Genomic DNA, 128873 nt, shown 5'->3' with positions numbered 1-128873 from the left:
TGTTTTGTAAATAAATAGTATTTTATTTTCCTATGATAACAGAATTTGTTACTTTAATGTTTAAAACTATATTATAACAGTAAAAGTGACGAGTTCTGAAATTTATAGAATCTGCTGCAAGTTTGTTTTGTTTTTTCGGTTGATAAATATGCTACAACAATAATGTACTGGTGCCATATAGCAGTTTGTAGGTAAAATAGAACTGAGTTTACATGTTTATGTTCGCTATTGTGAATATTGTGATATAAATACAGGCATATTTTGTTATCATATATTGTTAGAAATTGATCATAGCACTTCATTCATTCCATATCATTAAAAAACAAATTCTGTGTTAATAAGTTGCTCACTATATCCAAAGGATTTGTGGGTTTTATTATTTTTTCAGCATCCATCATTTACTGTAGTTTTAGATTTGTTTAAAAAACAAATGTGTGATTTATAAGTGCTGTTATAACCACAAGATTCCACATTTGAATACTGTTACTTCTTTCTGTTATAACCACAAGATTCCACATTTGAATACTGTTACTTCTTTTTGTTTTAAAGATTTTTATATCCTTACATTTACCAATGAACAGCTGTTCACAATCACGGTTCTTTGAAGTTAGAGTTGGATGTGTTCGTGATTAGATATTCCAACAGCTGAATTTACAAATACAATAGAAAATTACTATTTAGGCACGTAGCAATGACATCTAGAGTGGGAGGATGATCTTTGGAGGAGGGGGCACAGTCTTTAGTGGGGGGCACAAGCCAGATTTTAAACTTTATTTATAACAAGTTGGAAACCCCCCATATATTTTCATCCTTGAGGGGGCACAGACCCTCCCACTCATCCCCCCCCCCCCCCCCCCCCCCCCCCGATCATACAGGCCTGCTATTATAATGTAAACTTTAAAGCAGTGTTTTCATTATGTGATTAATCGCACTGACTTATCGTATACAGTTTGTTTGCTTTACAAAAATCAGAACATACACGACTAAAGTCGTTCCAGTTTGGGCGTTCTCACAGTATGATTCGATCGCATGCGACTGATCGCATAATGACAACACCACTTAAGTGAAAGCAGGACATTTTGATTTGACGTAGACATCATTTGGTTACTTAATTCACTGTTATGGAAGTTATTAAGGGTGAAATTCCTTTTTTTATACATTTATAATAATTCCAAATTTGTATTTGTGACATGTATTTCTAATTATTTACTGGTAATATGACACTATAGTTATGTCTGATGCGTTATCACAGTATTAAAAAATACATATATTTAAAAAACACATTTAATTATGATAACTTTTCATATGCAGGTATGCAAATTAAGCCCATGATTGTTTTTGTAATTTCAAGTTTACAGTTGTAGCAAGAATTTAGCAGATAATGGAATTCATACTGCTGATTCAAACAAATATATGCAATATGTTTTTTAATGTGAAACTTCAGCTGGAATCTTCATTGTTTTAAAGTAGTTTAAAACAAGAAGTAGTTGGCGGGGGTGGGGGTGGTGTACTTTAAAACAAGAAGTAGTGAAGTGGGGGGAATGTGTGTGGAAAGTATTATTAACTCCTTTTTTATTAATATTTTGAAGCTATTTGATCTAATTCTGTGTTGAACATTGCTTATAAATACACTCACAAAAAATCTCTCTCAAGGCCATACAGAAGTATATGTCAACATGGTATTGACAAATAAGTAAGTTGAGAAAAGTTACTGAAAAAAGTGGTTTTTGATTTCTGCCCATCGCATAGAACTGCAAGTTAAATTTGATTTGTGTAAAATACTAAAAAAATTAGATGTCAAACTAGATAGCTGTTTTAAAGTTAACATTTACAAACACATTAAATCGCTTTGACAGAAATTTAACTGTATTCATGTTTTTCATTTATATACTGTGCATAGCTTATAAAACTGTACAAGGTTGGGGTGGGGAGGGCATTTGGGTTTCTTAAAGTTAAGCAAATGTCGGGAAAGGGGGTTGGGGTGGGGGGTGTCAGTCAAATCATGACATTCTTGTAATTTTAGGTGATTTTTTCTATAAAATCATGAAATTCTGTCAATTTCAATGGTCTTTCAAAGGCAAATCTTGAAATTTGGGCAACGTCAGGTTTTTTAAGATGTCTGACTACTAATACAGATTTCTGTATTTTGATATTTCAAGCTGACCTGATGAGATTCAATTGTTGATCAGTGAGCCAATGTTGAGCACAGAGTTAGACATAGTGATACATGTATAAAGGTACTTGTATAACAATGTAATATGTTTATCCATCCATCCTTGTGAGTTTTCACAAAAACAACTTTAAAAACAAATCATTATAACTTCTTCTTTTTTTTCTTCTTTTTTTTACAAATATTAAAATCCATGTGTAATCAGGTTACAGATTTACTGATCATTTTGAGTTTGTATAGTCTAGTTGTTGTGATTGTATATAAACAATGTTACTGTTACTTGTTGATACATTGTTATATTTGATATGTTTCTATGTTATTGATCACCTAGCTAGACTGGAGTCTCTATTATCTCAGCATACACATGTAGATGTTTGTCACTAGAACTTTATTTATAAGTAATCTGTGATGTCACACTGTTTACATGGTATAATAGTTTACGATCATTGTTGAACGAAATAAAGTGATACTGCCTGAAGCAGCCACCTGCAAAAAGAAACGAAGCCACCTTTATAAAGCAGCCATGTACATGTCATGAAAAACAACCTTAGGCAATATAAAAATAAATGCTACATTTTTATTTCTGAACACCCTGAATAATATTATACCCGCTTTCCACAACACCCTAGCCCCACCCCACTCCCCGAAGATTTTTTTTTTTTTTTTTTTTTTTTTCAATCTGTGGTATTTTCAGTGACCTAAAAATATATAATAAAAAATATAATTTTACCTTTGGTTTTAAAAAAAAACAAAAAACATTTGGATGAAAATCTAGCCTTTATTTTATGGGGTTTTTCTCACATTTTAACCTTCTTTTTTAAAAATCCAAATAAAAATGTATTTATTTGATAATACATTCACTAAATGCCTTTTTTGTTATTTGGTTTAAAGATCCACCAACACTTTAAAAAACATGAAAGTGAAATAAAAATTTAATTTTGCTTTTTGAGGGTTTTTTTTGGGGGGGGGGGGGCGGTTTTGGTGTCATCTGACATGGCAAAATTGGATAATAATGAAATAATTTCAAACCTTATTAAAATACTGGTAATAATAATAAAATACTGGTAATAATAAAATAATGTCAAACCTTATTAAAATACTGGTAATAATAATAAAATACTGGTAATAATAATAAAATAATTTCAAACCTTATTAAAATACTGGTAATAATAATAAAATAAGCCACTACGAAAAGACTATTTTGTTGTAGATATGGACTTGTTTCAATTAAAAGATAAATTGATATCATTCTATCGCAGTCAGTCGTCAATGTTTACTCTTTCACACCCGCTAGAGGTTCTGTAAATACATGTATAAGACCCACATGGTTCAAAATGTCTTAATTCGTGTCATGCATTCCACGTTATATTTATATATATATTATGCAATGTAATGTGACATTTTCTTCCTGTTTAGACCCATTTTCTATGTACCTGTGTTCCTTGTACAGAAGAAATTTCCATTTTCATACCTTTTAAAAGTGTTTTCTAATGCTTTTTCCACAATGATTAGTTTGTTTACCAACAAAGTGAACATGCCTTTTAATAATGAAGTACTCTAAGTCATAAAATATTAGCCATCTTCAAATATAGATAAATCCAAATAAGTGACATTAGTGAAATCCAAATAAGTGACATTAGTGAAATCCAAATAAGTGACATTAGTGACATAGAACTTTAGCGAGGTCATCAGAAAGTAAAAAAAGAATAAGCTGAAGTTGTAGGATCAGCTGAAATAATGTTTTTGACAAATCTTGACATCTTGAATTCAGTAGGAAATTGCAGTAATATGTGCATGCTAACTAACTAATTATTGTTGTTGTTTGTTATCCTTTTGTTTAATCAACAGTATGTAACCATTGTTGTGAGTTTAGTTAATCACAGACAAAACAATCGCAAAAAAGGTTTTTGTATCAGTCTGTTGTACGTCTCTTTAAATTTAGCGTCATGAAATTTTAGCATCTTGTATAACTTTGCTAAATTCGCTACAATTGTATACTTTTTAATATTTCCTGATTTACAGTATTTCATTATGTGTACAAAAGACAGAAACCATAGAAGACAGCACAGATTCACAAACAGAAAGAACACTTTGAAACAGAATTTGGTAAAGCAAATTCATTCAGATTCAAATTGAAATGTGTATCCTACTGGAAAACTGCTGACAATGATTCAACAGGGGGGGTTCTTTCTATTAAATGCAGTCAGAAAAATTGTTTAATTTTTTGTTTATGTGCTGAATGTACTTTGCGAAAATGTGTATGTACTATGTACATGGACTGCATCGATAAAATCACTTTCAATTATACTTTAAAAAATGCATACATGGAAAGTGGGCCTGAATATTAATAGTTAAGACAGTATTTTGACAACACTTTCTTTCAGTGTATACGTGTTAACAATAGTTAAACAGTGTTGTGGCATTGCTCATTAATATAAAACTATTCCCATCGTACTTTATTTCCTTCACATGATAGTAGTTATTCACTGAAAGCTAGCTTTTGCACTGGAAATGTCCTACAGATCATAATAATTATATAAACATATTTATTTTGTACATTAGTTTTTACAATCATTACAATTGTTTTATTGCTTAGTAATTGCTCTAATTTATCGTTATTTAAGTGTTATTGTGTGTAGAAAAATGTATGGATTAGGCTAGGCTAATTTAAAAATTTTTTTTGCAATAATATTTTGTGTATGGTATACATTGGTGTATTGGTGCCACCAAGATTGAACACACAGAATCCATCCGTCCGTTCGTCTGTCCAGAATCCGTCCGTCCATATCATTGCAATAACATCCCCGTGATCACTGTGATGTAGAAGAGCAAACTAATTTTTTTAACATTATTCATATAGCCTGTATATAGAAAAACAGAAAGTATTCCATTTGCCATAATGTATGTTAATTAATGTGTCATTTATTCTGACCTTAATTATAGAGTATATTGTCAGTTTTAACACCAGCATGTGTATAGGTGGACTTTACATATGTACTTGTCTAAATAGTGATCTAGTGGTTTTGATGCATATACATTATTATTTGATATAAATCAGAAAAAAGGTTTGTTAGCAAATGTTTGATCATTGCAAAGTTTGATTAAGGACATTTACAAGACACCACAAATCTGGATGTCTATTTTAAACCATCTGGAAAATTAGTGTGTTAATTCCTTCATTAATTTTTTTTTTAATGGTACAGCTGAAAATTATATTCTTTTTATCTGATGTTCAGTGTAGAAAATAATTTGAATTTTTTTTTTACTGATCAACATTTTGTATTCTACATGTTCTACATACCCTGTGACTGGCCAGTATCAAACTTCAACAAGTCTATTTTTGGTCTTCATCTAACTTACTGTGATATCAAATCATTCCATTTTAATTAAACGTCTAACACTCAGTGCTGTGATGTCATTGAACAAACATTCCTTTCATTTTTTTGCATTCCATATTTGAATTTTTTTTTTTGTTAAGTAATATTAAAAACAGAAGGCTCACTGTTTTATTATTTTTCAAAGAATAACTTATATAGAGAAAACTAGTTAATGACATCTGATATCTGTTTTATTCTGTGAAGGTAAGAATGGGAAATTTTACGAGGCTCTGCCAAGCGAAATTTCTCATTCAGCCTGAACTAGTTATTATCGTTATCCTGCAGACCATAAAAATTAAGGGGAAAATCTATTATTTCTGTTATTTCAGCCACATTGTACCTAGAGGTCAAATGAGCAATTTTGTAATGTAACTATGCGTGTGAAGTCACATGAGTGACATCAAAAGTCATATCCTGCTACCATATGGATATAACTGCTTTATTCGGTCCATAGAAATGGTGGTTGGAGGATAAATATAATTTATGTAGTCGGTTATTAGCCAGATATTAAAAGTTTTAGCCAGATTTTACTTCTCAGTTACTCAAAGGAAGTATTTTTATAATTGTTTAATATAAAAAAAAAGTTAAATATTTCAAGTACATTTGTAAAGTCCTGTTTAGTAGTTAATAATCCCACATGTTGCTCATGTATAATATATAATGTGTATGTAAATATTCCTCATATCAAACAGATATTTTGTACAAAACGTGACTGTTACTGTTATACTGTATATTTAGTTTTCTACTGTATCACCTCTGAACTTGTTATTTTATTATTTTAAAACAGTATAATATACTTAACTTCCAGTCTTTGTTTTGCTGTGGTTTTGATAAACTTTGGGATGTTATTGGTCTCATAAGTAACACAGGTTACAAAACAAAGAGACAAGTGACTCAGCAACAGATGCTGTGCAAAATGAAGGAGGAATTCAAGACAAAGCAGAGATGTGCTATTGGTATTTATTTTAATACTTAATATTTAATCGATTGCTGTACATTCCAAGAATATTGCTTTTTTTCTTGTTTATGTTTAGTCAAAACATGCATCTACTTATAGTATTTATTTTTAATGTAAAATAAAAATTCCAGCTGTTAAACATTTATTTTGGTGCTTTTCCTTTCAGTCTGAGTTTATTGGCATCAGTTAATAATCTAAAAATAATACTGATAATATGGCATTCAGATAACTACAGTATCTGTGGTATTTTGATAACCATAGAAAATTTGTTTAAAGCAACTTTAATACATATTTATTTTGAATACATTTTTAAAATATTAATTTTTAAAATTGATTTTAGTTTGTGCCTTGCATTTTGTTCCATGTCATTTTCATGCCATGTTTATACATAAGTGTATAAATCTGCTAATATATTTTAATAATAATATATGCAAAATGCACAGTTTGATGGCCTATAAAATAAATGGAAATTATTATTTAAAATATCACTAACATAAGTAATTTAAAACAAAGTTCTTTTCCATTATTTTAAATTAATATTATTTTATTGTTGATCAGCATGGTTTAATTATATGACTACAATCAGAACAGTTTACTTCATGAAGGAATATTGTGTTAAATGTTTTACTATACTATGAGTGTGGGTAAGGGCATAATAAATTAAGACTGAATTTTTTTAACGGCCTTGATGTAATTTGAATATTTTCTACAAAAAGACAGTAAAACACATTTTATTACATTTAGTCACTTTATTTGATTAATTCAATACACTTTAATTTGTTTTATTAAATCACAGTATTGAAATAATATTTGTTTTCAAATTTGTTGTAGCAAGTTAAGTACGAAACATTTTTTTATATTTTTTTATATGGAACAGTTTTTAATGGTTGTTGTGTTTATATATTTTTTTATTTCAGTGTTACTCATTGATTTTATGTAGTCATCTTCATCGTCCAGTATTCACTACGTACACAGGTTATACTGTAGCATTAAATTATATCTATACCTACTCATTTTTGTTTTAAGATTTCTATTACTACCACCACATAGAAGATTATAAAACAGAGGTGTCATGGAAGGTAACAGAACATGTTTTAGTGAGAATTCAGTTAGCTCATGTGTGCATGGCTGACAAATTAAAATTGTGCCAATTTATAAAACAGGCTAGGCATATTCGTAACTATCTTAGCACTACGAAATCGTATAGCTGCTGTAAGCTATGACATCATTACAGCACACGCCATAGTGATGTTACAGCTTATGATAGTTTTACAACTTCATAGCGCTAAGATCACTTCAAAAATATGGGCCCAGTTGTCAGTAATTACCAGTATGGGTAGTTGATTGTAATGTAGTTTAAGTAACACCAAAATATGGGCCCAGTTGTCAGTAATTACCAGTATGGGTAGTTGATTGTATTGTAGTTTAAGTAACACCAAAATATGGGCCCAGTTGTCAGTAATTACCAGTATGGGTAGTTGATTGTATTGTAGTTTAAGTATCACCAAAATATGGGCCCAGTTGTCAGTAATTACCAGTATGGGTAGTTGATTGTAATGTAGTTTAAGTAACTCCAAAATATGGGCCCAGTTGTCAGTAATTACCAGTATGGGTAGTTGATTGTATTGTAGTTTAAGTAACACCAAAATATGGGCCCAGTTGTCAGTAATTACCAGTATGGGTAGTTGATTGTAATGTAGTTTAAGTAACACCAAAATATGGGCCCAGTTGTCAGTAATTACCAGTATGGGTAGTTGATTGTAATGTAGTTTAAGTATCACCAAAATATGGGCCCAGTTGTCAGTAATTACCAGTATGGGTAGTTGATTGTATTGTAGTTTAAGTATCAGAAAAATCAACCTCCACTAAGGTGATTTGAACCACAGATTCTCAGTACGAGAGTCCAGCGCTTTACCAACTGAGCTAATAGGAAAATTCCCACTAGCTACTGCCAGTAAGAGCACTTTATACCAACAGTTATATTTACATGAACTATGTAAATGCCCGAGTTCAATTTGTTCAGCTCCTACATGTGTACCTTAATATAAAGGGTTGTTCCAGAATCGATTACATCATAGGGAGAGAGGAGGTCATTTTTAATACACCCGTCATCCACAAAATAAATTGACATTTGTTTTACTACCCAAGTGGTTTACAATAAACGCTTACATAAATATTGTATTTTTCTATGCTATGTTTCTGGTATGGGCTATAATAATACATTGAGTATTGTCTTGCGATTGTCTGTTAATTTTCTTTTAGGTTCTATCGGGATATGAACAACAAAAAGCAAACACAAACTGTGTGAATCGGAGAAGCTGTTCACACAAAAGTTTGCCATGCTTTTTTTTGTTTTGTTTATAGTCAGACAAACCTAAAAGAAATAACAGACAAATCTTCTAATTAAATTTGAAACATATTTATTAATGAAAACACAAACAAGTTACATTTGTTTTGTTTTTTTGTTTTTTTTTTGAGGGGAGAGGTTGTTCTTGAGCAATAACTTTACATAAAACAGAGTTCTAACTTAATATAAAGTGACATCATCAGGGAAAAAAACAAATTGTGTTGATATTGCTGGACCAATGGATTGCCTTTAAATTGTAATGACTATAATAACAGAAATTTAATTATTTTTGAATAAATGGTACAATTTTATTTTGTATTACAGCAAGTGTACAATGTATATCTATATAAAACATTTCTTAAGCTGATTTTGATACAGTGGTCATTTAAGCTGTAATTTAAATTAATGACCGTTCTGTTTTAAATAAACGGTACAATTTTACTTTGTATGCCAGCAAGTATATATCTATATCTATATAAAAACAGCATTCTTAAAGGAACTGTCCTGAATTTGCTGCCATTGTAAGATATTTATGAGAAATATAGATCCGTTTTAATGATTTAAATTATTAAATCACTTTTATTGTTTAGAACATGTTTGAATATATCCACTGTTCTTCTGTTGAACCTCTTTTAGTTTTTTGTTTTTTATCCCAGTGTCCCCTTTCCTGTCAGGGGCGGGATGTAGCCCAGTGGTAAAGCATTCGCTTGATGCGCGGTCAGTTTAGGATCGATCCCCATCGGTGGACCCATTGGGCTATTTCTCATTCCAGCCTGCTCCCACAACTGGTGTAACAAAGGCTGTGGTATGTACTATCCTGTCTGTGGGATGGTGCTTATAAAAAAATCCCTTGCTGCTAATCAATGTGGTCCTTAACCATATGTCTGACACCATATAACTGTAAATAAAATGTGTTGAATGCGTCGTTAAATAAAACATTTCCTTCTTCATTCTTTCCCATCTGTCCTTTGAATTCCATTTCATTTCTTCCCCATCTGGCAATTCCTATCTTTCAACTTCTTTCACTGTCCACCTCCATACCCCAGTCCTTGTCTCTCCAACCATGACAGGTGGTGGTCTCTTGTGGCTATCCGTACCACACACCTGCCTCCCCCCCCCCCCCCCCCCTTCATATGTGGGCATATGGTTAGCCTATGTTTGTATTAGCTCAAACTTCATTTACTTCCTAATATATATTTATATTTTCGTACATATTGAATTATTGGGAGGTAAAATCCCATTCAGGCTACTACTACAAACATAATAGGATGACCAAAAAACAAATTTGGATATACAATGTTCTAAACAAGAAAATGTTTTGTAATATGTAATTTTAGTTGCTGTGAATGCTCCATTTATCAGAAACCGGTTACAACAGCAACAAAGCCAGGACAGTCTATTTAAGCCGATTCCGATACACTGGTCATACTTAAACAATATTTTAACACTATATAACCTCCGAACTGAAGTGAATTTTATTTACTTGACATGGTAGAATTTGTAAGTGCTATACATTATTTTTATTCCACTATATGCTTAAGATACATATACAGACACCATTATTTCAATTACAGATAAATCAGTATGACGATAAGATATAAATTTTGGTATTTTTATTTCCTTAAAGCAAATCTTTTTTTTTTTTTTTTTTTTTTATATAAACAAGAAAATGTCTTTAAATCTACAGTACCGTAATTGTTTTTCTGTCTACAAATTTTATTTTTTGTTGGCAATGTTGATGAACTGAAATGGTTCACAGTCTCAATGTATTGTGATTTACGTCGATGTTGAAACACAAAATAAACAATTGGACAGTTTGGCTTTTTATTATGAAAGTGCCTTACTGTTGATAATTTGGTTTATATATATATATATATATATATATATATATACTACACTTTATTCTCAGTCATTCCTTTCTGTCTCGGTACAAGTTTGTTTTCTTATGTAAGTGTTAAAATGTTGATCATTAAATGTTCTGTGATCCACTACTATGACTTGGTTTTCTTTTATACACTTCGATCCCTTCCATGTAGGCCCACTGGGCTATTTCTCATTCCAGCCAGTGCTCCACAACTGGTGTAACACAGGTTATGGTATATACTATCCCATCTGGAATGCTGCATATACATTGTAAAAGGTCCCTTGCTGCTAATCGAAAAGAGTATCCCATGGTGTGGCAGCAAAGGGTTTTCTTTCTCATTATCTGTGTGGTCCTTAACTTGCAGAGTGAAATACAGGTCAGTTAGGGTGCAAATATAGGTCAGCTAGGGTGCGAGTCTGTGGTATTCTGGATTGTAGTATTAGTCTTCCTGTGGACCAGTTGGATTATTTCCCATTCCAACCATAGTTAAAACTTTTTGTTGTTTAATGACACCACTAAAGCACATTGTTTTATTAATCGTTGGCTATTGGATGTCAAACATTTGGTAATTGTGACACATGAACATCAGTACCAGTACCAATTTGTTATTAAGAATTCAACATCGCTACAATACCAATTTGTTATAAAGAATTCAACATCACTACAATACCAATTTGTTATAAAGAATTCAACATCACTACAATACCAATTTGTTATAAAGAATTCAACATCGCTACAATACCAATTTGTTGTAATGAATTCAACATCACTACAATACCAATTTGTTATAATGAATTCAACATCGCTACAATACCAATTTGTTGTAATGAATTCAACATCACTACAATACCAATTTGTTATCAAGAATTCAACATCACTACCCGTACAATACCAATTTGTAATTAATTCAACATCACTACAATAACAATTTGTTGTAATGAATTGAACATCACTACAATAACAATTTGTTATAAAGAATTCAACATCGCTACAATACCAATTTGTTATAAAGAATTCAACATCGCTACAATACCAATTTGTTATAAAGAATTCAACATCGCTACAATACCAATTTGTTATAAAGAATTCAACATCGCTACAATACCAGTTTGTTATAAAGAATTCAACATCACTACAATACCAGTTTGTTATCAAGAATTCAACATCACTACAATACCAGTTTGTTATCAAGAATTCAACATCACTACAATACCAGTTTGTAATGAAATCCAACATCACTACAATACCAATTTGTTATCAAGAATTCAACATCTCTACATCACCAATGAATTCAATTAAACCTCACAACAAAGACCAATCGGAAGTAATGGACTCAACATTACATCCAATACCAATTTGTTACAATGAATTCAACATCACTACAATACCAATTTGTTATAATGAATTCAACATCGCTACAATACCAATTTGTTGTAATGAATTCAACATCACTACAATACCAATTTGTTATCAAGAATTCAACATCACTACCCGTACAATACCAATTTGTAATTAATTCAACATCACTACAATAACAATTTGTTGTAATGAATTGAACATCACTACAATAACAATTTGTTATAAAGAATTCAACATCGCTACAATACCAATTTGTTATAAAGAATTCAACATCGCTACAATACCAATTTGTTATAAAGAATTCAACATCGCTACAATACCAATTTGTTATAAAGAATTCAACATCGCTACAATACCAGTTTGTTATAAAGAATTCAACATCACTACAATACCAGTTTGTTATCAAGAATTCAACATCACTACAATACCAGTTTGTTATCAAGAATTCAACATCACTACAATACCAGTTTGTAATGAAATCCAACATCACTACAATACCAATTTGTTATCAAGAATTCAACATCTCTACATCACCAATGAATTCAATTAAACCTCACAACAAAGACCAATCGGAAGTAATGGACTCAACATTACATCCAATACCAATTTGTTACAATGAATTCAACATCACTACAATACCAATTTGTTATAATGAATTCAACATCGCTACAATACCAATTTGTTGTAATGAATTCAACATCACTACAATACCAATTTGTTATCAAGAATTCAACATCACTACCCGTACAATACCAATTTGTAATTAATTCAACATCACTACAATAACAATTTGTTGTAATGAATTGAACATCACTACAATAACAATTTGTTATAAAGAATTCAACATCGCTACAATACCAATTTGTTATAAAGAATTCAACATCGCTACAATACCAATTTGTTATAAAGAATTCAACATCGCTACAATACCAATTTGTTATAAAGAATTCAACATCGCTACAATACCAATTTGTTATAAAGAATTCAACATCGCTACAATACCAGTTTGTTATAAAGAATTCAACATCACTACAATACCAGTTTGTTATCAAGAATTCAACATCACTACAATACCAGTTTGTTATCAAGAATTCAACATCACTACAATACCAGTTTGTAATGAAATCCAACATCACTACAATACCAATTTGTTATCAAGAATTCAACATCTCTACATCACCAATGAATTCAATTAAACCTCACAACAAAGACCAATCGGAAGTAATGGACTCAACATTACATCCAATACCAATTTGTTACAATGAATTCAACATGACTACAATGTACCAACACTTTTTTTTCTTATGAATTCAATACCGCTACCAACACCAGTTGTAAATCATGAATTCAACACCACTACATGTATATTACAATTCAACTTTGTTATAATTAATTCAACAAACACAAACATTGCATTGTCTCTGTAAGTTTATTTCTTGCAAAGCACCATTGGAGATAAATAAAAAGTTAAGCTGACTTCATAAATTATTCTAAGTATATTACATACCTTGAATTTTCATATCAATCACATTAGGACACATCTTTGTAAAAGATGAAACACTATACATCTACATTCACTTTGATTTACTTCATATTGTGTTAGTATATGCTACAAAAACACACAAAGACATGAAACGCACAAAAATGCGAAAGTGTGGCTAAATAGAGCAAATGATATTTAATATGTTTATTATGAACAATAAAAATGCATAAGCTATCTAATTTGACTAACATTAAAAATTAATAGTCAAACAAAATTCTATCTATATTTGAAAAAATAAATTTTTGTAATTCTTTCCCCTTCCCCTTGTCACTTTTAAACATCTACAAATATTTCATGTACCAGGATGAACACGAAATGCAATGAGAAAACAATTTGGTTAAAATACAATGTATAACAAATCAGTGGACTTTGATACATTGTATATCAAATGAATTGGGCAATTTGTGTTCCCAACAAACCTTGAAACTCAACAATAAAGTGCAGCAATTAACGTAGGACCAAGGTATTAATGCTATACGAGTTACAGCTTTTGTAGCTTTTGCTATGGCTAGAAGTATCAAGTTGTATAATGCTAGGGTTAGACTACCAACTGCCATGGCAAAGATGGCCAACTTTCTGCTGTCATGACTTCTACGACTGTTCAATTGCTAGTCTTAGTGATCTTACAACTCAATTTTCGTGTATACGATTTCTACGACCAAGTAGTTGTTAATCTGAACACACCAGTCATAAGTCGGGAGTTACAATGCAACTGTTAAGTTGGCCAACTCTGTTGTGATCCTTGACAGTCTGAGCCCAACATAAAGGTCTATTGTCACTGCTCTAAATATACATCCCATCCACATTTCCACCCTACAATACTTATAACAGTTATTTATTTAAGACATGTTCAACATAATTACACAACCACGAGATATAAATCTGAAAACTACAAAAGATTTGGTTAAAACACGCGGCTGACTGAATGTAATTAAGATGATTAAATTGGTACTCATAGCAAATAAATACAAAAAATAAAAATAATCTAAAAAAGAAGAGAGAAAAAAAAACAATGAAAAAAAATAAGCAAATGGCAAAATTCCACCTGCATGAATATTTCAGAATATTTTCACAAAATGTCTTGAATATATTTACATGATCAATGTAATTTTTAAAGTTATATTTGAAAATTTGGTAGAAATAGTAAGATACTGCCATTTGTTAATAATATATATTGAAAGTATGTGTATATGTATATGAAAAAAGAAAGAAACTAAAGGTAACCAAGTACACAACATAGAACATTTAATAAAACATGAAGTTTAAAGAATCAAAAATAAACTGATCAAAATATCTATAGTAAATGTGTGAAATAATAAACAAATTACTGGTGTTGTGCACACCAATAACAACTGTTACAAAATAACAGCAAATAGCCCAAATCAAACCCTTGAATCACAAACTTTTAATTATCTATTGGACATCTTCTTTTTCTGCTTTAAAATTAAAAAGATTTGAGAGATGATTACTTAATACTAATATTAATAGCATAAAATAAATATTGAATAAACTAACATATTTGGAATATGTAATAGACAGTGGTAATAGACAGGTTGAATTAAAACAAATAATCAATACAAATGCAATAAGGGGACATTTTTATGACAAGAAAACAACCTCCCCATCTCACCCCCTCAAAAAAAACCCACAACACAAAAAAACACAACCCACAACACAAAAAAAACCCCCACAAGAAACTGTTAGTTACAGTAGTATTATGTAGGTAGTTCAAAAATAAACTGATAAGACAATTTAATGGTAAACATTGTAATAAAAATACAACCATCAACATCAACATTCAATAAGTAAGCCAATTATATATTTGTTTAAATATCAAGATACATGTATGGCAACCTTGGCATGTAAAAGAACACATAAGTGTTATTTATTTATTTGTTTGTTCCTGAATTATACAAGATAGCAAAATGAAAACAATGAAGTAAAAGGTACAAAAATGGCTGGCACAAGCAAAATTATTAATTAAACAATATTTCAATAAAGAGAAATATTGTTAAGCATACTTTTCCCTTGTTGACAAGCGTATTGATATGAATGTTGAAGTCTCCAGGTGTCGGTGAAGTACTATTAAGGGGTATCACTTGGTAAGGTTTATAAATTTGTGTTTTAGTGGTTAAAAACCCCTAAAGAGAAACAAAACCACTACTACAATAACTGTAACAGTAATATAGTCACAGGCCCAGCCTGTCCAGTACTAAATTAGCCAACTGCAGATTTTTATGCAAAGTGGCTACAACATTTGGTTTTGGCTAATACAATTAACCATTTTAATCATTTTATGTGGTGAAAATATTATTTGATATATTTCGAAATTGGGTAAAACATAAACGTAATTTAGTAGCAGTAATAAATAAGATTCTTCACTTTATACAACGGCCAAATTAAAAACAGTTAAAGGTTGTTTTGTTTGACGATACAACAGGTCAATGATTTATCAATCATCGGCTATTGGATGTCAATATGGTAATTCTGACATATAGTCTTACAGAGGAAACCTGCCGCAATTTTCCATATAAAGATCTCTTGCTGCTAATTGGAAAGTAGAGCCCTCGGTGTGGTGGCAACGGGTTTCCTCTCTCATTGTCTGTGTGGTTCTTAATCATATGTTTGAAGCCATGTAACCATAATTAAATGTGTTGAGTGTTTTCATCAAATGAAACATTCCTTCTTGTGTGCACTGAGAATCACAACCATCATTATTCATGTCTGGGGGGGGGGGGGGGGGGGGGAGAACAATCTAATTAAAATTAGCTACACTATTACATGTGGATCTAACAGCAGCCCGTTGGAGCTCATGTCCAGTTGACCTTTCGTTTGACCAATCAAAACCAGTGATTTAAAAAGAATTTGAAAACATTCGGGATTATGCCGAGGGTATACGAAATGATTCGGGTGAATTACGAAGTATGCCAGAAACTCATTTCAATATAAAATTTGTTTCAAGACTGAAAAAAACCCGTGATGGTATAGCCATAAAATCTGTTTATACTAGTATACAATCCAGAGTTTATTACCGCACTTTCCCCCATTTTTCTTAACAAGTTCGCCTATTACATAGTCTCGCCCGATATTTTTAGAATTTGTATGCTCCCGAATAACGCTATAAATGGCGAAGTGTAATTGGTCGATATTTGAATTGTTATTTATAGATGAAATGTCACCTGGACATGGGAGTCCACACAATGCTGTTACATCTACAAGGGTTGACCCAGTAGAGCTAATTTTGATCAGATTGGGGGGAGAATAACTAGTTAATGATGTTGGCTTTATTCTGTGAAGGTAAGAATGGGAAATTTGCAAGGCTTGTCGAGTGGAATTTCTCATTCGGTCTGAACATGATAAAGCCGGTATCCTACGTCATTAACTAGTTATTATTTTCATTCTGCAGACCATAAAAATTAACTTTGAAAAGATATTATTTCTGTTATTTTGTAATGCAGCTATGTGTGTAACGTCACATGAGTGACATCAAAAGATATAATCTGCTGGTATTTTGTAATGCAGCTATGTGTAACGTCACATGAGTGACATCAAAAGATATAATCTGCTGGTATTTTGTAATGCAGCTATGTGTGTAACGTCACATGAGTGACATCAAAAGATATTATTTCTGGTATTTTGTAATGCAGCTATGTGTGCAACGTCACATGAGTGACATCAAAAGATATTATTTCTGTTATTTTGTAATGCAGCTATGTGTGTAACGTCACATGAGTGACATCAAAAGATATAATCTGCTGGTATTTTGTAATGCAGCTATGTGTGTAACATCACATGAGTGACATCAAAAGTGATAATCTGCTGGTATACCTTTATGACTTTGCTTTAATTATTCATCATAATTGGCCAATAGAAACAGTGGTTGCAGGATAAAAGTTGTTTTAGGTACATGGGGCATACAAAATATCATGCCTAAATATAATTCAGTACAGATTTTTAAAATTCAGTCATGACAACCATTCTAGGAAAAAAGATATCCAAAAAATCTTACAAGTCGACTATAATCATTCAAAAACTGTTTAATGGCTTACATATGTACAGTGTACAAGTTCTAACTAACGTTAAATCCAAATAATAACAAAGATCAACAAATTCTAATCTAAATGACTTAATAATGCACACACACACACTTATGGCACATTAAACTGGTTCTCTATATGGCACAATTTTTGCCACACTGATCTGATTTAGCCAACATTATAATAATATGGAATATTTTCTGATATTAAAGATAATTTTAATTATTATTAACAGAAAACAAATTTATTTAACACTTCAATCAGAAGTAAAACCATTATTCCAGTGGAGAATTTTGAAACTATTCCTACAAGAGGATAGAAGTGGACTTGCAAGAATCAATAATCTCTACAAATATTTTATAACAAATTCTTAATTTAAGATATGTCATATATGAGTTTAAAAATAACCAAAGATATTTCAATAAAGTTCTAGTTAATATTTACAAATACTGATGCTGTGAAAGTTACTGCTTTAGAAAATGAAACATTCCCTCCCAGTATACATGTATCTAAACTAATACATGACAATATTCTCAAGTTAGATTTGATCAGTGTTAAATGTAAATACATATAAATATAATAGCTCAAAGATAAACAAAAAGATATAAATTTAAAAAAAGATAAAACGATTAATCACTACATTAAACGCTGAAGAATAAACAAAGAAATCGAATAAAATCACAGCCTGGAAATAGTGAAAATACGAGACAGACAAAAAGGAAAGTTTTAATAAAATATGTAAATTCGATGACTTCAATTGTTACAATTTGTTGATTTACCAGCCTGTTGACTTGCATTTTGACCAATAAAAATACCATTGTAGCATTCTGCATTCCACTAACTACATGTAACTAATTTATACACTGTATTTTATGTGCTCTATTATGCAAACTAATCACGACTGAACCCATAAGGGATAATAGCAACACTTTATCAAGACACAAGGACATATAAATCATTCAAAAGGCCAGATTTGAGTGTGGTCATTAACTGCTGTATGCCGTTTGTTTAGCACTGTCATGAAGTTAAATTCAGCAGACTTTGTGGACATCCAAGTTCAGACTGTTTTGCAGTTTTACAAGCAAAGGGCCTGATTTTCAATCCTTTACACAAGTCAGAAATCAAACCTCACAGTAAAATAAAATTGATGGGAGTGATTAATTACATTTAAGATATTACCTTACTTCCCATCTATACTGAACATTGGTATGTAATCTTTTTGTAGTACATGTACTAGTTACTGTATTTTAAAAATATTACATAGGCCAACTAAGGGGGAGCAAAAAAAAAACCCTTTCTTTGGACTAGTCTTAGGTCTGCATAAATATAAGACATGTATCAAAACCACTGATAAAAAAAAAAAAATTCTCGTTGTCTGCAAACCAATCCACCATTTTAGCAGAAATAAGAGTTCTATCTATAAAAACAAATAAAAATTTAATAAAAGCTACTTATTACTTAATCTTATCTATCTTTCCTAAATAGCTGGGTAAATTTAAATAAATATTTTATGATGAATGCAGATGTTTAGCCTCACACATACATCTTATTGTTTGTGTTTAAGACTTACATACATATAAAATAAAATTGCAATCATCACTTTTCCTAAATTTGGCTCGATTTTGTTTTTTAAATGTCCCCATTTTTTCTTAATTTAAAACTAAATGTTTCTAAAATTGGTCCTATTTATGATTCCAGGCAGACTAACAGATGAAAGGAATGTAATTGTGGTTCAGGGTTTTTACCAAATCTACAAGTTCTTAGTCTGTACTCATGGATACTAGAGAGGTTTCGTTATCACATTCGAAAACTGATCTGCCGAGATGTTTTCTGTTCTCGTTCCCAGGATGAGAATCAAGGAACAAGTGTAATGTAGATGATGACAGGACTGATGAAGAACTCATAAAACTTATGATGACAGGACTGATGAAGAACTCATAAAACTTATGATGGCAGATCTGTTGGCTGAATAAGCATTTGAATATTAAATCAACAAGCCTTGTTCAGATAAAATCTGACTGATATGTCTTGTACATCACAGGGGGGCTTTAGATCTCAATAGTTTGGGCACAATGGCAACATTTGTCTTTTTTGAGTGCAGGAAGGTCATTTCAGTTCAGCACTGTCATTAACAGCTGATGGAGAGTTGTCAATATTTAGAAATGCATTTCAAGTTAGTTTAATTGAATGAAAATTAACATTTCAGTAGTTTTGAGGAGAAATATTATTTTGTCAGCACATTTGTACTTATTTGGGCATGATTATTTTGGGCATGTGTAATTTAAGACATTTATTGTGATGACTATGATGCAATTTAAATCCCTGCACAATGTCAAAATGAGACCAACAAAGATCAAGAGCCTGATTCATGTGTGTCCATTACAAAAACTGAAACCAGTACATCTCAGTTGTTGATGTACACCACAAAAATTGGTTATTTCTTAATGGACTGGTTGTAGAACGAGATAACGAAACCTACTAGCTCCCTTATTACAAATGTACTACAATACACTGGTCACTAGCGCACACCTCATTCAGATCAGGCAACTTCCTCAAATATACGCTGAACACTGTAAAATTAATTGATAACAGTCTAATGACACTGTAACAATGAGAGGAAACAACATCTCACGAAGAAACCAGGGGACTACGTTCGAGTCGTGTCCAGGAGACCAAGTGCTCGGGACCCCTCGCTAGACTGGTTTTTACATATAATAGTATTGAAAAGAGACTGTTCCGAGGTTGCTGCCATCGTAAGATATATCAGTATCTGTGTGTGTATATATATATATTTATTTACAAGGAATTTTTAATACTAATGTTTGACAAGATGATCACCTCCCAATAATTTCACACCTGGTCGAGTGTGTACAAAACAAACTGTCTACAGTGAAGCCTGTCTAAACTGGATCCTGCCAGTGACCTCACATTTATCCCATTTAGGCAGGATCTCGTGTTTAGAGGGTCACATTTTGTAATTTATAAAATGTGTTGCCATAAAACTTGGCCGGTTTTGATAGGATGCCAGTTTGTTCAGGGTCTGGTTTAGATGGGTTTGACTGTATTAAGAAATAAAATGTAGTTTGAGACGCTGCAAACATCAGGACGATTAGAATGAAACTGAACATACAGATACTGATGTTGTAAATATGAAAATACAACATTATTTAAATAGAGGATAACTATGTTGGTTTTAACCATTAGCAGACGTTAATGCTGGTTTTACTGTCGCAAATTGAGTTTTACTGGTACCTGGCTAATCTCCATCATTTCTGACACGATAATGCTGGTTTTAGTGCCACACATGGATTCGATTAGCCAGTCACATTTTGCTAGATATGCAGAATGAATTAACAAGCTGTGAATTTAGCAAGATTCCATGCTTCCACGAATCCTAGATTTTAGGTCAGAAGATAGAGATGGAATTCCAAAATATCTATACATGTATTACATTATATTTATGATTCTGGTCAATTCTTGAAAATAAATGAAAAAATACAATGCCTGATTATAAATGTGTATTTTGTGCTGTTAAATCAGGCTCTGTTAGTCGAAAACATCTTAACTAAGACAGTAAACTGGGTGGACAAGATAAACTGTTCATATTTTACAAATATAGGATAAGAAAAATAGGCCACCCTATCTACTGAGTTCAGCAAGCTGTATACTTGTCAAGAAATGTAGGCAGCAGTAAAGACAGCAATTTTGCTGTCAAAAATCACCGCCTGCCACCCATAATTAGTGAAGCTTGGAAACGAGTCCAAACGTCTGCCAGCACCTGTCCCCCTGAACTCGCCCCTGGTTTCCAAAGTGAGATTAGATATGTAGGTATTACGACGGTCGATGTGTTGAGCTCAGTACTGCTGGAACTGTGGCTGTGAATACTGCTGCTGTTGCTGGGTGTATGCCTGGAACTGGGTCTGACCCACAGTCTTCTGCAGCGCCGGAACGCCCTTACGGTAAACCAGCATCTTGAGCACCGGTTTCCGCCGGATGTATTCTACAGCTTGCTTGTGTGTCACTAACGTGAAGTCTTTACCATTTACCTGTGGAAAAAACCCATTAACACGTTGAAATTCAAATTTATAATATGCCGTAATATTTGTTTATCGATGTCTCAACACATTTTAAACTAAGGCTACATGTACATGTACTTGTTGCTTAAATAAAACATCAGGCTATTTTTAAACTTGGCGGAGATTGTTCAAGGGATTATGAAAGAAAGATCCAAACTGAGAGAGAGATCAAGAGTAACTGATTGAGAGAAAGAAGAATGTAACGAGTTAAGAGAGTGACAGAGACTGAGAGAGAGAGAGAGAGAGAGAGAGAGAGAGAGAGAGAGAGAGAGAGAGAGAGAGAGAGAGAGAGAGAGAGAGACTAAGACAGAGAGAGAGAGAGAGAGAGAGAGACAGAGAGAGAGAGAGAGAGAGAGAGTGACTGAGAGACAGAGAGAGAGAGACAGAGAGAGACAGTGACTGAGACAGAGAGAGAGAGAGAGAGAGAGAGAGAGAGAGAGAGAGAGAGAGAGAGAGAGAGAGTGAGAGAGAGAGAGAGTGACTGAGAGACAGAGAGTGACAGAGAGAGAGAGAGAGAGAGAGAGAGAGAGAGAGAGAGAGAGAGAGAGAGAGAGAGAGAGAGAGAGAGAGACAGACAGACAGACAGAGAGAGTGACTGAGACAGACAGACAGAGAGAGAGAGAGAGAGAGACTGAGACAGAGACAGAGACAGAGAGAGTGACTGAGAGAGAGAGAGAGAGAGAGAGAGAGAGAGAGAGAGAGAGAGAGAGAGAGAGAGAGAGAGAGAGAGAGAGAGAGAGAGAGAGAGACAGACAGACAGACAGACACACAGACCAGGGCCCCACTCCAGGAAAGAATTGTAGCTAAGGTTAATTGTAGTATTTTAAGGTGAGTTGTACAACTGACACAGTAAACTTTACAGCTGTTCCACAAAGCAACCTTACGGTAATCGCAAGTGCCCCTTTAATGATTAAAATCTTCTTTGCAAAGAAGTCCAAATTAGTTAAATAATAAATTGGTTACTGACTTGGAACATCTTAGATCTACTCATTAGTATCGGACATCCATGAAGTAACTTTGTCAGTTTATTTACTAAGCGATGAATGCCGAATTTACACAAAAAGTTAGTATCCTTCTTAGAAAATGTTCAAATCATCATCTAACTTCCATTTGACATCTACGTTAGTGGCTTACAACTGCCTCATACCTACTGTAAATTTTTACAGTAATTTATAATGATAGTAAGCTACCCCGATTCGTAGAATGGGCAGGCGTTCATAAAAAAAAAATGACAGTCCCGAGAGTAGGTAATTACGATGCTAGTAGTGCTAAGATGGCTTCATAGAATGGGGCCCAGACAGACAGAGATGAGGGGGAATTAAACCTGCCACTGTCACATGCTGCTCCTACTGAGTAACAAGGGATGTTAATTGTTAGGTGACAGCCAGTAACTAGCATCTACCTGTACCAGACAGAGATGAGGGGGAATTAAACCTGCCACTGTCACATGCTGCTCCTACTGAGTAACAAGGGATGTTAATTGTTAGGTGACAGCCAGTAACTGTACCAGATAGAGATGAGGGGGAATTAAACCTGCCACTGTCACATGCTGCTCCTACGGAGTAACAAGGGATGTTAATTGTTAGGTGACAGCCAGTAACTAGCAACTACCTGTACCAGACAGAGATGAGGGGGAATTAAACCTGCCACTGTCACATGCTGCTCCTACTGAGTAACAAGGGATGTTAATTGTTAGGTGACAGCCAGTAACTGTACCAGATAGAGATGAGGGGGAATTAAACCTGCCACTGTCACATGCTGCTCCTACTGAGTAACAAGGGATGTTAATTGTTAGGTGACAGCCAGTAACTGTACCAGATAGAGATGAGGGGGAATTAAACCTGCCACTGTCACATGCTGCTCCTACTGAGTAACAAGGGATGTTAATTGTTAGGTGACAGCCAGTAACTAGCAACTACCTGTACCAGTTACTATCAAATTCTTTAAAAACAAATAATTAAAAAATGTTTTCACTAATTATGGTTTCAACTTAAATTAATTGATTGAGAATTCAGTTGAAATGATGAATATAGAAAATTTTAATTAGATTTTGCCACAGTTAGAATTTTATATTTCAAATTATCTGTATATTACAAAACTTTTTCCAACATCAAGAAATAAAATGAGACAAATTACAAAATCTGAGAATAAGTTGATCCAGCTGTTTGTTTTGCCATGGCAACAATACGCTGACACAGAGAAAGCTGTTAATACCTGAAGCAGTTTGTCGTGAAGCTGTAGCCCACAGCGAGATGCCGGGCTGTTCTCGTGTATGTGCGTGACGTACACTCCCTGAAATCATACAGTAACATACACACGGATTAAAACACTTCAATAACAGCCCTCCTGTATATGTATGTGTGTGACGTACACTCTCTGAAATCACACAGTAACATACACACGGATTAAAACACTTCAATAACAGCCCTCCTGTACATGTATGTGTGTGACGTACACTCCCTGAAATCACACAGTAACATACACACGGATTAAAACACTTCAATAACAGCCCTCCTGTACATGTACGTGTGTGACGTACACTCCCTGAAATCACACAGTAACATACACACGGATTAAAACACTTCAATAACAGCCCTCCTGTACATGTACGTGTGTGACGTACACTCCCTGAAATCACACAGTAACATACACACGGATTAAAACACTTCAATAACAGCCCTCCTGTACATGTACGTGTGTGACGTACACTCCCTGAAATCACACAGTAACATACACACAGATTAAAACACTTCAATAACAGCCCTCCTGTACATGTACGTGTGTGACGTACACTCCCTGAAATCACACAGTAACATACACACGGATTAAAACACTTCAATAACAGCCCTCCTGTACATGTACGTGTGTGACAAACACTCCCTGAAATCACACAGTAACATACACACGGATTAAAACACTTCAATAACAGCCCTCCTGTACATGTACGTGTGTGACGTACACTCCCTGAAATCACACAGTAACATACACACGGATTAAAACACTTCAATAACAGCCCTCCTGTACATGTACGTGTGTGACGTACACTCCCTGAAATCACACAGTAACATACACACGGATTAAAACACTTCAATAACAGCCCTCCTGTACATGTACGTGTGTGACGTACACTCCCTGAAATCACACAGTAACATACACACGGATTAAAACACTTCAATAACAGCCCTCCTGTACATGTACATGTATGTGGTACACTCCCTGAAATCACACAGTAACATACACACGGATTAAAACACTTCAATAACAGCCCTCCTGTACATGTACGTGTATGTGTGTGACGTACACTCCCTGAAATCACACAGTAACATACACACGGATTAAAACACTTCAATAACAGCCCTCCTGTACATGTACGTGTATGTGTGTGACGTACACTCCCTGAAATCACACAGTAACATACACACGGATTAAAACACTTCAATAACAGCCCTCCTGTACACGTACATGTATGTGTGTGACGTACACTCCCTGAAATCACACAGTAACATACACACGGATTAAAACACTTCAATAACAGCCCTCCTGTACATGTACGTGTATGTGTGTGACGTACACTCCCTGAAATCACACAGTAACATACACACGGATTAAAACACTTCAATAACAGCCCTCCTGTACATGTATGTGTGTGACGTACACTCCCTGAAATCACACAGTAACATACACACGGATTAAAACACTTCAATAACAGCCCTCCTGTACATGTATGTGTGTGACGTACACTCCCTGAAATCACACAGTAACATACACACGGATTAAAACACTTCAATAACAGCCCTCCTGTACATGTGTGTGTGTCACGTACACTCCCTGAAATCACACAGTAACATACACACAGATTAAAACACTTCAATAACAGCCCTCCTGTACATGTACGTGTGTGACGTACACTCCCTGAAATCACACAGTAACATACACACGGATTAAAACACTTCAATAACAGCCCTCCTGTACATGTACGTGTGTGACAAACACTCCCTGAAATCACACAGTAACATACACACGGATTAAAACACTTCAATAACAGCCCTCCTGTACATGTACGTGTGTGACGTACACTCCCTGAAATCACACAGTAACATACACACGGATTAAAACACTTCAATAACAGCCCTCCTGTACATGTACGTGTGTGACGTACACTCCCTGAAATCACACAGTAACATACACACGGATTAAAACACTTCAATAACAGCCCTCCTGTACATGTACGTGTGTGACGTACACTCCCTGAAATCACACAGTAACATACACACGGATTAAAACACTTCAATAACAGCCCTCCTGTACATGTATGTGTGTGACGTACACTCCCTGAAATCACACAGTAACATACACACGGATTAAAACACTTCAATAACAGCCCTCCTGTACATGTACGTGTATGTGTGTGACGTACACTCCCTGAAATCACACAGTAACATACACACGGATTAAAACACTTCAATAACAGCCCTCCTGTACATGTACGTGTGTGACAAACACTCCCTGAAATCACACAGTAACATACACACGGATTAAAACACTTCAATAACAGCCCTCCTGTACATGTACGTGTGTGACGTACACTCCCTGAAATCACACAGTAACATACACACGGATTAAAACACTTCAATAACAGCCCTCCTGTACATGTATGTGTGTGACGTACACTCCCTGAAATCACACAGTAACATACACACGGATTAAAACACTTCAATAACAGCCCTCCTGTACATGTATGTGTGTGACGTACACTCCCTGAAATCACACAGTAACATACACACGGATTAAAACACTTCAATAACAGCCCTCCTGTACATGTACATGTATGTGTGTGACGTACACTCCCTGAAATCACACAGTAACATACACACGGATTAAAACACTTCAATAACAGCCCTCCTGTACATGTACGTGTATGTGTGTGACGTACACTCCCTGAAATCACACAGTAACATACACACGGATTAAAACACTTCAATAACAGCCCTCCTGTACATGTATGTGTGTGACGTACACTCCCTGAAATCACACAGTAACATACACACGGTAACAGCCCTCCTGTACATGTATGTGTGTGACGTACACTCCCTGAAATCACACATCACACACGGATTAAAAACTTCAATACACACGACGTACACTCCCTGAAATCACACAGTTACACACGGATTAAAACACTTCAATAACAGCCCTCCTGTACATGTACGTGTATGTGTGTGACGTACACTCCCTGAAATCACACAGTAACATACACACGGATTAAAACACTTCAATAACAGCCCTCCTGTACATGTATGTGTGTGACGTACACTCCCTGAAATCACACAGTAACATACACACGGATTAAAACACTTCAATAACAGCCCTCCTGTACATGTATGTGTGTGACGTACACTCCCTGAAATCACACAGTAACATACACACGGATTAAAACACTTCAATAACAGCCCTCCTGTACATGTATGTGTGTGACGTACACTCCCTGAAATCACACAGTAACATACACACGGATTAAAACACTTCAATAACAGCCCTCCTGTACATGTATGTGTGTGACGTACACTCCCTGAAATCACACAGTAACATACACACGGATTAAAACACTTCAATAACAGCCCTCCTGTACATGTATGTGTGTGACGTACACTCCCTGAAATCACACAGTAACATACACACGGATTAAAACACTTCAATAACAGCCCTCCTGTACATGTATGTGTGTGACGTACACTCCCTGAAATCACACAGTAACATACACACGGATTAAAACACTTCAACAACAGCCCTCCTGTATATGTATGTGTGTGACGTACACTCCCTGAAATCACACAGTAACATACACACGGATTAAAACACTTCAATAACAGCCCTCCTGTACATGTATGTGTGTGACGTACACTCCCTGAAATCACACAGTAACATACACACGGATTAAAACACTTCAATAACAGCCCTCCTGTACATGTATGTGTGTGACGTACACTCCCTGAAATCACACAGTAACATACACACGGATTAAAACACTTCAATAACAGCCCTCCTGTACATGTATGTGTGTGACGTACACTCCCTGAAATCACACAGTAACATACACACGGATTAAAACACTTCAATAACAGCCCTCCTGTACATGTACGTGTATGTGTGTGACGTACACTCCCTGAAATCACACAGTAACATACACACGGATTAAAACACTTCAATAACAGCCCTCCTGTACATGTATGTGTGTGACGTACACTCCCTGAAATCACACAGTAACATACACACGGATTAAAACACTTCAATAACAGCCCTCCTGTACATGTACATAACATAATCGTTAACAATGTTCAACACTGTAAGCAGGGCAGATGACACATATATGTAGGTCACATTTTTAAAGATGTAGTCTCTAGGATATTTTTATTATTTAAGGATAGTCTAATACCAGTATTTCTTTTACATTCAATGGGGTATGGGGGACAAACATCATCTACAAACTTTTTATACTGACCCTTGAATAAATTCCAATAAAAGTCCAAACTTGATCTAGCCATAACTCTGTGAAAAATGGGTAAAATAAAAAGAAGTTTGTTTTGTTTAATGACACCACTAGAGCACGCTGATTTATGTCAAACATATGGTCATTGTGACTGTCGAAGAGAGGAAACCAGCTACATGTTTCCATTAGCAAGGGATCTTTTATATGCACCATCCATCACAGGATAGCACATACCATGGCCTTTGATATACCAGTTGTGGTGCTCTGGCTGGAACGAGAAAGGGCCAATTGGGCCCACCGATGGGGATTGATCCTAGACTGACTGCACATCAGACGTGCGCTTTACCACTGGGCAACATCCCGTCCCCTAAAATGGGTAAATCCACAAGAAAGTCAAAATTCCAACTCATTATCATAAGGCAGCATGAAAAAAAAAAGTCTGGAAAAATATTTGTGGAACAGACAGACAAAAGGACAGAGATGAAATGTGTAGTCAACTTCAGTTGGACCGGTAGGAGACTAATAAATCTTGCTACAAATTGAAAAGTAAAGGAATATGTTTAATGACCTCTAGTTTAAACTATGGTATTTCACGTCTAATGTCAGGGCATGTCGAGTTCACTTGACTGGGATGTTAAATAAAGTGACTGATCCTGAAGACTAGATCACAGTAAATATGACGTAAGGCAACTCAACTCAACTCAACACAAGTGGAGTCATGTCGTGTATATTGAAAAACCAGTCAAATGCGACTGATTTTTAGTCAATTTATTGGTTCCTGGGTAATTTTGGCATTGACATTCATGACCAAACAACTGGGCTTCTAGATTATGGTAGCCCCACTCCCATGGCTACTGATATTCAATGTTGGGCTAGTAAATAAGTACCATTGCCATGTCCGATGGCTAGTGAAAGTTTTTGGCCAAATATTGCAGTTAAGTAAGTGTATTTTGTAAATATGAATGTTCTGCAAACCTTGTAGAAGCCCTGAAACAAGTGGGGTGGCATACGATGGTTGTTGTGTAGTGTGAAAAGGTTCTTGCTCATGGCGCGACCATCCAGTTGAGTCGTGCCGTATAATGTGAGTAGGCTTTAATAGGACCATAACAAGTCATTCAATCATTCATTTCAACTTATTTTTGTGCTTATATCCAATTAAGGTTCAAGCATGCTGTCCTGGGCACACACCTCAGCTATCTGGACTGTCTGTCCAGGACAGTGGGTTAGTTATTAGTGGTTAGTGAGAGAGAAGAGGGTGTGGTGGCCTTACACCTACCCACTGAGTCATTAAAACTCGCTCTGGGTGGGAGACTGTACTGGGTAGTGAACCCTGTACCTACCAGCCTGTAGACCGATGGCCTGCCACGACGCCACCGAGGCCGGTAGTGGTTAGTGAGAGACAAGAGGGTGTGGTGGCCTTACACCTACCCACTGAGTCATTAAAACTCGCTCTGGGTGGGAGCCTGTACCGGGTAGTGAACCCTGTACCTACCAGCCTGTAGACCGATGGCCTGCCACGACGCCACCGAGGCCGGTAGTGGTTAGTGAGAGACAAGAGGGTGTGGTGGCCTTACACCTACCCACTGAGTCATCAAAACTCGCTCTGGGTGGGAGCCTGTACCGGGTAGTGAACCCTGTACCTACCAGCCTGTAGACCGATGGCCTGCCACGACGCCACCGAGGCCGGTAGTGGTTAGTGAGAGACAAGAGGGTGTGGTGGCCTTACACCTACCCACCGAGTCATTGAAACTCGCTCTGGGTGGGAGACTGTACCGGGTAGTGAACCCTGTACCTACCAGCCTGTAGACCGATGGCCTGCCACGACGCCACCGAGGCCGGTAGTGGTTAGTGAGAGACAAGAGGGTGTGGTGGCCTTACACCTACCCACCGAGTCATTAAAACTCGCTCTGGGTGGGAGCCTGTACCGGGTAGTGAACCCTGTACCTACCAGCCTGTAGACCGATGGCCTGCCACGACGCCACCGAGGCCGGTAGTGGTTAGTGAGAGACAAGAAGAGGGTGTGGTGGCCTTACACCTACCCACCGAGTCATTAAAACTCGCTCTGGGTGGGAGCCTGTACTGGGTAGTGAACCATGTACCTACCAGCCTGTAGACCGATGGCCTGCCACGACGCCACCGAGGCCGGTAGTGGTTAGTGAGAGACAAGAGGGTGTGGTGGCCTTACACCTACCCACTGAGTCATTAAAACTCGCTCTAGGTGGGAGCCTGTACCGGGTAGTGAACCCTGTACCTACCAGACGTATGTCTGATGGCTTAACTACGACACCGTGGCTAGTACAACACCTGAGGCAAGTGCCTGACTAGTGAAATATATTCCACCCGTTTTCTCAAATGTCTCACAATGATAGAGCTATTTCACAAAAACATAATTTTTTTAATTACAACTGTATATTGTTTTTAAATACATGGCAATCAGAATATTCTAACATTATTATACAATGTATACAAGCAGGAGCCTGCAGACATTTGCTTTTGTTTAATCTTTTTGGAAGTGGATCCAAACAGATTGTAGTACCAAACTTTATATTACCGCCGCCTACACCTACCGTATATCTAATATATATATACCCCGGTATATTAAACACATAATAAAAATTCTTGAATATGATACTAGTATTTGAAGTTGGCGCCAGGGGATGCATAAATTTGGTATCCTAGCACATGGGGAATAAAATAGCAATGTTTTGTAGGACAATTTTTAGTTGTTTTAAATGTTATTTTTGTTTATACATGTATGTGTGTATGTATGTATGTATGTATGTATGTATACTGGCCTGTATATAGAATGGAACAAAGAGTGAAATAAATAAAGTATGGTTTGTTTAACACCACCACTACAGCATACTGATTTATTAATCATAAAATTTTGTGCGGAACTAGGGTAGTCATAGACGTTACCTGGTATCTCTGAAATGAGCAGCTTAACACCCAATTTGTTTTGATTTACTTTAAAGGGACATTCCCGAGTTTGCTGCATTGTAAGATGTTTCTGACAATTAAAATATTTCTACGATTAAGCTTACATATTAAATATATTTTCTTGTTTAGAATATCAATGTCTGTATATTCAATGTGTTTCTGGTAGTCTTAATATTTGTAAGAAGCCCAAACTGGATTCTGTCTTCAAATAATTTCGTACGTATGAAAAAACAATATTTCAGGAAATAAAATGAAATTTAACCTGGTACAAATATTAGAACGACGAGAAACACGTTTAATATACAGCCACTAATATTTTATGCCAAAAAATATATTTGATATGTAATTACAATCGTAAAAAAGTCTCTGTTAGTCGATAACATCTTAAAAATTACAGCAAACTGAGGAATGTCCCTTTAAGGGCGAGGGGTGGTAGTATTTCTATCTGTGGTGTGTATACCAGTATGTCAGTTGATACACTGCAGGTAGGAGTTGTAGCCATATATTTGGTTTGGTTTGTTTAACGACACCACTGAGCACATTGATTAATTAATCATCGGCTATTGGATGTCAAACATTTAGTAAATCTGACACGTAGCCATCAGTGGAAACCCGCTACATTTAGTAATTCTGACACGTAGTCATCACTGGAAACCCGCTACATTTAGTAATTCTGACACGTAGCCATCAGTGGAAACCCGCTACATTTAGTAATTCTGACACGTAGCCATCAGTGGAAACCCGCTACATTTAGTCATTCTGACACGTAGCCATCAGTGGAAACCCGCTACATTTAGTAATTCTGACACGTAGCCATCAGTGGAAACCCGCTACATTTAGTAATTCTGACACGTAGCCATCAGTGGAAACCCGCTACATTTAGTAATTCTGACACGTAGCCATCAGTGGAAACCCGCTACATTTAGTAATTCTGACACGTAGCCATCAGTGGAAACCCGCTACATTTAGTAATTCTGACACGTAGCCATCAGTGGAAACCCGCTACATTTAGTAATTCTGACACGTAGCCATCAGTGGAAACCCGCTACATTTAGTAATTCTGACACGTAGCCATCAGTGGAAACCCGCTACATTTAGTAATTCTGACACGTAGCCATCAGTGGAAACCCGCTACATTTAGTAATTCTGACACGTAGCCATCAGTGGAAACCCGCTACATTTAGTAATTCTGACACGTAGCCATCAGTGGAAACCCGCTACATTTAGTAATTCTGACACGTAGCCATCAGTGGAAACCCGCTACATTTAGTAATTCTGACACGTAGCCATCAGTGGAAACCACTACATTTAGTAATTCTGACACGTAGCCATCAGTGGAAACCCGATACATTTAGTAATTCTGACACGTAGCCATCAGTGGAAACCCGCTACATTTAGTAATTCTGACACGTAGCCATCAGTGGAAACCACAACATTTAGTAATTCTGACACGTAGCCATCAGTGGAAACCCGCTACATTTAGTAATTCTGACACGTAGCCATCAGTGGAAACCCGCTACATTGTTCCTAATGAAGCAAGGGATCTTTTATATGCACTTTCCCCACAGACAGGAATAGTCACATATTTGTTGTCTGTGGGATTTGATTTGGTGGTAACCACCCATAACTAGTAAATCTAAAGCCAAAGCATGTTTCGGTTGATCTCCAGTACCTTGTCTGGGAATCCTTGTGGACTTTGACTGGGATCCTGATCTATCCCGCCACCAATCCGGAATCCACACCGGAATCTTTGTTTACCATCAGGCTCTAGAACCGGATTTCCTTGACCATCAATATCTGGCTCTTTCTCCAAAACTATTGGAATCTAAAAAAAACAAAAAAACAACAACATTATACTGAATTTATGTTAGACATCCTTTAACAACATCTTGTTTAGTCAGTCTATTGTTTTACTACTAATTATATACAAGTTTTTATTGAAATCATAGCATAATCTTCAGCACATTAAAATATTCAATTGTTTTGCTTACATTTTATTATCATAAGTACATATGTTGTAGTACAAATGTATTTGATAATGAAATAGTAGAATTTGAACCAAGTGTACAAATCGGAATTTTTCCTAATGAATGCAAAACATTATGAAATGTCCCAATAAATGCTCACGTCACCTATATTATTAGGTATATATATTTTTAAAATCAAACTTCTCCCATTTCTCCTAAGAAAAGATAAGAGTCACTTCTACTTTTTCACTTCTAGATTAGGGCCTATGTGGTGAAATGATAACATCAGGAAGTGAAGTATTTTGGCTGATTGCTCTATTTACGAAATATAGCAAAGAAAGTTCAGAAAAAACGTTTATTGTGTTTAACAACACCTCTAGAGCACACTGATTTATTTGTCATCAGCTATTGGATGCAGGGTTTAATTTGTCTCTCGCCAAATCAACCAATGTGAATTAAAGTTGGAATTTGGTGAATACATGTATATATAGAGGATTCGTCACAAGTGTTTTTTTAATATTTAAAATATCAACCAAGTCTAATGACTATGTTAATTGGCATTTGTCAAGGCTCTGCTGAGACAAATACCGATTAACTACACGAGGTTGATATTTACATATTCAAAAACACAAGTAACAAATTCTATTATCCTATAACACTTCTAAAATAACAGTTTAATTAATGTTTTAGTAAATCACAGTACTAAAGTCTCCGCCATCAGTAATATGACGTCATCACGATTAGCACAAATTAGTTTGACGTTGCACATTTTAAATAAAGCTTTCAAAACGTTATGCTCAGGTACACCGGTCTTGTTGGCTTGTAAGCAAATGACCCATCCACAGCAACACATTACCTAGAGACCTTGCAAATTTGCATACCATTATTAACCGTGTTAATACACTAAATTATCACATGGGTTTATGACATGGATAATGGATATCATGGGTAAGTTATATATATTTCATTACTAATTCACCAAAAGGCCAATTTGAAAATTGTACATGACATACCACCATTTTTGATGTTTGGCTAATTGAAACTTCAATTTGGTAATAGATTTTCTTAGCAACTTTGTCAAAGTGCCAACATTTTATTGGTCACAAATCTCCTGTTTACTAATATCTTTCTTTTAATTTCAAGAGTAAACACCACCTTGTACATCACTGAGAGCCCAAACAAGTAAATGCTAAATTAGGTAGAATATCATTAAATAGGTATTTACAAAATATTTACTTGTCAGTTTAATATGAAAGAAATAATTGACGAAAATCATTTTTATTTTATTTCTGACACTACTTTAGTTGCCTTTACCTTTGATTCCTGATTGGCTGGTGTATATTTGATAGGTAACCAGATGAGCCAATTAATTACTGCTGTCCAGATACAAAAATACATAATGGTACTGGTATTGGGTAATAACCTGTCGCCTCTAAAATGGTAATGGACATATTTTATTTCTGTAAATAATTCTGTAAAACTATTGATTAAGTTGACTTTCCCATCTAAAAATCACAGAACTAACCAATCACGTAGTCCCAAAGAAAAGACAGTTATCACTTGGGTATCATGGGTTGTCGTTTTTGCTCCAACATAGCATACCAATAGACCTAATAGTGTACCGCCTTTACAAAAGCGACACTACTTTTTATCAGCTGGCGATATTTTATTACAGCATTCGAAGAAGATGGAAATAACCAAAAAAAATTATCCGACATTAGGGGATCACTTTACAAACATCTTTATTGTTTTTCGTATATCTTGAAATCTTTATTAAAATAATATTAAAACTTTGATCGGTTCAGCAAAACCGGAAATGCCTGTGAATGTCAGACCGACAACATCTTTGGTTCAATTAAAAGACGAGTCTGCTTGTATTTCGTACAAACTTTTTTGTTGGCAAAATAAGGAGTATGTCTTTCCACAAAGTCTACCAACACACAACAATACGGTAACCAAGTTCACCCCCCCTTTTTTTTTAAGGGTGTGGTTCTGCGCAGCCGCCCTCCTTTAATTTTTACCCAGCTAGAACATGTCTAATTTTTCAAAGGCAAAACATAGCGATACTGGATTACGAAATATAAACATTATGTTGGTTTTATAGAACAAATTGTTTTAAAAGGTATTGTATATAACTATGGCTAACCCTAACCGTAAACTAATTCTTATAAGTATTTCTTTAAAATTGTTATGGAGGAAAATAAGGAACTCTTGCCCAATTCTATGACACATCTTACAAATCTTAATCATTATGAGCATGTGTTCATGGTAACCAGTCAATTCGTACCGTAGTCATTTCATACCCAATTTTACCCATTTTGTACCTGTCATTTCGTACCATAGTTATTTGGTCATTTCGTACCGAAATCATTTCGTAGAATCATACCATGTTTGTTTGGTCATTTTGTACCTCAATCATTTATTGTGCAGCTTAGGCAGAATCTGTTGACAGTGGGCTAAGGATGTAGGCCTATATAAGATGTGGGGGGGGGGGGGGGGGGGGGGGGGGGGTCTCGTATCATATAAAATCAGTGCTCTACAAAGCGAGTAAAATACTCGCCATGGTGACTAAAAACATTCCCTAGCATCTAAAAAATAAAATCACATTTGCCAGTTAGCGACAGTCCAATAATCGTACTTTAATCTGTAAACAAAACTGGACATCGCAAAACACTGTGGATCAGTAGCAATTTATCTTCCATAAAACGTGTTTTCTATCGGTAGTTTGTCTGAGACATGTTAATCGGACTATGAATAACGATTTTCCAGTATTTAAGAGTAAACATGGTGACATTAAGGGGGAGGTAATACTCCGTTATGATGTTATCTCTGTTAACTTGACTATCAAGCGTTTGGAAATAATTCGGCCCCAGTTCAGTTTTGGACCAAGTCGGTCCTGTTCCAATTAGAGCCAGGTTTTATTTATGTATTAAAATGAGATTGTTGAGCCACTGTATGTCTTTACTTGTCTGTTTGAAACTCAAATGTTAATTATTTTAAATGTTGACTTGTATATGTGCTATGCTGCACTCCAATTGTCTTGTGCTTATCGTGATAACGAGTCCCTCCACGAAAACGACTTCTCCAGTCGTGAATATCGTTTTATTTACCTCGGAAGTCATGTTCATCAGTGGAGGATGAAAACTTGTTTTTAATTTCATGACTCGACTTTAGATAGCTTTAAAGACACGACTATTTACAAAACAGTATTTATGGATTTACAAGGCAGTATGTGACGAAAATAAATATTATTTAAACCAAAAGCAAGGTAGCCGATTGGTAACTACTAGTAACACGTTGAAGCCTGGTAGATATTATTACAATGTTTTTATTTAACTTTTAATTAGTACTGCAATTTAAAAGCATATCTTAGCAGTGCCATTAAAATAGTAATTTGCTTAAATTCGTTTAATACAATTATTGGGTACGGAATTTGATAATGATAGTTAATAGTCGTTCACTGTTTTAGTGAGACTGAACACAAACAGTAACTGGTAATTACTATTTAAGAACTAGTTACTAGGAATCACCTAGTCACGAGTTCATTCGAAAGCAGTCCTAATAACAATTACGACATTAGTAATGTGCCATAAAATGGCAGATGAATCGATTTAATTACAAGTATATATTAGCTGGCTACTAAATATAAGTGGGTGGCAACTGTTATGATATCTTAATTAGTTAATATAGTCATTTGTGGTTTCGTTCTGTTAGTCACACACACCGGAAGGTGCGCACTTCTTGGGTGGAAGTCAGAAGTCTTAAGTAAACATGTGACACGCATGTCTTTTGTTATTCTGTTTCTGTTGACTTAAAACATGGTGGCAGCGGTAAACGTCACTTAAATTGGTATTATAATAACTCTCTGAACCCCAACTCTCCATGATTACTCGTAATCTGTTTCGAGTACTGTGAAAAGCACAGATACCGCGTCGACGTATGGAAAAGTATACTGCACGAAAAAAAGAAACGGTACCTTCGTCTTGCAAAGATAGATTTTAGTTGAAATGTCCAGCGATTCTGACACTGATAATTCACCTCCTGCTGTACCAATGCCACATATTAAAGCACCTGGTCCACTAATTCTTTTGTCTGATCACGAAAATGTTCAGAAAAAATGGTCTCTATGGAAACAGATGTGGGACAATTATGTTATCGTATCTCGATTGTCTGCGCTTACTGAACAGTATAAAATAGCTCTTTTCCTAGTAACTATTGGTCAAGAGGTACTGGAAATCTATAACGGTTTTGAATATGAGGATGGGGAAGATCGAACACAGCTAGATGTAATCATTCATAAGTTTGACAAGTTCTTTGCGGTAGAGATAAATGAGACTTATGAAAGATACATTTTCAACCAGAGAAACCAGAAAACAGGTGAAACATTTGATGCTTACTATGCTTCTCTAAAATACCTTGCCAAAACTTGCAATTTTGGTGACTTACATGATAGTCTGATCAGAGACCGCATTGTGCTAGGTATACAAGACAATACCACTCGCAAACGTTTGTTACAAGAACGCAAACTTACTCTAAAAACTTGTTCCGACATCTGCAAAAGTGATGAAGCTGCATCTACGCAGATGGGTGTGATTGCGACACCATCTCTATCTGAAGAAATTCACAAACTGCAATCTCGTAGAACAAAACCTGCTCAGAACAAATCCAGATCTGCTGAAACTCGCTTCTCTTCTTCGGAGAATAAGAAACTCTGCAAATTCTGTGGGAAGAGACATGTTTTTCAAAAGAAACTATGTCCTGCATGGGGAAAATCTTGTTCCAAATGCAAGCAAATGAACCACTTTGCTGTTAAGTGTCCTCACACGAAAGTACATCGACGAGTGCTCTAACACTGTCGAATCTGATTGTGAGCTGATCCAGTCAGTGGGCGACTCCCAAAAGACTGTCTTTGCGAAAATGGAAATTGCTGGAAAACCTGTAAAATTTCAGATAGATAGTGGATCCTCAGTTAATATACTGCCAAAGAAGTTCGTGAAAAACACTAAGTTAAGGCAGACCGAAATGACTCTGAAAATGTGGAACAAGTTGAACCTGAACCCTCTTGGCACTTGCAGGACAATTCTGAAAAATCCAGCAAATGGCGAAAGCTATTCTGTCTCGTTCGTAATCGTAAAACAAGACCTAGAGCCAATTCTTGGTAAGTGTGCTTCAGAACAGATGGATCTGATTCATATAAACTATGATAACTTCCTGGTGGCCTCTGTGGATGACATAAAGAAATATGATGAAGTGTTTAGCAACGAAATTGGTGACCTACCTGGGACTGTCCATCTACAAGTGGATGAAAATGTTACACCAATAGTTCTTCCTGCTAGACGTCTTCCTGTACACCTTAAGGACAAGGTAAAGAAAGAACTTGACAGAATGGTCGAGCTCAAGGTCTTGGAAACTGTAGATGAGCCTTCTGCTTGGGTAAGCCAGATGGTGGTGACAACTAAGAAGTCGGGTGAATCTCGCATCTGCATTGACCCAAAGGCACTGAATTCTGCACTGAAAAGAGAGCACTATCTCATGCCTACTCTCGATGATGTGTTACCTAATTTGACTCAAGCAAGGATTTTTTCAAAATTGGATCTCCGTCATGGTTACTGGCACCTGAGACTTGATGATGAATCATCCAAGTTGACTTGTTTTCAAACACCATTTGGTCGATACAAGTGGCTGCGGTTGCCATTTGGTCTTTCAGTTAGTGGTGAAATCTTCCAAAAGAGACTGCACCAAGCTCTCAGTAACCTTGAAAATATCATATGTGTAACTGATGATGTCATTGTGTATGGCGTTGGAAGCAACGACAAAGAAGCCGCTGCAGATCATGATGATAAACTTTACAAGTTGCTCGATCGTTGTCTTACTCTAGGAATCAAGCTGAACAAATCAAAATGCAAATTCCGCATGAAACAGATCTCTTTCCTGGGACATATCATCAGCAGTGAAGGTTTGCAGGCTGATCCAGAAAAGGTAAAGGCAGAAGTCGAAATGCCGAGACCAAAGGATGCTGCTGCTGTCCAACGTTTAAACGGAACTGTAGCCTATCTCTCTAAGTTCCTGCCTCACCTCTCTGAAATTATGGAACCATTGCGACAACTAACGCATAAGGATCCAAAGACTGATAAACTGGTGAACTTTGTGTGGACAGACGAACATGAAAAAGCCTTTCTAAATATCAAAAAGGTTGTATCCAATGTGCCAGTATTGGTGTACTATGATCCGAAAGAAGATTTGGAAATCCAATGTGATGCTTCTGACAAGGGCATTACTCCAAAAAGGACACCCAGTAGCGTACATGAGTAAAGCTCTCAGTGATGCTGAAACACGGTATGCTATAATAGAGAAGGAAATGCTAGCAATTGTCACATCACTTGAACGTTTCCATCAGTACACATTTGGACGACCTGTCAGTTGTGTCTGACCACAAACCACTTCAGAATATTCCCAGCAAACCACTAAACAGAGCCCCGAGAAAACTGCAGAGAATGATTCTTCGTACTCAGGCTTACAACATAACTGTAAAATACACGCCAGGCAAAGAAATATATGTAGCCGATATGCTGAGCAGAGCTTATCTTCCTGAGACTGACAATACTGTTCATGAAGAATCTGTCAACATGGCTAGTTTCTTACCAATTCGAAAGGAACGACTGGAACAGATTCGCCAAGAAACTCAAAAAGATGAGACTATGTCGATGTTATGCACTGCAATCATAAATGGCTGGCCTGAAACCAGAGATAAGGTTCCAGAACAACTGTTACCGTACTACAGTTTCAGAGATGAGATGACTATCCAGGATGGTTTTGTGTTTAAAGGAGAAACATTAGTCCTTCCTAAAAGTCTTCGAAGTGAGATGAAAAAGTCTGTACATGATAACTCTCATCTTGGTGAAGAAAGTTGTTTGCAGTGTGCACGTGAATGTTTGTTTTGGCCAGGAATGAGTGCTGAGATCAAACACTATGTATCGGCATGTGAAACCTGTCGCTCATTTGAGACGTGTCAACAAAAGGAAACTCTAATGCCTCACGAAGTACCAACTCGCCCATGGGAAAAAGTTGGCATTGATCTCTTCACTTTCAAGGGACATTGTAGACTACTACAGTAACTTCATTGAAGTTGATCATCTTGAGAATACTGATACTAAAATGGTAATCAGAAAACTGAAACTTCAGTTTGCCAGACATGGACTGCCTAGTCAACTTGTGAGTGACAATGGACCACAACTTGTGTCTGATGAGTTCTGCAAATTTGCCAAGAAATGGGATTTCGAGCACTATACTTCGAGTCCGCATAATCCACGAGCAAATGGGATGGCAGAATCAGCTGTGAAAACCATCAAGAGAATCATGAAAAAGGCCATAAAATCACACTCTGATCCATACCTTGGTCTACTGAATCACAGAAATACCCCAACTCAGTCTACTAACAGAAGTCCAGCTCAGAAACTCATGAACCGTAGAACGCGAACTCTTCTGCCTATGAACAAAACACTTCTCAAACCAAGTGTTGTTGATCCTGTCTCAGAACGAAACAAACTACAGAACAGCAAAGAGAAACAAATGCATTATTACAACAGAAACGCCAAAGACCTAAAACCTCTTCGTGAAGGTGATTCTGTTCGTAAGCAGCCTGTGACGGAACATGCTCTTAATTTTGTTTTCGCCTGTGGCGATATTAATTGTTTTAGAGGGCCGTGTGCAGTCCAATATGCACTTAAGCCCAGGTGGCCAGTAGTTATGTAATAGCTCCGCGAGTGCGGTTTTTACAACTGTAATTTGGCGACTAGGTGTCATTAAGTCTGACGATCTGAGAAAAATATGCCGTCTTGGTCGCTGTGGAAATTCACTTGATACGTGAGGTACCGCCTTGTACCCCCAGGCAATACTGGGATTTTTTAATAAATAGCTAGGGTTTTAGAGATATCGGGGAGAAACATATTGGAAGGCGTCCAGGGGGAACGTTAGTCCGTCCGGACTGGTAATTATATATTTTCTGCTCTGTGTATAACCTTGATGTGATTGATGTGACTTTAAATATTTTAATACTGTATTATACCAATATTATTTAGACGGTGCTGCCGGTCATCTGACGCAGTATACTGTAGGCTCACCGTTCTGATATATATATATATATATATAGCTTATCTAGTCATCCTAGAGGACCTAGGTAAACTGTAGGTTATTGTCTTTATTGTGATAGGTACCAATATTAAGTCTGTATTACAAGGTTATTGAATGAGTAGTTAGGGTTAATTAAAAATTAACCAGTTAGGAATAGAGTTGTAATTCCTTTATTAATTAAGTTCTCCTGGAAGCGTTTCTCAATTATTACACGTGTGGGTGTTGTGTCACGGTGAAGTGATTAGCATATTGTGTAAACTAGACACCTAGAGATTAACTAATTAAGTGATCAATTCTGGTTGTTATTATTTGTTGTTGTTAATTAACTACTGCGGCAGTACATTTGTCAGCGTAGGTTAATACAGATTCCAAAGTGTATTGTGTTTTTGTTGTGTTTTCTAGTGAACTAAACGTGCTATAATAATATATACTTTATATAAGATCTTATCTCTGATCATACCTAGACGAGCCAGCGGGTATAACTGCCTGTTACAGAGAGATCTAATACAGTTAGGAGAGATATTTGGACAATCGTGTTTCATTCAGTTACGGGTATTATAGGATCCCCGTGACAGGAGTAAATATTGGGGGCGCTCGTCCCGGATCTGAAACGGGACATGTATATTTAAAAAAGTATTGTTTGTAAATGGGGGCTTTATAAATTATTTTTACAAATAACTAGAAGTAGCAACATTGTTCACTACAAAATTAATTAATAATAAGTGCGTCATATCTAAACATGGATAAGAATTTGCTGGATAGGCCTACGCTCAGTGTAGTGGAGATTAAGCGAGCACGTAAGGCCGAGTTAGTTGAAATCGCGGGTGAGCGAGAAATTGATTTAACATCAGCTGAAACCTTAGGAGATATAAGGACAATTATTATCCAGGAAGTTTTTGGTGATAGTCCTGTTATGGAAGACAGTGAGATTGTTCCAGAGATAGAGATAAATGAGTTAAGTGTGGAACAACAATTAGCTTTTAAAAAACTTGAGTACGAAAGAGAAGAACGTGCATTAGATAGAGAGAGAGATAGAGAAGATAGAGAGAGGGATAGAGAGAGAGAAACAGAAGAGAGGGATAGAGAAGATAGAGAGAGGGATAGAGAGAGAGATAGAGGAGAGAGAGAGAGAGAGAGAGAGAGAGAGAGAGAGAGAGAGAGAGAGAGAGAGAGAGAGAGAGAGAGAGAGAGAGAAGAGAGAGATAGGGATAGAGAATTCCAGTTAGCAAAATTAAAAGTGGAACATGAGTTAAAGTTGAATACTGAAGAAGTTAGACGGGAAGCCGGAAATGGTTTTAACATGTCGGAGGCTTATAGATCAGTGCCTGTATTTGATGACCAGGAGGTAGATATGTTCTTCCAACTTTTTGAACGGGCCGCTAAGCAGCTAAATTGGCCGCAGTCTAAGTGGACATTGTTAGCCGTGTCTAAGTTTAAGGGGAAGGCTACTGTAGCTTATAATTCAATGAGTGATGAGCGAGCAAGTCAGTACGACCTAGTTAAGGCTGCAGCGTTGAGGGTGTATGAATTACGACCTGAGGATTATCGTTTACGGTATAGCGAGTTGGGAAAAACGCAGGGTCAGTCTTATAGTGAGTTTGTGGCTAAGAAGGCAGGGATGTTTGATAAATGGGTGGTGTCTCATCAGGTAGAGTCATATACCGAGTTACGGGACTTGTTGATCTTACAGGACATTAAAAATGGATTACCAGTTAGCTTACGTATTCATTTAGAGGATCGTGATGTCAAAAGGATAGAGGAGGCAGGCATAGTAGCAGATGATTACGTGTTAATACACAAAGCTCAGGCAGTACAGGGTAGCTCTTTACAACAGGGTGATAAGAAGAAATTTCAGCCAGGTTTTTCCCAGGAAAGTAACTATCGGGGAGAGTCTTCTAGTTGGTCAGCTAGTCAGGCAAGGAATGCACCTGGTGGGCAAAGTAAGGATAAACCTGCATTATCAGCCAATGCACGAACTTTTCGTCCACATTGCAGTTACTGTAAAAAGGATAATCATCTTGTCGGGGACTGTTTTAAAAGGAAACGCGATAATGCGCAAGTGGTCGGTTTAGTGAGGTCAGCTCCGTTAGCGAGAGAGTTAATGGTTAGTCCCATGGCAGAGAAAGTAAACCCGTATGTGTCCACTGGTATGGTTTGTGATGTGAAACAAGAATTGAGTCCTAAGGCAATATCAATCTATAGAGATACCAGGTGTAGTCAGTCGCTGATAACGCAAGAGTGTTTAGCTAATATTGAGAATTCAGATACAGGACGTAGTTTGGCTTTAACCTCGATTACTGGAGAAAATATGGTTGTCTGGTTACATAACGTTTTCTTGTGTTCGAAGTTTGTGACGGGACCAGTCATTATGGGTGTTGTGAAGGACTTGCCTTTTGAAAACATAGGAGTTTTGTTGGGTAATGATTTGACTAGTCAATGTTGTCAGCCGCAATGTGACCAATTGTTAATTGAAGACAGCCCTTTACCCATAGAAGAGTGTGAGGTTGATGAGACTAGATATCCTGCGTGTGTAATGACTAGGGCTATGGCCAGTAGGTTAGCACGAGACCCAGAGGATATTTGTGATTTATCTGATACGTGTGTGAGCCATGAAATTGGAGTGGATGAGGTTATCAGTAAAATGGTAGATAAGTCAACTGAGGAATTAAATGTGGTGGAACCTGTTGATCTCCCGCAGAGGGGAAATGAACCAGTTGTGTTTGATAGGGGGGACTTACCTTGTAATAGACAAGAGTTAATCCTAGAGCAGGAGGCTGATCCAAGTTTGTTGGCAGCTCGCACTACATTGTTAACTGAGGGTGAGATGGAGGATCAGATGTCAGGGTATTATATGGACAAGGGACTATTAATGAATAAGAGTGTGGAAAAGGTTGTGCCTGATAGTGAGGAATGTGTGACAAGATGTAGAATTGTGGTGCCCTCTAAGTACCGTCCGTCATTGTTATTGTTAGCACATGAGGACGTGTTTGCTGGCCACTTAGGGCGGAATAAAACTCATAGTAAACTTGCCTCAGAGTTTTATTGGAAGGGAATGTTTGCAGATGTCAGTAAGCATTGTATGTCATGTCATGTGTGTCAGGTTGTGGGCAAACCAAATCAGCTGGGGAAGCTTTTTCAAAAGTGTTGATAGATGTCGTGGGGCCATTACCGAAAACGCGTTCAGGCAACCAATTCTTGTTGACAATTATGTGCTTAACTACGCGTTTTCCAGAGGCGATTCCCTTAAGGAAGGTTACTGCGTCTGTTGTAGCTAGTGCGCTGCTTAAGTACTTCACGTACACGGGTTTACCAGGTGAAATTCAAAGCGACCAGGGTACTAACTTTATGAGCAAGTTAATCCAGCAAGTACTGTCTATGTTAGATATACGACAGATTCGTTCTGCTGCATTCCACCCTGAGAGCCAGGGCGCCATAGAACGTTTCCACCAGAGCATGAAAAGTATGCTCCCCTGCCATTGTTTCGACAATGGTACTGACTGGGACCAGTCAATTCCTTTCGTGTTGTTCGCAGCACGGGATGCTAAGCAAGAATCCTTAGGATTCACCCCATTTGAGTTGGTCTATGGGCATTCAGCCCGAGGCCCTCTCAAATTGGTGAAAGATAGTTGGTTAGACAAGGATAATGCCAAAAACCTGCTGATTTATGTAGGGAGAGTTAGAGATAGGTTGTGGCAGGCGACCGAACTGGCTAGGAAGCATCTGAGCTATGCTCAGAGCAAAATAAAATCAGTGTTTGATAGGAAGGCTAAGAGTCGGGAATTTAAACCAGGGGATAAAGTGCTGCTGTACCTTCCCATTAAACGGGGTTCATTACAGGACAGGTATTTCGGTCCCTATGTTGTGCACAAACGGGTTAATGAGACAGGGTATGTGATAAACACTCCTGATAGGGTTAGGAAAAGTAGGTATTGTCACATCAATTTGCTAAAAGGTTATTTTGACAGACTGCCGATAGTTCGAGTGTTGGCTGTCCAAACTGAGAGTCACTCAACTTCTTGTGATGTCAAGACTGCAGAGATCAAGTTAACCAACAGCCAGATTCTAGCAGACTTGAGTTCTTATCTACAGCACCTTGACAGCACCCAGCGAGCAAAGTTGACCACGTTGATACAAGACAATGTTTCCATTTGTCAGGACTTTCCAACGGTTACCAATACCTTAATCCAGGATGTGCGCTTGGAACCCAATGCTACACTGATTCGACAGCATGCCTATCGGATAAATCCTGTAAAATGTGCGGCACTAAAAAAGGAGATAGATTACATGTTGGAACATGACATTATGGAACCATCAAACAGTCAGTGGGCATCACCCGTTATTCTGATTCAAAAGGGAGATAACAGTTTCCGGGTGTGCGCTGACCTATGTCGTGTGAATCAACTCATCAAGGCAGATGCCTACCCTCTACCCCGCCTTGACGATTGCATCGACCGAGTTAGACACGCGCAATACATCACCAAATTGGACCTACTGAAGGGTTTTTATGCCATTCCGTTAACAGAGGAAGCTACGGACATTCTGGCGATCATCACACCTGACGGCCTCTTCCAATTCCGAGTGATGCCGTTTGGTTTGAAGACTGCCCCTGCTGCCTTTCAAAGGATGATGAACCAGGTGTTATCAGACCTAGAAAATGTCAGTGTATATCTGGACGATGTGGTGTTAGCCACTGACACTTGGGATGAACATTTAACCGGGTTGCAACAAATATTCAGTCGCCTACAGAAAGCTAACTTGACTGTGAACCTGGGCAAATGTGAATTCGTGAAAGCTTCAGTGACCTACTTAGGTCATACTGTCGGACATGGTTGCGTCGCCCCACTGCAGGCCAAGACACTAAGCATCAGCCAGTACCCTGCACCGACCAACTGTCGTGAAGTTCGCCGGTTCCTTGGTATGGCCGGTTATTATCGTCGTTTCTGTGCTAAATTTGCGACGGTAAACTGTAGGTTATTGTCTTTATTGTGATAGGTACCAGTATTAAGTCTGTATTACAAGGTTATTGAATGAGTAGTTAGGGTTAATTAAAAATTAACCAGTTAGGAATAGAGTTGTAATTACTTTATTACTGTAATTAAGTTCCCCTGGCAGCGTTTCTCAATTATCACACGTTATTGAACGAGTAGTAAGGGTTAATTAAAAATTAACCAGTTAGGAATAGAGTTGTAATTCCTTTGTTAATTAAGTTCTCCTGGAAGCGTTTCTCAATTATTACACGTGTGGGTGTTGTGTCACGGTGAAGTGATTAGCATATTGTGTAAACTAGACACCTAGAGATTAACTAATTAAGTGATTAGTTCTGGGTTGTTATTATTTGTTGTTAATTAACTACTTAGGCAGTACATTTGTCAGCGTAGGTTAATACAGATTCCAAAGTGTATTGTGTTTTTGTTGTGTTTTCTAGTGAACTAAACGTGCTATAATAATATATACTTTATATAAGATCTTATCTCTGATCATACCTAGACGAGCCAGCGGGTATAACTGCCTGTTACAGAGAGATCTAATAGATATACAGTTAGGAGAGATATTTGGACAATCGTGTTTCATTCAGTTACGGGTATTATAGGATCCCCGTGACACAGCCTTTTGAACTGGGATCCGATAAGGAATGGGCAAAAGGTACTGTAGTCAAGCGACTGGACCACCGGTCTTACGAAATACAGTCTGGAAATAATTTATACAGAAGAAACAGGGTCCATATCAAAAAGACGGTGATGCCAGAAATGACAAGTTCAAAACAAAGCACAGTTGATGAAAAGGAAACCAAACAGCTAGATTCAGACATGATTCCAGATTCTACAAAAATTACAAAAGCTGGGAGCCCAGTTAAAGCCAAGCCAAGGGTTCCGCCAATTCACAACTCTCAGACCCCTCAAAAGCCGCGTTATGGTCGCGTGATCAAACCTGTCCAAAGACCTGATTTTGTGAAATGAACTACTTATTAATAATCACAGCACTGATAAACACTTACATTAACACTTAAGTGAATAATTGGACATTAATTAACCAAACAAGTGGTAGAATTTCTTTAGTTGCTATATAACTAACTTTCTATTTCAGTAAAACAAGAACTGTGTGTTTTGGATTTTTAATTATGACTTTGATAACACTGGGGTGTTCTAGTTTATTTGCAAGAAAAAGGGATGTTATGATATCTTAATTAGTTAATATAGTCATTTGTGGTTTCGTTCTGTTAGTCACACACACCGGAAGGTGCGCACTTCTTGGGTGGAAGTCAGAAGTCTTAAGTAAACATGTGACAAGCATGTCTTTTGTTATTCTGTTTCTGTTGACTTAAAACAGCAATTAAAATATTATACTTTCAGTGTTCTTGCTGCTCCATTTAAGCGGGGCGCCCTGCCCCGCTATTCCATTTTGCCGCCCTCCTTTCACGTTCCCCGCCCTCCTTTATTTTTGAGCACCCGTCTTTATTTTCCAGCACCTATCTCCGCTATTTCCAAATGCACTTTTTTCCACACAAAAAAGAACGATCAGTCTGCACACTGGACATCAAAGAAAACAAGCCGCGTTGTGTACGAAAAAGCAATTTACGACAGATATCGTAACGTAATTTAACAGTATTTTTAACAGCCTCTATTTTGTCCAATATCTGTATCCATTTGTATGTTTGATAGACACAATAAAAGTTATATTTTATGTAAGCAATGAAAACATTTTATTTATTACGGATTCGGCAATCTCCGATTGAAAAACCCCTCTTATTTGGCGACAAATTTGTCTCGTGATCAGAACGGTCATTCTGTATTTTGTTTCCACTAACTATCGTTTGATATTTTGACCTCAGTTGCAGATATAATTGGATGAAACTGATGATTTTTACTTTCTGTTATAATGTTTATTCAGCAGTTCTTTATAAAATATTGTAAACTTTTCATTTTGAGGGGATATGAACGCTTATAAAAACAACGGAAGTGGTAGAGTTTATCATTAAAATCATTTATCTTGAGTGCCAAATAATATATACAAAAACGAAACTACTTTTTATCAGCTGGCGATAATATTTTATCACAGCGATCGATTCATTCGATGAAGATGGAAATAGCAAAACTGTATCTGACATTAGGAGATCACTTTACAAAGATCTTTATTGTTTTTCGTATATCTTGAATTTTTTATTAAAAATAATAATAATAAAACTTTGATCGGTCCAGCAAACCCGGAACTGCCCGTGAATGTCAGACCGATATCATCTTTGGTTCAATTAAAAGACGAGTCTTTTTATAAACCCCATTGCACTTTTTCGTAGGCAAAATAAGGAGTATATCTTTTCTCAAAGTCTACCAACACACAACAATATGATAACCAAACTACTCTTCCCCCCCCCCCCCCCTTTTTGTGTGTGTGGTGCTGAGCGGCCGCCCTCCTTTAATTTTCATCCAGCGAGAACACTGTACTTTACTGGCCAGAGAAGAGTAAATTTTAACTTGCTTTGTAGAGCACTGAAAATGATCATCAGTGCCATGGGTTACTTGTCAGTTCATCTTAAAAATAAACTATCACCTTGATGTGGCAATATACATACATATGTTCATGAATATAAGTGAATTCAATAGGGTTAATGGCCACTGAAACACATTTCATCGTTAATTTACTTCGCTTATTCATTTAAACCGTTATTCATTTAAACGTCAACGTTTATTCGTCAACAATAAAAACAAGAAGTGGCATACCATTACAAAAATAAGATACCAAGTACGAAATGACTATGGTACGAAATGACTATGGTACGAAATGAACAAACCTAATCATGGCTAATGGTACGAGATGGTAAAAGGTAGGTATGAAATGGCTATGTTATTATGTAACGAAATGACTATGGTAAAAAATTACCATAAACTATGGTACGAAATGATCAGTGTTCATGATCATCATCATGATCATATGTCATGATATGAATGATAAACATACTATTTTTTACATAGCCTTACAAATTTCGTTTCTGCCGACATATTGAAATCTTAAGATATATAGGCCACATTTGCCAGTGCATAGGCATAACTAGTTTGACTTATTTTACGTTTGTTACGAAATATTTAAAGAGGTATTGCCATTAAAATCCTTACACTATAACATTCCAGCGGATCCCCAGCCGTATGACCTGCCATCTTGAACTAAAACCGGATGTCACTACAAATAGACTGGTGTTATTTTCATTAGGATATGTAGAGGCTCTGTTAGGGTTATAGTAATACTAGTATCGATAATAGTAGTAATAATAATATTTATTTATTTATTTATTTATTTATTGGTGGTGGAATTTTTTCCTGAAGCATTTTATGAGGTGCGACATCAGCAGAACGTTGGATTGACAGGGCCTACAGCTCGGTGGACCAATTAGATTATAAGTACTACTTGCGGTCGGTCTAAGATCGATCCCCGTCGGTGGACGATATAACAGTCGTGGTGCACTTAGAGGCGGGACATAGCTCAGTGGTAAAGCGCTCGCTTGATGCGCGGTCGGTTTGGGATCAATTCCCGTCGGTGGGCCCACTGGGTTATCTCTCGTTCCAGCCAGTGCACCACAACTGGTATGTATCAAATATCGTGGTATGTGTTATCCTGTCTGTCGGATAGTGCATATAAAAGACCTCTAGCTACTAATGGAAAATGTAGCGGGTTTCCTCTCTAACTTCTAAGACTATATGTCAAAATTATCAAATGGATGACCTCCTATGCATTTTTTTACTTTGGATTTTTGAAGAGGGAAAAATACTGTAATTCAATTTCGTTCTGTTAATGCACATTGAAATATTTTTTTAATAAAAATACATAACATTACTTTATAATATTACCTGTTGTTTTACAAGTCTGGCTGGTCAAAGCGAAGCAATTTGCCTTAAATTACTGCTTTTGTTTACTCTGTGCAATAAAAGTGTAGTTTTCAAGTTGAAGGGCCCAGCGCTGACTCTCCAACGATGCAGTTGTGTTGCGAGAACGTGCAGATTTCTCTCTCCCCCCCCCCCCCCCCCAACCCCCATTCTAGGGGCTGTGCTGCGTGTACTTGGTCCTTTGGCCAAGTACCGCATTGAGCACAATGGAGACAACGCGACGGTGACCTTGTGTTACGGCGGTCCTAAACCACGACGCTCAGCGAACGGAAGGAGGCGACCTAAGGCTATCCAAGGTGGGGGGGGGGGGGGGTCTAACATGGCGGCTCAACCGCCAGGGGCGGTCCCGAAGAGGAGGACGATACTGACAGGGGCGGTTCAGAGGGATCCAAAACCGGTGGTTCCTTCTGCGTCGCCGCCCCCATCCACTTGACCGAAGCACTCGCCAGGAGCGGCCGGGGGGGGGGGGGGGCAAAGCTGTGAGCTCCACTGACAGTGGCGGCCCCTCTTGTTACAGTTCCAACGCGGATGGACACCGGGCACGTGGTCATTAGTGACCCGCCTGCGAGCCCATCAGCGCCTCCGGTTGTTGTTGCCCCAGCGGGAGTCCAAGAGGAGGAAGGTGTCAGCGGCCACCATACCGAAGACATCCGACCGAACCGAGTGGACTCTCGTCTGTGACAAGCTGCCAGCGAAGTACCGACAGGCAGTAGAGGGCGACTTTACCTGCAACACGCAAATCAGCGGTCCGTGGAGCGAGCAACTTTGGCGCCAACTTCCAAGTGGACAAGGGAAGTACCAGATTCAGGGAGCCAAGCACTCAGACAAGCTCTACGTGACCGCGGAACGGGACGGACTGTTCAGGCAGGAACTCCTGAACCCAGTCATGGATAATACGACTCTACATCGTATTCTCAAGCTGGTGCTTCAAGACATCTACCAAGGAGTCGTAGAACGGAATCGAGATTTCCTGACTGAAGCACTCCCCAACTTCAGGCCTGAGCAGTCCATCACTTCGCCACGAGTCCCGCGGCGCCAACCTTAACTAGGACAGGTAACCTCCTTTTTGGGGCTTAGTTGGACTTAAAACAATTAATTTCTTAGTCCGGACATGATTAGGGTGCAGGTTATTCTCCGTAGACTTAGGCTTTTTAGACCTTACTAAACATTTTTATTCCAAATTCCGCCCACTTCAAACTTACCCCTCCCCCCCCCCCCCCCCCTCCTGTCCCGGACTTAGTCACTGACGAAAGTCAGAGATTAAGCCCGTGATAGGCATGTGTGAAACTCTCGTGGCACATATGCACGTTAAAACTTTACCCGAACCCGAACCAAGTTGAAGTACCGAAGGCGACGAAAAAGAAACAAAATGGCTGCCCTCATTTAGCAGGAATAATCATGTTTTTAGTGGGGGAAAACCTGCTACATTTTCCATTAATAGCAAGGGATCTTTTAAATGCACCATCCCTCAGACATGATAGCACATACCACAGCCTTTGATATACCAGTCGCCAGTCATGGTGTACATAGAGACTGTCATGGACTTGAGTTTTTTCGTATAGCCTGTAACGATTTTTGTGGAGGGATCAAAAATATGGTTTTCACACATGGTTGATATAATAAACGTCCTTTTGGGTTTTTTGGGTTTTTAGTGTTATTTTTACCAACAACATATCGAGATTTCTTTTTTTCTAAATCAAACATATGGGCTGTGAAAAGAAAATTGTGCGACAATTTACCATCTTGTCAGAGCCGGTTTATCCTAGTAGCACATGTAGCACGTGCTACGGGCCCCGCGCTTCAGGAAGCCCCGCGGTCTACATTTATTTTCCCCAGATCAGTTTACATTTCTCTCCGAGGGGGTTGTAAAATGTATATCCTGGGAAGGGAGACCCGCTGTTATTTGTGCTACATGCCCAGCGGATCCTTAAACCGGCTCTGCTACATTGTCGGTAGATATTGAGTAGGTTGTCACTGGTATTACATTCTGCACCGTGTGCCATTGTATCAAAATGAAAACTTCACCATCGGTACACAAAATAAATTTAATAAACTGCTCTTCTTCTTTTTTTTCTTCTTTTTTTTTTACAAAATATCAATGATTTAATTTTCTTATAACTTTACAGCTTCTATGACAACTGAAATTTTCAGATTTAAAAGTATTTCTGAAGTTATCGTTTTTCAAATAAAAACAACAAACGAGTTCTCACAATATGTATCTCGAAAACTAATAAAGTGAAACACATAATTTGTTTATTTAACATTGTCAGACTATTTTATCATTAATGTGCAAATTTTGCACAAACACACACAAAAAGAAAAAGAATCTAATCTCAAACTATAAGGAGATATCAAAATCAGTGCAAGTAAGTCATAATCAGCAATGACGTCAATCTCCATTCATGTGTAGCTTGTTATTCTTATGCCCATATTTGAAAAACTCTTCAAACGTCTAATGTCTAAGTCAAAGATGTACAGGCGTCGTATTGATGTCACATCTCGCTTCAAGATACGTTTAGGTATGTCTCAGTTAAACGTTTTCCAATCTGTTATTTGTATTTCAATAATAATAATAATAAATAATAATAATAATAATAATAATTTAAGCGTACGAGACAGGGGTGTAGGGGTGGGTGGGGGTTTGGCAGTTCTGGAACAAATTCTCAAATTGAGGCAAAAATTATAAAGATATTCGTACAAAATGTACTAATCTGAGACCTTTATACCATTGTATTTCCATTATTCTACCCGTAAAATTAGTTGTAATTCATTTAAAAATGCGTAGTGATTCGTTTGAAACCCTATAGCTGTTTGGCAATAATGCTAATTTGAATAAATGTTGTTATCCAGATTCGAGCATTTTCGTTCAATTCGGGCAAAAACCAGCCTGCCCCCTACAAAAACCAGCCTGCCCCCTACAAAAACCAGCCTGCCCCCTACAAAAATGGGAGCCCGTACGCGTATGATAATTACTATATTGAGGGCGATATTTCCTGCTTACAAAAATTCAGGTTTGTGATGTTTGCTAACTGATCCTAGTTTGCCCAGTTTTCCCGTTCTCACAATGGGACTGGTAGCCCTACTCTGCCGGCGTTTTGGGGGAGGAGAGTCCTTGGGTGAAAATTTGAACACGGGCGATGTGGCCTTGTCTACAAGCCGACCTACGGTTGAGTACTTTCTGCCATGATTGGGCATCAGGTTGTTAAGTCTGTCGGCCATGGCGTCCATCTTGGCGTTGACGACGCTGAGCTGCTCGGCTATGGAGAGGACGCGCTCCTCCATGGGCACGATGATGTCCTCGTGAGCCATGTCCTTCTCGTCGAGGAGGTGGTCCTTCTTCAGCATCTGCCGGCCACGTTCCTGCAGCATGCGTTTGGCGCTCGGGTACTCGGACAGCGCCTGCCACAGGTCCACTTTGGACAGGTAGAACAGGTCAGAGTAGCCGACGCTGCGCACGTGGCACGTCCGCCGGTTTCCCGTCCGGTTTCCCTTGATGTTGAGGATGCTGATCTCGCCGAAGACGGCGCCGTCCTCCAGCGTACCGAGCACCTCCTCGCCGTCCTCCGACAGCACGATCAGCTTGCCGCGCTTCACGATGTACATCTCCTTCCCGACCTCGCCCTTCCGGCAGATGAAGTCCCCTGGACTGATCACCTGCAGCCGGAGCTTCAGCACCAGCTCGATGAGCAGGCCCGGCTCGCAGTCCTTGAAGAGCGCCACCCTCTTCAGGGTGTCCAGGTGCACGTAGATGGCGATCTCGGCGCGCAGTTTCTCCGGCAGCACGGCCAGGGCCTGCCCGTCGTCCACCGACTGCTTGTTGTTCTTCCACTGGTAGGTGAACCAGTGGAAGACCCGCTCCTGGAGAAACGGGCTCACCTTCCGTATGGCCATGTAGCGCTTCACCGAGTCGAGGTCCTGCTCGAACTGCTGGCGGGTGGCGTTCATCTGGTTGATCATGATGCCGATGTTGCCGAAGATGGTGGCGAAGATGAGGACGCCGCACAAGGTGCAGCAGGTGGCGTAGAGCAGCGCCTCCACCCTCTCCGGCGGCGGCGTGTCTCCGATGGCCGTCAGTGTGAGCATCGACCAGTAGAAGCACGCCAGGTACTTGTGCGCGAACCACATGTCCTCTTTCTTCGTCACCGCGTACACCCAGCCGTCCGAGTTGAAGCCGAACAGGGCGCTGAAGGCGTAGAAGATGCACGCGTTCCAGTGAATCACGATGACGATGTTGACGATCAGACACGTCAGCCGGAACAGGGTGGGCGAGTTCGTCCTGGTCTGCGAATCTTGGTAAAATTCGCCTAGTCTAGTCACTTTTATAACTCTGTTCAAACGCAGGAACGAGTTGTACTCGACAAAAATATACAGTATCTCTAAGGGGATTACGCTTATGAAGTCCAGAAAAAATCTCCGTGACATGAGATAGTGACAGGTCAATATTTTCACATCAGTCACCAGGATGCCTTGCTCCAAAAACCCTGCAAAATAAGCACAAGAAACATTAGTTTGATGGTTAACTTTATATCATGGCCAATGAAAGTAGACAAAAACCGACTATTAACCAAAATTAAATCTAAGTTCACGATATAAAACAATTAATATCAACTAGCGTTGCGGGTTATTACCGGTATACTGAGTGATATATTATGATTCGAAGTGTAAAACAAGATTCATAGATAGATATAAAAAGTGTGTTGTGTTTAACGACACCACTAGAGCACATTGATTAATTAATCTTCGGATATTGGGTATAAAAAAATTGGTAATTCTGACTCGTAGTCATCGCAGGAAACCCGCTATTAATGCAACAAGGGATCTTTTATTATTATGCACTTTCCCACAGACAGGAAAACACATACTACGGCCTTTGACCAGTTTTTGCGCACTGATTGGAATGAGAGAAACCAAATGAGTTGAATGGATCCACCGAGGTGGTTCGATCCTGCGACGCAAGCACCTCAAGCGAGAACTCGACCGACATAGCTAAATCCCTGCACAGACAGATACAGACAGACATACAGACAGACAGATAGACAGAGATAGATATCTAGATAGGTGGATGGATGGATGGATGGATGGATGGATGGATGGATGGATGATAGATAGATAGATTAGATAGATAGATAGATAGATAGATAGATAGAAAGACGGATAGACAGATAGATAGATAGATAGACAGACAGATACAGACAGACGGATAGACAAGTAGGTAGGAAGATAGCGAGAAAAGAAACCCAACACTGCCAAACAGGCTACTCCTATCCAATAGCATTTCCGCACATACAGGACAGCATATACCACGTCCATTGATATACCAATAATTATAATGGGGATGGGTTTCAATTATTAAAACTAATGGGTTCATCAAGATACGTCGATTTTATGACTGTGTCAGAGAGAGAGAGAGAGAGAGAGAGAGAGAGAGAGAGAGAGAGAGAGAGAGAGAGAGAGAGAGAGAGAGAGAGAGAGAGAGAGAGGGTGGGGGGGGGGGGCACTGTACCTAATCGACTTCTGATAAATCCATCGAAGATATAGATAAGGTCACAGGTGTAGTCCATAACAAACCACATGGGCATAAGGTATGATTGATGCAGCTCCTGGAAAACGGATCTGACTATAATCACGATGATGTTGTAATATATGGCAACGGCGACGACCTCGGACCATTTATAGAAGACCCAGTCTGCAGGGTTGATAACCAGTTCACTCCACAATCTGACAAACAAACAAGAAAAGAAAGAAGAACATTTTATACACATGCACAAATAAATCGAAAGTCTCTCTCTCTCTCTCTCTCTCTCTCTCTCTCTCTCTCTCTCTCTCTCTCTCTCTCTCTCTCTCTCTCTCTCTCTCTCTCTCATGGAATAACATACATTTTCTGTAATGGTTATTGGAATTAATTCACGTTTGTTTAGTTTAATGACATCACTAGATGGAGGGGCGAGACGTAGCCCAGTGGTATAGCGCTCGCTTGATGCGCGGTTTGGGATCGATCCCCGTCAGTGGGCCCATTGGGCTATTTCTTCCTCCAGCCAGTGCACCACGACTGGTACATCAAAGGCCGTGGTATGTGCTATCCTGTCTATGGGATGGTGCATATAAAAGATCCCTTGCTGCTAATCGAAAAAGAGTAGCCCATGAAGTGGCGACAGCTGATTTCCTTCCTCAATATCTGTGTGGTCCTTAACCATATGTCTGACGCCATATAACCGTAAATAAAATGTGTTGAGTGCGTCGTTAAATAAACCATTTCCTTCCTTCACTAGATGGTATTGATTTATTAATCATCGGCTATTGGATGTCAAACATTTGGTAATGTTGACATGTAGTCTTAGAGAGGAAACCCGCCATATTTGTTTATTAGTAGCACGGTATCGTTTACATGCACCATTACACAGACAGGACAGCACATACCACAGCCTGACTGGAACGAGAAATAGCTCAATTGGGGCCCACTGACAGGCATCGAGCGCTTTATAACTGGGCTACGCTCCCCCTCCCTACACACACACACACATTGGCATTAGAGACCGCTTAACAATAATATTACGTCGGGGAGAATCAAATCTAGCATTAAATAATGGAAATTGTTCGCTATATATTTTTGGGGGAAAATGACAAGGGGTTATTGGAAAATACATTAACGTGAAATGTTCATGTCTGGGTAGTTTGACATGGCCAGATGAGACACAAATTGATAATAAGGGTAGAGAGGATGAATTTGGTATTTTTGCTTCTGTGGTTAGTTACGGGTGAATCCTCCGTGATTAACCAAACGGATGCGCCTTATCAAGCGTCCAATCTGATTTTGGGGGATCCTAGCCCATTCTTGTTAGAGCGCAACACCCAACTCGGCCGAAGTTGTCGGCTGATGTTCACGTTGTTTGTGGCATCGCCCAATGATGTCCCAGACTTGTTAGATGGGTGACAGATCGGGGCTCAGAACTGGCCAGGGAAACATGTTGATGTTTTGCTATTGCATCAATGCCGTCACTAGTCTACTACGATGAGCACGGGCCTTGTCCTCTTGTTAATCGACATTTCGGCCAGCGTGACGCGATGGTATTGTCTTGATATTATTAGCCTGTGACCCTTTCTTGGACAATGTGAAGTTGGGTTCCAGCAGTCATGGTAATACCACCCCAGACCATAAGTGACCACCCTCTAAAACGGAGCCTGAATGCCGATTGTGAGGCCCGATATCGGAAAATCCGAAATGTAGATAATCTCCACATTCAAAACGTCTCAGATTCAGGATTGCCTTATAAGGACACGGAACCGATTGCATAGGTCATATCTACGCCCCTTGATGATCCTACGTCACGCCACCTTTGACCGCAAGATACGCTGCACCTGACAGGCATCATCGGTATACATGTCATAGACATTGGATTAACGGCAGGGATCGAAATAGCAGAAATTAATTACCCCCAAAATAGCAGGTAATTTTTCAAGATATTGATGTATGTACAATGATCTCACCTGTTATTAGTTTGTTATTCTGTTATATTTCCATCCCATATTGGTCTAAAATACACCTTGGAGGTCCTAATTTCCCATACACTGTTCCAAACCTTCACCCCGTGCTTTGTTTTCCCCTTTTCAGTCCATATTTCTTTTGACCCCCTATCTATCAAAAAACATAACAGCAGACCTATTTCGAGCCCTGTTACAGTCATTGGGCTTGGGTTAACATTTGTGTTATGTCTTAATATTCCGAACTTATTTTGAACAGTATATTTCTACGCGACAGATGCGCTTACTTCCAGGTGAAGAAACTTTTGTATTTGAAATGTTTTTTGTTCTTCAAACCAGTGGCAACTGAAGTAAACCTCTGTAAGAACGGATCTGTATCGCTTTCCTTCACCTCAACCTTTCGACTTGAGTTCCACGCAATAACCTGTTAAGAATAAATGAATGAATGAATAAATGTTTAACGACACCCCAGCACGAAAAATACATCGGCTATTGGGTGTCAAACTATGGTAAATGCAAAAACAAATTTGATGAGCAACATCAATATAAAAATTCAACAGTTAAATTAAAACACAGTGTAAAGAACTGTGCAAAAATATAAACATAACAGATATATCAACTTAAAATTTAGAGTAAAAGTCAGTATCGCGTAAAAGTTGTAAAACCAATTCTGGATGGAATCGAAATGATTCCATCACATTTCTCTGACCAAATATATCTTTTCGAGTCTTTTTTGAGATGAGGACACTACACCAAAATGTGGCGTACCGTCAGAGTACACTGACAGCGCTCACATTGAGGTGCATTCCCAGTCTGGAGCTCCACGCGGTAAGACGTGTTTGTTTCGCTTGTGCACACTGCACGTGCGTTCGTGTGCTCGACTTGGGGATCCTTCATTTCGTTGTTTTTGTCAGCGAAACGAAGTTTTCTACTGGGATGTATGCGGCCATTGGAACTGATTGAACGCTGGAACGCTTCTCGTTTCGACAGTCTGCACCACCAGGTTGGATTATTTTTTAGCAAGATTCCTTGCCTCCACGTCATTTCTCCATCTGACTGTCGACTTGTTTTTTTCGTGACTCGTATGACGGCCATTCTGCAGAACGCCACGGTTGTTCGTGTTTAGTCTCTACATGTCCAAGCCTGTCCTAGCAGCACTGGAAGATTGACCGCCCCACTCTAAGAAGAAATAGGAAGCGGGGTCAGCCCCTACTATTCTTTTTCTAGACTTTACCTTGCTTTATCGTGATACCATCTAGTATCCTCCGGAGTCGGGCCCGTCCGCACCACTATACCAACCCATGACGACTGGACTATACCCTAGTCTGATACTCTCTCTCGTTCAGACGGATCCGGCTTCTCAAGATCTGTATTTCAGCACAGCACTACACCTTCAACGTCTATCGACTGTCAGTCTAGGGGTTTTCTTGACGGGATGCAACCCATCTCGTCCCTATAAGCTGTGCACCCAAACGGCCTTAACGAGGCCACTCACGTGGACATATCGATCGGACTTTAAACTTTTAGATCTGCGTTCAAAATTTTATGTCGAAATTACTTCTTTTTTAAAAATATTATTAAATAGTCCGATCCTCTCTTCTTTCTCTGATTTAATTTTGAACTGTCCTTCTAAAATGCTCCAAATTATATAAATATTCGGCCGAGCAGTCAATTCTTTTTATTTTTGGCTTGTAACTTTTATCTTTTTTTATTTATTCTATTAACCTTTTTACTAATTGCTATTTTAAAAATTCTGCCCATTTTCAACTCTACCTCCCCCCCCCCCCCCCTCCACCCCGAGGCAGGCCACCGATCTTATCGGAGGTCAGACTCGGGATGGGCGTGTTCGAAACCCTAGTGGTATATGGACACGTTAAAACTAATTATCATCATCATCACATTGAGGTGGAAGATAAATGAATGGGTCAAATATGTATGACCGATGCGAGCACGACACAAAACTATTTTATCCTTCCTGCACTGCCTATAGGAAGAAAAAAGGTCCACTTCGTTCATATTCGAAACCCCCCCCCCCCCCCCCCCCCGGTTCAGCTCACGCTACGCTCCTGTGTTGTCAAGTCAAAAAGATAAATTCGTTGATATTATGTTTAAAATCAGTATAAGGCACACCAACCCTGGCATGAGGCAAATCAGTATAAGGCACACCAACCCTGGCATGAGGCAAATCAGTATAAGGCACACCAACCCTGGCATGAGGCAAATCCAAAGCAGACTTGGCAGCTGAATCTGCCTTTTCATTACCCCTGATGCCAACATGGCTGGGCACCCAACAAAATACAATGTCTTTATTAGCAATGGATAAAAAGACACACTTTGGTATCACCATCCCAATTAAAGGATGGTCGAGCTTCATAATAAATTTGGAAGCAATCGAGTCCTTTATTTCTTCCAAGGCTTTAATAACTGCCCAAACTTCAGCACTAAAAATTGATGCTGAGTTAGGCAATCTCATGGAAAGTATTGTGTCTGATGGAAAAACTGTAGCACAAGCCACAGAATTCCCATCCCGTGACCCGTCTGTATACACTGGAATGTAATCACGGTACTTGTCTTGAATTTCCATGAAAACCTGTTTATAAATGTGACGGTACATGCTCTTAATTTCTTTTCGCCTGTGGCGATATTAATTGTTTTAGAAGACCGTGTGCAGTTCCAAATGCACTTAGCCAGATGGGCAACTTGTTACGTAATACCTTTGCGCGACGGTCGTCGAGCTGTACGCCTAATACACACCCAGAGCAGGTGCGGAGGACATGTGGCGAGTAGTTACGTAATACCTCCGCGAGTGCGGTTTTTACAACCGTGATTTGGCGACGATCGGCGTCAGCCAGTCTGACGATCAGAGAAAAATATACCGACTCTGGTCGTGGTGGAAACTCACATGATAAGATTCGGTGCCGCGATGTACCCCCAGGCGATATTCGATTTATAATAAATAGCTAGTGTTTTAGAGTTAACAGGAGAACCATAGGAAGGTATCCCGGGGGAACGTTGTCCGTTTGGACTTTGAGAAATATATTATTTCTGCTCTGTTGTATAACCTTGACGTGATTGGTGTGACTTTACATATTTTAATACTGTATTATACCAATATTCTTTAGACAGTGTCTTCGGTCATCTGACGAAGTAAATCGTAGTCTTACTGTTCTATATTTATATGAGTATTTGGTAATATAAAGCTTAGCCAGTCATCCTAGAAGACCTAGGTAAACTGTAGGTTATTGTCTTTATTGTGATAGGTACCAGTATTAATTCTGTGTTACAAGGTTACTGAATGAGTAGTTAAGGGTTAATTAAAAATTAACCAGTTAGGAATAGTGTTGTAATTCCTTTATTAATTAAGTTCTCCTGGCAGCGTTTCTCAATTATCACACGTTATTGAACGAGTAGTAAGGGTTAATTAAAAATTAACCAGTTAGGAATAGTGTTGTAATTCCTTTATTAATTAAGTTCTCCTGGAAGCGTTTCTCAATTATCACACGTGTGGGTGTTGTGTCACGGTGAAGTGATTAGCATATTGTGTAAACTAGACACCTAGAGATTAACTAATTAAGTGATCAGTTCTGGGTTGTTATTATTTGTTGTTATTAATTAACTACTGCGGCAGTACATTTGTCAGCGTAGGTTAATACAGATTCCAAAGTGTATTGTGTTTTGTTGTGTTTTCTAGTGAACTAAACGTGCTATAATAATATATACTTTATATAAGATCGTATCTCTGATCATACCTAGACGAGCCAAAGCGGTTTTGAACTGCCCGTTACAGAGAGATCTAATAGATATACAGTTAGGAGAGATATTTGGACAATCGTGTTTTATTCAATTACGGGTATTAAAGAATCCCCGTGACAATAAACAACAGCATCTGTACGATCTTTCTTCAAGTGCGCAAGATCAAACACAGTTTTAGGTGGTGTAATACAGCAAGGTGGTAAAACAAAATATGAAAGAGTTTCCAAAGTGCAAGTTAAATCAATGTTGGAAAGCGACAAAAATAACCTGTTAAGAAGAAATGTGAGTGCGTAAGTCGGTGAGTGAATGGATAAAATAAAATAACATTGGCGTTGCCCCCCCCCCCCCCCCACACACACACACATCCCAGTTGAAAGGCGGTCTAAACATGGATTTGAATGACTATATATACACACACACACACCACACACACACACACACACACACACATATATATATATATATATATATATATATATATATATATATATATGCATGTGTATGTGTGTGTATGCAGAAGTGTAGCAGAACCAGAGATTCAATTAGAAAGGGACTGATTTACAAGTTCTTTGTGCCTGTGCAGTAAAAATTGCAATACACATACACACACACGTACACACACGCACGCACACATCACCACCACCATCATCAACAACAACAAAATAAACAAAAACAAACTTAGTAAATCATCTGTTCATATAATTTGTCATACTAACTTTACAGAACATCTCTACAATAACTGATTAACAAACTTGAAAACAAAATGTCCCCTTACCTACAGAAGGCAGGTCACAGTTTTAGATGATGAAGTAGCTGCTTAGGCCTGGGTTTGTTTTCGTGAATCAATTTCTTTTGTTTAACATTGATTTATTAATCACCGCCTGTTGGATGTCAAACATTAAATATTTACTAATTTTGACATATAGTCTTAGAAAAAAAAGTTTGTTTTGTTTAACGCTGCAAGAGCACAATGCCATTAATCATCGCCTATTGAATGTCTTAGAGGAAACCCGCTTCATTTTTCCATTAGTAGCAAGGGATCTTTTTTATGCACCATCCCAAAGACAAGATAGCTCATACCACGGCCTATGATACACCAGTCGTGGTACACTGGCTGGAACGAGAAATAGACAAATGGTCCCACAAACGGGGATCGATCCTAGACCGACCGCGCATCAGGCGAGCGCTTTACCACTGAGCTACGTCCACCCCCTTGTCATGGAGAGGAAACCCACTGCACTGTCAGTTTGATTGTCGGAGGGGTGGTGTGATGGGTAAAAATGCATGTATTATTTGAGGGCCAAAACCTGTTGGGGGGGGGGGGGGGGGTCGGGTGTATGCTTCCCTGAGAAAATTTTAAATTTCAGGTTTTAAAGACGACATTTAGAACCAACCTTCTGAATACAGTAACAGGGAAGGAGGGGGTCACATGGCCCCCGCGTCCTCCCTATGTTCCGGGGTTTTTTTTTATAGCTACATTAACTATGATTAAGTCACGTATCGTACAGCTCGGCTTACCCTTGCTACGTTTTGTACAAGTGTCCATCTGCGTTTATTGTTAATATTCCCATCGTCTTCCACTTCCTCGGTAAGCGTCGATGTGGCAGCTTGACCGACTTTTTGCCAAGACATTTGTGCTTCTGTCGCTAAAATTCTGGCTTTATTTTGTCATCTCATGCTACGTTGTCAATTTGATGTCGATCAGCTAAAACACGAGGTTTCCCCAACCTTGTCGTCATAATTTGAGCTCAACGTGGGAAAATTCATGACGTTAAAATATCTATGACGTCAAACAAAAACCTATAAAAACAAACTTCTTCGAACGCTGACAGGGACCGCAGTATCTCGAACAAATGCTGCTGTGTGTTGCAGATTTTCCTTGGGGCCATATAGTTTTTTCTTCAGGGATTCATCTGAAGGCCAGACTATACTTTCCTCTGGTACTAGTAGTGGGGACAATGCTGTAGGAAATGAGCGATAAGTCATGGAGACTGTGCCACAATCACATCATGTTTCAGGGGTTTTTTTCCACTCGGAAAGGTGTGTACCACAGGTACCCCCCAAACAAAAAACCTTAATGCAAATACTATAGTTACATATTATATAACTTTACTATAACATAGTTGACGTTGATGTTTGGGGATACCCGTGGTGTGTACAATGCATGTGGTACCTGTGTTTACAGTAGCATTTTCTCAGTCGTGTTATCATACACATTGGAAAGTTCTCATGTACTCGGTTGCTCTCTCGGTCCTCCAAGCTCTCAAAGACCCCCCCAAAACAAAGACAGGAATGAATTTGCTAAACTCTTTCTGCGCTAACCTGTGGCACACAAACAAACAATTCAGTGGAAACCATCACATTGCAACATCCCAGGTAATAAGGAAGCAGATAAGTTAGCAAGAAGATGGAAAATTGGTCCAAAATAAGCCACAGAACCCTCCCCCCACCCCCAAAACCCCCACAACAAACAAATCCAACAACAACAAAAAACAACCCCAAAACACCAAACCAAAACCCCCCCCCCCAAAAAAAAAAAAGAAAAAAAAAGAAAAAAAGATTTCCTCAAAAGCCTTCATGCGAACATCCGCCTGACGTCATCTATTATTACGTCATTCTTAAAACATTGATCGACAAATACGTGAACAAGCATAAAAGAAGTATTATGTTTTATCCAGCAATCACTGTATACATTAGAAAGACTAGATGACTAGATAAATATCTATTTGTGTCTATAATGTACGCCTTTCACGCTACATGTCGTAGGATGTTTTTCGTACAATATGCCCAGTAAAGATAGTCTTTAGCCCTTCCCTTGCAACTTATTTGGTTTCTGTTTGCTTTACCAATTAAGTGTACAGGTGTACTCTATTGTGATATCGTGAAGTAATTAGCAATGCAGGCTCATTACTGCTTAAGCTTGTTTTACCAAGTTGAATCCAGTAGTGTCTAAAACAACACACCTTATTTCAAAGCGGCACCGCTAACTACCTGTATGGACGGAATGAATGAATGAATGAATGAATGTTTAACGACACCCCAGCACGAAAAATACATCGGCTATTGGGTGGCAAACAATGGCAATGCAAACAAATCAGGTGATGATCAACATCAATATAAAAATTCAAAATTTAAATAAAAATACTGTAAAGAATTGTGCAAAAATACAAATATCACAGATAGATACTGACTTTTACTCAAAATTTCAATTTGTGCTGTATTGGTCATTCTCAAAGAGAATGTTACACCCCTGCACCACGGTGAGGTTACAGCACGCGCAGTATGAATATACCGCAGTATATCTTGTATGACGTCATACGGCAAAAGCCTTGATAGGTTAACAATACTCGATTTGCGTACACAAAACTAGAATAAAATAATAATGATTTTCCGAATATTCCTGTAGGATTGCAGGATAAAAGAAATAACTGGTTACTGTCTTAAGATATCGGCTTTATCCTGCTCAGGTCGAATGGCGAATTGGCAATTCCATTAATCCCTTATGTACTGCCTCGTCTATAGCCTACAACAGTCACTCCCGAGGAGATTACAGGAGATTTCATCCTTCCTGCACCGCCACAAAGAGGACTGCCGCTCCCAGGCCAGTTTAACTTTATTAAATAAAAAAAAACTATCCCAGGACAGAGCTGACTGGCCTGAATATAGCTAATGACATGCATTCATCAGTTACTGTCAAAACACTCGAACGTTGAGCAGCCAAGTACGTGATTTCATCTAACATGTTACAGTCAATGTGTAAAACCAGGCAATCTGTAGAATGCCTGAAAATGTCAGGCAATCTGTAAAGTAACTGATTCACTCAGGCAATCTGTATATTGCCTAAATATTTCAGACAATATACACATTGCTTGACTTTTCAAGGTAGTTTCTAGACACATTGCCTGAAATGAAAGATCCACCATTCATTGACAGCAATTGTTATAAAGGTAAACACGACTAGTGACAAAATGCAATATTATTTAATTCGCTACGGATTTGAGATAATAAAGACATTAAAACAAGTAAAAATCTAAACCAAACACATAATTGATAATTAATCACAAGATGCACATCATTAAAACAATTTGAATATTTTTGCTATAGATTTGAGATAAATACATTAAAACATACATAGATGCAAATCATTAAAACAATTTGAATATTTTTGCTACGGATTTGAGATAAATGCATTAAAACATACATCACATACATCATTAAAACAATTTGAATATTTTTGCTACGGATTTGAGATAAATACATTAAAAGATACATCACATACATCATTAAAACAATTTGAATATTTTTGCTACGGATTTGAGATAAATACATTAAAACATACATAGATGCAAATCATTAAAACAATTTGAATATTTTTGCTACGGATTTGAGATAAATGCATTAAAACATACATCACATACATCATTACAACATTTACAAACTAGCACTTCTACACATTTATTTATTTAGACAGGTCAGACTGGAGTGGCATCTGCTATTGCACTTTACACCTGCCTTGTAGCACTTGCAGCGGTTTGATGAGCATCGTTTGCCACTAATAGCGCAATTACATTTTGCGTAGCCCTGACCTCCACCCAATGACTCGTCTTTCACTGCATGTCTGAGTCCCACCTCAATGTCGGTATACATGTCACTTAAAGTATATAACTTTTGGTTACATAAATCAAACTGGTTCCTGCTGTATCATCCTTTAAGTAGTCCTGCGTGAACTGCAGTACAAGTCATTTTGATCTCGATCAACAATCACACCCATGATGTTACGAGGATCCTCTTTACCACGGTCTACCAAAGGGATAGGAATGGTCACGTTGTCTCCTGGGTTCAAAGTATATAATTAATTGATTAAGACAGATTAACATCAAAAGTTATCATGAATGCATGTTCAACGGGCTTCTAATCAACTGAAAAAAACAATCTATTTTAAGGTAATTAACCGTTACGATTATTCTTTCAAAGTATAGAATTAACAGATTAAGACAGTGTGAGATTAAAAGCAATATTTTGAATCTTAATTACTTTGATGTCAAGTTTTTCGTCAGTGTTTTGTTTTTGGAGAATGTCTTTGTGGAGATTTTTATTTGAAATAAATTACATAATTTTAACTAGGGCCTAATATTGCATTTTGTCACTAGGTGTGTTTACCTTTATAACAATTGCTGTCAATGAATGGTGGATCTTTCATTTCAGGCAATGTGTCTAGAAATTACCTTGAAAAGTCAGGCAATGTGTATATTGCCTGAAATATTTAGGCAATATACAGATTGCCTGAGTGAATCAGTTACTTTACAGACTGCCTGGTTTTACACATTGACTGTAACATATATACATTGTATATGTATGAAGAGAGTACACACAAATATCGTGATATATCAGTTTTACCAGCATATACCAAATTTACCTATGTACACACTATTCAGTGTCAAGCAGTGGCGGATCCAGAAACTCCTCATAAGCTGAATAACTTCAATATACACATTATATGCAATAAAATCTGTTTAAAATCAACCTGTCGTATCGCGCGGCACAGAAGACCCGTAAGAACATCTCGAGCAGGACAGGGACACAATCTAGCCGAACTCACTCTAACTATAAGCGTACGCGACGGAGGGGGGGGGGGGGGGGGGGGGGGGGTGGGGAGTGGGCAACTTCCCCCAAGCGCTGGAGCAAATCATCAAATTCGGGCAAAAACGATAGATATTCGGGTAACATGTGTATGTATCGTATGTACGCACTGCGTGGGGGAATTATAGGCGCATTTATTTTAGTCCTTGGCCCAAATATTTGGCGAATTAGTGAAAAAATTAATTTTGGGGCCGAATTTTCCAAAATTGATTTTTGCCGAACGGTGAGTCATAAGTAGTTGCGTGAAAGCATATGACTTGGAAGTAATTTCAAATTGTTTGCATTTCACGTCTGTATAAACTAATGGAGAATGTACGAGGGTGTGTGGATTTGTGAAAAATAATTCACGAACGCCATAGTTGATCCGCTGCGCGTGCTGTAACCTCGCCATGGTGCAGGGGTGTAACATTATCTCTGAGAATGGCCAATACAGCACAAATTGAAATTTAGAGTAAAAGTCAGTATCTATCTGTGATATTTGTATTTTTGCACAGCTCTTGACACTGTGTTTTAATTTAACGTTGCTGTCTGTCGGTGCCTCTATCTCTCTCCCTCCCCTCTTCTCTCTCTCTCTCTCTCTCTCTCTCTCTCTCTCTCTCTCTCTCTCTCTCTCTCTCTCTCTCTCTCTCTCTCTCTCTCTCATATATATGTATCACGAGCGTAGGAAGGTGCCAAAACGTGTGTGTGTGTGTGGGGGGGGGGGGGGGGGGGCGCACACTTTTATATTTACACACGTTTACACTATTATAAAGCAAATATAAAGCAAACTATTTCAAAAGTGGGGTGGGGGGCACATGCCCCCCTTGCCCCACCGTTTCCTACGTCAGTGTGTGTGTGTGTGTGTGTGTGTGTGTGAGAGAGAGAGAGAGAGAGAGAGAGAGAGATAGAGAGAGAGAGAGAGAGAGAGAGGGGGAGAGAGAGAAAGTATGTGTATGTGTACGTCAATGACGTCATTCAATTGTTAACGTCATTTGCATCTCACTTTACATGGAGTCTGCTATTAATATTAGAATTCATTTAGTTCAAGGTACAAGGTATGTACTTCAGATAAATAGTATGTACATATAAAACAAAAGTTCAGAGATGGTGTGCAATGAAATATATAGTATTTTCATTATTATTTATTTTATTAATTTTTTGCTTGAGCAGGGAGGGGTTTCGACCCCCTGAACACTCGTCTGCATCTAGACTGGCGAGCGAAGTTTTTAATGTGTGTCAGGTCATGCTCCCCAGAAACATCCATTAAAAAAAGAGAAAAACTGCCTCGAGCAGAGGTAGGGGCGGGGTTCGGACCCCATCCCACAAAAACAAAACAACCCCAAAAAACCTCTCTGCACCCGTGCCTGTCTATACAATACCCTCTCTCTTTTAACCAGTATCTTATTCTCCTTGTTCGCAATCCGGGGTACTATTCCGTATTTATAGCATACTGCATTTCATACTGGTCGGAATGGTACTTTGGCTTGCGAAGACGCTTGTTCGCAATCCGGAGTACTATTCTGTATTTATAGCATACTGCATTTCATACTGGTCGGAATGGTACTTTGGCTTGCGAAGACGCTTGTTAGCAATCCGGGGTACTATTCCGTATTTATAGCATACTGCATTTCATACTGGTCGGAATGGTACTTTGGCTTGCGAAGACGCTTGTTCGCAATCCGGAGTACTATTCCGTATTTATAGCATACTGCATTTCATACTGGTCGGAATGGTACTTTGGCTTGCGAAGACGCTTGTTCGCAATCCGGAGTACTATTCCGTATTTATAGCATACTGCATTTCATACTGGTCGGAATGGTACTTTGGCTTGCGAAGACGCTTGTTCGCAATCCGGAGTACTATTCCGTATTTATAGCATACTGCATTTCATACTGGTCGGAATGGTACTTTGGCTTGCGAAGACGCTTGTTCGCAATCCGGAGTACTATTCCGTATTTATAGCATACTGCATTTCATACTGGTCGGAATAGTACTTTGGCTTGCGAAGACGCTTGTTCTCCAACGGGGCGGGACGGAGTCCAGTGGTACAGCGCTCGCTTGATGTTGGGTCGGTCTAGGATCGGTTCCTGTTGGTGTGCCTATTGGGATATTTCTCGTTCCAGCCAGTGCACCACGACTGGTACTAACGAAAAACAATGTAGCTAGGTTTCCATTCTAAGTCTATATTATGTCACAATTACCAAATGTTTGAAATCCAATGGCCGATGATTAATAAACGACTGTGCTCTAGAGGTGTTGTAAAACAAAAGAAATGTTAAAAACATTTTTCTTCTCAAACGCGCAGATGATGTCTATTGAGGACGCAACACGGCGGAGGGTTCAAATTGATAGAAGGAGATCACATTTGGTGAACAAAAAACCAGAGACGTATTTCAACAGAAATACAAACTCCAGGAACAACCACGTGACCAAGGGCTGCTTCTCCGGCACCAGGGGCTGTCTCTCCGGCAACAGTAGCGACGACAGTTTTACAAACACGACGTCCTGCATGAGACCGCGGTGTATTCGGAAAAAGAAAGGATATCACGTCAGGGCGGCGATATACGAAGACAAGGTGGGGGGGCAGCCGGCTTTTATAAACGTTAGCAATAAGCTCTTCCAAGTACCCAAGAAAGACGAAGAAGATATCGTTCAGAGAGACAACCTCACCCCGCCAAACTATGAACTATCACGTGACTATTACAGGTACACGTATATGCAGGCACGTGTGATGGAATTTTACACTGTGCTGAGAGAAGTATGTGGGGGGGGGGGGGGGGGATATATATTGAAAAAAAGAACAGGTGCTTGAGTAGGAGGGGGTTTCGAACCCCGAACCCCTCTGCACACTCGCCAGGGTATGGACAAGTTGATAGTTGTTCTCATCCCTGACATTACCAATGTTTGCTGGGGCAATAAGAATTTTAAAAAGGAGAAAGAAAAAAGAAAGAAAACGTATTGTGTGATTCGTGTGAGACGGGTGGTGGTGGTGGATCCGGGAGGGGGGGGGGGGGGTATGTTGGAGAAATAGGGCTCTTTTTTTGCAGGGCATTCAGTTCAAAGTGTTAATTGTACCTGTAAACAAGTATTACAGGTATGGACATGTATAGCGAGACGAGCAATCCGAGCGGAGTTTGTTGAAGTTTCCCATGACCGAATATGTCTGTCTCTGTAAAGTTACATTTCAGATTTTATATTTATATAAATGGGGCGGGATTTAGCTCAGCTGAGGCCGACACCTGCGCCCAGGACAGGCGTGCGCTACAACAGCTTGCTCTGAACGTGCACGTTAAACTCTCTGACCTGCTCAGTCGCTTGAGCGCTCGCCTGACGTGCTTACGTTGCAGGATCGAAGCACCTCGGTAGGTCCCTTCAACTGATTGGGGTTTTTTCTTGTTCCAACCAGTGTACCACAACTGGACAAATGCCATGGTATGTGCTTGCCTGTCTGTTGGAAAGTGCATATAAAAGATCTCTTGCTACCTTAGGAAAAATGTAGCGGGTTTGCTCTGATAACTACGAGTCATAATTACCACATGTTTGACATTCAATAGCCGGCGATTAATTAATCAATGTGCTCTAGTGGTGTCGTTAAACAAAACAAACTTTAACTTTAAATAATTGTACCAATGAACACTACCTCTTCCACTGTTTTTATAAGCAATGATATCCCTAACATAATGATAAGATTCTAAACAAATGACTGGAAATAAAAATCAATTACGACCAATTGCAACTGATGTTGAAACTGAAAAACTGATGACTTTTCTGATCATGTGCCAAATAAGTGATTTCTGAGATTGCCGATACGATAATTTTTCTTATTAAAGTTGTAATGGAGCTGATTACTGTTACTATATTCAGGTTTACAATGACTAATCTTATCTTTAAACATGACCTAAGTAGTATTTGAAAAAAGGCCATATGTATGTATGTATGTAAGGTCTCACTACACAGATGTCATCTGCCATTGAAACCCATGTTAAACTGCCGAAGTTCAAGCGAAGATTGCCCATAGAACGGGTTCTCGTTGGCACTAACAACATACACCATTGCGAACATACATTATATAAGCATTTATATTCACTCCAAAATTGTGAACATTTCCGTCTCAGTTTTTTGCTATATGACCGCATCTGGCTGTAGTACCGGTCCGAACAGGTGGTTCATTAACCGATTCACCCCGGCTGTCACTTGCGCTATATACCCATGTCCCAAAAGGTCGATGCACAATATTACAAAATAACATGCGCAAAATACAGCCAGAAGGCTTACCATTAAACATACATATTGTTTTAATTCTTCACCATTTCTAGAAGTGAATATGTGAACCATAACATGTGCCACAATTAGGAACTATAGTGGACCGTGATCAATCAACTCTCACCCGGAATTGATCTGTGTAGTGAGACCTAAAACAGACACATACACACACACAAAAGAAAAAAGAAAAAAAAGAAAACGAAACACACCCACCACACACACACACACACACACACAAACAAAACAAAAACCCCAATAACAACAAAACAACAACAACAAAACAAAGAAACAAATGTAACCCACCCACTCCAAAACAAACAAACAAACACGAAAAACAAACAGACATCCCCAAAACAACAAACAAAACACCTCTCCCCCAACCCCAAACAACAACAAAACCCAACCAAAAACCAGGAACAAGAACAAACAAATAAACCAAAATACCCCCCCCCCCCCCCCACGCGCTCCAACAACAACAATAATGACATAAAACTCTGTAAATAAAGTGTTCAGTTCTACTTTTGTTTAGTCCCCTACCGCCCTACCGATCCAATCGGAAGGGGCTATATGTTTCATCTCCGTTCTTCCGTCTGTCTGCCTGTCCGTCTGTCTGTCACACATATAGTTTTCCGGATGTTTTTTCACAATGCCTTGAGATATCATGTTCTGTTACAGATCTAGTTTGACTTTTATGGCAGTTTACCCTCTTTTTTTAATAGAGTTATGGACCTTTAATTTAGGAGATACGAAAATGTGTTTCGATAATGCTTGTTTAAATATACTTTATGTTTATGATTTCTGTAAGTAGCGATGTAAGAAAGACAATCCATCTAATTCTAACAGCTGTTATGTGTTTGTGATTTCTGTCAGTAGCGGTATAAGAATGACAATTCACCTGGTTCTAACAGCTGTTATGTGTTTGTGATTTCTGTCAGTAGCGGTATAAGAATGACAATTCACCTGGTTCTAACAGCTGTTATGTGTTTGTGATTTCTGTCAGTAGCGGTATAAGAATGACAATTCACCTGGTTCTAACAGCTGTTATAATATTATGTTTGTGATTTCTATCACTAGTGGTGTAAGAATGACAATTCACCTGGTTCTAACAGCTGTTATAATATTATGTTTGTGATTTCTATCACTAGCGGTGTAAGAAAGACAATCCACCTGGTTCTAACAGCTGTTATAATATTATGTTTGTGATTTCTGTCACTAAGGGTGTAAGAAAGACAATCCACCTGGTTCTAACAGCTGTTATAATATTATGTTTGTGATTTCTGTCACTAGGGGTGTAAGAAAGACAATCCACCTGGTTCTAACAGCTTCCAATAAACTCGGGACGCTTATGTTTGTGACTGTCACTAGGGGTGTAAGAAAGACAATTCTGGGCGCTTCTGGCAGAAGGAGAAGTTGATGGTGACTGGGAGGACTGGCAGAGGTTCAAAGCCAGCGCCAGACGCAAAAGTATCGTCAGTGGCAGACTATCACCAGCACCAGCAGCAGACGACAACCATAAAGAAGAAAAAGGGCGACGTTGCTTGGTCTGCCTGAAAGCCTGCACCGAAAGTTGCAACACTGCATATGCCAGATGTATGAATACGCTGCATTCTTGCTGTGCTCGTTGTCGTCGTGGTGGTGGTAATGATGATCATGATGATGAGTCGGCTCTGCTACTTACTGAAAGGAATGCGGCAGCGAAATCAGGCGGTTATGAGATCCGCAAAACATGAAAATGTTCTCTGTTCAAGTGTCCCAAAAAGTAAATTAGCTGAAAGTCTCCAGGATACCAAAAGACTCCAGGATACCAAAAGACTCCAGGGTACTACCATTCCTATGCATACATTTGACCGAATAACGGGTACGTATTATACACGTAATTAAAATTCATAAGCAGGTATAACGGTAACTAGCTTAAATAATTAGGAGGTAGGTGGCAGTAATACATTTCTGGGCCCCGTTCCACGAAACGATCTTAGAGCTAAGATCTCCTTAAATGCATAACTACCTAATGCACTTAAGGTGATCTTAGTGCTAAGATCGCTTCGTGAAACGGTGCCCTGATCTTCTCTCGCTAGACAACAACAACAACAAAAAGAAAAAGAAGAAAACAATTTTTTTTTTTCATATTTGTATGAGAGCATCTGCCCCACCCTTCTAGTTTTGGTATCGATGACAGAACTTTGGCTAGCTTTTGGCCGGACCATAAGTCAGTGGACTATCATCGCAACTTTGCAATGTTGATTAACAGAGTTTAAGAGAGCTTTTCAGAATTAGATCCAACATTAATTCACTTAATGGGTTTGATATTTAGATTTTATAAAAATAACATCACAGTTATCATGATAATTATCTAGATACGTCTGACCAGGATAATTATCTATACATGATTAAAATAAACATTAACTAATAGTAGTAGTAGTAGTAGTAGTAGTCATATTGATTCAATTGTGTTGTTGTTGTTGTTAGTGGTGGTGGTGGTGGTGGTCGTCGTCGTCGTCGTCGTCGTAGTAGTAGTGGTAGTAGTAGCAAAAGTACTATCTCGATTGTGTCAACCAGAAAACAAAAAGGGCATTTTAGGTCAATATAATTCTATGACCTGACTAAATAGCAAAGTATTTTGGAAACAACAAAAAATTTCCAAATGGCCAATCTGTAAAAACAAATGGCGTTTATAAATAAATATGAAGTTAACGTATTTAATATAACCCCAAGAGCGCCTCGATAAGAATGACAATACTAAACTGATACCTATTTTTATTAGTCACTATTTGTGAGGTACCAGTGTACAATAGGTTGAAGCGTAATGATTTTTAGAAAACTGGTTTAGAGGAAAATGGGGGAAGTATCTGGAATCTTGTTTTGACATATTTTGAAGTTTGAACGTACTTACTTTATTCGTCTGCGTCTCGTTAAATATTTCACACTTTTGCTGTTGTAATCACTGCGTGGTAATCATGGAGCTTCTTATTTACGACGTGTAATTAATAGTAGTTTTGACATTGGTTTCGTTGTCCTTACTGTGTTGCCCAGTGTGTTGGGGGGAGCAGGTCTGCACATCCTGGCTAATACTTGTAAGATCCAACAGGTACGTGTATACCTGAGTTAACAGACTCAGTGGTATGATAAGGTAATGTATATGCCATATTTTAAATACAGGTGATACCGCAGTTCCAGATGATGATCACTTTACCATAACTTGTATGGTCACATCCGATCAAAAACAAGATGGTCATACTCAGGGGTAGAAGTTGGCTGAAATTCCTGACGGATATTCAGTTCAGGGAAAAATATCCGCCCGGTCCCCCCTTCCCCTAACCCTAACCTTAACTCCAACCCTAACCCTAACCCCAACCCCAGCCCTAACCCTAACCCTAACCCTAACCCCAACCCTAAGCCTAACCCTAACCTTAACCTAACCCTAACCCTAACCCTCAACCCTAACTAAAAATAATAATGGAGGGGACCGGGCGGATATTATACCCAGTTCAGTAATCTACGTGCCTACAGAGCATTTTACCAGACCGAATCAAAACCTGCCAGACCAAACATGATCATAAAGTATAAACGCAAACTAATTGCGGGTCTGATGGGACGACAGGCAAAAATATCTCGTGGCTAGCGAAAACTGTTAGGATGGCAGCATTTCTACCCATGATACTGTTATATAAATTCCATTTTGAACATCATTCGTGTACATTTCTTAAGAAATGATGTCAACAATCATCTCAGTTTGATAGCAGAAGTGGGGTTACAATTACTATATAGAGTTAGGGTTGGTTTTAAGGTTATGGTTAGATAGAGCTGGGCGGTATACCATATAAACACTGTTCGGTATTAGTGTCATGTTGAAAATATTTCCCACTATTTAGTAAAGCACTAGTTAACAAAATGGATTAGTTATAAATTAGACGAGAGCCTTGTGCATGAAATTTTATTTTATTTAGATGAAATTAGCGGGTGAGGCTTAACTCGGGCATGCATTTAAAAGTTCTAGGGCTAACTTTGGGTGTATAGAAATTTTCTCCAAATTATGTAATGAACTCCAAAAATTGCAGAAACTCGCCATTATTTTCAATAAACTATCAATTATTACATGAAATTCTTTTGCCAAATTAAAATAAAATTCCACAGTTGTGTTTAAAATTCGCAGTTGGCGAATTTGGTGAGTTGCAGAGCTAGCCATGAAAACCGAGTATACCAAAAAGACCGCTCGATATTGGTATTGTGTCAATACTAAATACTGTACTGATACCAAGCTAAATCACAAAAAAACCCCTGATTTATAACCGATACCGAACCTCAAACTTTAGTACTGCCCAGCTCTACGGTTAGGGTTAGATTTATTCTTTATATTGATCAATATAATAGTGGAGGGGGGGGGGGACCAGGTGGACATCTTTCCTCAATACCATCACATAGATTTAATGTCCGAAAGTTGGGGTTACGAAACTATTGGCGATAGCCATATTTTAGGCAGCCATGGTGTCAACTAATGTGTAATTGTAACATGAACATTGCACATTCGTGAGGATGTTCTGAATTCTTTCTTGTAAAATACTTGCTTCACTGGCTGTGTACCAGGGCCCTGTTCTTAGCGCTAAGATCACCTTAAAGGAGAGGAAGTCAAATATGAGCCTTTTATGTTGAAAAGATGCATACTCGGACCACCAAAACATACTGACAGTTTAAAAAAGGAAAAACGTACAGAAGTGGAATTAATAAAAAATTGTGATTAATCCTGCTAACTGGGGGCAGCCATTTTGTCTCATTTTCGTCGCGTCCGGTACTGTAGCTTGGCAGAAAATGACGCCAGCTCATGCATATATAGTTTAAACAAACACAGTGATTTATGACAAGGCGCTTTGCTTTGATCAACCTGACTTGTAAAACAACATAAATATCCAGATAATTTAATGAACTATTTAACTAAACAATATGCAATAACAGAATGAAATGGGGTTATAGTATTTTCCCCAAAAACAAATCCAGAGAAAAAATGCATACTATTAGGCCTATTGGTATGTTGGAGCAAAAACTACCACCCACAATAACCAAGTGATATGGTCTTTTCTTTAGATGGGACAGTCTACTTAATCACTAATGTTATATAATTATTTACAGTACTTGTAATAAATCCTGGGAGTTGATAATGTACATTACTATTTTAAGCAATAAATTGAATAATGCTCATTAAATATCATTGAATATGCATACCAATCCAAAAGCCTTGCTTTTAAAAGCATTCCTTTAAATGCAACTACCTAATTTAATGCACTTACAGTAATCTTAGCAGCCCTCTACATTGCAACTGATTTGGTTGCATATTCGACTGTTTGTTTCGTTTGGCAACGTAAACATTTCATATGATTGCCCCGCCCCCTCCTGCAAACTGAACAAAAGATGATATATAGAGGATATTCCCCAAGTGTCTTGTGATATCATAATTTATCGCACAAGTTGATAAAAGTATGAAATCCGAGGCTTACCGAAAATCATAGGTTTAGCGCTGAAACAAACAGTGATGTAACAAAATACTGTCTTTTGATTAAAATTTGACCAATCAAGATTATAAGAAGCAATATCTCCTGCCGAGAATATCGCAGGAGATATCACAAATTATAGTACCAGTGATATCTCCTACAAAAGCCTTTAATGGATGATTTTAAATACAAATCAGTAAAGGTCACGCTAGGGTATGATTTGGGCCAAATAGATGCTATATATCACTGAACTTCGCCTTGTTAGCATGTGAACAAAATTCATTTTGCCTTCGATTTCGCAGACCAGCCTCGGTGGTTTCATGGTTAGGCCATCGGTCTACAGGCTGGTAGGTACAGTGTTCGGATCCCAGTCAATGTATGGGATTTTTAATCCAGATACTGACTCCAAACCCTGAGTGAGTGCTCCGCAAGGCTCAATGGGTAGACCTGTGTAAACCACTTGCACTGACTAGTGATCCATAACTGGCTCAACAAAGGCCATGGTTTGTGCTATCCTGCCTGTGGGAAGTGCATATAAAAGATCCCTTGCTGCTAATTGGAAAGAGTAGCCCATGTAGTGGCGACAGCGTTTTTTTTTCCTCAAAATCTGTGTGGTCCTTAACCATATGTCTGACGTCATATAACTGTAAATAAAATGTGTTGAGTGCCTTGTTAAATAAATCATTTCTATCTTTCGATTTTGCAGTTACAAATCATTAAACCATTGATAATATGATCACAAAAACCAGATGTAACCATGTGTTCGCCATACAATTGAAGTCGGATTTTAGCAAGTAAATATTATCAGAGTAAAAAATATCTAAATAGTTGTAAGTTGTTTCGTTATGAAACACTTTATTTAAAAGAATTTTTTAAGTAATAGTTTTTAACAATCGTGTCAACAACTTGAACAAGAAATAACACAATCACATCATTCACGTAGATCTCTGTCAGCGTCTTTTTATGTAGCATGCAAACAACAAATAAAATGTATCATTAATGCATATTAATTAAAAAGCAAAGAGAAAGTAAATGAAATAATGTTAATAATTTGTATATGCATTAAATTAATTAAAAACTATTTAATTAAAGTTCCCATGCAAAAAGATGGCAGGTTTCCACTCTAAGACCATACATGTATGTTAGAATTACCAAATGTTTGACATCGAATAGCCAATGCTGCAAGAGTGCAGAAAGTACTCGCCCGCTCGCCAAATGTGAGTAACAATTCTGACGGTCAAGTTAAAAAATGCAACTACTAGTCCGATGGGCGATCTGTGTTTTTTTGACTGACAGTATTTCTTTTATTATTATTTTTTTGCATTGAATCAGTGACTGCGCATTAGCTATGCCAGAATTCCAAACCATTCAAACAAATGTTTCATAATTATAACGAAATACACAAAAATATGTGTATCGCATTGACAGTAAACCACTTCAGAGTTCCGAACTGTGTAAGCACAGCTTTCTGAAAATAACTGGTCAACGGTCAATGCTTCTTAAAAATGGCTTGTTTACGTTGTATGTTGCCAGTGTATTTGAACTAGATCGTTCTGTTAAATACTTATGTGATGTCACTTGAATTTTGTAAATCTATATGAAAAATTTTTGGAAACTTTGTCTATACCAGAATATTTCAAAATGTATTGTTTTGTCAATCAAGGTTTGGGACTTGATTTCGTTTGCCACGTGATGTTGGTCACTAAATTAATACTGTTTTTGTCAAATATATATTTATCATTTGAAGTGTATATAATATTGTTAAACACTGATATATCGTTCTGTAATCTGGCGGACTAGTAATAATTCTGGCTGGCTAGTAAATTTTAGTTGGTTCTGGTCTAGCGGGCAAAAGAAATATTTTTTATTTCTGCACCTCTGTGCTGTAGTAGTGTTGTTAAACAAAACATTTCCAGGAAATAGAATCCATCTTTTCTTCCCTTTCAGCTGACCGCCACCATGTACGACACCCCAGTGAGTTTGCAGGAGTATTGCATGGGATCGATATGTGACAACCTTACCGCCTTCTGTGATATCCAGACGAACCCGGAGAACAACCAGACCAAGTATTTGTTCAAGGACCCCGACATGTACTTCCACAGCAGCCTGTCGGAGCAGTTGATGAAGATGCTGTGTGAGAAGGGTCAGCTGACCGACGAGACGCTGGCTATGTTCGACCCCAACGTGACGACACTGCGCAGGGTGGCCATCAATGACCGGCAGATCACCACCAAAGGCCTGCGCGTTCTCAAGGGCCACCGCATCTCCGAACTGGAGATCACCGGACTCAAGAGTCTGCCCGTCAACGACATATTCAGTTGCCTGGGAGAGTGGACGCTGTCCAATCTGAGGACTCTGAACGTGAGCAACAGTACGTTCCTCAACAGTGCCAAGTTCTGTGTCGCCGTCTCCTTGTCCAAGTTGCGGAACTTGCAGAGTCTCAACGTCAGTTATACAGAGTTTAACAAACATGCGCTGGAGATTGTCGCAGAGGATCTGCCATGTTTGGAGTGTCTCGACATCTCCGGTACTCCCATCAGTGACATTGCGCCGCTGCGAAAGTGCAGGGACCGCCTCAAGTTTCTCAGCATGTACCACCTGCAGGTTTCTAACTGTGAAGACGTGATTAACATATTGCTTGAGCTGCCGAAACTCGTCTATTTGGACATCTCCAGTGGTTCGGCCCAGTCGACATTCGTTAATATTCAGCCGGAGCAGTTACAGATTACGAATTTATTGAAGAAAACAAAATCCCACCCCAACCTCGTTTCTCTCGACATATCGGGGCGGGATGATGTGACAGAAGACGTGTTACGGTTTGTATAATATATATATATATATGTAAAATTTTAACTTTAATTGTTTTTATGTACAGTTTACATGCATGTCACATTTTAAAATGTTTTGTAATTCACTTAATTAATACACAGTAAATGTATACTATTTAACATCCATAGATATATCTGTTCCAATCAAATTGCTTTATTTATTTTGGCATGTTTGCAGGAAATTGTGCACAGAGGGTCTAGAAAGTGGCAAGCGAAGTTTTAGGTGTTGGGGGTTGTGTGTTGGATCATATTCCCTTGGAAAAAGCATTAATTTTTTTTTACCTGGAGTGGTGTGGGGCATTTTCGAGCCCAAATGCCCCCCCCCCCCCCCCCCCCCCCAGCAAACTTGTCTGTTATAGGATGTGATAAAACGACAATGCTGGACATTCAGGCCTTCAGATTTCACAGAGATGACTGTTTCCAGTACCATGTCTGTAAAATCATGGAACCAACATTTTGTTTCCCATCATTATTATATTGAGTACGACTATTCAATGAAAATAATATACATGTATATATAATGATTTTTTTGAAAGTTACTGATGGAAGGAAGGAAGGAACTGTTTTATACAACGACACACTCAACACATTTTATTTACGGTTTTATGGCATCAGACATATGGTTAAGGACCACACAGGTATTGAGAGAGGAAGCCTGCTGTCACCACTTCATGGGCTACTCTTGTTGATGAGCAGCAAGGGATCTTTTATATGCACCATCCCACAAACAGGATAATACATATCACAGCCTTTGTTATACCAGTTGTGGAGCCTTGGCTGTATCGAGAAATAGGCCAATGGGTCCACCGGCGGGGATTGATCCTAGACTGATCGCGCATCAAGGGAACAGTTTACCACTGGACTACATCCCGTCCCAAGTTACCGATGGGTTCCCATGATCACAAGGCACAGAACCTTAAAAGTGTTTCCCGTAAAATTTGAAATCCTGTGGCCTGAAGTTGTGTTGTTTATTTGCAGAAACTACATGGAACACCACCATTCCCTCAAGTTCATTGGTCTGGCTCTCACCAGTGCTTGTGATTTCCCCATGTTCAAGGAAGATTTACCCGAGTGTGTGTCCTCTGTTGTGGTAAGTAACAACTTCTTAAAGCTTGTGAGTTCTGTATGGTCAGCGAAGATTCACCCGAGTGTGTGTCCTCTGTTGTGGTAAGTAACAACTTCTTAAAGCTTGTGAGTTCTGTATGATCAGTGAAGATTTACCCGAGTATGTGTCCTCTGTTGTGGTAAGTAACAACTTCTTAAAGCTCGTGAGTTCTGTATGATCAGTGAAGATTTACCCGAGTGTGTGTCCTCTGTTGTGGTAAGTAACAACTTCTTAAAGCTTGTGAGTTCTGTATGATCAGTGAAGATTTACCCGAGTGTGTGTCCTCTGTTGTGGTAAGTAACAACTTCTTAAAGCTCGTGAGTTCTGTATGATCAGCGAAGATTTACCCGAGTGTGTGTCCTCTGTTGTGGTAAGTAACAACTTCTTAAAGCTTGTGAGTTCTGTATGATCAGTGAAGATTTACCCGAGTATGTGTCCTCTGTTGTGGTAAGTAACAACTTCTTAAAGCTCGTGAGTTCTGTATGATCAGTGAAGATTTACCCGAGTGTGTGTCCTCTGTTGTGGTAAGTAACAACTTCTTAAAGCTTGTGAGTTCTGTATGATCAGCGAAGATTTACCCGAGTGTGTGTCCTCTGTTGTGGTAAGTAACAACTTCTTAAAGCTTGTGAGTTCTGTATGGTCAGCGAAGATTCTCCCGAGTGTGTGTCCTCTGTTGTGGTAAGTAACAACTTCTTAAAGCTCGTGAGTTCTGTATGGTCAGCGAAGATTCTCCCGAGTGTGTGTCCTCTGTTGTGGTAAGTAACAACTTCTTAAAGCTAGTGAGTTCTGTATGGTCAGCGAAGATTCTCCCGAGTGTGTGTCCTCTGTTGTGGTAAGTAACAACTTCTTAAAGCTCGTGAGTTCTGTATGGTCAGCGAAGATTCTCCCGAGTGTGTGTCCTCTGTTGTGGTAAGTAACAACTTCTTAAAGCTTGTGAGTTCTGTATGGTCAGCGAAGATTCACCCGAGTGTGTGTCCTCTGTTGTGGTAAGTAACAACTTCTTAAAGCTTGTGAGTTCTGTATGATCAGTGAAGATTTACCCGAGTGTGTGTCCTCTGTTGTCGTAAGTCTTAGCATGCACATCTTTGACAGGTCATATTATGATATGCTTTGTCTGTCAGTCTCACCGTCCATCTTTAAACTTTTCATTTCTGTGACATATCTTCCTCATCATTATCCATTCATACAAGATCATCAAATCTTGCCTGCAAGTTCAACTTAGGATGGTTTGTCAGGTACTATAACTCAGTGTTCGAGATTAAACATTTTGGGCAGTATCCCAGTTGGATACTAACATTTCGAAATCTGGTATCCCACCTGAGAATTTACAATTAGTATCCCTCTTAAATGAAATTCATAAATAAAATCATAACAAACTTGGACTACGCTGTTCTCGTTCCCAGTCTATTGCTATGCTGCAATTGAGATCGCGGAATTCGTGAAATTCGCAATCAAACGGAATCGTCAGTAATACTGACATAAATTAATATTTAGCAGTAATCTATAAGTGTTTCTGACATTACTTATGATAAACCTACCTGTATCAATTTTCAAATAAAATTTAAAGGGAGGAAACATTCAACAAAAACAATAGCGACTTAGCGGTTCCCAGTCTATTGCTACGCCACTATTGCTCCAGTGTAGCATTAGACTGGGTATGAGTTTGGGAGATATTGTTACAGCATAGCATTAGACTGGGTACGAGCTCAAAATACTGTTACTTCACTAGTAAATGACGACTTTCATTGTTTCAGCGAAAAATAAAAACGCAGAATTAAAAAACCGAACAACATTATATGGTATCCCTGTCGGATACTGGGTTTTTGAAGTCTGGTATCCCAAATTAAATTCTGGTATCCCCGGAATATCGGGATACTGTTAATCTTGAACACTGTAACTAGGTCATCATGACCTACTTTTCATGCATTACTACACATTAAAGGAAATCCTTGTCAGGACCATCATACGGCTTATCAAACCTTGCATGCCAGTATAACCTGGGATAGCAGTGTATTGCTTATCACAACTAAGTGACTGTGACCTACTTTGAACCATGGATTACTGCACACCAGCTGGTCCAAAACAAACTGTTAATCCATCCCAGTGCACAGATGTTACATAATTATAACCTAGTCACACATGCCATAGCGATCATTAATGTGTATGCTTCTCTATCAAACTCCTGATGGGCATATCCTACACCTAACTGGTACACTTATTGATCTCTCTTTCATGTTTTTATTTTTAAAACTGTCTCTGTTAATTGATGTTACCAGTACACAAGTGTGTATCAGATTGTTAAGTTGTATGGTTTTGTCTTTGACTTTTTATTCTTTGTACCAATCAGTTCAGTTCAACTTTATTTTCGTGCTTACATCCAATTAAGGTTCAAGCACCCTGTCCTGGGCACGCACCTCAGCTATCTGGGCTGTCTATCCAGGACAGTGGGTTAGTTGTTAGTGAGAGAAAAGAGGGTGTAGTGGGACATTTGGTAGGTGGACATTTCAGTACATGTGTCGACCTCACCGCTCCAACCTCCTCTCCTTCCTCTAAATAAAAGAAAACAAACCCAGAAGCCACAGAAAAGGCCAGGTGAAATCTAGTTGAGTAGATCTGCACCTGAGGTGCTTGGGTTGAAGGATCTGAAGCCCTCAGTGGACCCATTCTCCGATTGAGTTTTTCTTCTTCCCTCACTAGATTATTGGGGGTGGGACGTAGCCCAGTGGTAAAGCGCCCGCTTGATGTGCGGTCAGTCTAGGATCGATCCCCTTCGGTGGACCCATTGACCATTTCTCGTTCCAGCCAGTGCTTCACAACTGATGTAACAAAGGCTGTGGTATGTACTATCCTGTCTGTGGGATTGTTCATATAAAAGATCCCTTACTGCTAATCGGAAAGAGTAATTCATGAAGTGGCAACAGCAGGTTTCCTCTCAATATCTGTGTGGTCCTTAACCATATGTCTGACGTCATATAACCGTAAATAACGTGTATTGAGTATGTCATTAAATAAAACATTTCCTTCCTTCTTCCTTCACTAGTATATCATAGGCCATGGTATGTGGTGTCCTGTCTAAGAATGTACATGTATGCAAAGTATCCCTTGTTGTTAATTATGGAAAAATATAGGAAGGTTTCCCATAAAACAAGGTGTCAGAATTATCAAATGTGTTTACATCCAATAGATATGGATGAATAAATCATTGTGTTCTAGTTTTTTTCTCATTCCAACCAGTGCACCACAGCTCATCAAAGGCCATTGTATGTGCTTTCCTGTCTGTGAGAAAGTGCATATAAAAGAGCCCTTGCTACTAATGGAAAATGTAGCAAGTTTCAAATGTTCGACATCCAATACCCAGTGATTAATTAATCAATGTGCTCTAGTGATATCGTTAAACAAATTTTTTTTAACATTGTGCTCTAATGTTGTTGTTAAACCAAACAAACTTTAATTGTTTTTTCTGTCTGTACATGTGTTTTTCTGTCTGTACCTGTGTCTTTCTGTCTGTACCTACATGTAACTGTCTGTGTGTGTTACAGGTAACCGGGAAGGTGCATGTGTCTTTCTGTCTGTACCTAACTGTCTTTCTGTCTGTACCTAACTGTCAGTGTCTGTACCTAACTGTCTGTACCTGCACCACACTGTCTGTATGTGTGTGTGTTGCAGGTAACCGGGGAGGTACATGTGTCTTTCTGTCTGTACATGTGTCTTTCTGTCTGTACCTGTCTGTGTGTGTGTGTGTGGCAGGTAACCGGGGAGGTACATGTGTCTTTCTGTCTGTACCTAACTGTCTGTGTGTGTGTGTGTGTGTGTGTGTGTGTGTGTGTGTGTGTTGCAGGTAACCGGGGAGGTACATGTGTCTTTCTGTCTGTACATGTGTCTTTCTGTCTGTACCTAACAGTCTCTGTCTGTACCTAATTGTCTGTGTCTGTACCTAACTGTCTGTATGTGTGTGTGTTGCAGGTAACTGGGGAGGCGACAGAGCACCAGGTTGCTGAGGCGCTGCGTCGCTACGTGGCACGGCCTGCATACGTTCAGCGTGCGCTCTACAAACTGTTCATCTTCACATCTCACATGGCCGAGCCACGCGAAGACATAATCAAGGTACCTGTGTGTTGTCTGCATTAGCATTCAAGTTTTTTCCTAGGCAGGTTTTTTGGGATATATTTTGAAGCTTATTAGATGTTGAAATTGTTGTTTTTCATGTTTATGTTTGATTTTACATGTATGTAAATGTGGATAGATATGAATTGTTTTTTTCTTAAGTTAATTCAGAAATTGTTTTACCTTATTGAATTCCAAATGTGGCAACCATAGTGTTGGTACATATATCTTTCGTACAGTTATTAACTTTGACATTTTAAAGTCAGTAGAGAACTGCGTTACATTGTGTTAGTTCGTAACTTGGGTGGGATTTCACTCTGTAGAGTGCTTGCCGGAGGTGCTTGGGATCGAACCTCCTTGGCATACACATTGGGTTTTTTCTATCCCAGCCAGTACCCCATGACTGGTACTTCAAGTGACATGGTATGTGCTGTCATGTCTATGAGAAAGTGCTACTAATGAAGAAATGTAATGCGTTTCCTCTGAAGTCTATATATGTCAGAATTATGAAATGTTTGACATCCAATAGCCAATGATGAATTAATCCAGGGTTGAAATTTTTTTTCAGTTTAGGTACCTAAATTGTGGTAGCCCAGCATCATATTCTGGTAGCCCCAAATAATCTTGTACAGTATTATCTATACTTTATATTTCAGATTCTGGTAATTATTTTCAAGAATAATAAAACTACAAATAAACATTATCATTTCTCTCAATTACTCATTGTACTTATTTTCATATTTGTATAAAATAAAACAGGAGTTCTTATAATAATAATAATAATGATAATATTATATTATCACTAATTACCCCTCAAATGCTTATTTGGGATGTTTTGTGTGTGTTGGGGGATCGCCATTGTGAATTTACAATGGGAATAATAATAATAATAATAATTTAAAAAAAAAAAAGTTATTATTATTATTTTTTGCTAACATTTCCAAACCGTCCACCCTGTATCGCCAAGGACCGAAAATCGGGGTTATTTAATTCCGGACTGGTTTTTAAGCAATCTGCATATATTTGTGAACCTTGACATTTGTACCAAGAGGATAATCACACTTCGGGAATATCCGTACAATACCGCTGGTCAGCGACGAAGTGATAGCGTACATAAAGCCACTTCAACCTCTTATTTACTATGTGTGTTAAGTTTTATGCATCATATAGTATTAATTAACTGCTAACCTTTATTCTACATGCGAAAACAGCAATTATATTGCACACGTGTGAACCTAGTTTACAAGACGGCAACTCTGTTGTTGACGTGACGCATATTTGACTTCCGGTTTATTTAAACACGATGCACCACACACCTAATTCTAATTAGATCATTACTATGTTGGGTTTTATAGCATGTTTGTTTTACTTGGACTGGGTAGACAAGGTTAAAGACGGTTGTCAGTATACGTGGATAAATTAAGTATGTGTTCTAAGTATCATATAACCAGTAAATGACCACCGCACTATAAATTAAGCAAATAATGATAATAGGTAATTATTATCAAAACACGTTCTGTGATATTTGTCAGGTTGTTCAATGGGATTAACTTCAAGTTAGACATCATTTGAGAGATGAGAACACCTTTGATAAATTGTTGAAGTATGTTCACTTGTTTGTTATTATTACTGTAAAAACAAACGTGGTTCATCGCGTTTATTGCTTTTGCGATGTCCGAGTATGGCTGGCGACTGATTGAAGTTTGCTTAGTTTAGAGCATGTGGATTAGCGGATTAAAGTAATGGAATAGTAACTTCAAATATTTTGCTTGAGAGGGGGAATTGGGGTGGAATTTTAAAATTATATTTTAGGTGTGATTGTTTTTTGTTTTTTTTCTCCCAGTAGCTCGCCGGAGTTACGTCATGGGCGAAACTGGTTGTCCAGTCGTGAAATCTGGTAGCCCCGGGCGTCCGGGCATAGGATTTTTCCAACCCTGAATAATCAGTGTGGTCTTGTGGTGTCATTAAACAAAACAAACTCTATTTGACATCCTAACCTTGTGTCTTCTCCTCCAGCTTGTGTTGTCATTAAACAAAACAAACTCTATTTGACATCCTAACCTTGTGTCTTCTCCTCCAGCTTGTGTTATCATTAAACAAAACAAACTATTTGACATCCTAACCTTGTGTCTTCTCCTCCAGCTTGTGTTATCATTAAACAAAACAAACTATTTGACATCCTAACCTTGTGTCTTCTCCTCCAGCTTGTGTTGTCATTAAACAAAACAAACTCTATTTGGCATCCTAACCTTGTCTTCTCATGTGGTCTTGTGGTGTCATTAAACAAAACAAACTCTATTTGACATCCTAACCTTGTGTCTTCTGCTCCAGCTTGTGTTGTCATTAAACAAAACAAACTCTATTTGACATCCTAACCTTGTGTCTTCTCCTCCAGCTTGTGTTGTCATTAAACAAAACAAACTCTATTTGACATCCTAACCTTGTGTCTTCTCATCCAGCTTGTGTTGTCATTAAACAAAACAAACTCTATTTGACATCCTAACCTTGTGTCTTCTCCTCCAGCTTGTGTTGCCGGCCATGAAGAGTCACCCGAAGCAGCTAGGAGTCCAGATGGCGGCCACCGCGTGTCTGTACAACCTGACACGCGCAGAGCTCGGACTGAAGATTCACCCCGCATGTCTCAGACAAGTTGTCGACCTCACGCTGCAGGCCATGGAGAACTTCCCCAACCACCAGCAGGTGCTTCACACACACTGACACATTTAAAGGCGCAAAAACTAGTTTCAACCCGTAAAAATGGACACTAAGTTTAGATAATTTACAAACCTGTAACACATTTGGATAAAGTTACAACAGATTGAAACAAGTCTCTGTCATTGAAATGGTTAAATTCTATAAAAATAGACTCCATTGACTTGACTCCATAACCGTTACTTCTCAGATGCATGTGCATTTTAAAAAAATATGAAAAATGCCTTTTGTGAGATTAAAAACACCAGGATGACCAGAAACACTACAGATGTATGGACATGAATAATCCCAAACAATAAAATCAAAAATGGCTCTAATAGTGAAAAATATGTCTTAGAGTTTAAAAACTAGGATCTTTCACTTTATTTGTTTGTTTTACTCCTTAACCAGACCTCTGATCTGTGGCATTTGCCTCCCATCCCCCCCACCCCACCCCACCCCTCCACCCCACCCCACCCCTCCACCCCACCCCTCCATTCTATTAGAATGGTCCAAACATCTCACCAGCCCATGAAAAGGCTGATATCTTTCAGTGAGCACATCTCACCAGCCCATGAAAAGGCTGATATCTTTCAGTGAGCACATCTCACCAGCCCATGAAAAGGCTGATATCTTTCAGTGAGCACATCTCACCAGCCCATGAAAAGGCTGATATCTTTCAGTGAGCACTGGGCTTCCTATTGTGGTCGTTTCTTTTCATATTGTAACCCAACCTCTCGCATTTCCCCGCCCACTTTTAAATGAACTGGTCTGATCATCCAGTCGAACAAATTAAGTCAATCTTTTCATGTCTGTGTAGGAATAAAGTCATGGACTGGGCCTTTTGCATGCATCCTGCCATCACGCCCACAATGTAATAAAATTGACAGCATGCCATGCACCGTCACACTTCATAAGGGTTAGACTATTTTATTCTAATAAATGTTTGGGTCAGGTTTTGCGAAGTTCTTTCAAAGAATATTTTTTAGGTTAATGTTATAAAAAAGTTAATATGTTATTCAGTCTGTTAAGTGGCCATGATATTTGAATACATTTGTATTTCATATTTTGTGTGAAGCGTTTTGATAAATAAATTATGATAAGTCACCTGTATTTTTATCTGTGATTTGTTTTCCACAGCTGCAGAAGAATGCCCTTCTCACCCTGTGTAGTGACCGGATACTCCAGGACGTGGTGAGTTATACAGGCCGTCAGATATTATCAAGTTTATGAGTGAAATCATTTCAGCTTTATTGAGTGGCAAATTACATTACTAGTTTAACACATTTAAATTAATTATAAACTGGTAGCAAGTTTGTTATTCAGTTTATTTATCTGGCTGTTTTTATTATTCCTCTCTTAACTTTTAGACTACTGGATTCATTTTTGACAAAAACGACATTAAGTGGGTACAAGTTTATAATTTTTATTCACATAAATTTGCTTAAATGTTTTATAAATTCATGAAATAAAGTTTTTATTTGAATCAGTAAGTATTATTTTCGTGGGTTTTTGTAATTTTTTTGATATTATAGATAAGTTAATATTGATTAAAATTAAGCAAAAAATAAAAAAGTCACGTTTATTTATGGGCATTTGTGGGCAGCTGTCAGTATTTATGTCCATTATTCCTGATGATGGTGGTTTTCTGACCAGAATTTTAAAAACCTCCAAAAAAACTATGATTCATATGTTGATTTTCGTTGTTGGTAAAACGATCAAATTTATTATCACAATCTACTGTCACAATCAGCTATCGATCCCTTAAAATGACCGCGACGTGCCACCATTGTTGTCAAGCGAAAATACTTGCCAAAAACGACTTTTTGAACTCCAAATTTCAAGGTATTTTACATTTAAAAAACTAAACAAAAGCCTACATCTTGTTAAGAAATCTTTTTTCTTTTATTAAATTTCCATTGCCGGTGAGTGCCTTGTGAAAATGGCGGGAAATATAAATTGGAGAATGCACTGTTTGCAGTGTACAGTATGTCGACTGGCTTGACATAGGGCGAGATATCTCTCTTGCAGTAGTCAGAAGGTTAAAACTGTGTGTGCTAAGTCATACTGGCTGTTCTGATATACAGGAGAAACATTGAGTGAAAATTGATTTGTTTGCTTTTTTCACAAATGAGGCATTCAGCTGTCATATTCTTGCTGTATTTGTCTTGACTAAATGCATTATAACAGTATTATGGGTGGAATTAGCTGTCGATAGAATACTCCCCTGAGGTGGTCACAGAATTGAACTCTGTGCACGCATTCTCTTGACTTTGTTTTCCATCCTAACCAGGACCCCGTGGCTAGTACATCAACGGCCGTGGGAAAGTGCATATAAAAGATTCCTTGCTGCTAATGGAAAATCTAGTGGTTTTCCTGTAAGACAATATGTCAGAATACAAAAAGTTTCACATCCAATAGCCATTAATAAATTAATGTGCTTTAATGTGTAACTTTAAAAGCACAGCATTATTCATACATGTCGTTTAATTTAATCAAAGATTTTAAGGACTTCTCATTTTTATAGGATTAAAAACATGCATCAATCTTACATTACAAAATATAAACATGAAGGTTGTAAATGCTGTAGTTAGTTTGACAATTTCAGAAGTTTTAAATGTTGTTGGTATAGATAAGCTACCTGTATTGCAGCTGGTTTTAAAAAAACTACCATCCATGTACACCAGTTAAAAAACCAGCACCTTAGTTTTCCTTTATATATTTTTGTGCTCTCCATTGTAAATGGTTTTGTATTATAGGGAATCTCTGAATGGTGTGTTATTGTTTTCAGTCCTTCGATCGTTACCGATGTGCCAAGTTGGTGATGGAATGTTTATATACATTTGAAGATTCCTCAATGAACCGAATGTCTGTCGCTATTTGTTCTATTCTTGCTGCAAAGGTGAGTATCTGTTTATATCCAGGCTTGTTTAACCGTCTAACTACTGGATTCATTATTAACAAACGCCATGTTGAAGGGCTACACATTTATAACTTTTATTCACATACGTTTACTTGAAATGTTTTTCTCATTTTAATGATTTTTTTTTACAGTAATTATGTTGTTTATCATTACGCAAAATAAAATCAATAAATTTGCATTTACTTATGTGAATTTGTGTCTGTTCTTCTTGGAGGTTTTTTTTTCACAATGCCTGAAGATATTGAGGTGAATTTTGTGTATAGCTTTATCGTGTAGAGTTACAGAGCAGGTTTGACATTCATCAGGTGCCCATTTTTCACAGAGTTATAGCCCTTGAACTTAGGAGATATTAAAAAATTGTTGGGTCTAGAAGGGGACATATATTGGTTTAGCAGTATTCTCTGAATGCTTGGGTTTTTTATTTTAGATATCTACTGAGCAAACATCTGTTCTGGGAGCGAAATCTCGTTTCATGAAGAAATTACTCGATCTCGTGCGACAAAGAATGGACAATGTTCAGATAGACATCACTCTGCGATTTACATTGAGTGCATTGTGGAATCTTACAGGTGCGTCATAGGTTAAACGGTGAAACTAGTCTAAACCCGATCAGGCGTGGGACCTACTATATATATACGATTTAGACGGGATCCAGTGTTCAGAGGGTCGCACTTTAGAATTTAGGGTCTGGTTTAAACAGGTTTCACTGTTGTTTGCTTAAACCAATATTTATAATATTGGCTAGGGGTAGAGGTTTACATAAAGCACACAATATTTAGAATTACGTGAAAAATATTTTATTTTGATGGGTAAATATTACATTAGAAAAAATAAATATTTAGTTAATATTTGTCTTCCAGTTACAACATTTATCAATATCATTATTAATGATTAAAGATGTGTTAGAATTCAAATGGGACATAGTTGAAATACTTAACATGGCTTCCCTGGATGGAATGTCCCCCATTCCCCAATCAGTGCCCCATGATTGATACACCAGTGGCTGTGGTATGTACTGTCCTGTCTGGGAAGATGCATATAAAAATATCTTTATGAAAGGAGTAACGTGTTTGGTAGCAACTGGTTTCTTCTCTTACTCTTGACCACGTGGCCAAATATCCATATTTTAGACACCAAATGTGATGAGGTATCACTTTTCGTTCTTTACTCTAATGGTGTATTTAGTGATAACCTGTCGAATAATACTAAACACATGCGGTGAAGCTATATTAAGATTAGAATTGAAAAAAGAACATTTCTGTTTATCACATAACACAATATACCAATCTTAATTACAAATAGTAATGGATGGACGTGTACTGTTTTTGAGTATCATTTTAACCATGTTACTTAAATTTCAGATGAATCGCCACCCACTTGCCATGTTTTTCTTAACGAAGGGGGACTGGAATTGTTCATGAGTATGCTCCAGGTAAGCCCAGTATTGTTTGTTCATCTTAGCACATTAACAAAACAGAAAAAAGAACCCACCAGCTATAGTGTCTTTATTCCTAATAATGCTTATGCTTTGGCTGCGTATTTCAAGGCTTTTTGCAACCTGTGCCCCACAAGTCTGTCTTTGTGCCCCACAAGTCAGTCTTTGTGCCCCACAAGTCAGTCTTTGTGCCCCACAAGTCGGTCTTTGTGCCCCACAACTCAGTCTTTGTGCCCCACAAGTCGGTCTTTGTGCCCCACAACTCAGTCTTTGTGCCCCACAAGTCGGTCTTTGTGCCCCACAAGTCAGTCTTTGTGCCCCACAAGTCGGTCTTTGTGCCCCACAAGTCAGTCTTTGCCAGGCAAGGTGAGTGATCACTCCCCCTCCCTTCCATACTCTCCTGGAAAGCTTTAGGAGAGTGGCATATTGATCGCTTTGCAATAAAAAAATTAATTAATTTCATTTGAAAGTTAATGTGACTGCTCACCTGGCATCATTCAAGGAGAATGATCTTCAACTCGCCTTGATTTTACTCATGGTGAAGACTGCAACTGCTATGTACTATCCTGTCTGTGGGATACTGCTAATCAGAAAGAGTAGCCTACAGCGTGGCGGCAGCAGGTTTCCTCTCATTATCCATGTAGTTCTTAATGATATATCGGACGCCATATAAGTAAAACATTCCTTCTTTCTTCAAGGCTGTATACAAAATGTAAAATATTGTGGTCAAAATCACAGAATTCAGTGTTTTGAAGTTGAATATTTGTATTAATTACTCCTATCGATCACGTTGGCTTTTAATATTCTGTAAAATTCGGGTTTTGATTTTTTTACAGGTTTTGAGTGAGCAACCTAACATCGAGACTGACAACAGAGTTCAAGTGGAAACGAAGATCCTTGGTTTACTGGTAATTAGATCATCGGAGAAAGTTCACATTCCCACTGATCTCTGTTTGAATAAATAACTTGGCCATCATCACATCAGTATTGTCACAGTGTGCTGTTTAATTTTAGGGCACCTTACTTCTCATAGTTATATTTTTCAAACTTCGGACAAAACAACCATCAGTGAAGTAAGTTCATGAAGATTATTTGCCATAATTTCTAACCATATCTGGTAGAAGATGTGTTCCTGTTCATATGAAGCTGTTATCTGTCCATCAGATTGACGTAAACAAACAAGACTCCATTTCCAGGTGATCTTTCATCTGTACTGGTACTGTTTACCTCGATACAGTGGGTCATATCATCAATCACCCTTAGTAAACCCAGTATTTTTTTCCCTGATATATCAATGATGTATTAATAATTCTATTATTTACCATTTAAAACAATGTATGGAGGTCCAGATATTTGTTTTCCAGAATAACATTGCTGAAGTGAAGTCACTGCGCAAAAACCTGTTGAGAGAAGATTTCATAATGCTTGTCAAGTAAGTCGCTTGAAGAGAATGTAGGCAAGTTAACAAAGCATAAGAATAACAATTGATTTGCTTAGGGTGGCGCTAACATTTATTTTTGTTGATATCCAGGACTTGAAATAGTGGCTTCTGAAGGACAGCCCATTTTTCAGACCTACCAGGTGAAATAGAAATTAATCCGCTAAAACTACTAAAACAATCGCTGCTTCGCAGGTCATTTTTTAAGAGACAGATATATGTACAATTATCTCACCTGCTATTTAGCTTGTGATTGTGTTAATTTCTACTTCTTAGAGGTCCTGGTTGTCCATACACTGTCACAAACCCTCCTTCACCCCATCCAGTCTCATTTTCAGCAGGCCTATTTTTTTCTTAGCAGGTCATATTTCTTTTGGCCTGATATTTATTAAAACAATAACAGCAGGTCATGTTTTACTTCTATTTTGAGCCCTTGTATCCGTCCGCTGTGTGGTTAACGTCACTGATAGTTAAACAACGTTAATTCACATTAAGAAGAAGGAAATGTTTTATTTAACGACGCACTGAACACATTTTATTTACGGTTATGTGGCTTCAGACATATGGTTAAGGACCACACTGATACATAGAGAGGAAACCTGCTGTTGCCACTTCATGAGCTACTCTTTTCGATTAGCAGCAAGGGATCTTTTATATGCACCATCCCACAGACAGGATAGTACATACCACAGCCTTTGTTATACCATTTGTGGAGCACTGGCTGGAACAAGAAATAGCCCAATGGGCCACCGATGGGGATCGATCCTAAACCGACCGTGCATCAAGCGAGCACTATACCACTAGGCTACGTCCCGCCCCTAATTGAGATTATTTCAGTAGGTTTGAATATCACTGGTTTACGTGATGTGTTTTTATTTGTTTGGCTGGAATTGAGCTCAGTCGGTAGAATGCTTGGATCATGGGATTGAACCCCTCATTCTCATACTGGTTTCCACACACACACACACACACACACACACACACACACACACACACACACCCCTCCCGTCCGACACATTTATCGTTATAATTGTTTTGTTTTCAGCCGCCTGCTGCATGCTGAGCTAATTGACGTGAGTTATTTTGCGGCTGGGATAGTGGCTCATCTCGCCAGTGACGGTGACGAATCCTGGCTCATCGCTGGCACCTCAAGACAAGACATCATGAACGATCTGGTCACTACCTTTTTCAGAATATTTCAAGCAAACCATCGCTATGGGCCCGTGCTTATAAAACTTAAAGTCTAGACTTTAACGTAATGCTATATGAATGGTGTTGCCATGACGTTAAAGTCTGGACTTTAAGGTTTATAAGCACGGGGCCTGTTTTGTGTTGATTACACACATTTCGGTCCATGTAAAATGCATGACGGTTATATGAAGAACTATTACGTTTTGAAATTAAAATCTGCAGATTTCACACTGTTGGTGACAAACTCATGTCAATATAACATGTAACTAACATGTACTGTTTTATTGTTTAGAGGAACCAGGAACTAGATATTTTCGCCACATTTTTGTTGTGCAGTGCTATAACTGATACTAAATTCCATCTATTGCTAGATTCATGGAGTTAATTTCCTTTCCAATTGGTAGTCCTTGACTAGTAAATCATATACTGATTATGTTTGGTCTTGTTTGTGAAGAAAATATTGTTGCTTTATATACAGAACCAACAGAAATAAATTAAAGTAAAATCTGGTTATTTCAGGCTAAAGTTGTGATGGATTGGAAGCAGCCTGAAAATGAAATGGTTGCCTACAGGTTGGTATCTCTTATCATAAACCTGGGTTTTAAAACATATATATATTTCTCCTTATTTGTCTGAATTAATCATCATAAATCCTAGCCATCCAAGCTAAAGTTAGTTTGTTTTTGTTTCACGACACCACTAGAACACATTGATGTATTAATCATCGGCTATTGGATGTCAAACATTTGGTAGTTTCTGACATATAGTCTGTATAATATGTAATAGGACAAAAAAAGTCATTCAGGTAAGACTTACAGTTAGGGTGGAATGAGAAGAACGGGCCTAATTCACATGCTCTGCTAGACAACAATGCATCATCTTTGTAAGTCTTTTAGCATTGCACTGCGAGATTGCAAAATTGTGAGAGGTTAGTGAATTAGGCCCCAGTCTCTCACACCAAAGTCTAGTGGGACTGTTGATAATGATTTGACAAAACAAACATTCATCTTGTTGAGATAGGTAGCGTCACTGGGTCACCATCATAGGATATGAAATCACTAAATCAATTCATGGCCCCGATGGTTTTACGACATCATAGTGCCAAAATATCTTTGAAAATATTGGCCCAGGTTAATAAATTAATCAGATTGTGAACCTAAGTAGGAAAAAGAAAGCTATAATAATATTTTATAATGAATATATTTTAATGTTTTTTTAACTCCAGGTCTTTCAACCCTTTCTTCCCATTACTGGAATGTCACGAAACGACCGCTGTCCAGCTGTGGGCAGTCTGGGCTATTCATCATGTCTGCACAAAAAACGGCAAGTACTTTACAAGCTGTAATTAACAAATAATTAACATTTGGCTTGATTCTTTTTGGCAGGAGTAGACTATGTTTGTACATGTATGTGGTTTAAATGGGTTTTTCCTTTCACTTTGGACCAAGTGTCAAAATAGGTTGAAATACGAATAGATGTAGTTTAACATGTTCTGAGATGTAATTAAAAAAACCCAATCAAATTTGCTTTTTTTTTTCTTCCAATACATAGGAAATAATAGGTTGTGTTTTGTCTAATTTTAGCGTCCACATTTGTACTTTCAGGAAAACGCTATTGTCCTTTACTGCAAGAAGAAGGGGGAGTTGACAAGCTGCGCAAGTTGATTTCGAACCGTGATGCCAGTAGTGAAGTTGTGACCATCACAAATAATATTTTCACTCTCCTCAAGGAATATGTGTGACCTTCGATCTCCATATTAATGTGTCTGTTAGGCTTCCTCTGCAAGAGCGGTTTTGGCGAATTCATCATTTTCATCATCTGGCTTAAAATCTTGTTACATTTAACATTGGTTTCATTTAACATAAGTTTATAAAATATACCTGTTTTTATTTATTTATTACTTAACGTCTTACTTAAAGGTCTGACTAGTTATTAGGCAATTAAAAACATGTTCGACTCTTACAGCTTTTTCACCATTAATTTACACACTGTTTCCATCTTCATGTCGTTACTTAAATTACCAGTTTGGGGGAAATCCAAGGTATTTCTAGTCATCCTGGTGTGTTCATAAATTGGGAACTGGTGTTAGTGACTTTAATATCAGTGATTTGTAATGGTTATAAATAAAACTGTAAAACTCAGTATTAACATAGGCTTTTCCAATAAAACTGTAAAACTCAGTATTAACATAGGCTTTTCCAAAAAAACTGATAACATTAAAGGTCCTTCGTTTCATTGACATTAAATTTTATTTTTTCACTTAGGATATATTCCAAAAACCAGACTTCACCACAAAATATAATTGAGGGGGAGTGATTAATTGCTCCCCTAACTTAGATTTTTGGCAGTCATTTAGGATATTACTATTATTGAGCATTGCTATTTAATCCTTTTGTAGTACCTTTTTAAAACAAATTCACATGCTATGGGGAGCTAAAAATTACTCCTTGAACTAGTCTCAGAGGAGTGATGTGGAGCCAAAGTGACGGCTCTCGTTAAATGAGGAGTCTAAAAAACAGGATAATCAAAAACTGGAATTTGAAAAAACAATTCCAGAATGAGAGAAACACTTCTGGTTGTGAATTTTGTGTATTATTCTTTTTTTGTAATTTCGTTTGAGGTTTGTTTTTTTGTTTTTTTTAAATTCCAAAATGTCATGAGTTTAAGAGACTAAAAAGCCGGAGGAAGCCTGAAAGTGTGTGGACTGTCCACTAGTGTTATCCCCCCACTGTTTCTTGTGCCGTATTGCTGTGGAGCAGCAGTTTCTATCCATCCCACGTGACATTTGCTCATTACACTGTCTGTCTGTCTGTCTGTGTCAAGCAACTGTGCTTTATTGTGGTATGTTTTAATAACATCTGTGTCCTCTGCAATCCTTCTATATGCAGTTTTTGTTGTTTATTTTTATTCCTTCAGAAATGGGGGTGGGGGGGGTGGGGTAGGAAGCTCTGGGGCCCGCGAAAACCTTGCGAAATGTAAAAAAAAAAAAACCCCCAACCCAATACCTACATAATATCTGCGACAGTCAGGATACACAGTGTAGGAATGGGGTGAATGCAGGGGAGATTGCTCAGAACACTGTTGGAATACTGGTGTTTTTTGTTTTTTTGTGGTCAACATTTGTTTAGCCAGTTGTGAAAAAATATCAAATTAACTTAAACATGGGTCAGTGGTTAATCTTTTATTTTTAGCATTTAAAAAAAGAAGGAAAGCAAAAACTAAAATAATAAAAGCATATAGGCCTATTTAAATTGCTACATAATTGTGGGTTACCTGAGCTGAAGAGTGACCTATTGCATGTTCATTTAAATTGTGGTTAAGGTTTCTCCAATTACCTTTAAATATTGCAAAATGTAATGAAAGTAAACAATGTTTACATATGTCCAAAAAGTTGAAATGGGTTATGGAATATATTGCACAGTGTTGAAGGAATCTGGCATTGGGGTAATGCTCCCTACAAACTTTAAAAAACAAACAAACAAACCTTTGTGGCAGTTAGTGGATTGATCGGTGTTTTAACTATTCAGTGTATGACGTGAGTTCCGGTTGGCTTTGTCATTCTGTTTTTGTGAGTGGTGTTAACTATTTCGCTATTAACTTTGTTGTCTTCCATTTCATTGCACATGTGTGATATCTTTTTCTCCCATCAGAATAAATGTCTTGTATGACCCAATGATATATCTTGTTTCCTGGAACTATGTGATATCTATAAACATTTTGCTAACATTGGTGTTTAAAAACTCATGATATCAAGACTTGAAAGTAACAATTCTTGGGAATTAAATATAATATATGAAGAACTACATTTATGGCAACTAAATGCTTAGGAATCCATTATTGGAAGGTGTGATTGGCCTAAACACAATGATCTTGGTGTAGCATAATGCTTTTTATAAATGTTTTCACAAAAACAAGAAAAAACTAACTGGAAGAGAAAGTTCTTTCTAATGCTGATATATATTTCATTGTATAATAATAAAAACAAAAAAATAACTAATTAATATGTACAGCATTGTTTATTTTCATTGAATGGATGGGAGAAAACGATCTTTATTATGTACCTATATGGGATTGTTCATTATGTATGTATATGGGATAGGGCTATGCATCCCTTGGATAAAGAGTCTGACACCATATAACCGTAAATAAAATGTGTTGAGTGCATCGTTAAATGAAACATTTCCTTCCCTTGAATAAATCATTTGATATCGGGGAAATGGCAAAGCGTTGGCCCTGACAAAATATGTACCCACATAGGCATATATGAATGATTCTTTTAATCACCATCCTGTTGTTATGGCAAATATGTTGAAGAAAAAAACCCCCAGTAATTTCAGTGACTCGAATCAGTAACTGAAAATATATCAATTCAGATATTAGTCTTGTCCTTGATGTCAGAATTATGTGACTCAAACCATTAGCTGAAATAAGTCTGTTGAACCATTTTTTTTTTCATTCATGACATCAGAATTATGTGATCCCTGATCAACTGACGAGGTTATCCTTTGCCATCAGTTCTTTCAGTAATATCCTGGTTGTGTTTTCTTAAATATATTTCACATACCTCTTTCATTATTGTGTTGTTTCGTGTGTCTTCAGCCTTTGTAATGCTGGTTCCCATTTCATGAAATAATCCTCGCTACAGTTGATTTTAGAGACTTGCGGTTATCACTTTTATGGTTTAGTCATTTGCGGGTGTAACTTGTGGGTAACCGGTATTCTTGTTCTCATGATTAAAATTGGTGATTTATGAGGTACAAAATTTAGTGGTTATTAACATTTAAAAAAGTTGTCTCCCCTATGCCCATTGGAAATAACTTGTTAATTGTCCAGATTTTTTTTTATTTGTGGGTGGGGTTATTTTTTTCCTCTTAAAAAAAATTTGTATATGTACACATGTACTTGTTTGTATATAAGAAATTTTCACACAACTAAAATTGTAGCTTATTATTATTATATCAAACACCAAGTGTAATTTTCTTTATATCTGTTCACACATCCAATATTGGAGCTTCTTTAAAAATTATCATATTCATAGGTTTTCTTTTGAGATTTATGATCTATGAATATTTTTACTGTGACTTACAATGAGGGTTGCAGTTGAAGACGTCTGGTTCTAGCACAAATGATTATTTCATGGAATGGGTTTCAGATCGTCATCTCTCACTGTGATTTCCTTTTTAAGTTTGTAATAATAGTATATGTTGTACAGATATTCGTATTAAAGTTTCAAAACTCACTGTTAAGCGACACTCTTCTGTTTGATTGTCTTGTTATCTGTACAGTTGTTTTGTATATTTGTTGAATGGTCATCATCAGAATATTTGTTTCGGTGAACTCTACCAAAATCCAATGTTCGAGTAATATTAATTTGCACGAACTAGTCAAAGGATTTTTACTCTGTATTCGCAGGGCACAATATTCCAAATGAACTATTGTCCTGTTCATGTATCAGTTCAGCAACTTTTAATTAATATGCACTGCCAATATGGTTCTACAATTAAACGTTGCATTGTGGGCTGGCATTGTCTGTCTTTCCGTTCATCTGTCTGTACATCTATTTGTTGGTACGTCTATTAACTGTTCTTGTCCAGGACATCTATCCATAATGGGTATATGAATATCTATTCATAAATACTCTAATGGGTGCATTATCGTCAGCCACATGTTGAGTCAGCAAACGGTTTGCTAATGTTCACAAACTATTTGATTGGTTCCTAACATGGTAATTTTGGTTTCCCATGAAGTGTATAAATTGATCTAGTAGACGTTATTCTGCTCAGTGCTGCTGAACTCCGCTCAGTAGTTAATTCAAAACAAACTGTTAATCCATTGCATTGCACATATTTCTCATCATTATAATACATAATTAATTAATGTTTGTGGTTCTCTATCAAATTCCTAATGGGTGTATCATGTACATCACTGGTGCTCTTGTTAATTAAACAAAACAGTTCATTATAAAACAAAATATTCTGATTTTGATTCATTAAAAACAAAAAGAAAAAAAAATGCTTGTATATGATTTTCAGTTATATTTTCTCACTATTACAATGCAGCCCATTAAAAATACACAACTAAACTTTTAAATATTGCATAAATAAATTTTATATTTAATAAATTTTAACTAGACCTGTAGTATATAATCTGTTGGCTTAATCACTTATATATTTATAATATTTTACTACACATGTATTTACATTTGTATAAGCTAATTTATTTATTGCAATAACATTTCATCTTGTGTAACTGAATTGGCAAAAACAATCTGTTTTCTTCTGTATATTGCTATGTTGTTTTATACATTGCATGAAGTCACCATATTGCTTTGAATATCATATTTATGAATATTTTCTGGATCACAAGCCAGCATTTCATCATTTGTTTGTTCACCCAGTTAAATGTAGCTAGATATTACTTTGAATATTGATTTGGTTAACTAGGTGGTATTTGTAACCTACCAGGATTGTATAAGTTTTACCAATAGACCAGAAATGTACACGCTTTCACTCTGAAAATCAGTGTATGTTTTCTTGCTTTGTTGTAAAGGTAGTTGTTAAGTTTCTGTTTTATTCTCAAGTGATAGTCTGTTGATAAGTGAAATTGTCATGTTGAAAGTTGTCGGTGTTACAGTGTATATATTAATTATTTTTATCTGTCCTGTAATAGTTTGAAGAAAGAAATTGTTTTGTTTGTTTGTGAGTATTGTTACTGGAAAGACTGCTATTAATTTATTATATGTAATAACATGTCATATATGTTGACAGAATTCCATAGTATACTGGTAAGGATCTGTATTTGTATAATTTGAGCAGTCAAGCATCTTGAATGTTTTATCGATATATTCAGCTTAATTAAAATGTGTTGCTAAAGCCTTTTATTTCCAAATGGACTGTTTCTTAGCCATTCTTCCAGGTGAGATTGGATACTGGAGTATCAGAATGAACTCGATCATTGTAATGGACCATGCATCTTTGAAGTCTAAGACGAGAGGGATGTAGCTCAATAGTAGTGCTCGCTTGAGGAGCAGTAGGATATACATGCAGAAACCATCATCCTCAGTGGATCAGAGGGGCAGGGGAGGGGGTTCCTCATTGCCCCATGACTGGCATTTAAAAAGTATGCCATTGTACATATTGTCATGTACACATACAGGGTTAGCTCTGGGTTATGCAAATCCTATGGCTATTTTCCAACAAAATATAAATAATTACACAAATTGTTTTTGCCGTTTGTTCTTAAACTTTGCAATTGGCAATTTGCAGAGCTAGTCCCGTCATAAAAGATCCCTTGATAGTTTTCAGGAATAGTGGACTGTATGATGGCAGCACGTTTAATATCTGTGTAGATCAAGTGTTAAAACAGCTGTTTATTACGACACCAAACCGCCAGTTTAAACTATGCTTATGCTAAAATGCTGTTCAATAAAGAGTCCTTTCCGTTGGTATTGCATGGCAGCATTGCAGAAATGTAGATCTCGAGGTATATCCTATTTCAGTTCCTCAAACTTACTGGAAGTATATACAAAGGACATAAAATTGTCTTGAAATATGTATTTAAAATTATTTTGTCCACTACTGGATGATAATAATGGGTAGTTTAGTGCTTGGAAAGACTCGTTCATGGAACAGGATTATGTTGATTGATGCAATTTATGATTTTTTCTTTTTTTAACGATTTATGGCTTGGTTCATCTAGTACTCGGCTATCTCTTTATCTTTTCCTGACTTTGTATAACACAATTTTAGTCAAACAAAGATTTTTGAATATTTATAATGACAAACGTTGGTCATGTTTATACAGCTCCTGATGAAGAGTAAACCATTCACTATGTGATGTTTTTCTTGGACTTGGTCGATTTTATAAAAGTTTATTTTTCAATTTAGCCTGTCAGCTTGGAGTCTGACAAGTCATCATTGTTACCTCAAAACTCTTTGATGGAACACACTAACTGTTGTAATTTATTGTACTAAACATGTTCAACAGTGCTATTCAAAATGTGGGCTTTTACCCTGTGACTCCGGTAAGGATTTATTCTACATTATACTATGAGAGTAAAAATACTGACTTATAGCATTACTGAAGAAAATAAAAAGGTGGGTAGGGCAAAGAACCAATAAGTGGAATAATTCCCATTCTTACTATTATATATATGGTCTTGATAAGTTTACAGGTTTGCATATTTTTTACTTTGTCTTCAAACAATTTACAAAATGTCATCTTTTTAATTAACAGGAGACGTGATAAAAAAATCTCTTCATCCTTTAACATTAATAATCAGAATAACAGAAATAAAACAAGATTATATATCCAAATAAATCCAAATAAGTGACATTAGTGACATAGAACTTTAGCGAGGTCATCAGAAAGTAAAAAAAGAATAAGCTTAAGTTGTAGGATCAGCTGAAATAATGTCATCGACTACTCTTGATGTTATGCAGCTTATAGACATCTTGAATTTAGTCAAGAATTGCAGTAATGTGCATGCTAACTAACTATTGTTTGCTATCGTTTTGGTTTAATCAATAGCATATAATCATTGTGCCTTCAGTTAATCACCGGTAAAACAATTGCACAAAACTTTTTCTGAACAGTATGTTGTATGTCTTTAAATTTAATGTCATGAGATATGAGCGTATTGCATGGCCTTGCTAAATTGACTAACATTTTATGCTCGCTAACATTTCTTGATTTACAGTAATAGCATAGTGAATACTGGATAATGATATGAATTTTGCAACACCTTTTAGTGGTGGCATTGCTGATTACCGTGGCAATGTTTTTAGAGCTGTGAATCAATATGCAAGCCAGCCTTGGATGCGATTTGAACCACTGTACTCTGCTTGAATCTTATGTCCATTTAAGTTTAGGATATTTGAAACATAATTACTTTATAATGTATGAAAATTCCAAATTGAAAGCTGAAAAATGTGTTCAGTATTCATATTACAGTTACTGCTGAAATATCAACATTAACGGTACTAGGAATATCAAACTTACAACAGTTATAATTTTAAACCACAAGGACATTAACGATAATTACGACATTTCAACCAATAAAAGCAGTTTTACAATATATTAATAATATGAGCATAGTATATTGTATATATACAGAGGGGGGTGTGGCAGCAGGACGTAGACCAGTGGTAAAGCGATCCCGTCAATGGGACCCATTGGGCTATTTCTCATTTCAGCCAGTGCACCACAACTGTTATATCAAAGGTGATATGTACTATTCTGTCTGTGGGATGGTGCATATAAAAGATCCCTTGCTACTAAATGGAAAAATGTACCAGGTTTCCTTTCTAAGACTACATGTCAAAATTACCAAATGTTTGACATCCAATAGCCAATGATTAATAAATCAATGTGCTCTAGTGGTGTCGTTAAACCCCCCCCCCCCCCCCCAACAACTTTATATACAGAGGTAAAGATCACTACAAGCCCCGTTCTTTTCATTAATTTTGAGGTACACCAATGTTTGATTTGACCACACTCTATTGCCTGAATGCAAGCTTATATATTTCCATTGACTCTTGTTTATTTTCAGGCTGTTTGCAGGAATACACTTTATGTGAATGTGAACTGGTTTAATCTGTTGTAACATGAAGTATGCTCATCAAAGATACGGCTGTATTTTAACTTGATGTGAATGTGAACTGGTTTAATCTGTTGTAACATGAAGTATGCTCATCAAAGATACGACTGTATTTGAACTTGATGTGAATGTGAACTGGTTTAATCTGTTGTAACATGAAGTATGCTCATCAAAGATACGGCTGTATTTTAACTTGATGTGAATGTGAACTGGTTTAATCTGTTGTAACATGAAGTATGCTCATCAAAGATACGGCTGTATTTTAACTTGATGTGAATGTGAACTGGTTTAATCTGTTGTAACATGAAGTATGCTCATCAAAGATACGGCTGTATTTTAACTTGATGTGAATGTGAACTGGTTTAATCTGTTGTAACATGAAGTATGCTCATCAAAGATACAGCTGTATTTGAACTTGATGTGAATGCTGGAATGATGACGGTTGAGTAGTGTATACTTGAACCTGTTTTATGTACTGCCATTGTATCAAATAAATCTGTGACTTGTCAGTCCTTGAATGTCTGTTAATGTAATAAAGTGCTATAAATTGGTGTTTTGTTTGTTTGGTAGGTATTAATGTGCTTGAATCCCAAGGGTTCAAACATGCTTAATGTGGGCACAACCCCTAGTTAAAATTGGAAATTGTTCCCATAATTTGACATCCAAGAGCCGATGATTAATTAATCAATGTGCTCTGGTTGTGTTAAACAAAATAAACTTTAAACTGTTCCCACAGAGGGGGGAATGGAAGTGGGAAATAAACTTTAAACTGTTCCCACAGAGGGGGGATGGAAGTGGGAAATAAACTTTAAACTCTTCCCACAGAGGGGGGATGGAAGTTGGAAATTTGATAGTGAAAAATATTCAATATGTTTAGTCTAATAGTAATTAATGTTTAACACCCTGGCACAAAAATAAGAGATGGGCTATTGGGTGTATTTAAGCCATCAATGAAATTGGCTCTGGAAGACTTGTAGAAAAGTTCATTCAAGTTTGTTTTTGCTTAACAATACCACTAGAGCACATTGACTTATCAGTTGTGGGCTATTGGATGTTAAACATGGCAATTTTTGACTTGTAAGAAGTACCTGCACAAAAATAAGAGATTGGGTGTCGAACCAGTCAACATTAAAGTTTAATTAAGCCAAAAAATAATATGCACCAAATTAAAATTTGTGCACAAATAAAGTAGTGTTGTGATTTTCACTTTTATTTTCTAAGCAGTTCCAATAATGGACACTTGATTGACAATTAGGATGTTTGGGCCAGTCCATTGGGGGGGGGGGGGGGGGGGGAGGATTGGTGGGGAGATGCACATGGTGAGAAATCGTGTTAATTATATAATGTTGTACAATGCTTACCACTGCACAAAATTTTTCAAAATTAAACTTTTTGTTTAAACAAAACAAAATGGACCGAATTTACAAAACCTGTAATGCTATAACTACATATGCAATGCTTAAATGCCCATGTTTTAAGAAAAATAGCTTTTAGTTATTTGGCCTAATGTAATCAAATCATGTATGCATCACAAGAAAAAACCCTGGAAGACCCAGGTAAAAATACTTAAGCATGGTGCCTCCAGCCCCCAATGAAATTGGTTCTGGAAGACTTATAGAAAAGTCCATTCAAGTTTGTTTTTGCTTAATGACACCACTTTAGCACATTGACTTATTAGTCGTCAGCTATTGGATGTTAAATATGGCAAATTTTGACTTGTTACAAGAACCTGTAACATTTTTTCTTTGGTAACGAGGGATCTTTTATATGTATTTTCACTACCGACAGGATAGCACATACCATGGCCTTTAAAATACCAGTCATGGGGCACTGGATGCGATGGGAAAACCCAATCAGAGAATGGGTCCACTGACCTGAATCGATCCCACGATGCAAGCAGCTCGGGCGAGTGCTCTACTGATTGAGCTAGATCACTTCCATTCAGTTAACATCCATTAGAATATAGGAATTAAAGCATTAAAAAAATAAAATAAAATTTCAACACTGCACTTGTAATAATTTTATTTTTTTATTTACCTATATTTTGATTTGGTCATACATATTACATATTATGCATAAACAGATTATGATGTATTAATTGCAAAATTAATGTATATAAGCGTAATTATAATATGTGTATGTTAATAAAATCATATACCATACCATCAAAATGCCACAAACATGTATTATATAAATATATTCCTGTGTATTGGACATCAATATATATATTCGAAGGTGGAGCTATCCACCACTTTCAAAATACCACCCAACACGGATCAATTCAGACTTGATGATAGATGAATAATTTGTCCTTACTTTGCAAAGTATACAAAATCATATCTTGACAAAAAAACCCACTAAAAGCTGGTACTTTTAACTGTTGTAAATTTTGTCTGAGCACAACCCATTTAATTAGAAAAGAAAATGCAATGTTACTATTAAGTAGTGAAACTCTATTGAAGCATCATTTTTACAACCAGAAAATGTGTGGACAGAATATTTGTTTCTATTGGGTGTCGAACTATGGCATCTGGAGAACTATTTACTACCAAGCAAGACATGTCAGCACATACCAATGACTTTACTATACAAGCCGTCCTGTCTGTGGGATGATGATGCATGTAAAAAATGCCTTGCTACTAATCGAAAAATGTAGTTGGTTTCATCTCCAAGACTAAGTATACATGTTAGAATTACAAATGTTTGAGATCCAATAGCCGATGATTAATAAATCTATGTGCTCTATTGGTGTCATTAAACAAAACATTTTAACTTTTATTATAAAGCCATGGGATACTGACAGGTAATGGAAGCAACCGATGGTTCCACTAATGGGGATTGACCCTATGACCTGTCACACCTCACACAAGTGTTCAACCAATGTGGCAAACAAACCTTTACATTTTACCCAGTATCAGGGAGGTGATTTGGTTTAGCTTATTCTCCTAATTTAGCTCTCGGTGATAATTTGTGGGGAGTGTATGTATGACATTTTGGTGACATACAACTTACTGTTAAAAAACACAAACACAAACGGCAAATACAGACATTTAATTAAATACAATCTTGCATCTAACAGGGTTTTCACACATTTCGTTGTCAGCCAAAATGCACAACTTCTACAAGGTCTTCTCTATCACATTTTTGTTTCATATTTTTTCTGTGATAATCAACATAATCTAATAAAATAATAATTATTATGTTTTGACAGACACTGCAAATCTGTGTGCTATTTTAAATGGAGACATAATTATCAAATAGTGTTCATTCTCCATAACTTTAAATGACCAAATTCGAATTTCCATGATCTTCAGAGACTGGAAAATGATATTTTAGAATTCCACAACTTTCCACCATTGACGTAGCGTGGGTTGCCAGCGCGCGGGGCAAGTAAAGTATTGCACACCCTAACCAGTGGACTGTTCGCACTCCCTGAGTTCCTTCCACCAGTCCAGAATTTTGCACCCAGGGCAACCAGTGGCCCTGCCCACCCTACGCACGGCTTTCCACGTTTTGCATGTCCCAATATGAACCATGACTTCAGGGCTCGAACTTAACCGACGGCAATATGTATAAACATGTATGAACATTATCTGCCATTTAACATGGATGTTTGGGTCCTGGTTGGACTCGGAGTTAATTGGTGTGTAGTTTGTACCACGCAAATGGATTTAGTCATGCGCATAATTCCATTTATAATAAATTCTTGTTTATTGAAGTTTATTGACATAAATTCGAGAAATTTGACTACATGTAGCCTACATACAGAAAAATAACCTTTCAGTCAAGTTTATTTGCTGCAAAAGTCAGTTTTAAAAAATTGCCATCGGCATACTCAAAATTGTCGTCGGTGGGCCCTTTCACCAATGGCAATTTATTTTTTAATTGCCTTGGATGATAAATTCTTAAGTTCGAGCCCTGCGACTTGCTTTGTGTGCTTTCACAGGAGGCAACATAATTCCACGGAAAACACGTTAGGTTGTTAGGAATTAAAATCATACATTATTAAATGGTTCCATGTAATCAATACAACATATTAACATTTGACTTCAGATTCAAAACAATACTATTACTGCTATATTTTGAATAGCACCAGATAAAATGTAAGAGGTAAAAAAAGATGTCAACTGGCCTTAAATTAAAGAGTTAAGAAAATGATGAGGCCACATTGAACTCATCAGATAATGACTTGCATACAGAGGGCAATGATCAAGCTGCTTTGCGTAAAAGTAGAATTACATGGGTAGATACTAACAAATATAAAACAGCTAAACTGATATTTAACAAGGTCCTTAATAAGTACACGAAAAGAAACACCAACCATTAAGTACAGCATTACCAATCTGCCAGAACTAAAAGTTCACAACCTCAAGAATAATTTAAGAACAAAAGTCCATTTAACTCCGGCAATACCGAATAATTTGTTTATAAATTCATGAATGATACTTCTCCTATAACATATTGTAAAAAAAATAAAAAAAAAAAAATAAAATAATAAAACCGACTCCCTCCACCCTCAGACTTCTATCCAGTCAAATCAATGGACAAAGTCCAACACATGGTTAAGACAAAACAGAAGGCACAACAATTGTTAACTGATTGAAAATTGATTAGCAACTACTATTTACCATTTAGGATAGTGGAAGTGAAACTGGCATAGCAAATCACAATGCAATCTGAAATAAAATGTTCCCTGAAATATACAGTTGGACATGACGGACGGACAAACCTAAAGCTACGTACCCTTTGATATTTGTAAAAAAAAAAATATTTGACGACAGTCACACATATTTTTAACAGCACCCTGAATAAGTTTTTAAAAAATAATATTGATAATAAAATACTAAAGCTCTGCCACGCTTCGTTTGCATAGTAAACACAACTATTTTTCTGGGAAGATATCCTCTTCGTCTGTTTCTGATAACCTGCTATCACATTCATCATGTTCATTTGCATCCAGATCTAAGTCATCAAGATTCAAGCTGTCGGAGTCACCTAAAAATACAAAGATAAAAATGTGGGGTTTTTTTAATGACACCACTTGAGTACATTCATTTAGTAATCGTTGGCTATTGGATGTCAAATACTTGGTAATTTGACATATAGTCTCAAAGAGGAAACCTGCTACATTTTTCCATTAGTTGCAAGGGATCTTTTATATACACCATCCCACAGACAGGACAACACATACCACAGCATTTGTGGTGCACTGGCTGGAATGAGAAATAGGCCAGGCAAGCACTTTACCACTAAACTAAGATCAGCCTTATTATGTTGGTGATGTCTTTACATAACACGGGACATTTTCTCAACTCCATTAAAAGGATGGGCTTTTTCATTAATTTGGGTGGATGGGCGGGTAGATGGATGGATGGAGTTTTAATGATACCCCAGTACAAAACAGTGACTATTGAATGTCAAATAATAAAAAAAAAATAGTATAGGAATGAATTAATTTATCAATAATACCGTAATATAAAATTTCAAAAGATAAATTAAAACACATGGTGCAAAAATACAAACATCACAGGAAAGTATATTTAAAATAGGTAATATTTTATTACCTATTTTTTTTTACAAAAATGATGCTGTTGCAAACTTATAAAAAGGCTGTATCGCCAATACAGTGATGCTTTATTTTAACAGCTTGTTTATTTGATTCTATCAGTTTCTTTCCGACACTATGTAACTCACTGATTTCATCTTTAGCTTTGCTGTTCATGTCCGACACTGAGACTTTGGAATATTCTACGAGTTCTTCACTGTCGAGGACATCACTATCACTATCATCATCAATGTCAACATCATCAACATTAGTACAGTCAATATCATCATCATCATCTACATCATCGTCGTCATCATCGTCATCAGTAGAGTCAAGATCATCCATCATATGTTTAGTACTTTTTGAGTATTGATGACTTTCCGAGTGCTGTTCACTGTAACCTATAAACAATAAATACATTGAGTAGTTTGTCCTTTCCCGTATGAGTATCTTGTGATGCAATCATGTCATGTAGATATCAGTGCACTATAAACAATATATCCTACCAATACAGTATCTTGTGATGCAACCATGTCATGTAGATGTCAGTACACTATAAACAATATATCCTACCAATACAGTATCTTGTGATGCAATCATGTTATGTAGATGTCAGTACACTATAAACAATATATCCTACCAATACAGTATCTTGTGATGCAATCATGTCATGTAGATGTCAGTACACTATAAACAATATATCCTACCAATACAGAAATTCCCACATTTTGCAAGGGAGACACCACTAGAGCACACTATTTATTAATCATCGGCTAATGGATGTCAAACATTTGGTAATTTTGACATATTGTCTTCGAGAGGAACCTAGCTATAATTTTTATTACTAGCAAGAGCTCTTTTATATGCACTATCCCACAGACAGGATAGCACATACCATGGCCTTTTATATACCAGCAGTGGTGCACTGGTTGGAACGAGAAATAGCCCAATGGGTCCACCCACAGGGATCAATCCTAGACTGACCGCGCATCAAGCGAGCGTTTTTACCACTGGGCTACTTCACCAGAACTGTGTAGAGCACAATCAATTTTATAATACTATTTCTTGGAAAATATACATGTCAAAAACTTTTTATTTTCATCCTTATATTCCACTTAAAGAAAGACAATAAAAGTTATGTAACAGTTATATTTCACAATGCACTCAATACATTTGAATTCGGGTTACATGGTGTAGGACACACATGTATGGTAAAGAACCACACCAATAATTAGAGAGGAAATCTCCATGGGCTACTTTTTTCGATTAGCAGCAAGGAATCTTTTGTATGCACCATCCCAAAGACAAGATAGTACATACCACAGCCTTTGTTACACCACTGGCTAGAATGAGAAATAGCCCAAAGGGCCCACAAACAGAGTTTGATTCTCGATGGACCATGCATCAGGCGAGTGCTATACCATAGGGCTATGTCCCGACCCATAATTCAATTAAGGTTCAAGCACACTGCCCTGGGTTCAGATCTCAGATATTTGTGCCATCTATCTACATCAGGGCTGATGGTTACCTGCTCGTGGTTAGTGAGAAAGATGTCAGTAGTGGTCTTATAATCTCCCCATTGAGCAGTTAAAACTCAACTCTGGGATGTGAACGAGGCTCAGAGCCAGTGACCTAACCAACGTGCCATCAAGGCCCCTGTACGTTCTGAAGCAGAACCCATTTCTTAATACCTACCATTGCCATTTGTAACACTTGATTGTGGCAGGATTTTGTTCACCTTCCCCTCAACAAGATCTAGTTTATCTTTAAATGCGAAGACGGCACACCTGAAAGTAGATGATCGCCAATGACACGTTTTATAATTATTAAAGGGGCTGTCCCAAAGTTGCATAATGATCAAAAGAATTTACTAATGTCTGTTTAGGAATGTAAAATGTTTACCTTTTTTATAAAAAAATTGTAATCATAAAATATTTAATGCAAACAACTAAATATGGCACTTATAAGATAATAACTTTTTAAATTAACATCAAATTCAAAATTGACCTTAATTCCTGAAGATCTGTTTTCCGTGGACTTTTATCGGCAAGTGGCAATGTAGTCAGAGTTTGCACCACTCTTCTTCTATGTCTCTCTCTATCACAATCCTGCATCAAGAAGAAAGAAAACAGTTTATGTTTAACTGTACTGTATCAGTTATAAAATGGGAAGACAATGCTTATTGAATAACACCTGTGCACATTTTAAAAACTAAACTGTTTTGGTGTCCAACATATTGTAACACTTAGACTACATGAGAGGAAAACTCATGGGTGGGTATGAGGCTGTTATCCCGAGGGCGGGGTGGGGGATAAGACCCACATGTCGCCCATCTAGATGAAGGCGGGACGCAGCCCAGTGGTAAAGTGTTTGCTTGATGCGCGGTCGGTCTGGGATTGGGCCATTTCTCGCTCCAGACAGTGCACCACAACTGGTATATCAAAGGCTGTGATATGTGCTATCCTGTCCGTTGGATGGTGCATATAAAAGATCCCATGCTGCTAATAAAAAAAAGTAGCCCATGAAGTGGCAACAGTAGGTTTCCTCTTTCAATATCTGTGTGGTCCTTAACTATATGTCCGACATCATATAACCATAAATAAAATGTGTTGAGTGCACCATTAAATAAAATATTTCCATCCTCCCCATGTAGATCAACATTGTGAATGTTGTCATCACAGAAGTTATATACATCAATCAAAACGTTTACGGTAGCTGCAATTATCTCACTATGCAGGTCTGAGTGTTGCTGATTGAAAGTAATACATTTCACATTGAAGTACATCACTTATCTACTGTAGATATGTGGTGCTATTTTGTCTTCTTCTTATCTCTCTCTTTTTACAATTAATGTTTGTTAACATCTTAAACTCACTTTTAAAAATGTGTCTGGACTTCTTGTATGTTGACCAGAAAAGGATAGAACATTATTTTCTAAACTTCCTAGAATAGATAAAAATAATAAATGTAATACTATCATTCTCCTAACCACTTAACAATAATCAAAAATGACAAAATTAACATCTTATACACAAAGCAACAAGTGTAGTTACATAATTAATATACAAAAGTAAAGGAATTCCAATATACCCTAACCCATTGTTTTAACTTATAAGCCACATTATGTTATGGTATAATATAATTAAGAATTCCATACCTATTTATCCTAAAAGTCTTAAAAAAAAAAAAAAAAAAAAAAATATTAAATAAATTTTTAAAAATCTAAAAAACCAACAGACAAGTCATTCCAAAGCTTTTCATCCTACCAAACTATACATTATATACCAGATCTTGTAATACAACACGCAGCGGAAAAGATTTCTTCTGAGTGTTAAAATGGAAAAAGAATAAATTTTTATTCAATCTAGATTAATGAGCATATTGAAGAATGGCATGTGATAATAAAAACAAATTAATGTGGATAACCAACTCTAAATAGGTAAAAAGACTAATTGCTGACATTACAGCTTTAACTTACAATTCAGATATCTCACAATATTCATTTATGTTGGATAATTCAAATTCTATATTTTACCTATTCTAGATTTGAGAAAATCTAAATCCCTTCTGAGAAAATGCAGTTCTTCTTGTAAAATACAGTGACTGAAAGAGACATAGAAACATCAATAGCAGTGATTTCTGACATGAATCAAATACTAGACACCTCGACTAGATGATTTAATATACATGTAGATTTATTTTCAAAGACATTTTTCAAATGAAAGTGATAAACTTAAAAGCCCCCAAACAATTATCTATTCACTAGTAAACATTCTTATTTTGACACTGAAAGGAATGAACCAACAAGTTGAGACATTGGAGATTCAAGATAAATACAGTAGCTGTTCAGGCGCACATGCAGGAATTTTAGCATGGGGTGTGCATATCTAGATTTTTTTATTTCGTAAAGGTGGGAGAGCGATCTAGGATCGATTCCCATCGGTCGGCCCATAGGGATATTTCTCGTTCCAGCCAGTGCTCCACAACTGGTGTAACAAAGGCTGTGGTATGTACTATCCTGTCTGTGGGATGTTGCATATAAAAGATCCCTTTCTGCTAATTGAAAAGAGTAGCCCATGAATTGGCGGCAGGTTTTCTCTCTCAGTATTTGTGTGGTCTTTAACCATATGTCGGACGCCATATAACTATAAATAAAATGTGTTCAGTGCATCATTAAATAAAACATTTCCTTTCTTCGTAAAGGTGAGGCAAACATTGATCCACGGGGCTCTACCGATGTGATGATCAATTACGAAATCCCTAATATGTTGACATCTTGGTTTGTTTTCCTGTATACATAATGAAAACAGATATTGATAGGCATTACAACTAATTTAGCCATTTGTAGGACCTCTCCCAGAATGCACAATGAGTACATCATCCTTCCTATACATATAATTATAACTGACTATATTATTGATCAGTTAGGGCAAATTGATTATAACCTATGATTGATGAGGTAATTCCAACCTATAGATAGTACTAAACCAAATAACATCTGCCTGGGTCAAAGTTCAAGGTGCACCTAACATTTGATGCAACAGTTAATAGCAGTAATTCCAGTAATTTAATTTGATCTAGCACCATTGTGCAGGATTCTATTAAAAATAGCATGACAATTTTTGTGTGGAATTAGGCTAGTCATAGAGGCTATCTGTTATCTCTGAAATTAACAGCTTAACCCCCAATTTTTCTGATTTACTTTAACGGTGAGTGGTTGTAGTATTTATATATAGTGTATATGTCAACTGATATGCTGCATGTAGGAGTTTTAGCCACATATGTTACCACTGTCGTCTATGGGATTTGATTTGGTGGTATACACCCACTACTTTCAGGGCTCACCCTGGATCAAAAATACCTGTAGCCAAAATATTAGCCAAATGGAATTTTTATTAGCTATATTGAAAATGCTTTAGCCAAATTTGTTTTACGCAGTACTGTATAGAGTATTTATATATGAATATGAAAATGTATCTTTTTCAGCTAATTGTGTACAAACTGGAATAAATAGGAATAACAAAACCTCAATGGGGGTAGGGGCAGTTAATATATTACTTCGATTTTTCAGTGGGGGTGGGGTGAGATGGGGATGGGGTTATGCATTATCTTCTAAGTTTGAAGCCAGTACCCCATACACCCACCCCCACTTCTAAGGCCTATGACATTAAATTAACAAACATACAGAAATTTTGGGGTGGGTGATGTTTATGGAGGGTGTTGTTTTTTCTTTCTTCCTTTTTTCCCAAATACAAATTTGAGAGCTTTTTCTTTATATAGAGCTCATTATTTCTTTAAATAGCAATCTTTATGTTAGTTTGAATTGTTTGGTTTTTTTTTTTAAGTGACCCATCAATTCCCCACCCCAAACAATTTCACAATTTGTGCCATGTTGTTGCTGTTGATTTCAGCGTCGTGTTAAATGCTTGTTGTGATTTATGCTTGGAAAATAACTCGGTTAAGAATGCCGACTTCACAGTATACGCCATTTATTAAAAAAAAATCCAGCTAACATATTAAATGTCACCTCACAGTCTTACAAATTTATAGCTAAAATTATCTAACAAATATGATTATTGTAAACTAATTTTATTCAGTGTACATTTAACTGCAATTTGTACAAATACTGCATGTTCATATCCCGCGATCGCGATCTGCATACGTGCTCTCAACCATGGGCACGAAATTAACATAGACAAAGGAATAAACAAAAACTGCAGTTAGGTATGCATTGATGCGAACAACTATTGTTTTTCTACAAATTTACATCAAGATTTACTTTTGCGTAATCGTATTGTTTAATGTCCGCAACGATGTCTCTTGACATGCGGGTGTCAGCTGACTCTGAAGCGTGACGTATATTTGTACCGAGAGCTGTCCTCAGGTCAGCCAACGAACGTTCTTCCTAACGTTCGCGAACTATTTGATTGGTGTTCGTCGTGTCCATTTGGTTTAACGTGAAGCGCACAAACCAGTCTAGTGAAGGTTTTGTTTTCGCTCGGTCTGGCTGAACTCGGTCTTGAGATAGCCTACATGTCTTTCGGCCCTGAACTGGCATGTTTATTAAAATTGACATGCATTGTCGGGCTGTTTTTTTACTTTGGTTCAAAGATTTTACAAAGTAAAAATAATAAGTTACAGATCTTCCAGACATTGCTGTCATACATGTTGAATGCATGCCGTTAAAATTAATAACAGTGATTATTAAAATAAGCAAACATTATAAGGCCTACGCTGAATTCTGCATGACACCATTTCTTGTTACCGGTCGCGAGATCGCTATTACGCTAACTGAATATTTGGTATTATTATTATGTTTAAGGTGTCGGATAGATTATGTAACCGTTTGTTCACATCAGAAGACAGAAAATGGCCTAGCCAAAATTTTAGCCACTTGCAAATTTTATTAGCCATTTTTGTAAAAATTAGCCAATGGCTAATTTAGCTACCGACAGCGCGAACCCTGACTTTGAACAGCTAAAAGTTACATACATATCTCGAACCTCCCTGGACACTCCATGAGACGTTGTCCCTGAATGAGGCAGATGAAGTGAGTTTGCCTTGAACATGATGAGCTGATTCTTCAGTATCTCCATTTCCCTTGCCACCTCCCTCTTCATGCCGGAGATCTGCTCATTCATTTGGAATGAAGACTGTTTTTCCACAGAGCTCCTTTTTAGTTCTTTCACTGCAGCTGCAAAATGTTGAATTTAAGATGTCTAATTGTCTAGCGTACCATAAACTAGTTGGCTGTACACAAATATTTGCCTGTATAGATCTTAGCTTCCATTTCCATACAGACAAGATACACTCAGGTTTTGTCTTGAGCACCTTCTAATGTGAAAGGTTTAGTTTGTCCTGTTTAAATAAGACCACTAGAGCACATTAATAAATTATAGGCTACTGGGTAACAAACATTTGGTAATTCTGACAAGTGGTCTTCTGAGAAAACCTACTACATTTTTCCATTATGAAAATGAATCTTTTGTATGCACGTTCCCCACAGACAGGACAACACATACCATGACCTTCGATATACCAGTTACAAGGCACTGAAAAAAAATATATTAATGGGTCCACCGAGGGAATAGGACGTTACATGCTTCTTACTTTGCCTGTAGGAGGACCGCCACTGATAAATTAAACCTTACACAGGACAGGACTGAACACACTGTATCTATAGCTGTGATGGCATGCACCCATGAATCACTGTCATAGTTTAAGCCAAACCCAAATAATTATAATTATTAACAACTTTGGTCAGATAATCAGTAGCCAGATTTAAGTTTCAGTTGACAAATCAGACAGAACTCTCGTCAATCTACAAAGGGCGCATGATTTTGGAATTAGCTTTCTGGTGAATCAATAAAGAAATACAGTCGTCAAATTTAACTTTAATTTGAATTTGACAGTTTGTCAAATGACGGCCTAAACCCTGACGTTTACAGAGACATATAGGTGGACTTTACCTGCCGTTTACAGAGACATGTAGGTGGACTTTACCTGCCATTTACAGAGACATATAGGCGGACTTTACCTGTCATTTACAGAGACATATAGGCAGACTTTACCTGTCATTTACAGAGACATATAGGCGGACTTTACCTGCCGTTTACAGAGACATATAGGCAGACTTTACCTGTCATTTACAGAGACATATAGGCAGACTTTACCTGTCATTTACAGAGACATATAGGCGGACTTTACCTGTCATTTACAGAGACATATAGGCGGACTTTACCTGCCGTTTACAGAGACATATAGGCAGACTTTACCTGCCGTTTACAGAGACATATAGGCAAACTTTACCTGCCGTTTACAGAGACATATAGGCGGACTTTACCTGCCGTTTACAGAGACATATAGGCAGACTTTACCTGCCGTTTACAGAGACATATAGGCAGACTTTACCTGCCGTTTACAGAGACGTATAGGCGGACTTTACCTGCTATTTACAGAGACGTATAGGCAGACTTTACCTGCCGTTTACAGAGACGTATAGGCAGACTTTACCTGCCGTTTACAGAGACATATAGGCAGACTTTACCTGCCGTTTACAGAGACATATAGGCGGACTTTAGCTGCTATTTACAGAGACATATAGGCGGACTTTACCTGCCGTTTACAGAGACATATAGGCAGACTTTACCTGCCATTTACAGAGACATATAGGTGGACTTTACCTGCTATTTACAGAGACATATAGGTGGACTTTACCTGCCATTTACAGAGACGTATAGGCGGACTTTACCTGTCATTTACAGAGACATATAGGCGGACTTTACCTGCCGTTTACAGAGACATATAGGCAGACTTTACCTGTCATTTACAGAGACATATAGGCAGACTTTACCTGCCGTTTACAGAGACATATAGGCAGACTTTACCTGTCATTTACAGAGACATATAGGCAGACTTTACCTGCTATTTACAGAGACGTATAGGTGGACTTTACCTGCCATTTACAGAGACGTATAGGCGGACTTTACCTGTCATTTACAGAGACATATAGGCGGACTTTACCTGCTATTTACAGAGACGTATAGGTGGACTTTACCTGCCATTTACAGAGACGTATAGGCGGACTTTACCTGTCATTTACAGAGACATATAGGCGGACTTTACCTGCCGTTTACAGAGACATATAGGCAGACTTTACCTGTCATTTACAGAGACATATAGGCGGACTTTACCTGTCATTTACAGAGACATATAGGCATTTACAGAGCACTTTACCTGTCATTTACAGAGACATATAGGCGGACTTTACCTGCTATTTACAGAGACATATAGGCGGACTTTACCTGCCGTTTACAGAGACATATAGGTGGACTTTACCTGCCATTTACAGAGACATATAGGTGGACTTTACCTGCCGTTTACAGAGACATATAGGCAGACTTTACCTGCCGTTTACAGAGACATATAGGTGGACTTTACCTGCCATTTACAGAGACATATAGGTGGACTTTACCTGCCGTTTACAGAGACGTATAGGCAGACTTTACCTGCCGTTTACAGAGACATATAGGCGGACTTTACCTGCTGTTTACAGAGACATATAGGCAGACTTTACCTGCCGTTTACAGAGACGTATAGGTGGACTTTACCTGCCATTTACAGAGACATATAGGCAGACTTTACCTGCCGTTTACAGAGACGTATAGGTGGACTTTACCTGCCGTTTACAGAGACGTATAGGCAGACTTTACCTGCCGTTTACAGAGACATATAGGCGGACTTTACCTGCTGTTTACAGAGACATATAGGCAGACTTTACCTGCCGTTTACAGAGACATATAGGTGGACTTTACCTGCCATTTACAGAGACATGTAGGTGGACTTTACCTGCCGTTTACAGAGACATGTAGGTGGACTTTACCTGCTATTTACAGAGACGTATAAGTGGACTTTACCTGCTATTTACAGAGACGCATAGGCGGACTTTACCTGCCATTTACAGAGACGTATAGGCGGACTTTACCTGCCGTTTACAGAGACGTATAGGCGGACTTTACCTGCCGTTTACAGAGACTTATAGATGGACTTTACCTGCCGTTTACAGAGACATATAGGCGGACTTTACCTGCCGTTTACAGAGACATATAGGCAGACTTTACCTGCCGTTTACAGAGACATATAGGTGGACTTTACCTGCTATTTACAGAGACATATAGGTGGACTTTACCTGCTATTTACAGAGACATATAGGTGGACTTTACCTGCCGTTTACAGAGACATATAGGTGGACTTTACCTGCTATTTACAGAGACATATAGGTGGACTTTACCTGCCGTTTACAGAGACATGTAGGTGGACTTTACCTGCCGTTTACAGAGACATGTAGGTGGACTTTACCTGCCGTTTACAGAGACATATAGGCAGACTTTACCTGCCGTTTACAGAGACATATAGGCGGACTTTACCTGCCGTTTACAGAGACATATAGGCAGACTTTACCTGCCGTTTACAGAGACATGTAGGCGGACTTTACCTGCCGTTTACAGAGACATATAGGTGGACTTTACCTGCCATTTACAGAGACGTATAGGCGGACTTTACCTGTCATTTACAGAGACATATAGGCGGACTTTACCTGCCGTTTACAGAGACATATAGGCAGACTTTACCTGTCATTTACAGAGACATATAGGCGGACTTTACCTGTCATTTACAGAGACATATAGGCGGACTTTACCTGTCATTTACAGAGACATATAGGCGGACTTTACCTGCTATTTACAGAGACATATAGGCGGACTTTACCTGCCGTTTACAGAGACATATAGGTGGACTTTACCTGCCATTTACAGAGACATATAGGTGGACTTTACCTGCCGTTTACAGAGACATATAGGCAGACTTTACCTGCCGTTTACAGAGACATATAGGTGGACTTTACCTGCCATTTACAGAGACATGTAGGTGGACTTTACCTGCCGTTTACAGAGACATGTAGGTGGACTTTACCTGCTATTTACAGAGACGTATAAGTGGACTTTACCTGCTATTTACAGAGACGCATAGGCGGACTTTACCTGCCATTTACAGAGACGTATAGGCGGACTTTACCTGCCGTTTACAGAGACGTATAGGCGGACTTTACCTGCCGTTTACAGAGACTTATAGATGGACTTTACCTGCCGTTTACAGAGACATATAGGCGGACTTTACCTGCCGTTTACAGAGACATATAGGCAGACTTTACCTGCCGTTTACAGAGACATATAGGTGGACTTTACCTGCTATTTACAGAGACATATAGGTGGACTTTACCTGCTATTTACAGAGACATATAGGTGGACTTTACCTGCCGTTTACAGAGACATATAGGTGGACTTTACCTGCTGTTTACAGAGACATGTAGGTGGACTTTACCTGCCGTTTACAGAGACATGTAGGTGGACTTTACCTGCCGTTTACAGAGACATGTAGGTGGACTTTACCTGCCGTTTACAGAGACATATAGGCAGACTTTACCTGCCGTTTACAGACATATAGGTGGACTTTACCTGTGAGCTCTTCAATTTGACCAATGAACTGCTCACGTTCACATTCCAGGTACTTCACGAGTTCGTTAAGATGTTCAATTGTCTGGAAAGAAAAAACAATTGAACTAAATGGCAGATAAAAATAGTATATTTATTGTTAGTGAAGCCCATCAAAACGAGACATATAAAAAGAGCACTCCTTACACAGCCCCATCTGAACTAACCCTGCATGTTGCTTGTACACTCATAACAATGTTAACAAACATTCTGAGAGTACTGCTAAAGCAATACATGTCCCCTACCTAGCCCAAAACTTGTTTGTATCGCCTACATTCAAGGGCCATACAATGTAACTGTGTATAGAAATGGGTAAACATTTATTGGTAATACTACATGATAATGCTACAAACTAAATTTCAGCTCAATATCTTCAGGCATTGCAAAACTAAGTCTGGAAAACAAATGTTCATATCTCCTAAGTTCAAGGGCCATAACACTGTCAAAAATGGTAAAATTGCCATGAAAGTCAAACTTGATCAGTAACAGAACTATGATAAAGCTATACACAAATTTTTAGCCCAATATCTTAAGGCATTGCAAAAACAAGAGCTCCTAAAAACTAATTTTCATATTTCCTAAGATCAAGGGCCATAACTGTCAAAAAGGAGTAATTCACCATGAATGTTAAACTTAATCTCTTACAGAACTATGATAAAGCAACAAACTAAATTTTAGCTGAATATCTTCAGGCATTGCAAAAACAAAAACACTCTGAAAAACTAATTTTCATATCTCCTAATCTCAAGGGCCATAACTCTGTCAAAAAAGAGTAATTTGCCATGACAGTTAAACTTGATCTGTAATAGTACACAATAAAGCTATACACAAACTGTCAGTTCAACACCTATAAGCATTGTGAAAAAAATCCATCTGGAAAACTATTTGTGGGACAGACGAACGGACAGACAGACCTTAGGACAGAGATAAAACCTATAGTCCCATCGGTTGGACCAGTATTAGACTAATAAGAGAGACCTGCCCTCAAGTCATATATATTAATAATTTAATACTGAACTACCAACACATGTAACAACTGCCAGTAAAAAATCTAGCTGAAAGATACACTTGTGGGCGAATGTGTAGTGGAAACCATTATGAAACGTGTACCTTATTTTGAGTTTCCAACTTCTCCTGCAAGTGCACCGTGTCTGGGTGTGCTGAGCCTAGATAACCGGGGTCCACGAGAATAGTGGGACTAACAGTCTGTGTATGATTATTGAGACGTCGCTCTGGCATGTAGTCTTTGCTGAAACTCCTTTCCCAGGGAGACAGATCTGTAAATTACACATATTAAACAAAAATTAACTAAATGTATGTGGGCCTTTAAAAATAATGCACGCTACTTCTAACTGAAACTTAATAGGTTTTTTTGCTTAGAATATTTATTTCTGAACATCTAGTTGTTTCTTCATTATCCAAATGTACCAAAGAAATGTTTTGATATGACCATTTGCCATGCACCAGATTTTTATTGATATTGAGGTTTTGGAAGTAGCTATCAAACATACATCCTCTTGATGATTATAATCAAAGCCACTGAATGCTACAAATACCTGCTAAAATATAAAACAAACATACAGTGAAACCTCATAAAACCTGATGTTTTTATTATCTTTATAATATTAGTACACAACAGAACTTATCTCTTAAAACAAGACTTTTTACATGGTCTTGTGGGTATCTGGTTTAGAGAGTTTACACTATTTATACAATTAAAATGTCACAAGAAAGCATATTTAACAATTAATATGGAATCCTAATCAAAACAACACTACTTACATGTGTGAACATTGTACTTGTCAGATTCTTGCAGAGTTGATTTCCCATTGATTTTTTCCTAAATAAAGAAGGACAAATCAGTGAAATAATGTTGACATTAAGCAATGGATGTGAACATAAGAAAATAAACAGACAGAATTAAAGAGACTAGTATGAGACTGCAACCATTAGAATAGATGACCAGTGAATTGAAGTTTAGAAGTTAATTTTGTTTGCTAGAGCACACCGATTCATTAATCATCATGAATGAAGTATCAGTTATGGGAAAACACCACAAGGTAAGCAGTATGAAACCTGATTGATTGCGACTTATTTCGAGGGCTGTGTATGTGTATGCCTGGGAGAGCACAGAAATGAATGAGAATTTGTTTAGTCAGGGTTCTTAGTAAAGTCTTACACTTAAAACAATATAAAATTCAAACACATTTCCAGAACATTTTTTAATTTTTCCAGGACATAAAATGTTCAATCAATGAATGTTTTTATAACAAATTGTTGTCTGAATGTAGACAGGCTATGAGGACAACAAAAGTAAAGATGCAAAAACAATAACAATAAACCACCAAATGTTTAGCCTAAATTTCCAGGACACACAAAAAAAAAATTATGCTTTTTCCAGGACATTCCAGGACTGGATTTTAAAATCATAAAATTCCAGGACATTCCAAGATTTCCAGGATGTGTAAGAAGCCTGTTGCTGTATAGCAATTACATGACATTGTGTACTAACATGAATATCTGAAACATACCCTTATTTTGATCAAGTTTTCCTCAGTCTCACGCACGATCGAGTTAACATCCCGTTCCCAGTCCATACCCACAAACGTCTAATGACCAGTGATCAACTCGGCTGCTTTTTCTCTCACCTTCAGTTGGTTTTACCTTGTATCTACAAACAAAAGTAGCATACATGTATCTTCAGATAAACAGTTAAGTGTCACAGGTACAATAGTAATCTTGACCAATATGTTTTATGAAGAAGAAAAAAGTCATGCGACAATAAAACACATTATACATGTACTACTAAACGATTAAAATGATACTTTTCAGCTCTGGAAACTACATGTATGATGTACAGACCAGTCACTTCACAAGATAATGTATTCCAGAAGGAAACTGTTCAGAATTTTAAGTTGTGTTAATACATGTATATAAATAAGGGTAAAAATATGAATTGTGTCCCAATTCGATTTTGTCATGTTCAATCATAATTAACACCTTGAATCTATTCTGAAATTACTTAACTTCAAGCTAAAGAGCAGTCTCTAAACATTGCGAGAGTGATAGTTTTGTTTGTGCCTCACCCGTGTAAGTATAGTTTACATAACCCATTTTTCATTCGCACATTGTATTTATGACATCATTTACATATTCATGATAGTTTACGTAAAACCAAAATGGCTTACCTCAATTTGTTTTGGCATAACCCATAAATGGATTACGCACATTTTAAATCTTTGCGAAGCCTGCAGGGTACCTTTTATTTTATTTTAATAATTACTTTTAATTACTAAAAATAAATCATCAATGACAGAAACAGGCATTGAAATAAGTCGAGAACAGTCGTTCAGGTTACCGGGAACTTACCACATGCAAGAACAGTCGAGAATGGTGTTTCGTTCTCCAAAAAAATTTCAACGTAGTTTCGTTACCAAACATAAACCAAGCAATGCATTCCGGGCTTCACCGTTTCACTTTCTTGTAAAGAATTGCATCGATGTTCACACACACTTGTGCAATTGCAAGCAATTATAGTCATTCCGTGTTTAAGCAGCTCCCACTAACTAAATTTACTTCCGCATTTCGTTTTCTCGTACGAAATTGCACCGATGTTCGTGCACACTTGTGCAATTGCAAAGCAATTTTGGCAATCCACGTTTAAGAAGTGCAACACTAGATAAATTTACTTACGGATTGCATTTTCTGATGTTTACGTGCATCAATACAATTTCAGAATGTCAGCATTTTAGCAGCATCAACTTATAGTGTAACCAGGCTATATTTTGTGGTAACCTGTAAATGGGTTACCAGACACTATGCTTATTTCAATGCCTGCAGAAATGAAATAACAAATAGTATCTAAGTATGAAGGTAAATTTATGCAACTTCAATTATTTATTTTTTAGATAGGCAAAATTATAATTTACAAACAATAATTTGAATAACGTGTAATTGCACATTTAGTTGAACATCAGCTGGGACAAATTGATACATTTCTGCAGGCAAGTTAACTTCACAGATTGGGATGAGTTGGTAAGAAGAACATGAGAGAGTGACGGTCACCATCAAGGCCAGTACGGTACAAGTACTCTGCTGTTTGAGAGCTAGACAGGCATTTGCACAGTTATGATCACTCTGCTGCCAGAGATATAGCGAAAATGCAGAATGGCTGCCTACCACATTGTAGACAAAGATTCCCGCTCTAATACAACAAGAATTCTAAGTTTGACATTAAATACCATTACACTGATAATTTTTGAGTTCACTGATAACAAATATTTTACATACATGTAGTAACCACTGATAAACACACAACAGGAAGAAACCCAAAGCACTCTCTTGTAATAATGTTGCAGTTAAATATGTAGGTGCTGATGGGTTTTTTCCTGTAGTGTGTGTATTAGTGGTTACTGTGTAAAATATTTGTTGTCGGTGAACTCGAACACGATCATTAGAGTGGGAATCTTTGTCTATAGTGTAATAGGCAGCCATTCCGTATTTTTGCAATACAGAACTCTCCGACGGCAGAGAGTAATCATAACTGTTCAGATGTCCGTCTATAGTCCATCCCATCCTCTTACAAAAATGTTTTTTGTAAATACTTTTAGTTTGATTTGACGTAAGAAGAAAGTGTTTTTTTAAAGCAAAAAAAGCAGCACACTAATTTTTGTGCAATTTTATTGAATTTAGAAATCAACAAACTCTGAAATAAATAACGTGTAGCAAATTCCATGAAAAAGGACGTTCCCTGTGAGGACTATAGCTCTTGAACGACAGTGTACTCCGGCTACTACAGTAACGTCAAGGCGTCAGTCACTCACTGACTCAGTGCCGGTTTTTGTTCGAGTAAACAGTATTCAATTAAGTCTTTATTACGTAAACAAATCATTATGATACAAAATTAACTGCATCCATATCTGATCCAACTAAAATACTACATATATGTACCCGTCTATAGGTTAAAAATGATAACCACAAACATCATCTTGCAAAATAATCTCAGAATCTGTGTTGCTGAACGTTTTCACTTTATCAACAACAGACCTTTCATATTTTCAACATAAAGAAGAACCAGCTAATCAAGGGAGATCACTGCCATGTAATCGTTTTATCGTGCCATCAATATAGCGTAGTAATCGGCGCCGGAGGTGGGGGAGGTGGATAGGGTGGGTATAGGGATGGGGATTGAGTATAGGGGTGATCTCTACTTTTTAGAAGGCGGGCAAAGATGTCTGTGCCCCTCCCCCTTTCATACCTTTTTTCCCCGGGTGGGGGGGGGGGGGGGGCGTCAATTTCCGCTTGAATTCTGTCCGATTCCAACGATTTGGTGTTGTTATGTTGGAAAGATGTCGACACTCACACATACACACACACAAAAAACAAAAAAAAACAAAATACAATAAACAATAATAATAATTAAAAAATAAAAATAAAAAAATCATCTGACTGAGTCATAAAACTCGCTCTGGGTGGGAGCCGGTTCTGAAATTCGAACCCACTACCTATCAGCCATAGGCCCGGTAGCTTGATCACTACACTACACATTTAACACATTTTAATTACGGTTATATATATGGTGAAGGACCACACAAATATTGAGAGAGGAAACCCACTGCCGCCACGCAATGGGTTACTCTTTCCGATTGAAAAGCAAAGGATTTTTATAAGATTATGCAATATCCCACAGACAGGATGGTACATACCACAGCCTGTTGTAGAGCACTGGCTGGATTGAGAAGTAGCCCAATTGTCTGAAATGCAGTAGGTTTTTTCTGGGGCTGAGTATGAGTGGTGGAAAAAGGACAGGCTAGCTCCTGTATTTCCGATTTGGTAGGCTTCATATTTGAATACTGTACAATGAAGTTGGTACGTCCATACCAGAGACGGGACGTAGCCCAGTGGTAAAGCGCTTTCGCAATGGGATCGATCCTCGTCGGTGGGCCCATTGGGTTATTTCTCGTTCCAGCCAGTGCACCACGGCTGGTATATCAAAGGCCGTGGTATGTGCTATCCTGTCTGTGGGATGGTGCATATAAAAGATCTCTTGCTATTAATGGAAAAATGTAGCGGGTTTCCTGTCTAAGACTATTATGTAATAATTACTAAATGTTTGACATGCAATAGCCGATGATTAATAAATCAATGTGCTCTAGTGGTGTCGTTAAAGAAAACAAACTTGAACTTTTAACTTCCATACCAAGAAATCGCCTCATAGTGCATCACTTTTGAGTAGAAGTGTGAAACTTGGCACACGTGTCTTTTGACCTATTCTGAATAATTGTGGACATGGATCCAGGCCAAAAGCTACCTCTGGGGTAGCTGTTCACTTGGATCCATATGTCAAAAATTTCACAATGGGTCAAGGTATAATTGTGCAAAATACTTCTAGTCAAAAGTACAGGGTTTGTTTTTTGTTTAGCAGCTACACAATCAGTAGCAGCTTTGAGGCTTTTAAAAAATGTACATGCTTTCTCAGAAACAAGATGGTGTAACAGTATACGTTGATTCATTTTAAATGTATACAAATACATATGTAATTAATCATTAAGAAACGTAATTGAATATGGATTGTATAGCCCTCACATTTAAAGAGATCTTATTTTTGTTTTGTTAAGCATAGCATTACGCTCATGGTACATGTGTTATTGAGGAGGCCCAGCAAGATGTACACAGGATCATTGTGGACTAAACTACATAGCATTACGCTCATGGTACATGTGTTATTGAGGAGGCCCAGCAAGGTATACACAGGAGCATTGTGGACTAAACTACATAGCATTACGCTCATGGTACATGTGTTATTGAGGAGGCCCAGCAAGGTGTACACAGGATCATTGTGGACTAAACTACATAGCATTACGCTCATGGTACATGTGTTATTGAGGAGGCCCAGCAAGGTGTACACAGGAGCATTGTGGACTAAACTACATAGCATTACGCTCATGGTACATGTGTTATTGAGGAGGTCCAGCAAGGTGTACACAGGATCATTGTGGACTAAACTACATAGCATTACGCTCATGGTACATGTGTTATTGAGGAGGCCCAGCAAGGTGTACACAGGATCATTGTGGACTAAACTACATAGCATTACGCTCATGGTACATGTGTTATTGAGGAGGCCCAGCAAGGTGTACACAGGAGCATTGTGGACTAAACTACATAGCATTACGCTCATGGTACATGCGTTATTGAGGAGGCCCAGCAAGGTGTACACAGGAGCATTGTGGACTAAACTACATAGCATTACGCTCATGGTACATGTGTTATTGAGGAGGCCCAGCAAGGTGTACACAGGAGCATTGTGGACTAAACTACATAGCATTACGCTCATGGTACATGTGTTATTGAGGAGGTCCAGCAAGGTGTACACAGGATCATTGTGGACTAAACTACATAGCATTACGCTCATGGTACATGTGTTATTGAGGAGGCCCAGCAAGGTGTACACATGATCATTGTGGACTAAACTGCATAGCATTACGCTCATGGTACATGTGTTATTGAGGAGGCCCAGCAAGGTGTACACAGGATCATTGTGGACTAAACTACATAGCATTACGCTCATGGTACATGTGTTATTGAGGAGGCCCAGCAAGGTGTACACAGGATCATTGTGGACTAAACTACATAGCATTACGCTCATGGTACATGCGTTATTGAGGAGGCCCAGCAAGGTGTACACAGGAGCATTGTGGACTAAACTACATAGCATTACGCTCATGGTACATGTGTTATTGAGGAGGCCCAGCAAGGTGTACACATGATCATTGTGGACTAAACTGCATAGCATTACGCTCATGGTACATGTGTTATTGAGAAGGCCCAGCAAGGTGTACACAGGATCATTGTGTACTAAACTACATAATCTGACGAAACTGCGATGTAATACGTATACTCAATATACGTCACTAACTGCCTGAAGCGTCCACGTAACGTTACGTCGTTTTTGGTATGCCATATTGCGCAAGTATTATGTAATCACCATCTAGACGACAAACCATATACTCATCTCATAATCTGGTGGGTGTTACACGTGTATTTAGTTTTCACAGATCAAAATAATTGTCAATTTAATAGCAGTCCACTATATCTTTAGTAGATGGATGTTTTGCAGAAGTTATTTTATTTCATGATTAGCTTCTTCGCAAAATTTTCGATTTCTTCTTGCTTTCTTTCATTATTTCATTAAACTGTTTCTTCGTAATGGGCGGGACGTAGCCCAGTGGTAAAGCGTTCACTT

General features: G+C 37.7%; 5 protein-coding genes across 8 annotated transcripts; 2 read left to right on the top strand and 3 right to left on the bottom strand.

The window, feature by feature from the left end:
- Positions 1 to 17639: 17639 nt before the first annotated feature.
- Positions 17640 to 49427, bottom strand: LOC121375081 (tax1-binding protein 3 homolog). The gene is made up of 4 exons (XM_041502311.1): positions 49364 to 49427; positions 32831 to 32983; positions 23946 to 24023; positions 17640 to 21701 (listed from the first exon to the last, which is right to left on the bottom strand). The coding sequence occupies exons 1-4, from the start codon at positions 49403 to 49405 to the stop codon at positions 21510 to 21512; spliced, it is 465 nt and encodes a 154-aa protein (XP_041358245.1). The 5' UTR covers positions 49406 to 49427; the 3' UTR covers positions 17640 to 21509.
- Positions 49428 to 52205: 2778 nt separating this feature from the next.
- On the bottom strand, positions 52206 to 64157 carry LOC121376354 (cyclic nucleotide-gated cation channel alpha-3-like). Of its 2 annotated transcripts, XR_005958437.1 has the most exons (5): positions 62879 to 64157; positions 57895 to 58031; positions 55632 to 55846; positions 53058 to 54609; positions 52206 to 53015 (listed from the first exon to the last, which is right to left on the bottom strand). XR_005958437.1 is itself a non-coding variant. In XM_041504202.1 (4 exons), the coding sequence occupies exons 1-4, from the start codon at positions 62990 to 62992 to the stop codon at positions 53126 to 53128; spliced, it is 1950 nt and encodes a 649-aa protein (XP_041360136.1). In that variant the 5' UTR covers positions 62993 to 64157; the 3' UTR covers positions 52206 to 53125. The 2 variants fall into 2 exon arrangements, 1 of the variants encoding a protein (XP_041360136.1); XM_041504202.1 differs by having other exon boundaries at positions 52206 to 54609.
- A 3813-nt stretch (positions 64158 to 67970) lies between these two features.
- On the top strand, positions 67971 to 72793 carry LOC121374818. The gene is made up of 4 exons (XM_041501929.1): positions 67971 to 68034; positions 69285 to 69685; positions 72530 to 72611; positions 72644 to 72793. Exons 2-4 carry the CDS (start codon positions 69285 to 69287, stop codon positions 72791 to 72793), a joined length of 633 nt encoding a protein of 210 aa, XP_041357863.1. The 5' UTR covers positions 67971 to 68034.
- On the top strand, positions 72646 to 99009 carry LOC121374214 (protein zyg-11 homolog B-like). 2 transcript variants are annotated; one of them, XM_041501210.1, is made up of 15 exons: positions 72646 to 73100; positions 78670 to 79538; positions 80529 to 80640; positions 84619 to 84759; positions 87283 to 87459; positions 88591 to 88644; positions 90242 to 90352; positions 90801 to 90942; positions 91735 to 91805; positions 92645 to 92716; positions 93173 to 93240; positions 94292 to 94421; positions 94957 to 95009; positions 95663 to 95760; positions 96042 to 99009. In XM_041501210.1, exons 2-15 carry the CDS (start codon positions 78682 to 78684, stop codon positions 96176 to 96178), a joined length of 2223 nt encoding a protein of 740 aa, XP_041357144.1. In that variant the 5' UTR covers positions 72646 to 73100; positions 78670 to 78681; the 3' UTR covers positions 96179 to 99009. The 2 variants fall into 2 exon arrangements, with proteins under 2 accessions (XP_041357144.1, XP_041357143.1); XM_041501209.1 differs by lacking the exon at positions 72646 to 73100 and adding an exon at positions 74086 to 74327.
- Positions 99010 to 107071: 8062 nt separating this feature from the next.
- On the bottom strand, positions 107072 to 125668 carry LOC121375333 (RNA polymerase II subunit 5-mediating protein homolog). Of its 2 annotated transcripts, none has more exons than XM_041502737.1 (12): positions 125579 to 125668; positions 123160 to 123299; positions 122411 to 122468; positions 121739 to 121905; positions 120593 to 120674; positions 116073 to 116274; positions 113116 to 113183; positions 112456 to 112523; positions 111588 to 111688; positions 111276 to 111367; positions 109730 to 109981; positions 107072 to 109030 (listed from the first exon to the last, which is right to left on the bottom strand). In XM_041502737.1, the coding sequence occupies exons 2-12, from the start codon at positions 123223 to 123225 to the stop codon at positions 108918 to 108920; spliced, it is 1269 nt and encodes a 422-aa protein (XP_041358671.1). In that variant the 5' UTR covers positions 123226 to 123299; positions 125579 to 125668; the 3' UTR covers positions 107072 to 108917. The 2 variants fall into 2 exon arrangements, with proteins under 2 accessions (XP_041358671.1, XP_041358672.1); XM_041502738.1 differs by lacking the exon at positions 125579 to 125668 and adding an exon at positions 123998 to 124970.
- Between the last annotated feature and the right edge of the window lie 3205 nt (positions 125669 to 128873).

This window comes from Gigantopelta aegis, chromosome 6 (genome assembly GCF_016097555.1).
Source record: "Gigantopelta aegis isolate Gae_Host chromosome 6, Gae_host_genome, whole genome shotgun sequence".
NCBI lineage: Eukaryota > Metazoa > Mollusca > Gastropoda > Neomphalida > Peltospiridae > Gigantopelta > Gigantopelta aegis.
This window is presented reverse-complemented; position numbering and strand designations above follow the sequence as displayed.

Coding starts and splice junctions, on each gene's coding strand:
- LOC121374214 (XM_041501210.1), top strand. CDS start 78,682: ATGTACGACACCCCAGTGAGTTTGCAGGAGTATTGCATGGGATCGATA. Junction 79,539..80,528: donor GTGACAGAAGACGTGTTACG/GTTTGTATAATA, acceptor GTTTATTTGCAG/AAACTACATGGAACACCACC. Junction 95,761..96,041: donor TCATGTCTGCACAAAAAACG/GCAAGTACTTTA, acceptor TTGTACTTTCAG/GAAAACGCTATTGTCCTTTA.
- LOC121376354 (XM_041504202.1), bottom strand. CDS start 62,992: ATGTCTTGGCAAAAAGTCGGTCAAGCTGCCACATCGACGCTTACCGAG. Junction 58,032..62,878: donor TTGTACAAAACGTAGCAAGG/GTAAGCCGAGCT, acceptor TATTCTTAACAG/GTTATTGCGTGGAACTCAAG. Junction 55,847..57,894: donor AAAAGTTTCTTCACCTGGAA/GTAAGCGCATCT, acceptor TTTGTTTGTCAG/ATTGTGGAGTGAACTGGTTA.
- LOC121374818 (XM_041501929.1), top strand. CDS start 69,285: ATGATGTCTATTGAGGACGCAACACGGCGGAGGGTTCAAATTGATAGA. Junction 69,686..72,529: donor CTATCACGTGACTATTACAG/GTACACGTATAT, acceptor TTCTGTCACTAG/GGGTGTAAGAAAGACAATCC. Junction 72,612..72,643: donor TTGTGACTGTCACTAGGGGT/GTAAGAAAGACA, acceptor CGCTTCTGGCAG/AAGGAGAAGTTGATGGTGAC.
- LOC121375081 (XM_041502311.1), bottom strand. CDS start 49,405: ATGGCAGGTCATACGGCTGGGGATCCGCTGGAATGTTATAGT. Junction 32,984..49,363: donor ATCCGCTGGAATGTTATAGT/GTAAGGATTTTA, acceptor TGTTTTTTTTAG/ATTCCAATAGTTTTGGAGAA. Junction 21,702..23,945: donor TTCACGACAAACTGCTTCAG/GTATTAACAGCT, acceptor TTTTTTCCACAG/GTAAATGGTAAAGACTTCAC.
- LOC121375333 (XM_041502737.1), bottom strand. CDS start 123,225: ATGGACTGGGAACGGGATGTTAACTCGATCGTGCGTGAGACTGAGGAA. Junction 113,184..116,072: donor TCCAGGGAGGTTCGAGATAT/GTATGTAACTTT, acceptor TGTCTCTTTCAG/TCACTGTATTTTACAAGAAG. Junction 111,368..111,587: donor ACAGATCTTCAGGAATTAAG/GTCAATTTTGAA, acceptor ATCTACTTTCAG/GTGTGCCGTCTTCGCATTTA.